The following is a 126069-nucleotide window of genomic DNA, read 5'->3' as shown; positions in this document are numbered from 1 at the left end:
ACGTACTTTTAGACCGCATTCAGAAGAGGAAACTTTTGTTGCTTCAACTTTGCGAGTTCTCTTTTGGTGTTGCTCGCATGGCAACTCCGTCATTTGGAAAGTGTTCTAGCTTTAAGTTTACAGTCAACAACAACATCGATGAGAAGGAGGGCATAAAGTGAGCTGACCGAGCACAAGCAACTTGGTGCCAATATATTTCATCGTCGCCCTCTCTTCCACAAATTACGAATTGAAGCAACAAAAGCTTTCCTGTATGAACGCGGTCTTGCGAAAATAATTTACAATGCTGTAGGTACATCTCTATATAATTACATCGCAAAGATTATTACTCTGTTTTAAATATTGTAGTAAATGCAAGGTCCACTGACATGCACTACTCCAAATAACGAATATTATTTTATTTAATACTAACTCACACAATTATTGTATTATTTTATTGACTACTTCCTTTATTGATAGTTAACAATAACATATATGTTGTAAGTATTGCAAGTGTCTCTAACTGCTAATTCTGATGAACTAACACATACATTCCCATGGCAGCCGATTCTACATTATCGGAATGACTCGGGTTTTTCCCGACCAAGGGCTGCCGCCCCAGTAAACTAGCCCTGTCTAGTCTACCGTATCCCACCCCAATCTTTCGTCACAGGAGCAGTCCCTTGCAGCACGTTTGCTCCGAATACTTCTCTTCAGGGCTAGCGTCGAACCCAACCCTGGACCAGAGGTACTTTACAGCTGCATCTGCCACAAACGGCTTCACCTCGGTTAGGTGCAACAAGTGCAACGGGTGGTGCCATCTTAAGACCTGTTCAGGCCTTAAGAATCATAGGGAGTGGTTCACAAGGTATGTGGCCACGTGTTGCTCCCGCCATCAGACGGCTCGCTACCGCCCTCAGTGCCGGCACTTCAAACTGCCGCCACTAATAACACCTCAACGATAAGGAGCCCCCAAGAGCAACACAACTCCCCCAACGGCCCACAACCCTCCTGCTCCTATCCCAGTGCGGGAATAAACCAGCAGCTCTTGTTCCCCCGCACAGTCTACTGTGTTGATAGATTGATATCAAATTCAACGGTCGTGTTTCGTCGGATTCGAAGAGATGCTCGTGCTACTTTAGCCGCCAATTTATTCTGTATCCTCCGGCCCACAGATCCACACGTAGTGCCACCAGACGGCTGCACAAACCGACAAACACCAGTGCGCCACTTGCTTTCTCCAGCGACGAGGTTCAGGGGGCCATCAAACACATGAAACCATCCAAAGCCATTGGCCCTGACGGACTAAACATTCTGATGTTGAAAAAGTTGGGTCCATTGGGAATATAGAATATCTCACCAGGGTCTTCAACCTGTCCATGGCCAGTCTCATCATTCCTGATAAGTGGAAATTAGGGAGAGTGGTCCCACTACTGAAGCCTGGGAAATCCGCCAACCAAGGGGAGTCTTATCGTCCGATAACTCTCCTTTCGCCAGTAGTGAAGACTCTTGAGGTCCTTCTACTCCCACTCTTTACGAAACACTTGACCCCAGCCTCGCACCAGCATGGTTTCCGAAGAGTGTATAGCACCACCACGGCACTCACCGTCATAAACACCCAGGTAAACCGTGGCCTCAACCAAAACCGCCCCTGCGAGAGGACTGTCCTAGTAGCGTTGGATCTATAAAAGGATTTCGATACAGTCAGCCACGCCACGCTACTAGATGACATTTTAGAGTCGACACTCCCACCAGGGCTGTAGAGGTGGGCTGCGAACTACCGGAGTGGTCGTCATTTGTCGGTGATATTCCGAGACCAAACATCTAAACAGAGGAAAATAAAGCAAAATGTACCGCAGGGTGGTGTCCTTTCACCCTTGCTTTTCAACTTCTATGTTTCGAAACTCCCCCCGCCACCAGAGGGAGTCTCCCTGGTCTCATACACCGACGACTGCACGATAATGGCGTCGCGATATGACATTGATAGCCTATGCTCCAAGGTAAACGGCTACCTCGCCAGCCTTTCTCGCTTCTTCACAGCGAGGAATTTACAACTCTCCTCCACTAAATCCACGGCGACCCTTTTCACCACCTGGACAAAGGAGGTCAAGCTACAACTCAAGGCGAAAGTCGATGATACACAAATTCCGACGGTTAACAACCCCAAAATTTTGGGAGTTACCTTTGACAGCTTGCTCTCCTTCTCTGTGCATACAACCGCTACTGCAACTAAGTACAGAATCGCAACAAGGTTCTCAAGTCGCTCGCCGGCAGCACTTGGGGCAAAGACAAGGAAATGTTGCTGTCGACTTTTAAAACAATGGCCCCTATTATGAGTTGGATTCGATCTTCGATATTCGCTGGTTGTCGAAGATCGAAAATCGAATGTCAATTTAGTATTACGAGCAGGTTAAGTAAAGTTTGACAACTGATTTCGGATGCTACTTAAACCATTGATGCAATTTGGAAGCAAGGGAAAAAAGGGCATAAGTTTATCCCCTTTCTGAAAATGTAGTAAAAATTTGAAAAAGGTCGTTGTAAGCCATAGAATAATTTCATGTTATTTTATAAGTAGTACTTAATTATTTATATTTCTAACTTAACTATTCCCATGGATTTGTGTCATATATATATATGTATTTTGACCATGCATCGGATTGGATTCTATATGTGCCACTTCTATATGTGTCTACACTGAAGTAATAAATAAAACAACTTGAGAATAGTGGAAACTCTTAACGAGGAAAACCCGCTTTTATTTCGTCACGTCCGCTAATCATACATTTGCTTTTTTAACGAGATTACCTGCAAAGTTACAAGTATAAAATCTGTGTTAAAATAAGATAAATTTATACATATATACGCAGAAACACAAGTAGACGCCCAAAGCATTGCATACTTTACTTACAATTATCTTATCGAATGTTTGCAATTGCATTGTTCTCTTCTTTTGTTTATTGCACCGGTTAAGATGCTTTATTCGAAAGTGCATCCCGCATTTAAAACAAAATCGTTTAACATCATCGCGTAAACTCACGTTTTCACTTAATGTGAACAATTTTTGTAAAAATGATATCCCACCGTAAAGCTCCCTGCCGTTGAACTGGTTAAACGCTGATCCCAACATTTTAATTTTGTCCAAGAACTCGGTGCTTGGTTTAACTAATCCGCCCTTAGATAAAGTGTCAACCCAAGTAAATGTAGGCTCATTGCATGAACAATCGGTCAACTTTAATTTGCGTATTATGTAACCGGCAATATATTCAAGGGCATCTTTGTGTAAGCTATTAAAGTCAGCGTCCTCATTTAATGAATCGTTGGCGAAGAGAGAGTCGTCTGAAACTAACTCATCTTCAGTTAGCAAACTTTGTAAAGTTTCTAAAGAAGTATCATTGAGACGGAGCCACTTTCAATAGAATTGAAAGATCCGAAAGTCTAAGCAAAATGGAATAGGCAAAACAGTATTGCCTGCTAACTTTTTCAGCAAAAGTTTTAATTTCTACGCTTTTGAGTACTTTTTCTTTAGAATTTGCTCTGAAATAAAAAGTAGCTTTTCCAAGATGACAACACGGATTTATTAAGTAGCTTCAAGATGGCTAACACAAGGTGAAAATAGGCTACTTACATAACCTTTAATTATTGCTTCATGGGCTGACGAATGATGAATATTTGAATAAAGAAAATGTATAACAAAAATTAAAAAGAAACTATGGCGTAAAGGTTTTTATTTAATACTTTTTAGTTTTTTCCGTAATATTCTTTTTAATTTCTAATGTTTTCTGCTTCTCCGTTATTTGACTCCACTTCAATATCTCCAGCATCATCGTTGAGGGTCTCATCGGATAACTCTTCACCCGGAAGTTGAACATTGTAAAGCAGACAATTGTTGTGCAAAGCTGCACACACATTAATAATCTGTGTTGCTTTTTTTGGAGAATAGTGGAGAGCTCTTGCCTGCAACAAACACCTAAATCGGTTGTTCGAGACTCAAATTGTTCTCTCAATGAAATGAGGGCGGGTCAATAAGTTCGTGACTTTTTGTATTTCTGACCTCTTTACTGAAAAAGAAATACTGCTCCTGTCAACAGGCATCTGTCAGTTGACTCCTGTCAAAATTTGAACGTGCTGCGTCAGTTAGTTTGTGTTTTACGGCTACCTTCATCAGACTACGCAGTAATTCACAGTCGACCACAAACGCAATCGTGTAACAACTTCACAGGAAGGTTTGGCGTTGTTTAATCGCAATATGGAGGAGTTTTTGCGCCGTTTTGTAACCGTGGACGAAACATGGATCCATCACCACACACCAGTGGGTTTCTAAGGGTGAATCGGCTTAATAAGCACACGAAATTCAGTTTTTTCCATTTTCTCCTCAAATTACTTATTATTAATATATTATTTTTCTTAGACTGCTACTTACCTATAGTATGTGATTTCAGCTGATAAGGATCTTCATTTTATTATGATTGTAGTTTATTTGATTTTTTTCGAATAAGAGAATACACATTAGAAAAATGGCAGCATATTTTTTTTTAGAAAAAGAAGAACGATCTTTATTTATTGCATACATTTCAATTATAACTTCTTCCTTGTATACCATTAGTGCATATGTACATATACATACAGATTTTTCACGCGTGTATAGTGCATATGTATGGATTATGTGTTTGCAAGTGTCTCTTTAATACAAAGCGTAATTTTAAATTTTACAATCATTATCATTCAACTCAGTGTTTGTTCACATTTTTTTCGAAGTAAAATATTTACTTTTTCTTTTTATTTTCTTTAGTTTAGGTATTTTTATTTCATTTTTTATTTTCTCTTTAATATACACCGACATGCATATATCTATGTGTGAAGTTGAATATTTAGAGTATTTATTTCCTCCAATATGTGCGCGTTGATCAATGTTACAATGAGGTTAAAATGAGTGAACAAGTATGCATACATATTTTCATTACGGAGTTTTTTGAAAAGAATAAGTAGGTATCCGTAGTTAAGTGGGTGTCCAAAGCGCATAAAAATAAAATAGTTTTGAATATTTAATGGATTATAAATTTCGTTAACCGACTCAGATCTGTGTAAATGATAATCTCGTTCGATGATAAGAACTTCTCTATGTAAATCCATTGGTAATATGAAACAAAAAGCCCGAGGAGTTACTCAAATACATCAGGAACCTCCCATTATAGGCTTGCGGTAAAGCTCAATACATCTCATAACAGTGCGGCGCAATGCATTATGTCACAATAATAATAATAATTATGTATGTTAGCTATGTAAGTATATGTGCTCATCATGTGTATATATTGGGGCTCGAAAAAGTTCTCGCTGGGCATCGACAGACTTCGATCGACTTTTCATACATATGAACATATTATATTCATATGTTTTTTAGAAAAATTGTATTGATTTCAGGTGACCTCTCTTTACCTCTAGTGAATAATTTTATTGTACGTAAATTTGATAAACTTTAATTTATATGCTTCCAAACTCGTATTTAATGAATTCCATATGCACCTGTATAATCGTACACCTATACAAGTATATCTGTATAAATGCTTAACTTAATGAAATTTTACAATCACCAGTTTCGAAAGAGTTGTAAAGGTAAACAAAAAGTGATAAATAATTGTTTTTAAAATATTTTATCATGATTTAAAATATTGCACAATTTGTTTTTATCTTTAAATTGGTTGTTCGATTTAATCTTGATAGAAAAGTGATTTCAGTCGCCATGCCTGCCATTTGGCTTTTCCTAGTGTAATTACATCTCCACAAAAATAAAGCTACCAACCACAATAAGTAATTAATTTTTTTTTTTTTTTTAATTTCAAACAAAAGATAAAGAAAAAAATTCTTTTTACCAAAATCAGAAAAAGAAGAAAATATTAGTTGCGCGTTTAAAGGCTGTATGAATCCTGTTCATATGTACATATGTATGTAGGTATGTGCAAGGATTCCAGGAAGAAATTTTTCAAATTTGTAAGCTCCCATTTCTTAAAAATAAGTGATTAGAAGCTTGTGATGTGAAGGAAGAAAATTTTCGCAAAGTTGCATTTGCTTGGGCAGAGCATTTTCGTCCCATTTCCCCCAAGACTTTCATGTGTGACAAAATCTAAAGACGCAACATTGCGTTACATCTTTTCATTTCAGGCGTTACATCTTTTCATTTCTGCGACAAAGAGGGCAAAAATGTACCAGGACGTTATCTCTACAATGGAGAGCGTTGGATCTTCCAGCAAGAAACCGCTCCAACCCATAAGGCAGAAACCACCCAGCAGTGGCTAAAAACAATAATCCTGTGTTCATAACCGCAGAAGATTGGTCGTGAGGAAGTCCAGATCCGAATCCATTGGACTACAGTTTGTGGTCAGAATTGGAGCACATGGCCTGTTGAAGACCTCACTTATGTATATTTGGAGAGTATCAATCAATCTTTGGTTCGAGCAACGACGTCAAGCCCATGGCAACCGTGCGTGCAGGAATAGCTAAATGGCCTAATCATTTGAGGGCTTGTGTAAAAACAAATGGTGACCATTCCGGATAAAAATTCAAAATGTATTTTGTTAAAATTTACATGATTAAATTAAACTAACCTCATTTAAAAAAGTATTATAATTTCATATCTATAACGCACTTATTAACTTGTAACAGAACTGATGGTAGGACTAAGAACACAATACGTCTATCCAAACATGCTCTCTTAAAGTAACACTCTATATTATGATATTAAATAAAGACCCATGCCGATTACAAGCTGAACTTAAAAGATCTTGAATAGTTGGTTCTGTGATTACATCCAGCGGAAAAGCTAAAAGATGTCATTAAATAAAAAAAGAAGAGGAAAATGCTATCTAGATGTTCGTCTTTTGAACGAAGATGAGCCGACTTAGACTCATGTTGCGATGGCTCTCATACACAAAGGAGGCTTTGAAACACTTAACCATACTCCTATAGTGCAAATTTAGGACCTTCAGAAATTTGTCTTCTGATAGTGATGAAGTGAAGGCAGCTATTTCTAATTGCTTTGAAGGTCTAAACAGAACATTGCTAAAAATAAATACTCGTAGTACCGCAGTGTTTCATTTTATGAGACTGGTCACGGTCATGCGTTCGATCAACAAAATGTCGGCAGACTGTTGTTCATCATTGGCAATAACAAACGTAATATGTACTACGAGTAAAATAGCAATTTCAGTGCCCAATTTACATGATTGAAAAAAGTTAGTAGAATTAGTAGTAAGTGCTATTTTAATATACAAAATAGTTTTTTTAGTATTTTTTACTAAAAAATTTAGCTCCGCTATCAAATAGTTGTTGGTTTTCTGGCGACAGCTTTGAAAATGTGCTTAGTTCGAAAACATAATCGAAGAACACAGAAACCTCGATATTACGAAATGGAATGCTTCGATATAGTTTCTATTTTAAACAATAAAGAAAAACGTACACGCATCAATAACAAACGTGAAGGAAGCTCTGAGTAATAGGCTTGGAAGGGAAAATATCGGTAAAGAAAAATAACTCCATGTTGCACTTCACACACCTTGTATTTTGGGAAATAATCGAAATATACATATGTAGTTTATGGCCAACAATGATAAAATACAAGATTAGGCTTCTTGAATGAAAGTGTTATGAAGAGAGAGTCAAAATAGCCAGCTATAGTAAACAGACATGAAAAGTTAGGTTATAGCCTAGGCAGACAGCAGCGTTAATCGAGATTACCGACGCAGTTAATTCTATTTAATTATGAGAATAGTAAAATAAAGTCCATAGTATTGTTAAAAGTAAAGTAAAAATTGTCAGACCTCTATAAATTAAAATTGTTTAAATATTTCGGCACTCAGAGTCACGAACACTCCCTTACCCTCTTCCAAATGCTCTAAGCTTTAGTTTTTCGCATGTTTATCAGTCCGATATCCTTGAATATTTTCTCTCTATTAAATCTAATGCTGTTGGTATAGTTGGTATATAGCCTTTTTTCTAAAAGTTTTTTCCCAAAATGTTGGAAGACCGCTAAAATCTTACCGCATCTAAATCCGTCGATGACTCCAGATCAATTCTTAACCCTAAGAAGTCCCTAGTGCTTGTTATCTCTAGAAATTTCTTCGACACTTTGTCGCTTCCAAAAATCTTATTTGGCGGCATTGCGATACAGCTAAATATCTTGGAATAATTTTAAACCAAACCTTAAATAGGTATAATCGTAGGCAAACTGTACGGGATGCTTCGCGCGCTTCGGAATACGCAACACAATATATGGAATTACAGACCCATCGTGAAGTACATTTTCGAAGCTATTTGATTTCGTGCTTAAAACAAAACTTTATAACCGGGTATATTCCTCAATATCGAAATGGGATCGCTTTATGCGACTAAAATCTACTTGCATCCATCTTACGTTAATTTCCAATAAAATTATCAATGCATTTGAAGATCAAGCCCAACTTGATGTCATTTATATAGATTTTTCGAAAGCTTTCGACAAGGTTGATCTTACTATTCTTATGAATAAACTCTCTGCCTTCGGAATTAAAGGAACGCTCTCAAAATGTTGTTTAATTGAGAGGAAGGTTTTTATAAAAATGGTTACCGTGAAATCTTCCGTAATACTAAACGAGTGGTCTGGCATAGCTCAGAGGACACGCGGCAATCCACTGTTGTTTCTCATTTTTATTAATGATTTAGCAATTCATATTCTTAAAGCTTTCTAATTAATATACGGAGATGATATGAAGTTGTTTCTGAGAATCCGCAACGTACATGTAAATGTTCATAAATGTTGTGTTGTAGCATATTTTTGAAGGAATATGCCTTATACTTTCAATTACAATTTGGATGAAATGAAAGTGGCCTAATATCTGAAGAATGGGAAGAAACGGAAAATAGTAAGCTGTTTTATGAGGCACAGCCATACTCGTTACCGGCGAGTTTTGCTTGTTGCTTTCACATGCAAAGTTTTCTTCAAGTGAACAGAGTCCAAACATAGCGCGCAGATACTTCGCGAATAGAAGGCGCCTGCTAATTCGTAAGTATTTTTCTTGTTTTTTTAAATCTTCACTTGATTGTGTTCTGGTAACTTAAATATCTATGGAAATTTTATTATATTGAATTATTGAATTTTAAGTCGTCGTGACTAGCACTAATAATTACAAGGTTTACCCTTGCTGTGTTATGCAAAGTATACACGCTCCAACCCTTGTAACAACACAGGCATGTTGGACAAACGGTTGAATCATGTTTAGTATTCCATGTTTTTGTGGGATCTTTTCTTTTTATATAAAACAATTTTTAAATAATATAACAAATAATAAATAAAATCAAATTTCATCAATTATTATTACTGAACAAATTAATTCCTGCATTTTGCGATGCTCAACACTTCGCAAATGAGATTGATAAAGTTGGACAGCGCGTCGTACTATATATCATGTTAGAACGTGTATACTAAACAGCCGTCCAACTCAGTGTACAACGTTTACACTCTACATTAGAATTGAATCACTAAATAAATGAGTAAATAATCAATCACTACAATTTCGTAAGCTCAACAGCCGATTTAAAGCAATTCACTGAGAGCAAATTAGCGGCTACCTACTGAATTTTTTTAGCTGTGACTTATTCAGAGATCTTAGACACGTTTGAATAGAGCCTTCAATTTCTCAAGCATTCGCTTTCACTAAAAAAAAAAGGCGGAACTTACTCAGAGCCCCAATATAAAGACATGCGCATGTCGCGAGTGTTCAGCTTATAAAACCATATTTCGAAAGTGTATAAAATAATATAGAAATAAATAAAATAGAAAATTAATTATATAATATTTTGATCGAAAGAAAAAAAGCGGTGCTACATAAACCAAAATACTCGCACGCATATACAGGGTATTAAAAAGACTATAAAACAATAAAGATCTTAATAAACAAAAACACTCATACGCTATTTATATGCGGTATAACACACCTCCTTGATACTTTCACTACTTTTGGTTCTTTACATTTTACATATTATTTTACATATAAATTTGGTTCATAGTATATTAGAACTCTTTTTTCACTCTTTTTTCGGGTAAACCGATCATTTTAATTGCTTAAAATTTTATTTTGCCTTTAAATGAGAAGTAAATAATCATTTTTGTTGCTCACTTGCTCTGTTCGTCGCACTTTAATGTTAAATCGTTTTCAATCGATTTATGCATTACACTACATAAGTTAGTTTTTGATTTTCATCGCATCATACATATATTTATATATATATTTTACCGGCTTTTTCTTTCTAAGTTATTTATTTAAATCGTTTACAATATAATGTTGAACACTTTGCCTATAACTCTGCTGCTATTTTGTGTGTGTGAACACAACTCTCGTATACTACATTCCTATCAGATTATTATTTATTATTGCCCATCCACCGTCTATGCCATCATTCCTTTGCAATGTTTATTTCATTTATTGTAATTTATTTTACTTCTTCGTACAGATCTTTCTACAACACATTTCTTCCCCGTTTTAGAATAAAATAGAAGACAACTGAAACCTATAGTTTACTAATTGCTTTCCTTATCTAAAATCAGCCTTTAATTCTTAATGGGAAAACAAATACATAGGAGAATATATGTAAATATGTATTTATATAAGCATTTTTCATACGCATAATAATTTGTAGACTTATAGGTGGCAGAAAACACTTAATATTTGGAACAGAAAAAACAAAACAACTTGGAAATTTATAAATAATATATGAATATTTAAAATTCACATTTCTAATACAAGTATCCAATTATAGTTGTTTTAGAAAAAATTTAAAATGGAAGGTCTTCATTCGTATTCGTATATGTACCTATATCTATGATCCAAAGCATGCTCAATAATTTTTTTTATATAATATTAAATTAAAAAATTTACTTCTCAGAAATTCAAACTTTCGCCAAATTCATTTCTCACTATTTCCTTAAAATTAGCGCCAATAGTGTCTTACCAGTGTAAGAAATAAAGTGGTATAAACTATATTTTTCTACATTTATTTCTATATGAACTATGAAACTAATTTTGAAGTGCATCTACTTCATTTGATCGCTGGTAAGAGCCATTCTTTAAAATTTTTAAACTCATTTATTTCTGATTATATACATACTTTATACTTATAATCCGAATCTATATTTACTTACACAAATATAAGTGAGCATGTATGTATGTGAGAGTACTGAGTACTATACTTTCGTGTGGGTAATGTTCATATGTGTTATAAAAACAAAAAATTCGTAATAAACTCGAAATTATAAAATACTAATATATATTAATCACAGTAAAAAAAAAAAATTTAAAACCATATACAAAGTAATTTTTCAAACTTAGTCTTACACTAAATTTCCTTGCAAAAACCAAAAATTCAATGCAATATGCAGCACGATGGACCGTCTGGACCTAGATTCGAAATTACTTATACATATGTACATATATATGTATGTATGTATGCACAAGTAACTGTGCAATGTGAGAAACGGAGTGCATTTTTCACCCACTCTCCTTGAGCTTTTCGAAATTATAGCAATTGGCGCAGCAAAGTTTTTATTCGATTTTCTGGCTACTGCATTAATGCGTTAAACCAAGGGCAGCTGACCTGGAATATCCGAAATAGTAAAGGCTATTAAAAATCCTGCCAGTCTTCATTAATACACTGCCAATTACTTTAATTTTGAGTCCGCAAAAATCGGCTAAAAAAAGAAAAATTCTTTGCCAGAACAGAACTGCGCAATGGCCGGGAAAGCTCAAGAAATGCAGCTCGATCTGTCAAGCTGCTTCCTAAATCACAGGCGGAAAAACCAATTCATAGTATCACCTCAAATCTGTCGGTGTGAAACCATCTTTACCCAGATGCTAAATTGTGTTTATTAAATTCCAGTTCATTTATTACTTCCATTCTATGGATAAGGTCGGCGTCTAATCATATTTAAAATGAGCGAACTTTTTGAAGACAGTTTAATCTCCACCTTTAAACTGAGCTGAATTCAAGTCAATCATTTTCAAATACTTTTCATTTATTTTCACATACCTAACAATTTTTTCCATTAAAAGAAAAAAAAAATCCTGAGAGCAGAAAAACTAGGCAACTAACTTTTGCGAGTTATAATTTTAGCCCGATTGAATTGTAGCGAACTGTTTAATAATTAAACCCACGTACGAAGGTTTTGTTCTCGTATTTTTACATTCACAATCTGAATAGATGAAAAGTATTTTCAAATAATTTCACTATCCAACCATAAGATTTTTTTAGTATCTTTTTATAAAGATAGAATCAAATTTTTTTTTACTTTTTCTTTTAATGCAGTAATATATCTTTGGAAAAACTCAATTTTAAATTACTCTCTATTTATGTTTACTTAAACACATTAACTTTGCAATTATATCGATTGCAAATCGCTTTTGTACAAATCATATTTTGTTATAATTGAGTGGTTGTGATCAAAGCTCTTAGTTTAGCTGTGTTAAATCAAACTACTCACTACGTCTCCACTACAACATATGACTGATAAATATGATCTATGAGGTGTACACTGCGATCTTAACAACTGTGTGAGCTCTACTCTACACAATGCCTCGTCTAGACTTAATTCCCTAAGAACCTTTAAAGGCGTGTTCTTGATAGAGACGTTAATGCTTTAGTTCCAAACTTGGTGAGCCAAGATATTTTTCCTGATAGGACGTTACACTCTTAGATGCTCAGATGCTCTATGTGATTAAATTAGAATAGAGAGGTCACCTGTAAGAATACTAACCAGTATCTCTAAATTTTAGTTAGAAAAGTGAATGAGTTTTTGGAATGTTGTTCCTATACCATTCCGTTAACCCATTGTTTTGTGTGAATTCTCTGAAAGTCGTGGGAGACATTTCATAACCAGTCGCCTCTAAATCACGACAAATTTCTCGTCTGAGTATTCTTGAAGGTTGATTGTGAAATATACATACAAATAACGACTTTTCCACGCTTAACAAAACACGCTCGTGCAATTGAAATTAACACCACCGTCACTTAGGGAAGATTCTTGCGCAATCAAAAAATTTTCCCAGGTGTAAGTTTATATACTCGTACATACAAATCTTTAGTCAGTTTGAATAATATGTATGTATGTGTCGTATAAGAAATTAATACTTCGCAAGACTGTATTTACAAGACTTGTTGTTGTTGTTGTTCCTGCAGTTTACCCGAGACTACCTAACTGTAGGCCCAAGCATCGCACCTAAGACGAAACAGATGTTAAAGAGTTAGTTTTACAAGGAATGTTAAATAATAAAAGTGTCTCGCGGGGTTTCCTCATATCCAGCGTATATTGCCATCAATTGGAGATATATAATAATTTGACCAGCGCACAAAGCTGATCTTAAGCGAAAGTATACTCTTCGTTTGCCACAGGTGGTGATTGAACCATGATTAGGGCAATCAGGGACAGTGGCAAGACTTCTCGGTACTCTGGTACTCTGACGGGACAAGTATTTGTAATATTTATTTTTAGAACTCGGCATTAAGTTCAAAGAGATGTTATTGTTGTTGTTATAACAGCTTAGAAACCCCTGCTTAGAGTGGTGACTTTATCAGTCGCTTCTACGTACCGAAATAACTCGATTTTTTTGCGATCCAGGACTGCCACCTCAGCGAAATAAGCCTGTTTAGTTCGGCGAACCCCGTCTACACAAAGGAGATGTCTCTGGGCCTGCTTGAGAGACAGCTCAGCCTCAAACAGAGTGTTTATGACTTGCACAGCATTGTCTTATGCTGGTTTACCGAGGTATAAATGTACGCCAGACTGTGTGGATGAGATTCAAAGGCAACGCGTCGCGGTTTAGAGAACAACGCTCTGCAAGGCTAGTAGCTATGTTTACAATGAATACCAAATCGCCACTTCGCCATTGAAGCTTATTTATCGAGAACTTTATCGCACTCTGCATCCTAATTCAAAGGCGGAGCAAATTGTTAAATCCCTAATACTCGGCACCTTGATTTAATTACGGTGAGACTGCTGAAGATTGCTGTTGCTTTGCATACTACAAAAACAAAACTACTTCAATTGAAATCATACAAATAAAAAATTCTCATATCGAAATAATTAAGTGCAATTTATATTATTTACATACTCTTTATACTCATATCCATCTAAATGCAAATTAGTTCGAATGAACTCTGTCATACATACATATTTATAAATGTCGCATGCACTTACTTCGTAAATATATTTCAATACATTTTGCGTTCAATTCAATCATTACTCATAATAAAATTCTTTTGGTTTTGTTTTTTGCCTTAGTCACTTTTCTCTACGTATTCATATTTTCGTCTAATCAAGATAGATAAACTTGCACTTCGCAACAACACATATGTCTCACTTGCTGTCGGCCAGCTAATATCCCAGCCAGCCCACAGCTGTTTTTGTTTGTTTTGTCAGTTTTAATGCCAATCCACAATATACTAAATGCCAACATTTTTTACGAGGGGTTTTGCCACACAATAAATACAATCCAACATCAAATTTATAGAGATGGACGATGTTTTTTTTTGTTTTGTTGTAATATAAATTTGTATAGATTTATTTTAATCGGTCAATTTGCATTAACTTTTATAATAAAAGTAATAGTAATAGTAATAATTTTAATAGTAATAACCTAACAGTACTTAAATTATACTTTGTGTATGTATAAGCATATATATGTATGTAATAATTAAGTTTACTAAAACTAGAATTACAAAACATTTATGCGAATAATGGAAACAAAAGTTTTTAGACAAAATCAGCATATGTGTATGTATGTATATATATGGTACTAGTATGGTATACTATATGTATGTGCATATATATTTGCCAGTTTCACTTAACACTTTTGATTACAGCTACTGCTGATTGGTTTCTTGTTTTGTGAGTTTTGGATTAATTATAATGGAACAAATGTACACTTGCTAAAAATATAAAATGTTCGTAACATTCATTGCAATAGTGCAAAATTAGACAATAACATTTGCAATCCGTGTGTTTTGCCAAAGGGTATAAAAACAAAGACAATTGAATTGTTGATGGGATATAGATTTTTTTACAAAAAGCAAGCTAATATGCAGCACAAGAGAAGGCACGAGTACTTGTTAAGCTCATGCAATCGTTTTGATTTTTCGATTTTAATAGAAGCAAGTCTTATATATTGTAGTATGTTTGTATGTATGTAAGTCGAATCGCATAACATATCCATAAAGGTAGTGGTAATAAGCAACACAAAACAACATTGTAAATAAATTTACTTAAATTTTAAAAATCATACATGTATATATTTTATTTACTTGCATATGCGTTTTGTGTGTATGCGTTTATTCATGAAATATGTATATTTATATAACCTCTGACTTTCACAATGTCTATGTCGGTATGTATGTGTATGTACGTTTATTTGCATTATATTTCTGCCTATAAAATTATGTAAGTATTTCTTCCTTCGAATATCTATATAAATAATAATACATTAAATATTTTTATTATTACTTGTTTGCTTTGTAAAAAAAACTACATACGTTAAAATCAAAAAACAAAAAAAAGAATGTGACAAAAAATTTAATAAGGTGATGGAGAGAATCGAAAAACAAAAAATCTTTGCTAAATATATCTAAAGTCTTACACATATTTTAAATTGTATTACTTCCGAATACAATATAAATTATAAAAATTTTCGCTCAGTTTTTGAGATAATGCAAATTTCCTTTTTCACAAACACAAATTGTTTTTGCGCATAATTTAAGTTGCTACCTGTTAGCTTGTATCAATTTGCTCTACCTTTTTTTAAATTATCAGCTTTAGTATTTATTTATTTTTTCTTATATTTCATTTAACCATTTTTAAATGAGTGTCATGAAAAATTTAGTCTTAATTGTCCGATTTGGGAAGATGCTTCGAGTTGCTTTGCTTTGTTTTGCTGATATGCCGATTGTTGCTTTTGCTTGTCGTCACGTGACGCAACTTAGGTATTGGCTTGACTGGTGTTGTTATTGTTCTTGCTACCTGTAACGACTTGGCACCATCGGCTGCAGCTTTATTGGCTATCGACGTTGTCGCTTTTGTTGTCATCTTTGCAGTTGTATTTGTCGTAGTTGATGTTGAGGTTGTTGCTACTGCTGTTGCTGGCGCTGCTGCGCCAATTGGCAACATACTGCTACTGCTGCGACTCATCTTATTAGTGTTGTTGTGTATATTATTGTGGATGTTGTTGTTCCTGTGGCGTTGGCAATTACTATGTTGTAGTATATGTTGTTTTTTTATATTATCGCTAATGTGAGACGTGCTGCTGGAAGTGTAAAGCATTTATCAGTAGGCCTGCGCTTCTTTATAATCACTCTGATCTGATGTGTAGAAGTCTTCCAGCTTCCATTGCAGTGTCTCGAAGGTCGGTCGTCGCATTGGATCCTTGTGCCAGCACTCAAGCATAATTTCGTATAGGCGTGGTTCGCAACTGGGCGGTGCTGGCATACGATAGCCATGTTCGACTTGCGTTAACACTTCGGCATTAGTCATACCTGCGTAAAAGAGGAAGGTAGTGTTGAGAAGATATCGAAATAATGTTAAGGTCATGTAAATGTGCACATCCATAGATACCGTTTATCATATAAATCCAATTACAAATCTTAACAAAATATCAAAAATATATAAACTTAAATAAAGATTGTGAATGGTGACCGTTTTATAATTCTTTTTAGGATCGTTTATACCGTTCTATAGGGTTTTTTAATAGGTGCGCTTCAACTTTTTTCCGATAGGGAGGGCGAACGACGCAATATTTTTTATTTTTCGCTCGTCATTTGTAAACTTCATTAGTATACATTTCATCATGGAACGCTACACACTTGAGCAACGATTTCAAATCGTGCAAATTTTTTATGAAAATAATCGTTCTGTCGCTGCTACTTTAAGAGCATTACGGCCATTTTACGGTCTATTTAACAAGCCGTCCCGTTTTGGGCTTATGTGAAGTCATTGGTCTACAGTAACAAGCCTGCGACGATTTGTGAGCTCAGAGCCAATATTGAACGCGAAATTGCTGGAATTTCGGCCGATTTATGCAAAAGAGTGGTCGAAAATTGGGTTCAACGATTGGACTTCGTAAAACGTGCACGCGGTGGTCATGCAAAAGAAATCGAATTTCATACTTAAATGTATATGTTTAAGCTCGATAATAAAAAAAATTAGTTAAAAAAGTCAAACCGTTTGTGTTTTATTCAAAAAAGTTCAAAAGTTGAAGCGCTCTTACTGAAAAACCCTATATTTGAAAATTTATAAAGTATGGACCTTTGTTTAGGCCGAACGGACTTATTTCGTCCAATTGGTGGACTTTATTATATATCTAATTACTGCGTATCCAATTAGAAACAGTGCGTACTAAAATAATAGTGCTTTGAAAATGTTTACTATACCACCTATCAAACGAGATAATTAGTTGGTTTTCTACTTTGCTACATAAATCTCCGCGAAAGAGTAGTTATTAACTTCATCAAACTTGATAGAGACCGAAGCCCGACTATTGATATACCTTTTAAAAAGTAATGTTTTTCGTTATTTTAAATATTTCAAATTGACTTTAAATACAAGTACAAGTAAAAACTTTAAATTACTTTAACCGATTAGGAGCATTAGAAGCACGAATCCTTCTTTTACCGCAAAGTATGCAATACTTTTATGTGAATCCAATTTTTATAATCCAATGATTACTCACCCGGGTATGGTATACGTCCATACGTCACTAACTCGGTGAGTAAAATACCAAAACTCCACACATCAGACTTAATAGAGAATTTGCTGTAGTTAGCCGCTTCGGGAGCTGTCCATTTGATGGGGAAACGTGCACCGACACGGGCCTCATACTCGTCTTCTTTGATAAGTCTGAAAAGAGAAAATATAACACAAATAAATATGTACTCGAATTCTTTATCTTGTTAATGAAACAAAAACATGGGAATTTATCAAAGAACTTAAGGCAAGGTCTTTATTAGCTTTTGAGTTGATTGAGCTTCGCTAAAGATATGCATGGGTTGAGAGGAAACGTGGTTTAAGCAAAACTTGAATCTAAAGTAAGGAGATTAGCAGAGGATCACCCGATTTTTAGTATGCATAAAATATTCTCCTTATTTTCCTCTATACTCAATTTCAGTTAGGAGCATACATTTTACATACCCATAAGCGTGTATGCAAGTTTTTTACTTATACATTCAAAAACCTAATAATACTAGCAGGACCATAAACTACAGATAATATCTAAAAGTTAAAATTATCTTTAAGAAGTTCGCTTTAGCACATGATCCCATATACAAATTTGAATTACCCGGTACTTATACTAAAAATTCAGGAATTATGAATACGGATTCCAAATTTTTGTTCCTTTTTTTTTGTATAGTAAAAATTAATTAGATGTTTACGGCTTGGTATCTTTTCTGATTTTGAAAATATTTATGTTGATAATAGGTTGTTTGTAGTCCAGTGAGTGGACTATATAGCGTGGAATCTCATTTTATTCGACTATAGATAAAAGTCGTACGAATATCTGTTACGATTCTTCTTTCATCGAAAAGAGTAAATCTTGTCATAAAGCATGCATGAACACAATTTCTTTCAAATGACTTCTGGCTTTACAGTAACCCATTCTGCCAAATCAATATGTTAGTAAATTTTCGCGAGTACTTATCTCAGGAATGGCTACTTCGATTTCGTGTTTGAGCTTTAAAATAGGCTTCGGTTGGTTTTCGTAGCTTTTATACTTAATAGCGCTCTTAAAAAAATGGTCTAATAAAGTTAAATCGCAGCTGCTAGGCATCCAGCTAATATCATCGTAAGTGATTATTCGATTTTCGAATTTAATATTTCGCCAACTGTGTCCAAACTAAAAGTGATTCATTTTGAACATTTCTAGCCAAATTTTAAAAAGCTAGTTTGAGCACCCTGTATATGGAATAAAATTCTCATTTGACTGCAATTTATTATATGGCGTTGGAAAAGATATCTAAAATTACTATTATTTTTATTGACCACAGCCAACATTCAATCAATCAATCAATCGCCTACTTCACAATTGATTCTTGTTATTTTAAACATTCCTATGACTCGTTTGAGATGCTTCATACTGCATAGAACAATACCCCACACGCGTAAAATGTTTTCCCCACTAAACTTACCTCGCTAAACCAAAATCGGCAATCTTGACAACATTATTATCGCCCACCAGCACATTACGCGCTGCCAAGTCTCTGTGAATGTAATTCTGTTGCTCCAAATAAGCCATGCCAGCGGCAATTTGTGCGGCCATATCGATGAGTATCGCCATTTTCAGACTGCGTCCCTTGCCTGCAAGTACTATAAATTATTTTCAACTGCACATTACAAACTTCATGTAACGCAATGACAAACTACAAGCTAGCGGATACGAATACATTTTTTTGTGTATTGATATGTAAGTATGTGCATATATCCAAAATTATATAATAAATAGTTGTATGAATGCAATAGATGAATAGAGGAGATCGCTAGCGCACCTTGCAGGTACTCCAACAGAGAGCCGTGCTTCATCAATTCTGTAATGATGTAAATGGGCTCCTCTACTGTACAAACAGCATAAAGTTGTATGAGTTTTGTGTGACGCAGCTTCTTCATAATTTGAGCTTCAGCCAAAAAGTCTTTTGGATCCATTGTGCCTAAAAGGTGGGAAAGCAAAGGCATTAATTAATTAATATCAGCTGTTAATATTCGCAAAAAATTTGTTGACTTACCTGACTTCAGCGTTTTAATTGCTACTGGTGTGGTATTATTCCACAATCCCTCCCATACTTCGCCAAATTGACCGGATCCCAATTTGCGCACAAATTTGAGTGAAGTTCTGTCAATCTCCCATTGATCGCGTGTTCGATGCGATAGGCCTTCGGTGACGGGTTTCTCGATCTGAGGTAAAAATTTGAAATATTTTAGTTAAGTCAACTTAAAAAAACAGAATGACGGTACACACATAGATTTGTAAGAGATATTGTTAAAATGTTAGTCGGTGTGTTATGTACACTAGAAGTTGTGTGCTTATGTGTTGTTGGGTACACTTTAAGACGTGTGTATATACATATAGGTTTTTGTTCGTTTGTGATACATTCATTTGCACACAAGGGAGGAGAGATTAAAGCAGTGGCTTCCGAGAAATTTCGAAAGTATTTAATTGCTTAGTAAGAAAGGTACTCCGATAATTCTATTGATATAAATTCTTAATTAAATTTCTATTAGGGTCAGTTTTCCAGCTAATACTTAAACTTAGTTTGAAAACTCATCACAGTTAAATCTACACTAATAAAAATAAGGAGACAATTTCTGTTTTAAAAAGCTAGTAAGTCATAAATTGCCTCTTCTTCTTTCACAAATCTCTCTTTAGACAACTTTGGAAACTGTAAGAAAAATTAGTGGCTTGTGAGCGGTAACTTAAACTTCCACGTAATTTATTTTTTGTGATCAACTCTTTACCGTCATGGTTATGATATTATAGAAAATTAGGTTAGACGGGCTGCTCTTAGAAATAGATGATGTTCGGGAAAGATTTCCACTGTTCTATCTGTTCTATCTCCTACCTACCTAACAGGCAGTCACAATCGAAAAGCAGAGTGGGTTATACTTATTCATCTTTTGCAAAAATCCTTAGGCGTGGCTCAGCAATTCCGCTTCTGAGCAATAGATGGCTTAGGTGAGAAGCTTTGAAGGTTTTTCATGACAGGAATGACACGGTGCTCACCAATTCTTGCCTACGGACGACCGTCATTCGTCATTTTTGTTAATATTTTTATATTTTATGCTTAATACACGCCTTTATGAAATTTCCAATTTCGGTATTAGCCGAAGATAAATTCCTCAAAGAAATATCTTTATTCTTTCGTACAATATTAAGGATATCGCTGCTAATTAAGAAATATCTACATACATTTTTTGCATGCTTTTGGAAATTTTTGAAACTTAACACTAATAATTAACGCAATATCGCTCCCCCTATATGCACATTTTTTTCACGATCCTGAATCTGTGAAAAATTTTACATTACTTTTATCCGCAAAACATTCCTGTCTTACCTATTTTTTTCATTATTTTCACCTGACTTTAGAAAGCATCACAATTCAAAGAATACAAAACTGTTTTGGGGATACATACAAAAAATACACAATTCGAAACAAAGATTTATTAAAACCTGCTATAATCTTCTCCTTGCATACCGCATAATGTAAACCTCTTACAATATGTTTGTGTAAGTAAATACTCGTATATGCAGACACAATTGTTGTGAATGATTGGCCAATAATACCGTAATAAAAAGCAATACTCTCTTCTAAACAAATTACTATTACATATACTAGTATGTATATGAAGATGAGAGAAATGGTAATTCAATAAAATAATATAATAATAATAATGCCTAGCAAAGCTACACTTTTGGAACAAAATATGCAGCTCGCAGAAATGGATGAGTAGGTGACGACGAGTGAATGCAATTTGCAGAGGACAACACATGTAAACACAACAACACCAATACATGGAAGAGTAGGTAAAAAAAAGAAGACGATTTCCCACGCTCCAAAACTCTTAAACCATCAAAGTGATGTGAACGTGAAAAAATTATGGATTTTTTTATACATTAATTAATGTCAAAACACAGGCATTTAGGTGATAACGGAATTGTGGATGACTGCTGAAAGTGGTTGGTGTGTGAGTGTGGTGGTTTAGTTAGAAGAAACTCCTACCTCGAAAATACCCGCAAATTGGTTTGCCTATTTCATTTCATTTTTCGCAAGTTAAAATGTGATTTGTTTTAAGTAGTTAGTTAAATATATTCCAAGTATTATTTAGTATGCGAAATAAAATAATCATTTCGGTAAATATTGTAAAAGTAGAATGGTAAAAAAGAAAAAAATTGTAATAAAGAAAATTGCATATTCAACAAATGAAGGCAAGGGTATGAAAAAATCTATGTATATATAGGTTGATAGGAAGAACGGAGTGGAAACATAAACAAACCCGTTAATGAATGAGCAGTATGACAGGTGTAAGCACCCGATAATGGGAACTCAAATATTAAAATCTATACTAATGATGGTGAGTTATGTAAATGTTAATGTGAATGTGAATAGTGAGTAGAAATGGTGACATGTGATATTGGCGACTGACCTGCACGCATGGCTTGCATAGATTGACGCATAAACCATCGGAATCCTTGGAATAATGCTCAACAAGTTCTTGGAGTGTTCTGGAAAGAACAGGAAAGGAGGAACAAATGTTAATAAATTTCGCCTAAAATCATAACTCCCATATTTCACATTACTCACCTAAAAGTTGTGCGGCGCGCAATAAAAAAGCCACCCTCGTCCAGTTGCCGTATACGGTAATGCTTTACTGTATCACCATCACGCACTGTCAATTAAGAAGTAAAAATTATTATTTATTATTCACAGATGCAATCAGGCGAGAAAATATGAAATACTGCAAAATTGCATGCAATGCAAACAAATGTTTTTCTAATTGCAATTTTATCATCTTATAATTGCAAACAAAAAAATTGTTCGCTGTTACCCACCTGATAGGGAATAGTCGTTGTGGCGGCTCTCAGAGTCGCGTATCAAATATGCTCCATGTTCATTTTCTGGCAGTAATAGTTTCTTCTCAGCCTCAATTCGTTTTATCTTGCGGAAGTACCAACTGTAAAGAAATCGAAAAAAAAAAATATTAAATCATAAATTGCTAATAAGAAGAAGATACCGTTCGACAAGGAAATGCAATCACAAGCCGACCGCGAAATCCAAAAAAAATTCAATATAAATGTGTTCATATACACACTAATAGGCACATAATTAAGTCGCTTTGTTGCAACATTCGTATCGTGCCACATTTTTTCAGTTAATTTTCTATAAATATAAATTTCATGTTATATATACAACCTTATCAATCAAATCAAAGTACAAATTTCAAAAAATTGCACTGTGCTCAGATTTTAAAGTGTTTTAAGACAAATGTTTTGATAGTTGACTTTACTTAATTTGGGTTTTAAATTCAAAGTTTGAAGTCGCTCAAAAATCGCGTTGATTTTACCAAGCATTTTTTGCATATTTTTTTCTTATAAAAGACTTCAAACATCCAGAAAATTCTCAACATCGCATTCGAAAAAAAAATTTCAAAAATCAACGCGATTCTTGAACGAGTTCAAGCTTTCACTTTGTTATACTAAAATGGCATGGGCTATAAAACTACATATTCAGTTTTCTAAAAATTCTTATTAAAAGTTGATATTTTTTTGAAATTTTTTGAATTTTTGTGAATTTTGATTTATAAGGCTTCTGTTATACTCGTACAATTAACTATATTTTTATAGAAATTTAAAGAAAACAATAAAACATGAAAAATATTGCGAATATTGTAAGAGCTGACTGAATTATGTGACCATAATTGTATGTACAGGGTTGGCCATCTTAAACTGACCCATGTGATTATTAAAAAAATATGGAAAAATAAACATTTTTTTGTGTTTCATTGTGAAAAACATTTAATTTAGTTCAAGGAGATTCGTTTACATCACTTTTTGAATATGATATCGCGCAAGTGGTCGCCCTTAGCTCGTATAGCGTAATGTGCCCGTTTTTCGGCGTTTTCCATAGTTTTGGCCAGCGTCTCGGCCGATATGGCGGCTATTTCCCGTCGGATATTGGCCTTAAGTGCGTCTAGTGTCTTTGGCTTGTTGACGTAAACCTTAGATTTCAAATTACAGTAAAAAGTTATAGGGTTACTCAATGGGTCAGTTTAATATGGCCAACCCTGTATATACAATATATATATAAATAGTATCAAGATAAGCTCTGTTGTGATGCAATAAGTCATGAGTGGCATGACAGCGAATGCATAATAACCGAGCACGGATGATGGTCAAGTGTGGGGTAATAAAAGATGTTAATAGCTTTGTTGTGACGGCGATAATGAAGCGTAAGAAAATGCGGCTGGCAATGATGACGTAATTTCGTATGAAAACCATGCGAAAATTTGATTTTCACAGCTGCGTCAAGAGCATGCACATAAAAATACACATATGCAAGTACACTTATACTGTTACGGACAGTATCTATGCGAATGTTTTAATCATTTTCAGGCAACTCGGCCTCCTTTTAGCATTCCGAGCTGCTTTTTGTTCTCATATACTTAGTCCTCTTATAATTTTTCAATTACTGGACAAATTCTTCAAAGCTTATTTGTTCCAGGATTAACCAAATATCATTGAATTCACGTGAAGTGGTATGTAAAAACAGGGTGGTTTACAAGGTGTCGTGTTGTCTTATGTTTTTAACGATCAAATAACTTATAACCAACTACTTTTTAACTGTGTGAAAATTCATAATATAATTTACTTTATAAATTTTTTATTAATTTACTTTACGTATTTTTAGCTGTTTACGACAATACAATAATATGACACTTACGACCTGTATCAAACAATTTATGACTAATAAGAAATAATAGGTAAACATATTGGTGGCTAAATGTAAAGGATGCACCAACGATTAGGTTTTCTCTACATTATTCGCTATTTCGCGACTTAAAGGAAGCAGGAATTCAATGTGTATGTGCAGTAATATCGAAATATTGAAAGCGTACAACCGATGGATGTTGTGTTGCAGAAACAGTGCGAAATAAAAAAATAACTTTCGAAGTAATCCACCGACAATGCCGTTGGATAGATCCCTCCATTTGTAGGACAAAATCAAGACACGCATCACAAGTTAGGGGAGAAGCTCAGCTTAACATTTTATAAATATGTTTTATAAATAATAGAAATCGAAATTGATTACTAAAAACACCTCGGCATTAAAAATTGTCAAGTAGAAAATAATATAATTGAATTTTAATTATCGAATCTAAAAATATGTGCAATATGCAAATAAGTTTGCTTTTCATGCACAAGCGGCTAACGACTTTATTTATTTATCATATTTTTTTCATACATTTGTTTGTAGTCATGTCTGCATATAGTACATACTGAGGAATAGCAAACAGTAAATGTGGTCATTAATGAAATATGGTCGGAACCTCTATCAAAATTCGAAAGCGAAAAAACTGAGCACAGTTAATATGTGCTTGAAAAATGGCCAGCATGTATGTATGTGAGTTTTAGAAGACGTGCAAGAAAATGAGCAAAATGAAAAATATACTAATAAGTAGCCTAAATATACCAGGTGCTTTAGAGAAAATAGGCATGCTTGAAACGCAGCGGCAAAATTGGTAGCTGTTTAGCCAGAAGGTTGATTTTTCGCATGCAGCCCCCCCCTCGCTTCTGTAAACAAACTAGTAAAGAAATAGTGAGCCTGCAGGAATTCATGTTCTTGCTGAGCTCCGTAATAGAATAAAGAAAAACTACCCGAATTGTGGTAGGGTATGTGGAATGTACATTCGGACATGACCCAGCCAGCATAGCCGCTGGATCTTTATTCGCTGCGCTATCTCTATGTCGTCGTAAAGCTCATACAGCTCATCGTTCCACCGCCTGCGATATTCGCCGTTGCCATTGTGCAAAGGTCCAAAAATCTTACGCAGAATCTTTTTCTCAAACACTCTAAGCGTCGCTTCATCGGATGTTGTCACGCGTCCACGCTTCTGCGCCATACGTTAGGACGGGCATGATAAGAACCTTGTAGAGTGTTAGTTTTGTTCGTCGAGAGAGGACTTTACTACTCAGTTGCCTACTTAGTCCAAAGTAGCACTTGTTGGCAAGAGAGATTCTACGTTGGATTTCAAGGCTGACATTATTATAGGTGTTAATGCTGGTACCTAAATAAACGAAGTCTTTTAAAACCTCGAAATTATAACTGTCAACAGTGACGTGGGTGCCGATACGCGAGTGCGCCCACTGTTTGTTTGAAGGCAGGAGATACGTCGTTTTGTCCTCCTTCACCACCAGACCCATTCGCTTTCCCTCTTTATTCAATTTGGAGAAGGCAGAACTAACAGCGCGATTGTTAAGTCCGAATATGTCAATATCATGGGCATACGCCAAACGGCTCGGAGAGGTCCTTCCCAATTCTGAAAGGATGCGGCTTTGAAAACAACGAAAAGATGGTGTGTGTCGATTCTCCTTTCATGAGTATTTTACAAGATTTGGCGTATTGTGAATATTTGGTCGATGGTAGACTTTCCAGGTGTAAAGCCACACTGATAAGTTCCGATCAGTTGGTTGACGGTGGGCTTCAGACTTTCACACAATACGCTGGCTAGAACCTTATAGGCGATATTTAGAAGACTAATCCCGCGGTAATTGGCACAGATTTCAGGATCGCCCTTCTTATGGATTGGGCAGAGCCCACTTAATTTCCAATCGGCAAGCATGCTTTCATCCGACCATATTTTGCAGCTATCACTGTTTAACAGGTTCGAGAAGTGTTCTCTCCTTAATTTAAGACTGCTCTGTATGCCAGATCGTCGTCTTTGTTCTTACAGGAAAACGCCCGGGTCTTAAAAGTTTCTGTGAGCCGCCAAACTTTCTGGTAGAATTTTCCGGCGTTGTTTCTCTTGGCCAGCATCTCAAGCCCCTCGCACTCACGTATTTCGACCTCTCGTTTCTTCTTTCGAATAATACGTTTCTCTTCTTTTTTTAGTTCTCTGTAGCGATCCCACATGGCTCGCGTTGCGCCCGATCGCAGCGTGACTCTATAGGCGGCATCCTTTCTTTCTGCGGCAGCATGACATTCCTCGTGAGATCTAAGCATATGTCTAAAAAATCAACACCAATTGTACTTAATTTTTATTAAAAACAGCGCATAAGTGCAATGATTTTTTTCTTTCTTTTCTTGGCCTGGTTAATGAAAATGAAAATATACAAAATAAGTAATAAAAAAAATTAAAAGCACCATTACAGGCGCTTTTCAAACTGCTTTGTCATAACATTAACATTGACCTTAATATGAAAATCTTCTCAAATGTACGACACTCTTTCTTTATTTTTCATTGTTTTGTTGTTACGGTTTTTCTAATTGATTTTTGCTTTTTTTGTTTTGCTCCCAGTGTCGGCAGAAATTTCAGTTACAAGCAGTTGTGTACAGCCTCACAAAATATGCTTAATACCTGTAAGATATCTGAAGTGTATGAAGTGTAAAGCCACATACGTATACTGCCGAATTGTATAAAAAAACAACTACAACAACACAAACAACTAATTCTGATATAGCAAACATTTTTATCAACTAAATAATTTATGAAAGTCATGATTGTCGTGCCGCCAAAAAAAGGGGCAACAAATTAACAGCCACTCTAAAGCACTAAGCCACCGCAGTTGTACTATAAGCAACACCGGTAGCTAAATTTATGTAAAACCAGTAACAGTGGCGGGCAACAGTCAACTGCAATTGATTGCTGGTAATTTTTATTAGACATAAATTGGCAGCGTAAATTACTGAATGCCAATAGAAAAATAAGCCAAACTTATAGATATGAAACTATATATACACATGTACATATATATATATGCATACATGTATTTTTATGCATGAGTACATAACACAGGTTCGTGTTAGTTGCCAGCTTATCGTCGTTGTTAGCATCGAAAAAAAATTGGATGCAGATGTAAATTTTTCCACGTTGCTGTGTTGGTCGGTAAAAAAATTATGGTCGTCTACTTCGGGGTACTATCGATATTTAGCAACTGATAACATTTTACCTTACAACTATCAGTTGCTGAAAATTGATATCAGAATTAAATTTTTAAACGCTTGCTTTTACTATTTATTTTTCAGCAAATGCTAATTGTTTACGGTCCAAAAAATTATACACTAACACGAATTTGTGCATGAAAAATCATTACTGTCTACATTGTGGGTATTATTTACTTTTTATTGCCCCAGACAATGGGAATAGCCATGTAAGTAGCGTTTCAAATGCTTCTTCACAAGTTGCTATTGTAATTTGATTTAATATGTTAAGTATGGGCATACACAGTATTTACCTTTATAGCATTCATTTTTATTATTTGCTGCAAGGTTGTTTAGAACTAATTTTTTAATATCTTTTTTGTTTCTAAGTGGATTTACATGACAAAAATATCTGTTATAACGCATATAAATTTAAAAAGTAAAAGTTTCACTTTTTACATACACATTTATGTAAGTTTTATAATGAAAGTTGAGTCAGATTTATTTGTTTAAAATTTTTCTCTTTTGGTAGAGCACTTAAAAGGGAATACGTGTTTACACTTATACGACGACTGGCATAGAAGACTTTCACTCAAATCCACTTGACATGTTCGGAAGTCTTTTATATGGAAGCTAATGCTCAACATCGTTCGCAAAAAAAATTGCCAAAAATCAACGCGATTTTTGAGCAACTTCAACTTTATACTTCGTTGTACTAAAATTGAATGGTTGGTCTCCTTAGCGCGGGGAAGCGACTTAAATGGAGGTTAGATTCTATTTAGGAATTTGACCCACCATGAACTAAGAGGGAAGCTCCGTATAGGGATTGGCGAATAACCCATTCGCGAAACGGCACGTGTGCTGTTCGTCCCATCATCTATACGGAGAGCACCGTACCAACACATTCGCTAGCCAAGGTGTTCTTGGAATCGTGCCGAGGGCTGAATGGTGCAGGCAACTGAAACATGTGTACCGCGAACGGAGTTTCCCTCTCGAATACCTGACCGCCTTCGGGAGAAACTGTGGCCTTACGGCGGTAAAGGGCGCTGCCACGGGGACCCCATTACTTCCCCTCGAAACTCGTAGTTTCTAGCCAAAAAATATTTTTCAAGAGTGAGAATCAATGTGTGCTTTCGAATATTTGAATTTTCAAATACATTTTTTTATAGTAAATTTAAGTTATTGACAAATAAATTTAACTTCGTCATCATTCATATATAAATTATATTATATTTTTATATTACCCTGTTATATTTTGTATCCCAATATACGCACCCACAAACACATACGACAGTTTCTATGACATAAAGAACAGATCTTTCGCAGGAAATTAGGTTTTCTTCTTACAAAACTATGCACGTATGAGAGTGTATTCCACACATACTCATACAAATACATATGTATATATGCATATAGAATACAGAAATTTTATATTTTACTGAATATGGAGCGCGAATATAAAAAATAATTTCCATTCATGCATTGACAGTATGTTAATGAGAAAAAGATGTAAGATAGATACAACAACCAGGCAGTGAAAACTGCGAGCTCGGATTTTAGTGGAGTGTCTGGAGCGTTAAAAACGTTAAAACCTAGGATGTCTCAGGGACTAGATGAAATTAAATTATCTTTGCGAAAATGTGTTGTGAATAACATAAATAATAATCTCTACCTATTTAAAAGTTGTGCATTTGATTTTTAAATAGCAAAAATTTATGATTGCAATAACTTATGTGCTATAATGCAAATAACGTTGTAGAATTTATTGTTTTTGTAACAGAAGTGGAAGCAAATGAAAAAATAAATAGATTATGGATAATTAAATGTTAAAAAAAAAATATTATGTAAACCATTCGTTTATTTAAATAATTAGCATACAAAAAAAAATAAAAAATTGTTTTCTGTTATTATAATATAGCATAAAAGTAAAATCGAATTAATTATTAAAAACAAAAAAATTATGACTATTTAAAAGAAAAAAATGAATTAACAAAAAAATTTGTCTATTCAAAAATTTACATTTTTTCAAATATCATCTTCAATTTCACTGATGTTAATCATAGGCGCTACATTTAGAAAGCTGTCGTCGTTGCACTGTAGGCATGCTACACTGCAGTATAATCCACTTTTTCGGCATCCGCATGCAGCTCCACATCCTTTTTTGCAATTACAAAATAACATTTTTAATAAATTTTCCGGAGCAGGTAATTGATTCGGAAATATTGGATGATAGGTATTATTGGAATAGTTCCATCCCCAATTTTCGATGATTAAATCATTCCCTAACCACATCTGGATTTGTAGGTAAACCCGTTTTAAGTGTTCAAATGCTGCATCAGATGTGGGAGGTAACGCAGATAAAAGAACACTTGTGTCTTTGCCAGTTGCTTTGATGAAGGAATTGGACCTGAATGTATTCAAATCTGTCATTTTTGCCGAAGCACCATACAGTCCCAAAATACATGTAATACCAGCTTGAAATATATTATTTGCATCTTCATGTACATTTTTAAATACTGCTGCTGAGTCATGTAGATCATTCCGCTTCTCAAAATTTTTGATAAACTTAAATTTTCCTTTGTTGTAAAACGCAGAAGTAGTATCACAGCCCGTGAAAGCATGTAAAAATAGAACATGTTCTTTATATGCTGGTAAAGATTTTTCTAAACTTTTCGATGAAAATATTTGTTGGTTAACTTTGCCTCGGGATGGTTTTAAAAAATATATTTCACGATCAGTAGACGCCAATGCCGTTAAGGGGTTAGGGGTAGTCAGAATTTTCAAAAAATCGATTTTTTGTTTTTTGCATTTTCTTAAAGTATAATGTTTTAAAAATATTGTGTAAAAATTTGAAGTGAATCCGACAAATACTTTTCAAGTTATTCAACAATTAACAAAGGGCGCTCGGCCGCTCCGGAGCCGATAGCAAAACTTTAAATGCGTTTTTCTCAAAACTATGTTTTTCAAACTGGTGAACACTGTAACTTAAAAACCGCTACGTAGATTTCAATAAAATTTATACAGCTTTTGAAAAACATAAAAAATTTGTGCCTGATCGAAGGATTTTTTTTTTTTTAAATTTCGATTTTTTTTAACAATTAACTGTTGGTTTTTTTTTCTAAAATCTGGAAAAAATTTTCTGAGGCCGCCATTTTGTTCATTTTGAAAAAAAAAGCTTCGATCCGGCTCGAGATTATCTATCAATAAAAATAATTTTTCTCATCCGATTGGTTTTAGATGAATCTGCAAGGACTTGTGATGTTCACCGCAAGGGACTTCTGGAGAAACGGGCTTCACACAAACAGCGATAACTTTTGCAATTATTAATTTCTTTTTTTTGAAATTTTGGTGAAGTCAAGTTAAAACATGATGTTTTTATGCTATGTTTTTATTTTTGTTAAATAAATTAATTAAGTAGCAAAAAAAAATTCGTGAAAATCATCATTTTTTCGGGCCTCTGACTACCCCTAACCCCTTAACACAACCAAGACGTCAATGTCTCAGAAATTACAACAATATTTTGAGATTCTAAACTAATTGCTGTATCAACAATTAATTTATCTGCATCGCTTTCCGCTTGGCATGTAAAAATATTGTTATCAGCTAATTTTATTCTTAACATTTCGATTAGGCGAGATTTATTTTTTTATTCGTTAGAAATTTATCTTGAGCGATTTTTAAAGGCATATTTTCATCAAATTCAATATCTGTACTTATATTTTTTAGTGCGCGACGATTCCTTTCAGCAGATTTAATACCGTCCTTCTTATATCCATCAAATACCACGTATGCGTTATTATAATTATTCCTCAAATATCTTACGTAATGTTCGCATATCATTTTGAATGTTTCATTTAATTGCCATTTGCAACGATATAACAACTTGCCTCCATCAATAACATAATGAACATTTTCTAAGCTTTTCAAATTAATCTGAATTTGTGGGAATAATTCGTAGAAAGTTGATTTTTTTGTCTTTCGCATTTGGCCATCTTCAAACAGAGCAAGTGGATATGGTGCCAGTTCATAATTCATATAAGTTTTTAGTTCATCATCTGTTTTTTTCAACACACAAATACGTTGAAACAGCAACAATGGATCAACGGGAATAAAATTTTTATGAATTTTAATTTTATTATTTTTAGCCAATAGAGAATTTATTTTATCTTTCCTTAAAAACTTCAATTCGCGTACATTTTTCCCTTCGATTTTCTTCATAACTTTTAAACCTTCTTCAAAAGCATTGTAACAATATATACTTTTATCACCGGTAATTCCAGTGGCAATTGACATAATTGCATCTGTATCAGGAAAAGGACTGTGTTCTTTGAAAAAGTCTACCAATCTTTTTACATCGATACCATCCCTTTCAATTCTAGCATCTGTAGAATCACTGCGTTGATGACTTTTATTGAAAGATATGTCACAAAAATTTGCTATGCTTTCAATAATATCTTTTCTATAAATAACTCCTCTGATCCATTTGTAAACTACACTTTCAGTGGCACCTCGTTAAAAAGGACCCCCTTCGACGCTTATTCCGTTCATTAAAGTCTGATCACTTGCAATACCAGAAAAAAAAAATCTGATCGCCTAGATGTGAAATATCCTGTTGTATATTTTTCGAACTCTGCTGGATCCATTTTACACTGTAATTCCTTCATATCTTGCAGATAAATTTGTGCAGCCTTCGCATAGGGAAAATGTCCTGATGCGTCGAATAGTGGAATCATCAGCTCAGTACTATGCAGATGTAAATTCCAATCCCCCATAAGGTCGGTAGCAATGAAGTCTTTCAATATTGTTACCATTCGAAAATACGTAATCCATAGTTTTGATGTTTTATCTTTATTTTCATGCTCAATTAACTTATCTTCAAAAATTCTACTCAGCATTTGAAATTCTTGATTTTCTGTAATTTCATTGTAATTGAACATTTCAAAAATCATCGATATTTATTCGTCATTCAATACATTTAAAAAATCCGCGTTATTTTCCTTAAGATCTTCAAAAATTAATTGTGATAAAGCCTGCTGCAATAAGGTATGAGCACGTACTGCTCTAGCATAGGCACGTCCTGACGTTATGTGATCAATCGTATTTTCTGCATAAATGGTAGAAAGAACTTCTTTTATCCCACTTCCAGCCATAATATAACCAATAATATATAACGTTGGGAAGATGTTTTTCTTTATCTATTTAAGTAAAATTTAACGTAGAACTAAAAAAAATTATTTCCAACTAAATATTATATTATGCTCCAATATATTAATTTTTCATATTTTTTTGTTTAAACAATGAAAAAATTAATTGCACAATATAATATTGGTAGAAGTTACAATTTAGAGCATACAAAAGAAAATCTTGATGGTTACATGGCAATTCATTCAGTCCCTCAGAGATCCGAGGTCAAAACCCCCGGGCACTCCACTATCTGTATCAGGAAAAGGACTGTGTTCTTTGAAAAAGTCTACCAATCTTTTTACATCGATACCATCCCTTTCAATTCTAGCATCTGTAGAATCACTGCGTTGATGACTTTTATTGAAAGATATGTCACAAAAATTTGCTATGCTTTCAATAATATCTTTTCTATAAATAACTCCTCTGATCCATTTGTAAACTACACTTTCAGTGGCACCTCGTTAAAAAGGACCCCCTTCGACGCTTATTCCGTTCATTAAAGTCTGATCACTTGCAATACCAGAAAAAAAAAATCTGATCGCCTAGATGTGAAATATCCTGTTGTATATTTTTCGAACTCTGCTGGATCCATTTTACACTGTAATTCCTTCATATCTTGCAGATAAATTTGTGCAGCCTTCGCATAGGGAAAATGTCCTGATGCGTCGAATAGTGGAATCATCAGCTCAGTACTATGCAGATGTAAATTCCAATCCCCCATAAGGTCGGTAGCAATGAAGTCTTTCAATATTGTTACCATTCGAAAATACGTAATCCATAGTTTTGATGTTTTATCTTTATTTTCATGCTCAATTAACTTATCTTCAAAAATTCTACTCAGCATTTGAAATTCTTGATTTTCTGTAATTTCATTGTAATTGAACATTTCAAAAATCATCGATATTTATTCGTCATTCAATACATTTAAAAAATCCGCGTTATTTTCCTTAAGATCTTCAAAAATTAATTGTGATAAAGCCTGCTGCAATAAGGTATGAGCACGTACTGCTCTAGCATAGGCACGTCCTGACGTTATGTGATCAATCGTATTTTCTGCATAAATGGTAGAAAGAACTTCTTTTATCCCACTTCCAGCCATAATATAACCAATAATATATAACGTTGGGAAGATGTTTTTCTTTATCTATTTAAGTAAAATTTAACGTAGAACTAAAAAAAATTATTTCCAACTAAATATTATATTATGCTCCAATATATTAATTTTTCATATTTTTTTGTTTAAACAATGAAAAAATTAATTGCACAATATAATATTGGTAGAAGTTACAATTTAGAGCATACAAAAGAAAATCTTGATGGTTACATGGCAATTCATTCAGTCCCTCAGAGATCCGAGGTCAAAACCCCCGGGCACTCCACTATTTATGCTACTACCAGTTTTCATTCCAGCCAAAGTACAATAGTCTAAAGTCTTCTATATTCATTTACTGCTAACAGTTGGTGTTTTTACTATGCCCTGCCAAATGTTAAGGACAACCTATGGAAGGTAAGCTCTTCCTATACCATTTAACGAACCTTTGAGTGTTGTATTAGTTAATGGGCTAAATTAAGTAATGGACAAAATAAGCAGATGATTGACTTCATCAACATTTACATTCATCTTATTATCATTTTGTGCATCCCCATTTTGAAAAATTTATATGTATAGTAAAAGAAGAATGTTTTTTTTAAACACACTTTAAAACACTTTCGAACTAGTATGATTTTTACCAATTCATTTACAAGAATACTTGCTGAGTTGTTTGGGTTTTCATTGAGGGAAAATACAGCAAAATATCTATGAATACAGTACTGCGATAAGTTGATGTATCGTCAAATACTCGAAAGCGAATGGAGTGAAAAATATGGGTACACGCATATCAGATTAAAAGCTGAAAGCCTAAAGCAAGAGGCAGTGAACTGAGTGTTGAAAATATAACGAGGTATGTAAGTAAGAACATAGAATTATATCAACTTTAAGCGCGAAATAGGGCGCATCAATGTAGTAGTCATGTGCCGGGTCCAATACAGCTAGGCACACTCGCAACACTCACAACACAAAAGAAACATAGTTTAAATATAATGAAGGCGGAGCTTTGAAGAAGAAAAACTTCAAACTTGCGAGTACATATGTGCTGTGGGAGAGACACTTGACAAGAAGGAGATTGAACACTTTTTATTGTATAAAGTTAAAGGGCAGCGCCGGAAGGGTTGACTTATTTAAAGTCCAACCGGAATGATGTCGGCGCCAGCTTTCACATCCTTTTGGCGTCTTATACTTGCTTTCAATGCTTAAAGCCTGCATACACATACACACACGCATAAACTGCTGAAGGTATTCACGTTGCATGACTAACAAAGACCACAAAAAATAGAAGCGAGAGATAATAAAAGACAGTAAAACAGGAAATTCTTGGAAAAACTAAATATAGGGTGGGCCTAATTAGACCTACTAATGTCACGCAGCAAGTCCATAATTTGCCTAGCAGTATGCGCAGTTGCTCCATCTTGTTGAAACCACAAATTAGGATACTGCTCCGCTATTGGCCGCAAAAAGCTCCTGAAATCGATTTCGGCGTTTCATCCTTATTTTCGAAAAAATATGGACGGATAACTCCAGTGGCCATAACACCGCACCAAACAGTGCATTTAGATGGGTGCAACTGATGTTGGTGTGTTGCCCTTGGATTTTCAGAGCCTCACAATCTACAGTTTTGTTTGTTGGCATAACCATTTAAATAGAAATGCGCTTCATCCGCATCAAAACATTATTTAAAAAATCAATTTGTGTGGCTAATTGTGTAAAACGAATAGCGTATTGTAGTCGTTGTTGGTGGTCTTGCGATAGGGTTCCATAATAAATTTCTAACAATTCAATTATAACCTACAAAAAGAGACAAATAAATATGCCAAAAATAAAAAAGTTATTTGTGCTTAACATTAGCAGGTCTTATTCGGCCCACCCTGTATATGTTCAAGTAAAGCAAAGAAAAGTAGCTAACATCTGACGCGGACAGCGGAGACACTCCTCCATGAAATTTTGCTTAGCAAGGCAGTCAGTTTATTAAGATTTTTCATTCACTCCTGTTTTTTTGTTTTGTGCTTTGTTTAGATTCTTTATCCAAGCTTAAACTGCCATTGCTGGGCAGAGAGGTGTAAGAGGTTCAGTTGACTGCTGCGCTGAAGTCGCATGCATTGCTGCAATGAAGATGTGCATGGAAATCAGCCAAGCATACAAAATACACGCACACACACGTTCGAGTGCTTCGAATGCCATGGATACTACACAGCTGCTGTCACTGAGTCAGCAAGCATGAATATGGAATGTGCAACTTGCCACTCGCAACATGTACATACATATTTCATGTTTTATTGCATTTAGACATGCCATATGTCGGCCAAAAAAGAGGTGTAAACGATTATAAGTACTCTTATGTACATATCTACTTATAAGTATAATGTATATTCATATAAATGTATGTTTATTGGTGGCTATGACTGTTTGCTGTTGGTAACAGCAAAAGAAAAGTGCAAATTAAAATGACAGGATGTTGGTTAGGCGCTGACGGACTAACCATCACTCATTGGAATGAAGGTGTGCGGAGAAGGCTTAAGAAAAGCAAAAACAAAAAAATTCATACATGTGAATTGAAAGGCTCGCACGCAGCAAGGCATTGAATGTTGCAATGCCTTAATGAAACACTTCACGCAACAAACTGCAACCGACAACAGCATTTGGTCATGTTGCAACATTTTTTTTATGGTCAAGAACTAATTAATGAATGCTTAGCAGCCAATGCACACATAAATGTACATACTGATGGTAACTTTTTTTGGTGCTTATGAATGTGTTCTGCCTTTAACTCCCTTGGGAATGGCACGTCAAAGCTGACTTGACTGACCATTTGGTAATGCTAAGTGTTTGTACGAGAATTTCTTAGGAAATTTATATGCTTGCAATGGTAAAGTTTATAAATAATTCTCAATTAAAATAGTCTTAATTAAATGCCAACAAACCTAAAGTGATTTTTTTACCACTTGCAAAGTAATTAAATTAATTTTAGGTTTGAATAATCAGTGACCATAGGAAGTAAAAAAGTAAACTTCTAACAATAGTTAACTCAACTTAACTAAGTTAAACTACATAAATAGAAAAAAGTCTTAGTTGTTGTTAAGGTGAAAAGAAACTAATGAATGGATTACAGTCAAAGTTTTTAAGTGTATTCTTTAGATCTCTGGCATCGGCATAGGCTACAAGCTCATACGCTAGGTAGTTATTTAGAGAAATCGCATGTGTGATTTAATTTGGGCCGTATTCAGTAGGTATACCTGTTCCTGGGATGGTCAGTTTTATGTCACTTGCTTTCGCATCAATAACCCTAATAATTTCTATAAGTATAGTTTAGCCATTGCGGCCGTCATAGCCGCATGGGAATGTGCGCCATTACCATTCTGTAGTGCTCGAGTTCGAACCCCGCTGTCCGCACGAAACACGAAAATGATATATTAGAAAAAATTTTTCTAATAGCGATCGCCTCTCGGCAGAGAATAGGTAATCTCCAGGTGTATTTCTGCCATGAACAATCTCCTCACGAACCATCTGTCGTACGGAGGCGATATACTGGTAAACCTGAAAGACCCCCAATTTGTGGAAAAACATCAAGACGTAAAAGCTAGGTCAACCCCCAAACAAAGGATGTAAGCGCCAATTATATATGATATATATAGTGTAGCCATCAATGGAACCACTTCAAACACACGGATCAATGATTTTTTTTTATTTTAAAATTTTTAATTTTAGTAAATAATATAATGAATTTTCAAATAAAACAAATATTTTTTCTGGGTAGCCTTGTTTATGAGAGAGTAGAAGTTTACGAGGGAGTAGAAATCTTTTTTCAATATAATTTCTGGCGAATATTCAGCGGGCATTTTCGGTAAACGAACTTAAATTATTAATAAGAAATCCATCTAACCAATTTAACTCCCTTTGTCGCTGTTTGAACTTAGACCATAACTTTAGCATTACCCAACCGGAGCTACAAAAATATAAGTACTAGTTTTTTTGTAGAAACATTGCCCGACATTGCTTTCCATCCAAGTCGTATCGGTACCACCATCGGCGATGCAAAAACGTTGATCAGGATGTGGCACACAAACTGCAAATCAAATCATATCAATCACACTCAGCACTAATATCCGTTTACAAAGTAGTGCACATACACCGGTGCATAGTTTTCAACCAACGCGTTGTTGTAATTTGTGTTTCAAGTGGCAATTTACTTGGTCAGACATTGTAGTTGGCTATCGTCGCCAGTTGATTGATTTGCGGTTAGATGTTGCACCATTACCAGTATGATATGAGTATTTATATTACAAAAACCAAAAAGAAAAAACCATTGTATATGCAACATAAATGGCATACATGTGTGTGTATGTGTGCATGTACCCCAGTGTTGCAGCAATTATTCACAATTATCGCCACTGCTTCAGCGGAGGTGCATTGACCAGTTTAATGTTTGGCTATTTTTAGGCTTTTTAAAAATAGCTACCTGAAAGCCAACAAATTACAGTATAACTAAGGAAAAAGCGATTTTGAGAAATTTAAAAAAATAATAATAGAGATGCTAAAATTGGCATATTGAGTTTGGCAGACGATGGATGGAAGAATGGATAGTGGCGTTCATTTGTTTGAAATGAATTTTTTATTGGGTAAGAAAGGAAAGTCAATGCGGGGAAAGTCAGGAATTCGTTACAGTAAGTGAAATTGTGTTGGGCATATGTATAGTATTTCGGAAATTAAATAGCGTGTAGAAATTTCAGCTTTAAAGTTGTAAACACAGATTTTTGAATTTTTTGCAATTTAAAATTCAAATTCTTAATGTGAAACTTGTTTTGATTGATTTCAGACACACAAGGACTAGGATTAAGATACCGTAGAAAATTCAAAAAGTCGACTTTAATGCCATAATGTTGATTACATACTTAACATAATCATACTATGTCTAATATCCAGAGTTAGAGTTCTGTTATAAAAAATTTAAATGCTCCTAAATAAATACGCGTATTGTTTTTCCAATTCGCGTTGTGCAATTTGTTAGTTTTGTGAGAAATTTAGAAAACGTACGTTGTTTTTACAAAATGAGCTACGCGTTTGAAAAACGATTTGAAGCAGTGTTCCTATGCATACACTCTAAAAGTTCAAAGTGTGGCGTTCATCTGCAGCAAAATATTTGAAGAAGTCGAAGACGTTCGTAAATAAACGAAGTTAAAAACGTGAACGTTACACGAACGAGGCAAAAAAAAACATATCTCCTCCTAAGCAAGATCAGAAAATCATTGATTTGTTGGTGACAAAGCCGAACCAATCGTTGCGTCAAGTTGAAATAGTTTTGAGGAAAAGTGGTGTTAATGTATCCAAAACCACGATTCGAGGACGTTTAGGTGCAGAATATCTCAAATTCTGGAGAAAAAATACATGTATGGACTAAGGCAAATTCAGAACAGAATTGGGCAAACGTAATATTCACGGACGAATCTTTTTTAGGTGAACAGTTGCATATGTCTGTCCTAGTTTACTGCTGACAATTGATTCAACAAACTGTTAAGCATCCAGTTAAGGTTCTTGTTTGGGCCTGCTTGTCCGAACAATTAATTAAACCGCCAATTTCAATGCAGTGTTGATTAATAAAATTTACTAAAAAGTATTATTACCGTCAGCTGTGAAGATGCTTTGAAGAACTAGCCAACCTAGGATTTTACAAGAAAGCAATGATCCCAACCATCAAAGGCTAAGGTTTGTAGAGTGAAATGGTGGTAGAAATGTTGGATTGGCCTTCACAGTCGCTTGACGCCAAGCCAATTGAAAAGATTTTGGGCAATAGCTAAGTAAAAACTCAAAGGAAGATACATAAAGACGGTGGAACAGTTGTCACGGCGAATTCGGTTGAACAAGATTATCTCCACAACTTGCGCAGAAATTAACACAAAGTATGAACCATTATTGCCAATGGTGGTGACTATACATTTTATTGAATATATAGCGTAAATAAGCTAACAAAAAGCTAAACAAAAACATATTTAAAAAAAATCGTTAACTCTTAAAAAATATACTCTAATTTAAATGCCATTAAATGTACTTTTACTATTCGAAACAACAAACCAGTATTACTAAATTTACAAAAACAAATTATGGCAAATATTTATATAAATGGAACTTTTGGCACGAAAACGTTACCGTAAAAAGAGCTTGAAAGAATTCTGGTACAAATGTGGAGAACAACCACTCTACTCTGTAAAATCACAAGCCAACCGAAATTTACAAACTGCCTTAAAATACAAAACAAAGAAGGAAATTTGCCGCGCATCCGCAGAATTTGCACATGCTGGCATAGTAAGTGTGCAAGAGTGTGTATCTGCGTGCATACTTCAGCAAGCACGTTTACAAAGTCAAGCAATGAGCTGTGGCGTCAGTTTGCCTGCCAGCCTATGTTAGGCGCTAGCAAATGTTCAAATTGGCAACAAGGTATTTTGTTGCAGCCATGGCTTAGCTACTAACTGGCTTTGTGTGTCTGATGGTCCAATTTAGCCGTCTCACCAACCAATCAACCAACCAACAGTTGCGGCCAACATTTAAACTATTTATAGTCGCTGCCAAATGTGGTTTTTCTAAAAATATAACTCGTATCTTGTCGATTTGCCAGTTTTTTCTACCAACTGCCTACAGCTTCAACTTTACTTTTCAGTGAGTCTGTAGTAGTCGCGCATGCCACTTCTAAACCATAAACTTGCCACTAATACTTTGCAGAGTTGCACAGAGTTACGGGTTGCTGATGCTGCGCGACCGACAACCCGCAGCGACTGTTTCAGTAGCAGTAGCATTACGGCTGACAACGAGATGGCAATTTAGTTGTAATTAGAATATATTGTTGTGTATATATCGAATGGAGTACCCATAAATATGTATAAGAATGCATGTATGCATGTAAGTGCATATAAATGTTAATAGAAAATAGACGCTTATTTTCATTGAGCATTTGTGGTCGATCGATCGGCTTGAGCTTAAAATAGCAGTCTTACATACAAGATGGGTAAAATTATAAATGCTTTTGTACTTAGTTGCTTATGAAGAGAGTATCTGAAGATGGCTGATTATAATGCAAAAAACAGAAAGGGTAATTACTTACATCCTTTTGAGTGTTACTCACACGAATACATTTTAGATTACATACATACAATTTGAAGAATTAATTTTTACCTTCTTGTATCTGTTAAAGAAGCTAACGATTCACAAATTCGATACATTTTTTAGGCAATGCATCAAAAGAGTTGGTGGTTAGGAGAAAACTCTTTAATTAATATTTAAGTTTTATAGAAAAATATCAACTTTTGGATAGAAAGAGGAATGACAGGGCAATCAGAGTTTTCTTGGGTATTTCTAGGATACACAAGTAGAGTTAGAATTGCCGACCATTTATTAATATTATATGACTAGCTCCTCGGCCTTTTTGTACCATATCACAAACCTCTTAGGTGCCTTGCGAGAGCACCTCATCAACCAGTTCGTAGAAACACCAGACCACTTCTACTAATCATAGTTTTCTGCACAAGAAAGTTCGTTAGTCCGCTGTATCTAGGTTAAACAGCCTACTTGATGCGCTTCTCGAAGGAAGGATAAACTGTTTTTTTTGCTTCTGTCTTGGATTCGTTATCCAGTGTCGTATGAATTTCCAGTCTCCCAGTCGTTGATAACTTCCCCTATGCGGGCTTTGGTAAGCTCGCATTGCCGCCAAATGACTTGCATCAAACTAGTCTACTTGAATTGGTAGACAGTAAGACTTCCAATTTTGTCTGAAATAGCTATTAACATCTTTAGTACTTCATATGTAAGCACTATTAAAGTTTTTTTGGTAACGCATCAATGCCTGATCGCTAGTCAAGCTCTTATATTTGACAAAGTTTTAAATCATTATTAAAAGCGAGCGTGTGTTACAGCTCTAAGAGTGTTAGTTTAAATGTTGGACCCTTATTTGAATTCACATAATATTCCATTCGGTGAGACAAAGAAAAACACATTGCATTACAAATACGGCGGACCTAAATGACGAAATTCATTGAAATAAAAAAATGAGCAAAATTTATAAATAAAAAAGAAAAAAAAATAATGAGTATCACTACTTATATATAGATGAAGCGGTTTTAAACGTAAAAATGATAATCTTGTTTTGAAAAAGTCTAGCTTAGAGATTAGAGATGGGCGTAGGTCTGCTTCTTCCGCTGAAAAACGCTCTGTCCTAAAACACTCAATTCGTGATCCACGTAAAGCATGATACACTTTCAATTGGGTTTTAAACATATTTAAGAGTGATTCCCAATCGAATTGCAAAATTTTACTCAGCTATAAAACTCATTTCTAGTTGGGTAACTTTGAGAAGCAAATGTGCGCTGCATAATGAGACTATAGAACTACAAAATAATTAATAAATAAAAATAAAAATAATAAAGAAAAAAATTAAACAAAAAAACAACGGCAAACCCACTTACATATTTACGTCAGGTCTCTATACTTGAAGCAATGATCTATTTATGCAGTTTGCTGAATAGTCAGAAGCTCCGTTTTTAATTCACGCGAATACAGTGGTTGGGTCAAGATGAAAGTCTCAAATTTTAAATTGAAAATTTACCCTTTTACACGTACAATATTCTTCAAGATTCTGTATACAACCTAACTCTTTGTTTACATGGTAGATACGTTCCTCAGAAAACGTGCAAAAAACCGTTTAAATGCATGCGACATATGGTAAATAAGTCTAAAGATTTCCCCAAAAAAGCGCGCAAACGAAGTGACATCTGTTACGTAAGTAATATTACATACTTATATATTTATAAAACCAAAACAATTTATTTTTATTACACAAAAAATTAAAATTAGTGTACAGTGAAAATTCAATCCATAAGTACAAAACTTATAAAAATTCAAATTGAAATTAGGAAAAAAAATCAATTTTGCAACTGTTTATCGCTGCTTGAAAACAAGTGTGCACCGTTTACCACACGCTGGACAAAAAATGCTATCATCAATAGATATGTACAGACCATCTGTCGGATTTCATTCAAATTATTAACATTAATTACGCTATTGGAAATGTTTGCATAGACAGCTGCAGTATACAAACAGACAAGCAATGGAGTGCGTAAAATTGTTTTTTTTTTATTCGATAAAAAATAATTCCAAAACAAAACTGGATGATGAAATCTGCACCGCTTTGCACGTGACCTACAGATTAAGATGAAATTGAATTAGCTCTAAAATGTACTTATTGGAACGCTTTTGAAGGAAGTATGTCTCTTATTATCTTTATTTAATAAAGCATTCTTCTAGGAATTAGGTTATGTTTAAAAAATATACATTTTGCAACTCTAGGAATTCCTCTTTATGGAAGTAAATGCTCAACTTAGTGTGCACAATTTTTTTTTAAATCTACACAATTTTGGAGCAACCTCAAACTTTCACTTTGTTTTGCTAAAAGATTTCTAAAAATTCTGATTCAAAAGTTTAAAAAAGTGTTGATAATTTAAAAAAAATTTTCAAATTTCGTAAAAAGTTTGGAACTTTGATTTATAAAGCTTTTATTATACAATGGCCATAAGGGCATATAATCACAGGAGCAGTTCTTTTTTACATATGTATCATATATGAGTCTGTGAATCACATACTTTCGCTTGAGGTTTGTATTGAACCGTATTTTGCATACAGATTTCTTCAATTTTCAAACATGGCCAAGCAACCATTATAGCTATCAAGAAAATATTGAAAACAAAATTAGTCAAACGTTTTTCAGAAATATGGGCGACCAAGTTTAATGCGGCTAGTAATATGATAAAATTAAATCTCTTTAAAATATTCCTAAATTTCCGGCAATATATCCAATATATATTCCGGATGAAAACATATCCTTACTTTTATTTAGAGACGCATAGTAAATTGAAAACTTTGAATCCATTTTTATCGATTTTTTTTAATTTTTCCCCAGTAATGCCGTGCTTGCAAAATATTAGTCAGTGCTTGAGTTTATGCACTCCGCCTAGTGCAGGCATATACAAAAAATATTTTTGTTTTTATTCTCATAGTAATACATTATTTATAATTTTTAAGTACGAAGAACGCATTACAAGAAATATATCTTAATAAGATTACAAAAAGGAATTTTTCAATAAAACTATTGTACTAAAACATGCTCTTAGTTCCAAAATATTGTACAATACAATACGTACAAAGAACGCACACTTTTTAATAATATTACAAAAAATACATATATATATATATATATATAATTGGCGCGTACACCCTTTTTGGGTGTTTGGCCGAGCTCCTCCTCCTATTTGTGGTGTGCGTCTTGATGTTGTTCCACAAATGGAGGGACCTACAGTTTCAAGCCGACTCCAAACGGCAGATATTTTATGAGGAGCTTTTCATGGCAGAGATATACTCGGAGGTTTGCCATTGCCAGCCGAGGGGCGACCGCTATTAGAAAAATGTTTTTCTTAATTTTGGTGTTTCACCAAGATTCGAACCAACGTTCTCTCTGTGAATTCCGAATGGTAATCACGCACCAACCCATTAGGCTACGGCGGCCGCCAATGAAGCAAAATCTATTGCACAGAAATTTCATACAGCTTATTTCGATCTGTGAAGTAACACTTCAGCACATTTTTCAGTGCCTTTATATATTTGTAATGCATGTCAGCTACTCCACTTCATATTCATTGAAAAGTGGCAGATAAAAAATACATAAATGCGCAGCTTAAATACAATTTAAATTGAATAAATTTTGTTCCTTCGCGGCTACTTGAATTATATTGATCACACGACACACTGAGTTTAACGACACTACCTTGAAACTGAAAATTTGTAGTGAATTACTAAATTTGGAGATAGGTACTCGTATGCACGACAGATAGATAACACGCAGCCAACTCATGAATGCAACGCAAAACATAAAGAAATCCAAAACAAAGCACATAGATACATACGTACCACGATACATACTACAGGAACGACTTATAACTCAGTGCATACAAAACTAGTCAGAAAAAAAAAAGCAAATTCAAGAAACCAGCAGCAAAACAAAAACAACCAATCGGGAAAAAACTGGCAATCTAACTTATATCTGAATTAAAAAGCGCGCAAAGAAAAAACAAAAAAAAGCTAAAAAACAAAAAAAAACTAAAAAACAAAAACTTAAAACTTAAAAAAAACTATTTAAGCGACACATTAAATGCGTATTTGTGTGTTTGTGTAATTGAAACGCTCACTTAAAATGCAAAATACCACGGAAAGTGTACATACGTTTATGCAGAGAACCACGCAGGCGCAGACACATACGAACAGGCACTGAGCCAGCCAAACAGATGGCCAGAGGCACATTTCATGTTTGCATTTACTGTTGCGTATACGCCGTGTACAATATTGTGATGTGATGTATGTTGTGACTTGCCGCATGCTCGCCAAGTGGAAGGGATGGAGTTGTAGCCACCATTCGTACGCTTTTTAAAAGCATTAAAGTTTAATAAAAAACGACGACGCCCACACATTTCAGTACAAATATATAATATATTATAGTACAATAAAAACAAAAATTAAGCGTTAAAGCATACATACGAGCACATATTTGCGAAGTGTATGTGACCACAAACGTTTGCTTTTTGTGCCGTTAAAGCAATAAAATGTTTGCTGTAGATTTTATTTTCGAATTAATTTCTTTTGATTTGCTGTAAAATCATTTCATTTTTTCCCCCCCTTTGTATTTTGCGCGATAGACCACTTGAGATACATACCTCCAAGTGCGAAAGTATGCTGCGGCGACATGTCGAGGTCGCTTGACGCTATCGGCTGATTGTGTGTTCATTGCTGATGGACACTTTTTTGTGTTTGCCAAATAATATTTCAGTGGTTTGAGTTTTAAGGAAAGAAGTGCATTGCTCTGTTTGGTACGTGACAAGTGTGATAGAGGGCGTGTGCACACACTTAAGTACGTTAAAATGGAAGATGGAAGTTGATGATGAAATTTATGTTAAATTTTTTTGTTTTTTTTTTGTTTGCTGTTGTTTTTTGTTTTGGTCCTACAAGAGTGTTGTGTGTGGCGTGAAAGGGCAAGTGAGAATATTTTAAAAGTATCAAAACACGTACAAAATTATATCATTCAAGACAAATCAAATAAAAAAACTTAAAGAGGAAACACATTTAAGTTAACACTAGATTTACCAGCTATTTAAATATACCTATTTCTACCAAAACCAGTCAAAATGACTGGTGTATAAGAAAAACTGCTTATTGTGACTTCCAGTCTTTATAAACTCTTAAAAACATACCATAAAAGTTGAACATTATTAGTTGTAATAGATAAATGAATTTATAGACATCGTCAAATAGCAAAATTTTCATGTGTGTACACTCCCCGCATATATTTTTTTTGGTTGTCTTACAAATATTTGTAGTCTGATTATTATTGCAATATTCTACCATATTTGGCACCATTTGCGTACAGAAACCGTGGCACTTGTAGTTGGAATTTCATATTCGTATAGTTTTTGCCGTGAAGTCTGAAATTCTGAAGTAAGTTCTTTTACTAATTTAAATACGTGCCCCGACAATCGGTTCTACGTTACCGGAACGACCCAGATTTACTATATATCCGGTCAAGGACTGTCACTTCAGCAGCACTCCTCGTACATGCTGCTACAACACAACAACAACAACTAATCCAAACAGAAAGTCTATGAGAATGTGAGATATTTTCTTCTGTTGCGTTTTTGTTTTCCGGCCATATTATAAAACGATACAGTTTCAGGTAATTTCTTAGCAGCTTTATCAATTTTGACGTGTTTATGCTTTGTACTTAGTATAAGCACTTTTTTATTTGGTTTGCTTTTATACCCGGTTAGTGTACATCTATTGGATTGGTACAACAAGGTTGAGAAACGTGGAAGTTTACGAAAATTCCCTTTTGTTTGCACGTATTGTTCCAAGCAACGAAGTATTTTTAGATCTTAATTTTAACGCCAAAGGAATACTTTGGTATACGGTTCAGGAAGTTTCATTGCGACAAACTCGCTTAGGAGGTTGGTGCATTTCTAGACCCGTCTTTTTCTAAATACGGTTAGCCAACTTTCGTCTCTACTTCAGACGCCAGCCAAAAATGTATGTGGTTTGTTTGGCATATACGAAGTAAATCTGTATCTGGCCTTCGTTGGAAACAGTTGCTCATCCACGGCAATATGATCTCCCGGTTCGAAGCAGTTTTGACTGTTTTCAATAACTTTGTTCCAAACTGCTGAAACTAGAGCATCTGTCTGTTTGCAAACGTTTACTTCTCTGATTTCTTTTGTCGAAACGAATGCATCGCAGAAACTGAATAAAATCTCGTCTACACATAGAGCTGGAGAAAAATGATGGTCCCACTTGTTGTTCTACAAATATTGAATCCTCAAAGTATTTCCTTCGTACGCCCCACGTGCGAACAATATTGCAATAAATACCTTCAATTTTTCTTGCGTAATTGTCCAATTTTTCCCCAAAACTCGAGAGGCTTCTAACTCAGTAAAAATACTTTTATGTTCCAAAATATGGTTGTAATAGGAACACAATAGCAACGGCTCAATATAACGAAAAACAAACAAACGAAGCCACTTAGCGATATATTCCTCATAATTGCTCCGAAATCACACGTTTCTTCATAGAAACTTGCACCAGTCATTTTGACTAGTACTGGTATAAATGTCAATAGCAAAAAATATATTTGTTATTAATACATATAAAGTAATAAAAGTCATAGCATCATTTCGGAAAGCAAATGTTATATGCAGTAGGAATTTTGACTTGAAATTGCACAACCAGTCAAATTGCTGGTCTGGTAAATCTAGTGTTAAAAGTAAAAAACTTGGCGAAAAGTAAAAATTGGACGAAGTCTAAGCTTGTTTTTAACAATTATAAACCTTGAAAAGTTAAAAAAGCAAATCTCTCATCTGAACAGTACAAACGACGATTGCCAAGAATGGACGTTTAAAAACCTAAAACCCAATGCATGAAAACGAAACTGAAAAAAGGGCATAGGTTAGGTTAGGCTAGGTTGAAGTGGTTGTCCTGTGGGACACACTCAGGCTCATAGCCCATTGTAATGCCGCGTGGGGAGCTTGCCCCTATCTCTCCTAAAACCATCTCACCAACTCTCTCATCAGTCAATTTAGTGCCGAGTCTCGCTAGTTCATCGGCTCAATGTCGCGATGGCCAGGAACCCATGTTACCTTTAGGTGAAATGACTCAGCCATCTCGTTAAGAGATGTGCAGCATTTCATGGCTACCTTAGAGGTTGTCGACTACAGTAGTCGGGGAGACGAAAACTGAAGGAAATCCTCAGATGTTCAGAGTATACACCTCCGCCCACCCTGTCCTCGAGCCATCTGTGTATACACGGATGGACTAGCTCTGTCTCACATCGTCCCGTTCCCACTCTTCCCTTGAGGGTAGGAGGGTCGTAAACGATGTAACGGCAAGTACAGGCGGGAATGCATGGTCCACCAGTCCCTGAAGCCCCAAAGTGCCAGCCAGGATTTTACCGTGACCATAATCCGTGTTTGACCACTTATTTAGAGTGTTCAGCCTTATTGCCGCGCTACCTGCGTTATATATTGCATGCAGATCTACCGGAAGGGAGTTTAGTGTCGCATATAATGCTTTCGATGGTGTGGTTGACATGACGCCGGTTGTCAGAACAGATGCTAGTCTTTGAACCTTGTCAAGTTTTTTGATATTCACACCCTTCTGAAGGGCATCCCACCATATTACAATACCGTAGCAGAGAATTGACCTAACCACTGCTGTGTATAGCCAATGTATCATTCTGGGTTCCAATCCCCATTTCTTCCCAATAAGCCTTCCGCAGGAGTACATTGCGGTCATAGCTTTGCGTGCTCTGTCTGCGACTGTGAGCCCCCAATTTAGCTTCCTATCCAGTACAAGTCCTAGATATTTTCCCCTTTCTGTTACTCTAAGTGGTTTCCCTCCTAGGAATATTTGTTGAAGTGTCTTGTGTTTCCTACTAAATAGTATCAGATCCGTTTTTTCCGGATTTACTTCTAGTTCTCGACTTTTACACCAAAGTGATAATCTGTTGAGAGATCTTTGTTGGAGATCACATAATGTTGAAAGGTGTTTCCCCGAGATTGCTATTACAATATCATCGGCATATGATATTATTTTACCGCCCATTTTTTCAAGTTCTTGTAGAAGATTATTGACAGTTAGGTTCCACAGAAGTGGAACCCCCCACCTTGGGGTGTACCCCTGATCGGAAATTTTTTAATGGACTGCTTACTCCCATTTCCGTTAGCGAAGTGGTAATTGCTTCCGGATATATGTATATTATTGAAGGCACCCTCGATATCTAAAAAGGTAGCGAGGGTATATTTTGTAGTGAAGTGATTTCTCGACTGTGTAAACTAGCTCATGGAGCGCTGTTTCTACTGATTTGCCTTTGCTGTATGCATGTTGGGAAGGTGATAGTTTGTCGCTAATCCTTCCTTTGATATGCACATCTAGCAACCGCTCTAAAGATTTTAACAAAAACGTGAATAGGCTAATTGGCCTGAAGTCCTTCGGTTTCGTATGTGTGGTTTTCCCTCCTTTGGGAATGAATACCACTTTTACTTCTGCCCATTTCTTGGGCATATTGTTAAGACGTATCGCTGCCTCAAAAATTAAGGCGAGTGTAGGTGCAATCATATTGTATCTTTTGTGTGTTGCAAATCAGCGGGGATGATTCCATCAGGTCAGGAAAAAAGGCATACAAAAGCTAAACTTTAATATAATATAAATAAAATGAACAAGAAACAAAAAATTAACAAAAAGCTGAGTTTTACAATATTCGCAATATTCTTCATATCAGTTGTTTTCGAAAGTTTTGTATAAAAACATAGTTCAAACTACAATAAAAGCAACATGTTTTAAACTTCAAAAACTTTAAAAGCAATTCCACAAACTTTTTACTCAGAATGATTTTTTTTGGTATGCAGTTTTATAGCTCATTTAATTCTACTCTGAAAATTCCCGTTTATGAAAAAACATGTATGCGACCTCCGTCAAAAAAAGGAAAAATCTTGAATATTGACAGCGGCGTTATTATTTTCTAAAGTATCACTGCGTATAAATTGCCACTGTATGAGAAATGTGGGTCAGTTATGAGCCACTGTTAACCATTTTCTTTAAATATATTTTCCAAAGCTTAGTTTTAATGTTACTTTTATTATTTTAGCCTGAATTCAACAAGAAAAGCATGTGCATTTTTATTATGCTATTGTTGCTAATCGTGGAAAAGAAATGTTCAGGTAATATTTATGGTTAAACTACTTAAAGGGCCAATTTTTAGCTCAATTCTTCTGCCTGAAGTTAATTGTTGATACTCTAGGCAGTGTAGGCCTCTGTTTTTGAAGCCCTTACACATTTTTTTTTTTATCATTTACGTATCGAAATCGTTATTTGGTGTTAAAGAAACTGAATATCCAGTGCCCTCGTGTGAGAATGGAATGCCTCTAACTTTGTAGTTAGCTTATGAAATCTTTCTGTATGTGAACAGCTTCAGATCTCGAAGGCTAACAAACTCTTGCCTTCTGTTACAGCAAAAAGCATGCGAACGGCAGATTGTACGTTACGCATCGGATTAAGAAATGTTATGCTCAAGTTCAAAATAGAAGCATTTAGACATTTTCGACCCCTTAATTATGTAATTTTTAAGAAATTGGTGCATATTTTTTAATTTCTGCACTGGTAACCTAAAGTGGTAAAGTAAACCAACCCGTAGCCTAAAATATGGAAAAGTGGTTTTAGATACAAAACACTTTCTGTTTTTTTATTTTTTATCTACTGATATTTACTTGTCCTGCGGAAATACAAAGTGCAAGTGTAACAAAACTAATCGATAAATTAAAAAAAATTAAATAATTTAAAAATATTTTATTTAAAATTTTGCTTACTCTGAAAAATTGAGTTACGAATATAGATGAATGATACGTTCACTGCATGCTTACGCTTACGTAATTCTACATTTATTTCACAGATAACACTACAGGTGGATAAAAAAATTTTGTTTATATTCGAAAACACAAAAAATTCGGAGGTTTAATAGTAGACTTTTGTTTGGTTGACGTCGATAAATGATTTAAACGAGAAAGTTCATACAAATAAATATAAGAACATTACTTTTGAAATTGATTTTTTATAATTTATCATTATTCTTGAATTAAAAAGTCTTCGGTGTGCAGCAACAATTTTTGAGATTGTAATTTATACAACAGCAAAGTTTGAAAAAAAATTGTTTCCCCCTCTGCTGGGAACACAGAATTTAACATACAGAAGCCAGACGCAAAATTCATATCCAGCCAGTGTAATTAAAGCAAAAGCTTTCAGCGCATTCAGTTTAAATATAATTTTACAGCCCACATTTTAATTTATTTAGCAAGATATTTCTTCGCCTGCCACTAATTAGAAGGGTCTCACAGTTTGCGTGAAAGTCGTTACATTGTAGACATGTGCAGAAAAGTTTGTTATTATTTATCGAGGAGCGACCGCTAGCAGGATGTAATTTTTTTTGAATATAATGAGTTCTCGACATTTTTTTTATATGGAGAAAACAACCCTTAAAAATTTGCACAAATGGCCATAAAATTGCAAACCGCGTTTAAAAAGTGAGAAATTTTGATAAACATTTGTTGAATTTTTTTTAATTTGCTGATTTTTTTTTAAATTGATACAATTCTCCAAATTTGAAACTTGGATTTATACGTTTTTTGTAGAACTATATTTTCATAAGAAGAAATTGGAAAATTAAATGAAAAACAAATAAATCATGAAAACTAAATTATCAAAAGTTCCTTGTAATAGTTTTTCCACGTAGTGCATGTGCAACACTTAATGAAGTTTCTACTTTAATAACCTAAGCAGAGCTTAACTGAATCATTTGAAGATTAGACCAATATAGGAATTTCAATTTTGAAAAACAAGCAATGTATATACTAGAAAGCCAGAATCGGACAAAACAAATTCGACATTTCCAATAACATTTACAAATTACTTTCAATAGAGTAGAGTTTAGCTCGTAAACCAAAAACACAAAAAAACGGGCCCCTTACGAGAGTTAAGCGGATTTGCATAAACTTGTTAAGCACAACAGACTAATCGGTTTATTTTATATTTAAACAATTTAAATTGCTTGCAAATATTTATTTTCGGCAAGCCAATTACTTTTTCTTTTTTCAGTTGAACTAAAAAAGGTCTACAAAACAACGAGGAAAAGAAAACACAAAATAAAAACAAATGCAGACAGCTGTGCCGAAATGGAAAAACATTTATGCATATATACATATACAGTGGCACAGTAAAGTCTACATACCCCATTGAAAAGCGAGGTTTGGAGATTTCTGTGAACATTGTAGCATTAGAATATATTCCAAACAAATCCAATCTAACAACAAACAATAAATTTTAACAAAAAAATTTTAATCCAAAAATATTTATTAACAAAAACAAACAAAATTCATTTCCCAAACACAGAAAAGTCTGCATACTTTGTAAAAAGAATGTGTTTCACTTAAAAGGAAATAAAAAGACAACAGAATTAATACTTGGTGGGTCCGCCACGACTTTCTAGAACAGCATTTAATCTATTTTGCATGGAATTTACCAATACTTTTGTGTAATTATTCGAAATTAAATTCCACTGTTCAAGTAAAGCATTTTTGAGGTCCTGTTTATTTTTAATTGTCCTTTTCCTAATGCGACGATCCAATTCATCCTATAAATTCTCTATGGGGTTCAAATCCGGTGACTGGGGTGGGGAATGAAGTTGATGGGGCACATTATATAGTAGCCATTCTTTGACAACACCAGCGGTATGTTTTGGGCCGTTATCTTGCTGAAAGTACCAACCCGCCGTAAGACCCAGTTTACTCGCGGATTGCTTAAAATTATCTTTGAGAATGTCCAAATATACCATGCGATCCATATTAATATCAATAAATGTTAAATTACCCACCCCAGCCGCTGACATGCAACCCGAAACCATTATGGAGCCACCACCGTGCTTCACCGTAGGAAGCAAGTTTTTGGGCAATAATGCTTCATTATTTCGAGGCCATACTTTTTGTTTGCCATCATAGCCAAACAAGTTGAACTTGCTTTCGTCACTAAATAAAACATTAGCCCAAAAATCTTCGTATGCATCAATATATTTCTTAGCAAATTCGACTCGTTTCTCCATATTTATTTTGCTGATGAATGGCTTCTTTCGAGGCACACGGTTGTGGATTCCATTGCTTCTCAATAAATGTTTCACCGTTTCTGGATGCACTGAAGCAATATCCTGATTTTTCAGGGTTTTTGCAATTTCTATTGCTGTTATTCTTGGATTTTCTTCCACGTCTAACAATATTTTTCGCTTAACACGAGGAGTCAGTTTAGGTGGGCGACCACTTCTTGGTTTGTTTTCTACACTATTAGTGTGATTATATTTCCTAATAATTGTTTGAATGCTTGATTTTGGATGTCCGACCAGTTCTCCAATCTCTCTTAAAGATTTTTTTTCCTTATACAATTTCACAATTAGCTCACGTACTTTAACACAGATTTCTTTACCCATTTTGGTTAAATTAACACAGCTACAATATTAATATCGAAGAACTAAACTTCTTTCTAACTAACGGTATCTAGAAAGACGCCTGAAGTGATTGGTAGCACTGTTTGAGTACAGAACTGCATTTTGTGTACTCCACTACAAAGCCGTATGCAGACTTTTCTGTGTTTGGAAAATGAATTTTCTTTGTTTTTGTTAATAAATATTTTTGGATTAAAATTTTTTTGTTAAAATTTATTGTTTGTTGTTAGATTGGATTTGTTTGGAATATATTCTAATGCTACAATGTTCACAGAAATCTCCAAACCTCGCTTTTCAATGGGGTATGTAGACTTTACTGTGCCACTGTATGTATGTTACATACTCGTATATCACACTAGCCAATCGAAGCAAAATAAAATTGTAGGAGCAACAACAACAATATACGAGTAAATAACAAACCATCGCCAAATCAAACGCAACAGAGAAAGTTTTATTGTTATTATAGTTTAAGCCATTTGGCTATATTCGCTGGCTGGCTACTGCCTAGTTTGCATAAAAATTGCTTTCCTACTATAAGCTATTAAATTGCTTTTAAATTCGTTTTAATTAATTAAAGCGCTTTATGCTTTGTGTTTTTGTGAGCGTTTTTGGATGTATCTTATAGTTCGTTGTTAGTTGGAATTTATTTTAAAAAACTTTAATATGTTCGTACTTTATTGGCAAAAAACTATTATCAATGCCAGTTTCAAACACGAAAACAGCAGTCTAGCGAAATAACCGTTTTGACCCAGAAACAAGTTTTTTCAGGCCTCGCTTCTTGTCTCTTTATGGCTTTCAGATTGGGTCAAATGCAGATTGTGCTAGGCGCCTTAATTCCCCTGAGGCCAGAAGCTGCTACTTATATTTGTATATCAAACATTTTACTCTCTGAGGTAAAATCAATTAATAGTGGTTTTGAATATTAAGATATAAGTATTGTACATATAATATAATTTCATTTTCGCCATTAGCTGAGGTGACTTTTATAGATGTCAGAAAAAGTTCAAATAATATCCCTTTATATGTGAAGTGAAATAAAATGAAGTTCAAGTGTTTTTGAATGAGCAGATAAATTGTTTACTCGCGTGCCAAAACCAAATGCGAATAGTTCACCCCCGGTATAAGGTTCAACAGCTTGACGACTTCTAAACATTTGCTTCAGTTTAGTTCATTAAGAGCTAAATTAGAATAATAATATCAGCAACTAGTGCATGAAACGGAAGTTGAAAACTCAGTACTCTGCTAGGAATGTTAAAGTTTATATCCTGCAAAAGAGCAGGACAATTGACTGGGCCACCGGCATACAGATTAAGCATATCTTCGGAAGTCTTTTATGTCGAAGAAAGTTCTCAATATCGTATGCAAAAATAAAATAGTCAAAAACAAACGCGATTTTACCGTTCGACATCTTAATAATTCAGATTAGATCAAAAAACAATCGCGAAGCGCTAAAAAAAATCCGCTTTCGAGAGTACACACGGAAATTTCCTATATAAAACGCATTCAATCCGCTCCAAGTTAGCGCTGGAAATAAGTGAACTATGAATTCAATTTATGAATATAATAAGGCTTATTTATATACAATACTCTATTTAGTCAGTACAAATGTCCACTTCAGTCGTGCTATTGGCCCCGTACTTGTTCTAAACTCTAAGAAAAAACAAAGTACTTCCTGACATAAAATCAACAGACTGTCGTTAAAATGTTTGCGCAGGGACATGAAATACAACTACATTCGTGAGACAGCTCTTGTGGTGTTGGAGCAACTTTTATAAGTCTTTGTGCGATAGCTACACCGACTAAAGCAGACAATGGAAAGACACGCGGGATGAATTTACAAATAACATCGAATTATAGGTGTGGCAATTAAGTTCTCAGAAAACTCAGAAACTGGTAAAAAAAACGTGTTCCGTTCGTTTAATCTATGTCTGGAAGGATATAATCTTCCTTTAGCATATTTATATATTTAAGTATGATTGCAGACGATGTTAAACGGTCCAAGCCTTGTTGTCCAGCTCTAATATCGACAACTGCGATTTTTTTACCCCAAGATGAAGTCGACATTCAAGGTAACTCATCAAGGCGGCGTGCACGAGATCAAGGAGGCTGATTATCAAAGGTGCTTCCAATCTTTACTGAATCGTTGAAATCATTGCCTAGAGACAGAGGGAAGCTATTGTGAGATTGACAGTAGAATTTTGCTCACAACGTAATTTGGTTGTTATTTATTGACAAATTCCCGGAACTTAACTATGAAGTCTTCAAGCATTCATGGAAGCAAATGCAAAAAGTTCTAGTGGCGTCTGTTGGTAGTGGTAGAGGTAAAAGAAGGCTAAGCTCATAAGCTGGTGCTCATTAAGGAAGCACAAATTAAAAATGGTTGGGGTGCTTTGTCGGTTTTAGCGCTAACTACAGAAAAGAAAAAGCGAATAAGTGGGAAAAACTAAGCAACAAATTGAAATGAACTGTGTTTACGATCTTCTGCCAATTTATGCACAGTTTTTTTTACAATTGAGGTATATCTTTAGAAATCACATAACAAAATCATAAACAACAAATTCAGACAAGATTTGCGAAGCTTTTTCCTGTTGTTGATATTTAAGTGAAATTAATGAAAGGGGCAAAAAACTGTTTACATGTTTTGAATTTTGCATGACTGCTCTTCCTGATATAAATCTTAGAAAAATATTTCAGCAAAAGAATATGCACATACTTACTTTCAACAATAAAGTATACGACTAATGAAAAACGGTAGCCAAGTTAAATCAGTCGCTGTACTTCTAACTATGATGACTAATTCGTCACACAACTCTTAGAGCAATTTAGCCATTCAAGTTATCTAAATGATGATGTTTTGTTGTGCGCCGTTCTCACGGTCACTTTGCATATTTTGCGCATTAACATCACACGCTACACAAGTATGTATCTATGTACAACTCTGTTCGAAAAAAAAGCAGTGGCTTATACAAAAACTTTTTGGTTTTTTTTAATTTAAATAACAACTAATGAAGCTGATTGCACCTAAGTGCAGGCAGGAATACAATTTACTGAAGAGTACCAGCATTCGCCAGTTAAAACATGGGTAGCATCTTATGGTCCGATGAAACCAAAGTTGTATTATTTGGTTCCAAAGCACGCAAACGCTTAATACGAAGTCCAAGACTGCTTCTTTTAACCCTAAGATAATCAAGCACGGAGGTGGCTAATCAACTTCTAAGACTGTTTCTCCTACTACATTGCTGGTCGAGTATATTGGATAAAAAATCCCTGGATGTCAAGTTGTACCTGGACATAATGGACTCAACCAATCTACCACATTCGGAGTGGAAAATGTCTCTAATATGAGTGTATATGCACAACGCTTCGCACTATACCAGCAAGTTGACATGGAATTGGTTAATTTCAAACGTAGTTAAGATCATGGGCTAGCTTAGTCCTTGAAAATCTTTGGGCAGGTATCAAAGATGTAGGCAAGCGAATTCCACAAATATCAAAGTGCTCTGGAAGACTGTGAGTAAGGCGTGGAAGGTCATTCCCGTCGAAAACAGTAGGCGTTTGGTCGACTCTATGCCTCCTAGTCGAGCAGTAGTACTCGACAAGAAGGATCATTCGAAGAAATATTAATATTTTAAGACCTATTTTGTATTATACTGGCACAATAAATTAATTCTTTAAAATTTTGTTTTTGATGTTACCGCTGATGAACAAACAAAGCAAAAATCACGGATGAAATATCTGCGATATTTTTTCTGTGGTAGAAATTTAGGCACCATGCCACTGCTATTATTTCGGACAGACTTGAATGTATGTATGTTCGTCTATCTTTAGGTAATGTGAGTATGTATGTTAGTAAATACTTATACATATGCACACCTACATGTATGTAAAATGGCATGCTCTTTCCATGCAAATATTTGCCAATTTCGTTTCTGAATTGTTCAGCAGCAATAAGGCGTACATTTTTTTCTCCTCTTCGACAAATATTTGTTCAGTGTTTAGCCATATTAAGTGTACAAAGCTTATTGTACAGTTTTTTATTATGTATTTGATAATTAATGCTTGTTAGCTTTGAATATAAAATAAAAGGAGTTCAATCACAACTGCGCCAATACTGGAATATTCAATTCAGTTGTCTTTCGATGTTGAACGTTTTGCTTTCCTTTGATATATTTACAGAATCCATCATGGCTTTATTTAACAAATTGATAGCGAGAATTGTACGAGTGTACCATTTTAATTCTATTTATTTTGCAATTTATTCCAATTTTTGCTGCAACCTATATATTTATTGGATTTCAGCCACATGGTTGTTTTTGGTGATTTATTTTTCTTTCGCGTGCAAAATTGCAGTTACCTCGTGTCCTAACAACTGTGCCAGCCAATGAGCCGTCAACCAGCACAACAGTACATTACAGCTATTGACATAATTCCAAACAGGCCAGGCATTCAAAGGTATTCAACTACAAAGCCAGCTATTGGAATGTAACATTGTTTTACATATTTGAATTTATTTTCTTTTGGTTTTCGTTCATCAAAAGTGTGGAACATTGTACGATTTTGTCATTCCCATATGCACACAAAAATAAAAATATTTAACCTGGTAAGTGTGTATGTATGATTTTTCCCATTAAATAGGTGAGTCGCCCACCATTTTTGGCTAGTCGCAAAACCACTACTTGCCTATTTAAAATTAAGTGTGTCTGTTTTGTGTCTACAAAACGTCACTCAAACAAAGTGACAGCTGCTGCTGTTGCAGCCTGTGTAGGGTACCTATAGAGCCTTAATTGGCATAGACGTTTGTCACGGTTATATGCGTCATTTTTCATACACATCAAGTACGAGTAACTGCAGCGTTGACGCGCCGCTTTGTGACACTTTGTAAACACTCACGCGCGCACGCGCTCTCACATAAAAATCAATTTTAACTTGACGTTGATGTCAACCTAAGGACTGATGAGCGGCAAGAGTAAGGAGTGGGCAGCAAGTAAATATAGAAATTTAATAAGATAAGCAAACGGTGATGGTGTTTGAATATTTTCTTCTTATTCTAGAACGCCTACAAATATGTTTTATATGAATACCTACCACACTCCCTTTGGAGGTGTCTTCTTGATAATTTGCTATAAAATGAAGTGAGCTACTGTTTAATGTCACTTTGAAGATTTAATGTTTTAAGTGTGAAGCCGATTTTTTTTTTTGGAGAAACACAGCTAAATTGCATATTTATTCTTGATTATTCTATTTCAAGGGAAGCTTTGCGGAGTTAATTACACCTTTTCGTTTTTGAAATTATAGTAATATACAACAGAATTGTAAGTTTTTAAACTAAATAAATCAATAGTAGGCATTTATGCCAAGCTTCTCTTCCAATTTGTGTATTACGCCTTTATGTTGGGGTCCGAAGCAAAAAAAAATTGCACGCCATGCTAAAAGTACCGAAGAGAAAATGAGAAATGAGAAAATCATTTCATGATAAAAATACTCAAATCAATTTAATGCTGAAGGTTGTTCAGTAAACTTCCACATTGATTAATGTGTGACTTTGGAGGTAGTATTATGCTATACACTAATGAGAACTCCATTAGAACGGAGTTTTCACATACATTTACAGTATAAGTAGCAATTTCTCACCTTCTCAGAATTTAAAATTACGAAGGTGAAATAAATGTTGATGAAATGTTAAATCTTACCACTACATTTTACATATATATTTATTATATGGGAGAGAGTTATCTATGTATATACAATCGTTTCTCTTCGAATCATGTTTGTTTGAGGATATTTTTCTAAAAGTGGATTTTTACAATACCCTACAACAACTAAAGTGTAAAGTGTAAAGTGTTTCATTATCAACTTTCTAAGAGTTTAAAAATTGTACTAAATTTTTTTTCGTGCAAATAAAAATATCGCTCTTAAAAGGCAAATGAAAATGTTTTATAATATAAACGTGAGCACAATTCGTTTTCTCAGAAAAATACAAAGCAAAAAATGCTGACCTCACAAAGAGAAGCATTTAACAGAACACTTTAATGAATTATTACAAAATTTGCAACTATGTATGTATGTGCAAAACAAATGGGTTTATCAAATCAACCGGCGACAGTTGTACCACTAAGACGCGATTAAGAGATAAATTAACTCATTCATACTTTAGCAATGTAAACAGTAAAGATTTTACCGCACATCATTTATTTGAGCGGACAGAAAAACGTGATTGCTGTTTTTTTTTATTTAATAATTCACGGGGAAGCACACAATGGGGGTAATATTTATTGCTCTAGATGTAAGAAAATATATTTAAAATTATGCTTTCTAGCTTCTGAAATGCTGTTTTATTTTACTTAGTATGCATAAACATTACTTATCGCTTGACAATCATTAGTCATTTGATTTTGAAAATTTGCGCGTTGTTTTATCAATGGACACTTACCTGTAAAGAAAAAGAATAAAATAGATTAGCAAATTTATTGAAGAAACTTAAAGTGCTGTTTATATAGAACTTAATTATTGTTAATAACGATATTACTAAAGCATAAATTATTAACATATGTACATATTTACATACACATAGCAAAGATACACACATCCTTCAATAAGTACATTTCAGAAAAAACTAAATGTCATTGTAGTCTTTAGGTCGCGTGCATATGGGTGCAAAATTATCGTCAAATTTTGTTTTTGAATCAAAAATTAAAAATTTTACGATAGCGTGATTCAATTTGCACTACTTTGTGTAAAAAAGTTGTGAGTTGTACTTATTATTTCCCTCACTTGTAAGTATGGAATTCTCAACAGCAACAACAAAATAGGTAGTTTATTCGAATGTCAGAACTTCCCAGTTAGCTTATTAAATATTCCTGCACATTCTGTCTTCTATAGAAACCCCGAGCAACAAGGATCTCCAATTGTTCCGTCTATTTTAAATAGCTTTTATGACACCATTTGATTGCTTTCAAATAAAACATAAACCGTTGGAATCCTAAATATTACTTAAGTTGTATTTATTCTCTTTTGTTTAGCTGCTTTTAGGGTTTGACTGGCCTGAGCTAATTTTTAGATAATTTATTTGTACTTGTGCGTAGAAGTCAGAATTTACTGATCAATAAGTAGAAACAATTCTTCGTTTAGCCTTTATGTATAGGCTTCGTCACACAGCTCATCCCCTCTTCTGAGCTGGAGTGAACCCATGCAATAGAGCCAATCTATTAAACGCAGTTTCATTGCCTCTGATTCAATCAAAATTTTTACCAGTTTTGACTATTTTTCTTTTGTTGTTTTTTTGCATTGTTTAACAAAAACATATAAATTCAAATTTCAAACTTTATACAAAAACTACAAAATTCCCACAAATTCCTATCACAATTGCATGGTTTTAAATTAGAAGTTCTAGAAAAATATATTATGAATATTAATATACAGTTTTTTAGCTCATTGAAGTTTAGTGCTTATAATAAAGTACAAGCTTAAAGTTGCTAAACAATCTAGTTGCTCGTTTTTAGCTGTTGGTGTTATGCACTTTGTGTGCACATAGTAATTTTGTATACGAGTATGAAAGAAAGTGCTTCAACACCGTCTTTAAAAAAGAAATGAGTATTAAAGAAAAATAAGCAAAATAGTCAAGACTGATCAATACGAGTATGTTGAGGTGCTATCGTTTAGTTGCAGCCTGTAAATATAATATAAAACGTCCAGTTTCTATTTAATACATTTATTCATTTACTCATACATTAAAACGTAGTAGCTAAACTTTAATGGTTTTAGCAGTAAATTTCAAAAGCAAGTATTATAATTAAATACTTGCTTGTTCTTATTTTATTAAATAATAAGTTATTTTCATGTTATTCAATAATAAATAAATATTTTTACTACACATTTGAGCTATTCGTCAGATATATGTTATGCCTTGTGTCATAATAAATGAGAGACGGGTCCCCAGACTATTACATGTATGTAAATATACACTAGGATATATTTCAGTGCACATTTATTTGCTCCTATCATCAATCATTATGAACGTATTCTGGTCTGGCAAGAATCGCACTACGGCTAATTAAATGCTAACAAAACATTTCTGCAGTTAAATAATTTATTAATTTAATTTTTGTTTACAAAAGTAATAAATAATGATAGTTGGCTGGCATGTGAGCTTAGTTTGTGAGTTAGGTCTCAAAAAACAAAAAGATTAACAAAATATTGGCATGATGATATTGGTGTTGCTTAAATGTTAAGTAGAATGTTCAGACATTAACATATATACTTTCCCAAAGTATTTAACAGTGCATTGTTTAAATTAGTAAGGCACATACATATTTGTACTTATATAAATAATAAATATATAGGCTTGCAAGTTTGAGGCCGAACTTTTCCTCCGCCTATTTTATCTGTGCGTCTTGGATTATTTTTGTGCACCTTTTCAAATGGTATAAATGAGCTCGAAGATTTGCCTATATGTGCAGTTTGCCCTAATGGAAATGCAAGAAAGCTCACGTGTATAACACAAGCAGCAGTCTAGGGAGCATATATTGTGAACTTTAACTAATTTAACTAAAATAGGAAAATGAAATTTCGCATTAAAGTTTAATTACAACCTTTAAAAGGCCAATGTCTAAATTTAAATTAACGTTCTTTTAGATTTTCTGGCAATATAAACTAGTCATCGGCTGGCATTTACCAACTCACATTACGCACCTGCTCTCCCATCTCTCTAAATGCATGTGGATCATAGAGATTTTGATAAATAATCTATAGTAAGTACCAGGTATCTCACATAAATTCAGAAAGTTTTGAAAGTACCTCAACTCATTCGTGTTTCTGATTCGGCTGATTCCAAGTACAGCTGCAATTCTGAGTACAAACAATAATTTTGATTTTGATGCACACGCATATCAGAGTTAGTTAACCAAATAAGACTTACCCTGTATAAGTACATGCATATAGTACGTATATATATCAAGTACATAAAAACACCTGCCTCCTCACGAAAGCTTTGGGTTTAAAGGCATTAATCAACCTGATTTGACGGATGTTTGTTTAAATTTATACTTATTTACCCAATCAATTAATTTAATCAACAAAGATGAGTCGAAATTTTAATCAACAATAAATTAAGTGTTCTTTTTTTTTGCTAAACATGCGAATTGAGTAAAAATATACTAAATTGTTCGCAGCATTACACACAAAAGTAGTAAGACGTAATGTATTTGTTGTTTTCGGCTTGAGTGAGGTAAGTTTATATTCTACTTGTGCAAACAAATAAATATTCCTTTTATTCCGGAAAAAAATTAAGTAAGTACTGACATATGCACAAACAGAGGTATGTACTTCTAGGTTTAATTTGTGAGCTCACGCGTCGTATTCCCAGAAACGTATATATGTATAACCTCTCAGCAATTTTTGTATCCACAAGCAAACGATTAATGAAAGCTTCAGCAGAAATATTGCCGATTTTATATATTATATAACACAGTCCCAATATAAAAAAAAGTACTTGGCAGGTTGGATGCATTCTAGCACGTAAGAAAGCAGTTTTTTGTTGTATTGTATTGAAAAAGGCACATAGTAAACAATTATGTGATAATCTTTTGTTGATGAAAAATGTGAGTAAATAAATTGAAATAAGTAAAATAAATAAATATATATAAATAAATAAATATAATATATAAATAAATAAATATAATATAAAAGAAATAAATTTTATAATATAAAAGAAATAAATTATATAATATAAAATAAAATATTTTATTATTTTAATAAAACAAAAGAGAGCTTCATTTAACTAAATAGCATAAAAATCGATAAAAATATTCAAAATTATAAAGCGAAAAAAAGTAAAATAAACTTAAAACTTAAACAAAACAACTTATATTTTAATGTACTTACAAATTATATAATTAATTCAAGTTTTTTTGATCATTTTATTTCTGTAGGGTGTCCATGTTTTAGAAGTAAATACTGGTCTATTGACTAGCACTTACTTCTATTAAATGTATTACATTTAACCTATATGTTCCCTGCTTTAGACTAGGAATCGTATGAAAACCAAATTTTTCAGTAAATTCTGCAACAGAAGCATTTTTGATTTCATTTGGATATTTGATCTCGGTGAAAGATGTGCAGTCTTGCCTTTGCCGATGCAATACAGTTGCACAATATATGCTCTGTAGTTTCATTATTCTGCAGGCAGAGTCGGACTCTATCTCATTCCCAATGTGAATATTTAAGAGATGGTAACTTCAGTAATAGTGACCTGTTAGAAAACCTACTATTTTTCTGATGTCTACTTTATGCACGTTGTGCAATTCTATTTTATAGGAAAAAGGTCTTACAGCCTGTTGGCTTGACGAAGTTCTTGTGCGACTTTCCTTTGGGTTATTCTTTGAGTATTGTCCTATTTCTAACTTTATCCTGCATTTAGCATTAAAATTATGAAAGATAATTTAATACAAATTGAAATATAAAACAAGTTAATGAAAAAATAATGAAATAAAATACAACTAAATTAAATTCAACTGAATTCTATACAATAAAAATCAAAAATATAAAATAAAATAACATAAAAAATACTAAAGGATAAAAATTAGTGAAGTAAAAAAACAATATATGTATGTATATATGTAAGTATACATACATATACAGCGCACGCTCGATAACGTGAACGCTCTAAAGCGTGAACACCCCAAAACGTGAACAGACATTTTTGTGCATTGACTACTCTAAAACGTGAACAAACCCAAAAAACTCTATAACATGAACAATAAATGTTACAATTATTTGAATGTAGTTTACATTGATCTCAAGTAATTCTGAAATTGGGGAATCCCCTAATTATGAAATAGGCATTTTATTCGTAATTGCATGTAAGGAGTAAAATATTTCAGTCGCGGTTTTGGTTTTGCAAAGAGTGTTTCGTTTTATGTTTTCTGGTGAAAAAGAGGTCTAAAAACCCCGTGTGCTTGACATTAACACAAAAGGCTTAAATTCTCGACTTTTTAAAAAAAGGCTCATCTGTCACGATTTTAGCAAAGAAATATAATGTTGCTGAATCAACAATTTGTAACATTAAAGCGAAAAAGCAAGTGATTTTAAAATGCGTAAACAACGCATATTGTGGACCTGGAAATAGACACTGCGTTCTTCAGAGTTGCCCAAAATGGAGACAGCTCTTTATCGTTGGTTTATCCGAATGCGAGATAAAAACTGGCCAGTAAGTGCTCTAATGTTCAAAGAAAAGGCAAAAACACTGCATGCAATATTTAAAGAGAATGAAGCCAACTTCTTCGCTAGTGATGGATGGCTCCAAGGACGGTATTCGTCTTCTTCAACCAACCTCAGCTAATGGATCCGTTTAAAGAAAAACTTAAAGCTGAAATGGCCGAATTGGAGTTGTGCAACGATCAGTTATATAATGCTGATGAGTCGGGGTTATTCTGGAGACTTTTGCCAGAGAAAACGTACGCGTCACGTTTGGAGAAGAGAGCTCCAGGGGTAAAGTCTGAGAAGCAGCGAATCACGTTTTTATGCTGTTCAAACGCCTCTGGATCCCACAAGCTTAAGCTTTTGGTAATTGAAATGGCGAAGAATCCACGCCGCAGTGTCCTACCTACTATAAGAGCTCGAAATCCGCCTGGATGACGTCGGCAATTTTCAAGCAATGGTTTCATGAGTCATTTGTTCCACAAGTGAATATTCCTTTTAAATTTTGTCCGATTTTTAAGGTTAGCTGGTTGCTTTTTAAGCTAACATCGTTTTTAAAGGAGAAAGCCTTCTCACCCAAATAAAGCTGAACTGGCAGCGAAGAATGGGCAAATTTCGGCAATGTTTATGCCACCAAACGTTACTCCACTCATTCAACCGATGGATCAGAATGCAATAAAAATCACTAAGTTGCATTACAGAAACAGCCTTCTAGCTTCAATATCAGCGACAAAGTCTGATTTGCTCGAGTCGTTGAAAAAATTAACTTAAAAGCAGCTATAAATCTTTTGGATGCGGCTTGGTTTCGTGTTGCTGAAGCAACATTAGCTAAGTGCTGGAACAGTATTTTAAATTTTGCGGTAAACAATAATGATCCCGAAGATAATGTTCCGTTGGCGGTTTTAAAAGAAAAATGGGAAGCTGAACTTCGCACCTTGATGAGCAACACCGTCGATCTCCTTAATAGTTTTAATCCTGAGGTTCGTTCGTGTTCGCAGATATGCTCAAAGATATGTATGTGGGTTATTGAAAAAACTTTTTTTTATTAAAAATTTCAGATTGAATTCACGTTACCAGCCATTCATGAATGGAACGAAGATATTGAGGAGGGCAATGCAGATGACGATCATCAAGTGGACGAACCCGATGATGACAGCATATCAGAGCAACTGGAGAAAATTAAGCCGTCTGAAGCAGTTGAAATTTTCAACAAGGCGTTAATATGGGCTGGTCATGAAGACGTCGATCAAATTGATATGAGTGTGCTAAGACGGTTAAGGGAGAAAGCTGTGCTTCAAGTTTTAGAAAAACAGAAGATACAAAAAAAGATGACTGATTTTTTTTAAATAAAACCGTCGTATGCCTTAATTTTGAATTAATGTGTAACGAAAACAAGAATAAAATGTGAATTTAAATGTGAAAAAATATATTTACTTGGTCTTTTTGGGCATTCCAAAACATGAACACTTTTGTTAACGTGAACTGCCTTGGTTTGAATTATAGAGCTATCGAGTGTGCGCTGTATATGCATATATATAAGTAAACATGTATATGCAACCTAACATAATATTAAAAAAATCTTAGAATGAGCTTAATAAAACTCTTCGAGCAATAGATTGAAAATGATTAACTACCTCCATAAGAATGATTTGTTTTCAATTCCGCAGTGTAATTTAAAATAATGGCTCAGCGAATTCTAACAACCAATTTACTTGAAATCGTGTTAAAAAATAGTAATTATATTTCTCGCTGACTATAAACATATTTTTTTTTTTGTTTTTTGCCAAATTTAGGGGTTGCATACCTATTTCTATTTTACAAAACTACAACAAAAGCGTAATAGAAAATAAATAACTGCATTGTTCAACAGCAGTTGGCATGTCATCAATGACAGTTGGACAAATAACAAGTGACATTTTTAGTACGAGTACATAGGTTTTGTTTTGATACCGTGCAAAATTATTGCTGTGGAAGAAAAGTTAGCAGCTAGGAATGACTTTCCATGCAACGCTAATAAAAAACCATTAGCAAATAAACTGATATTCTCGGTCTGTACACACACATGTTTGAGTCATGCATTGTATTTGTATGTATGCATATGGCTGGTATATATAAGACACTGCAAGAAAGTATTTCACACGCTTGTATTATATTGTGCATTCAAAACTGCTGAACACATCAGGAGAGAGTTCATGGAAGAGCCCGTGCGGCACAGAAATTAATCCAAGATATATAGATTTCCATTGGACTAAACAACATCAAATAATATTGAAATATATTGAAGAAAACGATTTTCTCTGATATGTACAAATTGAACTATAGCAACGCGTATATTCGACATTCATACTCTTAGTGAAAAAGGTGACCCTAAATTATAGAATGGTAAACAGCATCGAGTTCCGATGACTATTTGAGTAGCGTTTGATACCATTGATTCACAAACCATTCGGGTTATTTTCAGATTGATTCTGCATCCGTAATCGTGCCAAAATAATAGTGGCACTTATAAATTTATAATATATCCACTTGGCTGTTATACTGGCAAACTAATTTAAACATTTTATTAAACAGATTGATTTTTGCGTACATAAAAAATGAAATTTTGAATGAAATTAATGAAGATTTAAAAAATTTCACAGATGGAAACTGGTTTGTTTACAGCCTCAAACTTAACCATATAGCGCCCCTTTGGCAAATTTTCTAATTCTACAAAATATTAGTAAGACATTTTTTGAAAATATAATAAGGTAATTTAGGTAAATTGGACTCTTGTGTTGTCATGGTACATATGCGGAGAACACAAAATGTGCGAAATTGAAATATAATAAATATATATTTGCAAATAAAAATATTTAGAATATTTATTTCAAATCAAGTTTTAGAATGTTACATAGTTATTAAAAAAAATTAAATATTGCGTGTCCGGATTTTTATGCTTACAAATGTATACCTATATGTCACCGACGAACGACTTTCCTATATAATTGTGTTTGTTGCTAATAAAATAGTAAAATAGTATCACCACAAGCGCACAACCTACTTCCACAATTTTCTATGTAAGAAAATATTTATAAACAAAAAATGCGGGAAAATCGCATAATTGCAAACGACAAATGTGCGACGTAGCGTTAACCACAACAAAAACACGCTTATTTAACAGTTAACAACGAATTTAGAAATTTAATTATACGCACGTAATGTGAGCGTGCGCATTATCTACCGCCTGCTAGCCGTACGACACGCGCGAAATTGTGATCGACGGGGTAAGAGCACAAAAAACAAAAAGCATTAATCAAAAACAGTCATATGCGAACATATTTCGTTTAAAAAAGTCGATATACGAGTATCTTCATAAATAACTATGTATATGCGCAGATATGTAAAAGGGCTGCATGAAGTGAGCAGCAAACGCCAGAGGGGATGCAGTATAAGTATACAGCAGCCAAGCCGATGTTGCCACTTTATGCAGATCTGTATGTCGCCAACACACTGACGATGCGTATGTGCTATCGTCTTCCAACAGATGATGCTTTTCATATAACTGAAGCGGCGGCAGTAAACTACCACATCAAACCACGCTTTGCTGTTTACTGTTTATTGTTTGCTTTGCTACTGTTATTATTGTAGTGACTCTTACCATAGCTTTTGGTATTTATTAATTACTCATCTACTCGTCTGTTGTTTTCAAGAAATTTTCTGCAATTGCTTGTGTTGTTAGGTGGCTTGTTAACAACCAAACATAATCAGACAACTATTCTGCTCTCATGCGTGGATGGAAACTGTCGCCGCTTAGGTGCTCCGGAGCGTATGTGGAACATCGCATGACAAATAGCGCATTTATTTGGGATTTTGATACTATTTGGCCGCTTTGGTATTTTATGTTATCAATTACACACATGCAATTTGTGAAGCTACTTTCAGCAAAATATAATTTAGATCAATTTAATATGGTATTAGAAATCTTAAATAGCATTCGTAAATGTAAGGCAGATTATACATATGTATGTGTTATGCATACATTCACAAGTGAAATGCTATTATAGCCAAATACTTTTTATGTAAAAATAAAAATAAAGAAACAAATAAATATAAAATTCATGCGAAAAATATAATCTCATTGAATAAAAGACATTATGTTTGCATTAATTTTGATTTATATTGTATACATATAAATATATATTAATTTTTTTCTATAACGTCAGTACCCCAGAGGTGTCTCATAGTGCACAAACAAACACCCTGTATATATGCTCATATCGTCGAAATACTCAACTGCTCACGTGCATTTATTTTTGTTCTAAAGGAAATATATGTGCACCATAAAAGTAAGAATTTTATAGCAAATTAAAGAAATATGTGCAGCCATTATTATATAAACTTTATTAAGAATTTTTATGCAGCCAAGTCAAATGATGAAATTATCGCCAAAGTTTAAAAAACAGAAACTTTATATAGGTATAAAAGTACTTGAAATACGGGTTGTGTCTTGTTCCCATATATTTTGTAAAGGGTAATAGTTAGTATTATGGTATATATGATATTTTACGTATTAAAAACTTTTAACAAAACAATTCCATACATGGTGTCATAAAAAGGTATGAAAACCAGATTGCGCATACATTTTTTTTTGTTCGTATGACAAGAAAGATTTTGATCAATAAGGCAATACAGCTGAATGTGCAAATAACGGCTATGCTGTTAAGTTAAAATTTTGAATATAAAAACTAAACTAAAAATGTTTGTACAATTATTGGGCGTAAACGAACATTTGGAGAATTCGACAAATTTGCATTGTATGACAAAATACTAAGGCTGGTTCGGGTAAAGAACAGAACAACGCAAGTGAAAGCTTACGTACGAATTTTTTCAAGGGGGGAGGTCAAAGTCTCCATCTTCTGCACATTCTAATAGTAAACCGGCGTACGAAACTATGTGATCCTTGCATTTTATATATATGATATACTTATCAGTTCTATGTGAAAGAAACATTTTACCCCTCTAACTGCTCAATAGTTGGATTTTTTTTATCCTTTACGAGAAATTAAGATTGATGATATCTAATAGGGATCAAAGTCGAATTGCCCCCAAAGTATGTGTACTTATCTTCTTCAAGGTTGTTCTTCATCAATACTATGAGCCTCTGAAACTCAAGTCCTAAATCTGTGAAGGCTGTGACCGGTAGCAGTAACTACAAAGGTTGTGATTAAACCGTTACTATTTTTCTGTCTCTCTAATTTCTACTATTAATCCTCATCTTGTAGGTTTATATTTATGTGACTATTCCTATATTTACCTCTAAGTATATTTTAATTTTAATTATATGTGCCTACTTATAAGTTTAATTTAAATAATAACTTTTTCTAAATCGTTAGTTTTCAGTTTGTATTGTATCTGCCGTTCGCTCTCTTGTGGAACAACATAATATACATCAAGACATACACCACAAATAGGAGAAGGAACTTAAGAAGGGTGTGTTTAAAATATTTGTAATAAAATTCTGCTATAAATTTCTTAATATACCAAAGCTAAAACTTCGGTTTGAACGCCAGAAATAAATAAAAACAAGAATCCATTGACGGAACCTTGAAATTTTACTTGTGCTGAAAAGTGTTATTAAACAAAATTGAAAACTTATAAAAACAAATGATACACGATAAGATGATACATCACCCCACCCTACTTGGTCATATTTCTGACACAAATGTACTAGATCTTTATACTATTTCTATTCTTCCTCGCTTTAAAAGTGTGTCATTGCATACACAGAAGCGATGGTATTAAAATAATACATTTCCGCAGTAAGCAGCTAGCACTTTCGGTTCACGGCTAAAACCGAGTATGAATTAAGAAAATTAAATAATATTGTGGAGAAACTGGTTTCAAAAGGATACGAGAAATATTTAAAATTATTTATTACGTGATAAAACTAATAATAGTCAAATATTTGGAAGATTCGTACTTCCTCAATGTTAAAGGGTACACTACACGAAATTAATCCTTTTGGTGCAGTTTTACAGTTCCCTAACAAACTTTTTTTATTTTTGAAAATTATTAGTGCTTCTCAGTACTTAAGCTCGAACGAATTTTTTTTAACGGATACTCGTTATGTGTACAGGGTGCAAAATTTCCCAACTCAGTGACCAAAAATCTGAAGTGGATATGTATATTATATATATATATATAAAATATTTTGTGATAAAGAGTTTTCGGTGTCTTATTAAGAAAGAAGTAGGATTATACGAAATTCAGAGCAAACAACCTGTCATCATGGCATTGACAAATTACCATAGGAACACAACAAAATGTATATAAATACTTGCCACCATGACGCCCCTTTTCGAAAAAATTCATTTTCTCAATAGTTATAAGCAATTAGTGGCTGAGTTGGGAAATTTTCATTCTATTTAGGTACACGTCTTGTTGTATCCGGTATTCAGCGATTAACATATTTACACGTTTATGTAGTTATATTTATATTTACATATTTATTAGCTATAACAATACATCTGCTTAATTTTAGCGGTAATTTACGATTCACTCTAATTTTTATGATTTTGATTTAATTGAATCAGTCTAGCCAAAAACACAAAGCAACAAAGTTAGGCGGTCGAAAGTGATGAGGTTAGCAATCAATAGATATGGAATATAGTATTTTAATTGGTAGGTGGGTGTATCTATATAGTTTATAAAAACATATGAATATGACTGCTAGAAGTTAGCTTGGAAGTAGAGTTTTCTAACTAGAAAAAACCCCTGAAATTTTTGCTTTAAAATATTTTTCGGCAATAATGTAAATCTTTCGTAATCAAAATTTGGTTGAGTGGATATTACTTTTCATATAACTTTTTAGTTTTTTAAAACAAACTCATACTTTTTTATAATGATGAACTAGGAGGCGATTTCAAGGAAGATCGGAGGGAATTAAATCGTTAGTACAAAATAATTTCCAATATGAAATCCGAGGAAAGGCTAAAAACAGTTTTCAAAGCCTTTGAACTGTGCCGAAAAGACAAGAAAAGACACAAAGATTAGATGACACACATACATAAATAGTTTTTATTTCCCCAAACTTTAAACCTTTTAAAAACAGATGGTTCCTAAAATTCGCTATGTCTCTGCATCAGAATGACATGAATGATTGATTTTTTCTTCTCTTCAGTATGTAAGAAATAAACCTCTGAAACCTAGATCCTCTCATGTCTTTAATTTTTTTTCTTTTCTAATGTTGTACAGTGTTATTTTATAGCATTTTTTATAATTTTATGTAAGCAACGTCAACGAGTACGTATTGGATTTATGTAAGTAAATTTATTTTTGCACAAACGGCAATTATTTTTTATTATGATATTTCGTTCGTGTTTGTGGCTACTTTTTGTTTGAACACCGAGAATTCAAAGTGTCACTGATGTATGTGGATATAGATATGTATTTCAGTTTAGCTTTTAGATGGTAAATATGGTTTCGGTTACTACTATGTCGGTAGTAAGTGGCTATCATAAGCATTCTTAGAAAACGAAATTAGTATTTTTAAATATTTGCTGGTTTATCCGCATTTAGTTATTCGTATGGGCAAAAAAATGTATTACTTATACAGTATAATCCCTTTAACTCGAACAAGTTGCACCGTAAGTAGTATCGGAATTCTTTAATTGTGCGGATTTAAAACAAAAGTAAAACAATAAATAAATAAAAATTATTGCAATTGAGAAATGAAAGGTCTAAACGAAACTTATTTTTATAAAACCTTTGTGTACCACAAACAAGCTCGCGTTAAAGCTCCACCTATCGTGAGATATTGTATAGGCCCAAATACAACCAAGGCCGATATGCATATAATATACAACATAGTTTAAGTGAATTACAATAGAACCAGCGTTGTTTCAATTCATTTGCCACTTTTTAAGCGATATTCAATTAAACAAAAAATGACTAACAAAATAAACACCCGCGAATCGTCTGATGTTCCGCATGAAGGAACGACTAGAGCGCCAATAAATTTATTTAAACTCGGTTCAGTACGAAATACAATAACAAATGTTTCATATTACAACGGCGTTGAAGAGGTGGCTCATCAAAGTCCAAATATGCACATATTCATGTGTGTAGGTAGTTCACATAGTTTATACGAGTACATATAGTTAGATATGTATGAAGTCACCGGAAGTGGTCAATAAAATAATTTGGACTAAAGGAAGAGAAAAAATTAAGCCAGTGCCATATCGGGTGTATCCATGATATTTCTTCAATTCCTGGACAGCAGTTTGTTCATCTCGAGAAACTTGCGAGATGCAGAGTTATCATGATGTAAAATATTCGAATTTTTTTTAACAAATTGGCTTTTTTTTTTTGGATAATTTTACCCTCTGAAATAATATCCCTTATTACCGCCGTATATGTTTTTTTTTTTTTTTGTTTTTGTCTTTTTTAAATATTGACAACATTTTTAAACGAGCTTTTTAAATTATAAATTTCCGTTATTTGTAAACAGAAAATCTATAGTCAATTTTCAATTTCATTTTAGCTATACCTCCTCACATGCTGGCTCTTGTGCGAAACAATGCCTTTTTAATTGTATCAAATACAAATGAAACTGTGTTTCGTATTCAGACCTGATTTTGTTGTATAACCTTAATTTATTGGTTGCACTTTAGGTTAATATTACCCGCAATGAATCCATGTGACGGATGTCAGCAGGAAATGTATCTACAAAATGCATACACATATGCACATAGGTATGCATTTTATATGCAACTGGAATAAGTTGTTGTATCTTTGTCACGTTGATCGTTGGCATGTCAATTGCCAAAGCTTATTATAAAATCATTTACGAATACATCACAATCTAACTTACAAACATCTGCTTGGTTACGTTCTTGAAATTGGTAATCTATCTGTTCGGGGTATTTGTTTACGTGTATATATGTATATATGTATACGTGTGCGATATACACCAATATGAATTTCTGTTTCATGTGAGTTCGAGTTTACAATGCAAATTGTCCGTGGCTCATTGGCTGTTCAAACATAGATCGAGGTTTCGATTTCAAACTATCGGCTATCAAAGAGAAATTAACAGAATTATATTTCTATATCTATCACCTATAAGCAGGCAAAGTGCAGAAGCTATTCCCTAGTTCAGAGACGGCACGGCATGACCTAAGTTCTAGGTATGTAACTAAGTTTATGGGTGAAAAATCAAAGTCAGCTCAAAGGAAGAAAAGCATAGCTTATAGCTAAGATAAAATTATTTCGCATCAGCAAGAACTGTACCGATTTGAAATTATGCCTTTTCAAAGGTCTTCTTAGTAGCTTAGCATAAATCATTATATGGAGATGTACCTATTAAAGGATTAGGCAAAATTGAGCAGAAGGAAGGAATAAGAAATGAATTTGTAAGGCAAATTGTATAGTGCAGGCATATACAGTTTGTCAAAAATATCTTTGCATAGTGAAGAAAAATTTAAAATTTTAGCTTTGATCGAGAATTCCAACAACAAATAAAAAAGTAAACAAAAAATGTATACACATATTCCATTACTGTACTTGTCTACGACTATTACCACAACAAAAAAAGATGTTTACTCTATTTAAAAAGTGTCAAAAAAATCTTTGCATAACTGATGAAAACCACAAAAAATGGAGTTATTTTCCGTGAATTTCATTCATTTGGGTTTTTTTGCAAATGGTATGGAATGTGAAAGGGATAAGAAATTATTTAGTTATAAAGTGATTGTCTTCAGTGCTATAAGTGATCTCAGATTTTAATAAAAAAATGCCTGGAAAACGAGTTTCAAAAAAATATTATTCAATTAGTGTATTTCAATCACTACAAAGGCAAATCAGCCAGAGAAATCGCAAATATGTTCTCCCTCAAAATTAGAACTGTATATAATATCATAATATATACAGAGTGAACGATATGAAGTGTTACCTATGCAAAACATCATAACTTTTTCGTGTGAAATTAGTTTTTATTGATTTCAAACAAAACAAACAAAATTGTTGAAAATTATTACAATTTTAACATATATTCACTTAAGCTCGATATGACTACCTTTTGTCTTGACTATAGCCTTCAAACGGTCAAAAAATGAGTTGTATGCTGCACGAATGTGATCTTGAGGTATTTTGGCCCATTCTCGTATAATCGCTTTTTTCAGCGCATCCATACTGGCATACTTTTTGTCCTCAACTTGCTCTCCAAAATGGACCAGATGGAATAGTCCATCGGATTTGCGTCTGGCGAATTCGAAAGCCATTGTGTGGACGAATTGAGTCCTATTGGAACGTCCATGGTCTACGACCGAAATGTTTGCATGTCCACGGCTCTAAAGCAGCTTCTAAAACATTTTCCCGATAATAAGTCGCATTCACTTTGACACCAGGCTCGATAAAAACGATTGGAGAGCGTCCATCAGCAGTCACTGTGGCCCAAACCATTACTTGCGATGGGAATTGCTTCGAGTGGCCATAGGCTCAAATTCTCGTATGAGCGTTCGGTCAAGTAAACACGATCGTTTTGAGTGTTTATGAACTGTTCCATTGGGAAATTTTTTTCATCAGAAAACACAATGTTAGGAAATTCGCCCCGTTCGTGCAAGCGCAACAACTCCTTTGCTCTTTCGCACCGACCTTTTTTTTTGCTGGGGTGAAAGATCGTGTGCTTTTTGGAACTTGTAAGCCTTGACCTTGAGCTCATTTTTCAATATGCGTCGAATGCTGTCTTGTGATATTTTCAGTTCTTTGGCCATTTTTCTTCCACTTCGACGTGGATTTCGTTCAAGTCGAACCTTCACTTTCCGAACTATTTCTGGCGTTGTTGCGGTTTTTTTTTGGTCCACCTCCATAGCGTTTTGCAATGTTACCAGTATCATTGTAACGTTTTATAGCGCGATACACAAACATTTTATTCACTTTGAGGTGACTGAGCTCACGAACAATGGCTGGTTGTGATTTTCCAGCCAAATATAACGCAATCACACTATTACGTTTGAACTCCATCACAGAAAAAAAAATTCAACAAAACTGAGACGCAATTGCTTTTGATGGCTTATAAACAATGTATTGAACTGTCATTAGAACAATTTTGACGTTGATGTCCTCCTCTTTGTGGTGTGTGTCTTGATGTTGCTCCACAAATGGAGGGACCTACAATTTGAAGTCGACTCCGAACGGCAGATATTTTATGAGGAGCTTTTTCATGGAGGAGGTTTGCCATTGCCTGCCGAGGGGCGACCGCTATTAGAAAAAATGTTTTTCTTAATTTTGGTGTTTCACCGAGATTCGAAATTTTCTCTGTGAATTCCGAATGGTAATCACGCACCAACACATTCGGCTGCGGCGGCCGCGTGCTGAAAATGAAGGAAAACTTGAATTGAAAGGATCTACAGGCAGACCAAAAAAAATGACGCAGCGAATTGAACGTAAAATTATTAAAACTATTTATAATAGGACTATGAATAAGTTCGTGCGGTTTTACAACAGATGGCGTAACTTGATTATTATTCCATCGATCCACATTTCCAAACATTCATTGGAGAGCTACTGTCGTAAGGCACAAACGTCAGTATAAGTTTTTTATTTGAAGCGTAAACAACAATATTTTTACCACACTTGAAAATGTCGAATTTCGTGCCAAATAATGTGTTTTTGCGGGGAATTCTTCTTCATTATTTTAATATGAAGAAAAAAGCAGCCGAAAGTCATCGTATCTTGGTGGAAGTTTATGGTGAGCATGCTCTAGCTGAGCGAACGTGCCAGAAGTGGTTTGCACGCTTTAAAAGTGGTGATTTTGGCTTGGAAGACGAAGAACGCGAGGGTGCGCCGCCAAAGTTCATGGATACCGAATTGGAGGAATTGCTCGATCAAGATCCGGCTCAAACGCAAGAAGAGGTTGCAAAAACTTTGGGAGTTGATCAATCAACCATTTCCAAACGTTTAAAAGCCATGGGAATGATCCGAAAGGTAGGCCATTGGGTGCCGTATGAATTGAAGTCAAGAGACGTTGAACGCCGTTTTATGGCATGCGAACAACTGCTTCAACGGCACAAAAGAAAGGGTTTTTTGCATCGAATTGTGACTGGCGATGAAAAGTGGGTCCATTACGACAATCCAAAACCTCGGGCAACGTATGGATACCCTGGCCATGCTTCAACATCGACGTCGGCGCAGAATATTCATGGCCTGAAGGTTATGCTGTGTATCTGGTGGGACCAGCTGGGTGTTGTGTATTATGAGCTACTGAAACCGAATGAAACGATTACGGGGGATGTCTACCGACGACAATTGATGCGTTTGAGCCGAGCACTGCGAGAAAAACGGCCGCAATACGCCGATAGACACGACAAAGTTATTTTGCAACATGACAATGCTCGGCCACATGTTGCACAAGTGGTCAAAACATACTTAGAAACGCTCAAATGGGATGTCCTACCCCACCCGCCGTATAGTCCAGACCTTGCGCCATCCGATTACTATCTCTTCCGATCGATGCAACATGGCCTGGCTGACCAGCACTTCCGTAATTACGATGAAGTCAAAAAATGGATCGATTCGTGGATTGCGGCAAAACCGACCGAATTTTTCACAAAGGGAATCCGTGAATTGCCAGAAAGATGGGAAAAAGTAGTAGTAAGCGATGGACAATACTTTGAATATTAAATTTGTAACCATTTTACGTCAATAAAGTTTCAATAGCCAGCAAAGCAGTACAAGAGAATTAACTCTTCAAGTGGAAAAAGACTACGGGTTAAGAATTTCTCATGAAACTGTTCGAAAAGTGTTGCAAAAACACAAATATTCCTCAAGAGTGGCTTGGAAAAAACCCCTGTTATCAGCACAAAACGTTGATAAAAGTTTGCGATTTGCCACCGAGCACATATCACTTCCCACAGAGTACTGGGACGACGTTATTTTCTCAGATGAGACGAAAATGATGCTCTACTACCATGATGGACCCCAGAGAGCTTGGGGAAAGCCTCTCACAGCACTACAAAACAAAAATATTATCCCTACCGTAAAGTTTGGAAAACTGTCAGTAATGGTTTGGGGTTTTATATCAACAAAGGGAGTGGGTGAAATCAAAATTTTGGACGAGAAGTGCAAACACTTTTTTGACAGCAGAGAAATTGAACTATTTTTATGTTTTAGTATATGTATATTAGCATATTATTATCGCCTTAGAGTTGTTTTTTAATTAATATATTGGAAAACATGTTTTTGTAAAATATTGTTAAAAAAAAATAAAAAAAAGTTGTTTTTAATTTTTTTAAGTTATTTTATTTATTTATTTTTTTAGAAAATTTGTTAAATTTTAACTTTTATGTTCATAATTTTTGAAGTTTTGGAGCTATTTTGTAACAACAAAGCACAGGACCGAAATCTAAAAATCATCAAAATCCAATCACTTTAAGATATGATTATGTTTCTAAATGAGCTTTCAGAGCCTCAAGGTACATTTTCAAATATTGTTATCTCGCAAACTAAAACGAGCCTGACAAAATGGAGGAAGCTATTGAATTTAGAAGACCCCAATAATCTTCAACTACAAAACTTTTTGCCCAAACAAGTTGTAAATACGAGCACAGTGTAACGAAATATAAAAAAGTTTACGGCGTTAATCTCATTAATTGAGAACAAGAACTTTTGTATGTTAAAGACATGTCTAGAGGGTTCTTCGTTTTCGAGATTCGGCAGGAAGCCGGGATTTAAATATTATTCGCTTTAACTTAATAGGACTATGAATAAGTTCGTGCGGTTTTACAACAGATGGCGTAACTTGATTATTATTCCATCGATCCACATTTCCAAACATTCATTGGAGAGCTACTGTCGTAAGGCACAAACGTCAGTATAAGTTTTTTATTTGAAGCGTAAACAACAATATTTTTACCACACTTGAAAATGTCGAATTTCGTGCCAAATAATGTGTTTTTGCGGGGAATTCTTCTTCATTATTTTAATATGAAGAAAAAAGCAGCCGAAAGTCATCGTATCTTGGTGGAAGTTTATGGTGAGCATGCTCTAGCTGAGCGAACGTGCCAGAAGTGGTTTGCACGCTTTAAAAGTGGTGATTTTGGCTTGGAAGACGAAGAACGCGAGGGTGCGCCGCCAAAGTTCATGGATACCGAATTGGAGGAATTGCTCGATCAAGATCTGGCTCAAACGCAAGAAGAGGTTGCAAAAACTTTGGGAGTTGATCAATCAACCATTTCCAAACGTTTAAAAGCCATGGGAATGATCCGAAAGGTAGGCCATTGGGTGCCGTATGAATTGAAGCCAAGAGACGTTGAACGCCGTTTTATGGCATGCGAACAACTGCTTCAACGGCACAAAAGAAAGGGTTTTTTGCATCGAATTGTGACTGGCGATGAAAAGTGGGTCCATTACGACAATCCAAAACGTCGGGCAACGTATGGATACCCTGGCCATGCTTCAACATCGACGTCGGCGCAGAATATTCATGGCCTGAAGGTTATGCTGTGTATCTGGTGGGACCAGCTGGGTGTTGTGTATTATGAGCTACTGAAACCGAATGAAACGATTACGGGGGATGTCTACCGACGACAATTGATGCGTTTGAGCCGAGCACTGCGAGAAAAACGGCCGCAATACGCCGATAGACACGACAAAGTTATTTTGCAACATGACAATGCTCGGCCACATGTTGCACAAGTGGTCAAAACATACTTAGAAACGCTCAAATGGGATGTCCTACCCCACCCGCCGTATAGTCCAGACCTTGCGCCATCCGATTACTATCTCTTCCAATCGATGCAACATGGCCTGGCTGACCAGCACTTCCGTAATTACGATGAAGTCAAAAAATGGATCGATTCGTGGATTGCGGCAAAACCGACCGAATTTTTCACAAAGGGAATCCGTGAATTGCCAGAAAGATGGGAAAAAGTAGTAGTAAGCGATGGACAATACTTTGAATATTAAATTTGTAACCATTTTACGTCAATAAAGTTTCAAATTTCGAAAAAACCGCACGAACTTATTCATAGTCCTATAACGATCTTTAGAAATAGGTTTTTTTTTTTTTTTTTTTTGAAGTAAGCTCAAATGGCATTATCCGCTCAATATTTCGATTAAGCAAATTGAAAGCAAGCAAGTGAACGTGCTAACTTCAGCAATTTGAAACTCAACCCTCAACTTTCGCGTTATTTCCCCGTACAACCTTCCGCATTTTTTTTTTATGCATTTTATGCTGTTTTCAAAATATCCAATATCATAAAAATATTTTGTGTACATATGTACATACATACTACAAATAATATGCCCTCGTTTTATAACGTTTTATATGCACGCTAATAAACCTAAATTTATACCGCACACTCCTACATACATACATATGTGTGAGTATGTGATATATACATGACCTGTTTTGATAAGCCATTAAACGCCTCCACCTCACCCACAAACCCGATGATACTAATGTTTTTAGGTTTATTTATTTTTTTCGCAGCAATTGAACAGAGAATGAAACTACTAACACACACCTACCTACATATGTAATTTACATTGCTTGCATAGTAATTTTTATTTTATTTTAATTCATAATTAAGGGTTTTTTCTCCATAGCAAATCGGCCAATTAGCCTTATTGCCAACCAACGCATTCTTGTTAACGCATGCATAGATGCATGCCTGTATGTTTTTTATTTACATAGACACGATATTGGGAATTAATTATTGGCCAATCAGTCATTCAATCAGTCTGGCGATTTTCATGTTAATGAAGATATTTACTCGAAATCAGATGTAAAAAATGTTTGGCATTCCATTCATAGAATACATATAATGACTAGCAAAAGGGGTTTTTCTCAAAGATGTGTATGCATGAATGAACATAGACATGGGGGTTATTTTTTATTATTAAATATGTACCTATGTAATATATTTATATGGTAATGTTGGCCTCATTTTTCATTGATGAAATAAGCGGTGGCGGCTTATTCATTCTAGGTAATACTTTTATTTACTTATTTTCTTTACATAACAGTGTGAATTTTTTTGCGAGACTACTGACTAAATCAATTCGAGAAAAAAAAAAACAAATTATAAGAAATGGTCGAATATTGTAGCTTTAGCTTTAAGCTTTTTTTGACTTATTTATGAGTTTTGCTAAACTTAGCAAAAATATGAGCGCACATAAATGTTCACTTATTCGTATTTTTTGTCTGTTTTTCAAAAACAATGGTCGTACATTTAAAATCTTAATTGTTTTTTTTTTTTAAACTTAAATAAATAAATTGTGGATGGAGCTACTGTATAACCATTTGCCGACTCCGAGCGGCGTATGATTTCTATGGGAAGCTTTTTCGAGGCAGAAGAACACTCAGGTGTTTTTCCATTGCCTGCCGGGGGTCACAGGAGTTATTAAAACAAACCTTTTGGAAAAAAAATCGAATTTTTTTATACCAAAATGCTGAATTTTTTTTTCTGAATGTTTTCTGGCTACCAGTGATACAAGAAATTCTTAAATATCGCGGAATTGGATTTCACTGGCCCCTGATATATAATACAGTGAAACATCAGATGGGCGGACACTCACGATCAGTCAATTATTGCAAATTGGAGAGCTTAAAATGCGTATGTTGTCGCAACTACAATGCATGTTCAGAGAGTTCTTTCAAGGATTTATTTTGGAATGCGAAAAGACTTGTGATGATGCTTAGTCAATACACTTCCGCTTGCGACTTAAAACTAATTTAAGATGTTATCTTTTGTTGTTTGAACCGAGGAAAACACACAGCAATATGAAAAAACTAAGTGGCTCTCTAGCGGGCGCTTATACTTTCATTCATTTGATTTCTACTGCCCTTATTTAGCAGGTATAAAATTAGTTAAAAATAAAATGCATTAAATATACAAAACAAAGCATAATATATACTAAATGAATGAAGGTATTTTCAATGAAAAATCAAACGCTTAATATAACAATTTAAAACAAAAGCTAAAAACAAAAAATACAAAAAATAAAACTTATGTGTATAACACTTACGGTTTTTCGTTTAGAAATTCACCGCGCGTAAATTCCGACAAGCGGCGCGACTTGGCGTTCTTGGTCAACGCCAGCGCTGAACTACCACCGCCCTTCGTTGGTGCTGCGGGCGTCGCAACTTTGCTGCTATTGTTGGCATTAGTTTTAATACTCAACGGTGCACTGAGTCTGAAGTTTTTAAAATTATCCAGTGACGCGCAAGCACAATCGGCATTACCGACACAAGAAGACGACGTAGGCGATGGTAGAAGCGTTGCCACTTGTGATGCTTGTGTTTCCGTTGTTGTTGTATTCGGTGTGAATATCAAGAAATTTGGGCACGTATGCTTGTGTTGCAGTGACTGGTGATGGTGATGACTAACGTGGTGTGGTTGGCGTTGTTGTTGCCATTGTTGTGCAGCCGGTTCTATGACAGTAGACGGACATGCGCACAAATCTTCATTGCTGCTCGCCAACGAAACCGGCGAACCTTCACGCGAGTCACCCACAGGCATGCAGTTGCATTTGATAGGCATTTGATTGGACCAGCGTCGTATTGGCGAGCGATCCTTGCGTGCCGCACTCGGTTCGAAGCTATCTAGAGACAGTTTTTTGACGAGCCGTCTCTGTGCAGACGTTACACCAAGATGTAAACAATTATGTTGCTTGAGGCTGCGGCGTGGTGAGGGTGGCGAAGGTGTGGCAGGTGGCGAGACCAAAGCGGCCGCTGCCGCCGAGATGCCATCTAGTGAACTGGATTTCATAATAGGAGCGCCGCCGCTCCCCAGCTTGCCAGCAGTGGAGGTGGCGCCGCGACTTTGTGCAATAATACGCGCATATAATTCTTCACTGTCCAGCGGCAATAGCTGCGACATGCCAACACGGCGTTTGTGCAGCACATGCTTTGATTTGGACGGGTCTTCAATGTCACGTGAATCAGCTGGCGGCTCTGGTTGTTCATCGATGCGTTCGTTGCTTGCCGACTTCTCAGACTTTGTATGTTGCTTACTATAGGACAATATATTAGACAGTCTTCTCATTTTATTTGGCTTCGATGGTTTCGCAGATTTATGCGAATCACAATGGGCGGCATTGTCGCTTTGCGACTTTTTTGCGTTGGATGCTGTGTAACCCGCATTTTGGATAGGGCTTTCTATGGGTTGGTGCGTATTGACGCCACTAGCTGTTGATGTCTCCATGACAGCAGTTTCATCAATTTTGCTGACAATAAAACGATTCTTGGATTCTGGGTGCGCCGCAGATAAGACAGCTGTAGCTGTGCTGGTATCTGATTTCTCCATTTGTAAAATGTCATAAATCGTGCCATATTTGCGACCACTGCCCAAAAGTGTGGACGAGGAAGCTGAATTTGAGGTCGAGATGGCCCCATTTGGAACATTAGCGCTACTCCCTATGGCAGCATGAACTTCAGTGTTTTGTCCCTGTTGTTGGTGCTGTTGTTTTTGTATAATATCGTAAATCATTGTTGGCTTTAATGACTTGTGTTTTTCCTTGCCTTCTTTGTGTTTGTCCTTTTCTGCTTTAGAAGTATGTTCTTTTTTTTCATGCCCAGTCAAACCGCCATCTTTTTCCAAAATAGCAGACAGACTTTTGCGTTGAAAGAAATCGCCCGCGCTTGTGACCGACGACGTGGTAGAGGATGCTTGCGACGTCTTGCGGTGTAGAATCTCATAAATGGTGCCGTATGTCATATATTTGTCATATTTATGGTATGTCAGGTTGTAAATGTCATTTTTACGTTGTATTATGTCATAAATGGTGCCGTAAACTAGCTTATCATAGATCTTAAAGTTGCGTCTATAATTATTGCCACTGCCACTACCGATACCTTTGTTGATAGGCGCTGTTGCAGACGGTACTATGGCTCTATTGTTGCTTTGTAGTTGCGCTTCGGTGGCAGCATCATCGCTACGCTCAAGTAGTGGCTCAACGTTGGCAGTGCAGTTTGTAGTAGCCATTGCGGCAGCCGCCACTTTTTGTTGTTCTTTTAACGAATTGCGGCGCATAAGCAAAAATGACGCGTAACTTTTACCATGCCGCGAATTTTGACGTTTAAATGGCGTTGCCGACAAAGCGGTTGCACTTTCTGCAGCTTCACTGGATTTTTCTGTCATATCCATTGTTTCGCAATCGCGCACCAAACGTTTGAACTCTTCATATGATTTGCGACGTATGTGCGCTTTTTCTTTCTCTTTGGCCGCAAGCAGCTTTTGATCGAGTATTTGCGATAGAAAATCGGAATTCTTACGCAAAATTTCTGTGGTTGGCCGACGTTGTATTGTGGTCGCCGCCGTCCTCGTCGTCGCCGTCGCTAACGCAGACGCTGATGGTGCGGTCAGTGAGGCGGACACGTCAGTAGTATTCATTTCAGCAATGCTCACCGCAAACTTGTTTACACAATCCGGTTTCGCGTCGATATTCACATTCATAGCAAATGTGTTCAACTCGTTGATTGCAGCAGCGGCGACGTTACTGTGATTGGCAAGTTTGGACCCGGCAATTGGCATCATACCAGCCACTACTCCACTAGTACCACCATCACCAGGGTGACGGCACTCCCCCTCCGCTTTGGTTACAACCTGTTCTGATATCGATTCTAATGCATTCGACATTGTTGCCGCCGTCGTTGTTGCTGCTGCTAGCGTTGTCATTGACGCACCGGATTGTGTTTCCTTTTCACAACAGCTGCCACTACGTACTTGCGACGCTTTGCGACGTGCGCATATTTCCGACGCCGCATTGTTTGCTCCTTGCATATATGCTGCTGCGGCAAACATTGCCTTGAATTCTTCGTAGGACTTGCGCCGGTTGCGTGACTGGGTAAGGCACTCTTTGTAGTTGAGACGCGCGATCTTCTCTGGCGCATCACAAGGCTCGCCAGTGCTCAATGCTACATGCTTAGGATTACCACACCCTGGTGAAGTGGCATTTTCGGCACCTGCCACATTGGTGACATCATCGAAGATTTGCGCAATCGAGGGCCGCACATTCGCAGCTGATGAGGATGTGGCAGCAGCGGCAAACAGTAAAGCGCCAGCAGCACTCTGCAACGAGCTCTCCAATTTATTCTGCATCTCAATGAAACCAGAATCCATTGAACTGATGGTGCAAGTTGAATCGAAACTCGTTTTCCGACTCGAATTATTACTGTGCGATTGCCCAGCTACCGTGGCTTGAGTCTCAGCAGCAGCAGCAGCAGCAGCAGCAGCAGCAGCTATACTGGTGTCGACAGTGTTTGTCGTTGGGTAGGCCGCGGATTCGGCTGATTCGCTAATTTGCATGCAAAGCGCATGTGCTGATAGTGGAAGGTTGCAGTCGTTGGTGTCGGCGTCACGATCGTGATCGCTGGCTATGATGGCTGACGGTGTCAGCTCTTTGTTCGGTGCGCACAACAAATCGAAGGTCTTTGATTCGCAAACGAATTTTCGCGACGGACCGCTTACATTGTCGTTTGCTGTCCTCAACTCAGCATTATCATTATCATCGTCGTCGAAACTAATTAGATCTTTAACTACTTCAGTAGAGACTACCTCTTCCATTGGTGTATCACAGTTCGTTAGCTTATCACGAAGAGAATGCCTTTGTATGTCATCTTCCACCATCGCGTTGACTACCGTCTGCATTCTCGGCGCTTCAAAATTGTCTATCTCTACCTCCGTTCCCAGCCTTGTCTGGTTTCTGTCACTTCTCCCCATTTGTTCGTTGCATTCCTCTGCTAACATCGCTCCACTATTTGACTGTGTCGTCGCTTCATTGTTGATTTTATTTTTGTTCACCGTCGCATAAGCAGGTAATGACAATATCGTTGACAGTGGAACGCAGCCGATTTTATTGTTTCGGTTGTTGCTTACACTACTGCCCCCACTACCTCCACTACAACTACCAACATTTGTGATTGCAATGCTACGATTATGAAAGATTTTTACGCTTTGCATTGGTAATTTGCGACGATTTTGTCGATTACGTGCGGCTAATGCCGAGGCAGAGTTAAGGCAATATTTGCGTTGATACCGGCGCGTGTACTTATTGGCAATACTGTATACAGGATCATCTAATGGCATTGACGATTCACTGGCTTTTATGCCAGTCGCTGTCCTGACTGATGCGCCCCAATCAACGAAGGCGCAGGCGCGGCCGGAAGTCCTGAGTAATCGATGTAGTCGTTCTGCAGCTAAAGCGCGCCGGCTTTCATTGCTCTTTGACGCAAGCGCGTCTGTGGAATACTGGCAACTACTATACCGCGTGCGTGTAGGCGTAGCGCTTGTTGGAGACGCTTGATACCTGGCCGCGTACATTTCATTCATACATTTAGCACAACAGAGAAATTCGTATAGTATTTCTTCGCCGTCATTCGAGCTAGGCGGCGTGAATGTGGAGTATTTTGGCTCGGACTCCTCATCTTTAAAGTGCGACACTAGAACTTCCTGCGCTTGCAACACTTCTTCTTTCTCTTCTTTGATAACATCAAATTGCTCTGCAAGGGCTGCTGTGGCAGCGCTGAGCAAATTTGTTGGGTGATGTTCTTGCGATGGCTGAGGTTTGGTTGTTGCCACGGGCATAAGAATGTAGGTGTTCTTTGTAAGTTTCTCCTCTCCACAGCTGCCATTTGTCACATTTGCAACAATATTATGCGCTGCATTTTCTTTATTGCCATCGGCATCGGCGTCATCACTGCTTTTCACTATTGAACTCTCAATACTAATGCCGCTGTCTAACAACACAAAAGTGCCATCAGCAGGTAGTATCAGTCTACCCTCAGCGGCGGCATTCACCAATTCGCGTAGCGCCAATACTTGTTTCTCTGTCACGTTACCCTGCAATTGAATGCCATGAAGCGCGAAAGCTGTGGGTTGTTTATTTACTGAATTTGGATCTGTGCACCAGACGACTGGCATGGCTGCCATATTTGCTGCAGCTGATACTGCTGCAACGGATGCCGCTCCAGTTGCGTATGCGGATGCGCTGCAGTGTCGTCCGCTCGAAATACTTTCAGTGCGCATGGGCGTTTTTAGAATCGCTAATTGCGCTTAATTTAAGTGTAAATACGTCTTCTCATTGGCAAGTTTTAAATCAAACAGTCTATTAGGTGTATATTTGTTGTTGATTTATCTTACTACTACTATTAGTATTTGGTTTTGTTTGGCTACTAGTTTTCTAGAAGGAGATTTCATGCGCAGTTGTCCTCGTTTTTTCTTTATTTATCTCTTTGTGTTTTCAGCACTATAACGCGTATTACTATAAATCGCTGAGATGGAGAAAATTATAATAAAGGCATTAGTGAAAATGTTTATTTTAGAAAAAGCATAATGCGTGCGCTTCTTAGTTGCTGTTTCGTGACGCCTCTACGCAGATTGTTGTATGAAAAATTTCTTTTAGGATTCGAGATAAAAAATATTAAGTGATAATTGATACAAGCCGATTGAAGTAGTAGCTCCGGTAAATCAATATTTTATGAGATTTTCGCGAACATGCATTTATCGAAATTTAAATGGATCCGTGGGGTAATTAGACAGATCTTGCCTATACTGAATGAAAACAGAACTAGGTCCTTCACCTATCTCGACCGACCTGCCATTAGTTCATTAGTTGGTATCATCACAGGTTGCTGCCTAATGCGAACACACGTGAAGCGAATTATGTTTCCTTTTATCGACTTCTGTCGCAGATGAAGGAACAAAGAGGAAGTGGAAAGTGTTCAACACTTTCTCTACCACTGTCCCCCTCCTGGCAGAACGCAACTCCGCTGTCTAAACTCTTACATCCTTGGATATTTGGCTGACTTAGTATCCGCAGATATCCATAATATTTCGTCGTTTATTAGAGAGACGAAGTAGTTTCGCACATTGCGAAATAAAGGGGGAAACTTGAGCCTAAACCATTAGCATCACAATGGGTCTCCATGCCTAAGCAGGCCGCTCTACACCCTCATGGACAGTGGCAATCTAAGCAACCTAGCCTAACCTATACTACTGTCAAGGAAGCCTTTAAGCTTCACGATGCTCAATAGCACAATCGGCCAAAGCAGTCCGTTGATCAAAGGCCATTGGTACCAATTAGCACCACGAAATGAACGAACTAGACACCTTGGTAATATTCGAGGACCTTCTTCAACTTCTGCCGGTCTTTGGGCCCGACAACCGATTGAAATAAAATCCCACATTTCGCTCAAAGAAGACCAAAGTCTGCTAGCCTTTTAGTTTTACAACATGAGCACACTGAAACTACCCTGTTAAATCTTTTTGCGCAAGCGGCTATCAGTTGAGTCTCCACACGGCTTCGAAATGATAATCAGAGGGTAATCTCTAACAAAACTTAGGCATCCATTCCCATTCGCACATTATTGACAGAAATACATTCGAAAGAGTATCATGGGTTCCGAGAGGCCGCAGCTGTTGGAAAATACTTTTAAATATTCTACACAAGGTCTAACTTTATGTGAACACAAATACATTGGCCACGGCACTAGTCATTACCTATTTGTTACTGCTGAAAGAATATGTCTGGCGTGCGTTTTAGACCAAGTAGCCCTTTTGTTGATTGCAAAAATATATTATTCCCGCTATACTATAACCTTTATGTAAAGACCCACATGACTTTCAGGCTGAATGGCTTGTAGCGAGTTTACCCACCAAGCACTCCCATTTCTATACTGTACCATTTCAGTTCTTCTACTATTACATAACAGTTCAACGCAAAAAATACTCCTCTCTTGAGTGACATAAGGCAACGATATCCAGGTAACATCTCTGCCTATGGTAAGTTAGTCTAACCAACCATCTAAAATTTATCAAATAAAAAATTGCGATATATTATATTTATTTACAGTTCAGTTAATGAGCCTCTAAGTGAGCGCTTTGATGTAAAGTATTGCCACCCTTGAAACTAGTAAAAGAAAATATGTATGAAAAAAGTTAAAACGTATTTTTAAATTATGATTAGTTTAGTTCAGTTAGAAAATCTCGCTTTTTAGAACTTATCTTATATTAGAAAATGTCTAGTAAAATCATAGATCAAGCAATCGCAAATACTGTTGTGGATATCTGAAGGAGGAGTCGCTTAGGAAGAGCATAAAGTTAAATTAAAGTTTTGAACAGACTAGTATTTTTTGTGAGTTGTATCTGATACAGTATACATTGGGGTGCGACACGCTCTACAAAAAAACTGTGCTACTGTCATATTTCAAGACTTTCGTTGCAATATTTCAGAAAATATTAAGGTATACGTGAGCTGCAGCAATTTGAACCACCAAACGTCATGCTTTTTATAAAAAAAAAACTAATATGTTTTTAACAATAAAATACCGCAAGTGATAGAAGAGTTTAAGCCTAAAAGGTCGGTCCAAAAATGTATACAACTTTTATCAACGGTATCAAAATAATATTTGGAGGTGAAAAAACTGGGACATGAATGGGTTGAAATTAAAAAAAACACCTCTCTAATGGTACAGCCTAAATCGGTCAAGATTTGGCTGAGTGGTTCACGGTTTTTTTAAAACCAGCTTTAAAAAATTCCGTTTCGTTTCAAAAGCTTTGAAAGTACGCTTATTAGGGCAGGTGAAGAGATTTTTTCCACCACAATACCCTATAACGGTTAATCCTGAAAGAAAATCCTGAAGAAAATCCTGAAGAAAAATTTTAAAAATTATTTTTAGTTCCAAAGTAATTGAAAACGTTATTTCTGGACAAAACCAGATTTTAATCAAAATAAACAACAAAACCGCAAAAATAATGTCTTCAATTGTCCTACATAAAAATTGTTGCCATTTGAACGGTTCAAAAAACTTCTCTAACGCATTCACATTAACCATTTAACGGCAATGACAAGCCATTATCCCCACCCACTAACTAATGTAAGACAATTTGTAGCGAAACCCCAATTAATGCACACAAAATTAACCACTGATATATATTTAACACACTGTTTTATTGCGAAAAAAGTCAAATAGAAAACGCCGGCTTTAAAGAGGTAAATGACTGATTTCAATGTAAGAGAGCGAATGAATAAAGCGTTGACAGATTGCTGTAATGATTTTCGGCAATATTTGCGAATATATGTGCACATACATATGAACATGTACTTATGTACGAACATTATGTTAACATAATAATAAAAAACGCTGAACAAGTAGCATTTCGTATAAAGTGGTCAATGCTCAAGAGCGAGTATTGCGCAGCATTGGCCGAATCGCGCACGCGCGTCTTTTTTCAGCCATTCGTCAGTGAATATAGGCCGTACGGGAAGACATTGCATACACATAGAAACATACATCCATATAAGTTTGTAATTACTGGATAGTACTTTCATTCATTCATTAATTCGCCGCACATGCGCGCCGCTTTTTACGAACATATACGACGAGTGAAGTGTGTTCGACGGGGAGGAGGTGTAGCGGTAAATTAGTGGCGTTGTCAATCGGTCTTTAATTTATATTTGCACAGGCTTTTTGTGTTTTGTTTGCGATTTGCTTAAAAAAAAAGTTTATAGTTTTCATTCGGCATTTCTAATAAACGATCTGTCAATGGCAATCTGTTTATAAATATTTAAATCACACTTCAGCACTGAACAAACGGAAATGTTATGTTGTCAGACAAAGTCATAAATTTTTAGTGCAAACCACTTTTAATATGCTGGCATTTCGTAAGACAAACACACTAAACATGCATGCATTTAACAATCATTTATTTTGTGTTAGGTGAGTGGCGGCAGCTCATCAATCATTGCGCCGGCGACAATGTGGTCTAAACTGAAAACGAAGTAATTAGAGTGAGCCCTAATAATTACCTAAAATACAATTTGTTTTGTAAAAGCTGATGGAGAAGTCTACTTGAGCCGCGTTTGTTTTGTGTAACTTGCTAGACTTTAAGGGATTCTGATATAGCCCGCTAGAATTTTTACATTGAGCACGTGACATTGAAATCAATGAATACCCAGATTATTTATTTACTGGAAAGATTCTTGCGAACTATTCAACTTTACCGAATCATAAGTTAGTTTGGACGTAGAATTACGAATAAGGCCCTTGATAAATATGGTTCCAAAGAGCTTACAAATAATATAATATGTATATGTGACCTGGTCTACGAAAAGATACCTTACGTGCGAAAACAAGTTTTCGAGAAAACAGCTGTTAAAGTTTAAACTTCTAAAAACCCTTGTAACTTTTTTAAATATTAATATTTTTCAACCCGGTTTTTTTTCTTCGATATTTTCTTCAGCATAGATCACAGTATCAATAAAATCACAGAAGCAGTGAAAAAAATTTTTTTATATATAAATAAATAAGAAAAAGTTAATGCAAATCGCAGAAATCATGACAAAAAAATCAGTCTTTTTCGTATTTGTACTTTTCTTTTTATTTACTTTTAACAAACTTTTAAACAAATTATGACTTTCTGGTTTTCACCATTTTAAAGAGCCTTTCACACACTAATCGAATCAACAAAAAAGTGAAAAATGATTTTTTGACACGTAAGATACCTTTTCATAGACCAGGACACATATTGTAATAAACCAGTGAAAACAATGCCCCTTATGAGCGAAACCCATTATCGGACAAGTTCGACAGTTTTGCTCAATTTTTTTTTTTTGTTTGTGAGTGGTCTGTCCTTAAAAACGTCGCGCAGAACATTTCAAGCCTTCACATCTACATATGCTCAACAGAATTCTATCATATGTACGGGCAGGCAACCTGTGTAGATGAACGCGCAAAACCATTTGTTGAAAGGGTTCATAGTTTGCTACGAAATGCAACGTTGTCGCTGAGATATAAAGAGCCCAGAGTGCATTATGGCTTCTTAGTTTTTTGTCCTGGCTTTTTAGTAGTGAGTCATAAGCTTTGGTAAGTGCTCATAACTTTTATATTTTACACCCAAAACCATTTTGGTAATCCTTGGATCCTCATTCAAAAATTTGTTTCCAAAATATTCGCATGGGAATATATTTTCTGTTTACCAACCCATTCCCCATTTTCTCTTTTCCCTTTAATTTCTTTTATTTTTATCAGCTAATGCAATATAAAAAATGCGCATTCAATTTTCTTTGCTGCCATCTTTACTATTGAGATTTCACAGATTGAATGTAGGTTTGACGTCGAACATGAATGACAGTCTTTGTGGCAATTCAATTTCCCTGGAAGTTTCAAAGTTTCAGAGTTGGTTGTTCTACGTCAAATACTTGCACTTATACAACCGATTGAATTTAGATCTCATCTACGGGTCACCTTTTCTAAAATGATTTGAGAGATTGAGAGAGAAATTTTATTGATTTAACACTGGATCTATTAAAATAGCTCAGGAGCTGTAAAAATAAGCGAATATCGGTTGATAGAGGGCATCGTCTTACAGGAGCGCCTCGAAACTGAAATGTATGTACATAAGGAAAAATCAGCCAATCGAATACTTCAGCAAATGGTTTTGAACACTCAACGACTCACCAAAATACCTCTTTCGACTACAGGAATTCCTTTAAACGTCACTAAAAATCTGTTTCTTGAGTGAATCGAAATTTCTGCATGGACGAAGTACCACAAGCCGGAATTACCAAAAAGCGCTTCCGCGAAGAGGGTGTTCGAAAAATGCCTAAATAATCTTAACAGAGAGAAAGAGGTCTGACACATTCAACTGGAAAAACCAGAAAAAAAATTATTTTTTGGTGCTTAGATTCAATGCAAATGGCTCGCAATTCACGATGAGTTTCGCTAAGGTGCCGCGTATTTTCTCCATTTTTTTATTTTGACGCTGATTGTAGTTTTGAATTAGACTTAAGTTTCAGCCATAGATCATAATCACGGCACCAACGAAAAAATAGATCTGTCACGATTCTGTCCAAATTTTCGCAGGTTTTATCTACCTCCACCAAAATGAGATATTTCCATATGACGGTAATATTAATTCTTAAAAGCACTGAATCATGGAAATTAATTATATATCAAAATCTATACTATTTTGTAATCTTACAGAAGGTATCAAGTAAATAATTTGCAATCCACTTGCAAGAATTAATCTCTAATGAATGTTTCATACTTCATCTGAGCATTTGATAGCAAACCATTTTTACACACTCATAAGTTCGTGATGCTTTAAACGCATCATCTGACTTGGGATTATTGTTCATTTCGGAAAAAAGAAAGTTTTTTTTCAAAATTTCATTGATTACAAAAAGTGTAGCCAATAAACTTTTAAATACGCAGAACAACTAGCCAGAGACCTCAGCTAAAGGCAATAATAAAATAATTTATGTCAAAACTACAAACAAATAGAAGCTTTTTACAAAAAAACAAAACTATATCATATCATATATTAACTCTTTTTCCCCTGCGCACGCCATTTTTTACGGATACTCGCTCTTCAAGAAGAGTTGGTTACACCTGAGCAGCTCAGGAGCAGCACTTGGAGTAGCACTTGAGACAGTTGAAAAAAGAAAGAACTGTACCAGGAAATAAAAATATGTATATGTGTGTATATAGTATATACACATTTGTATTACACTGATAGAACCTGGCCCAGCACTTACGCGACCGCAAGTAAACATTTGCATACTGAGTACAGAACACAAAAAAGAGGTTAAGTAGTGGCATTCTTTCTTCATTAAAGTTGCGTCAAAGCGTGAATTCACAAGTATTTGCATAAAAATGTGTCTTTGTGCAAAAACTCACTCATACATACCAAGAAATATAAGTGCAACCATGTATGCGGTGCAAATCAATGGCCAGAGTAAATAAAAAATGGTCAAGATCTTGTCTGCTGGCCACTAGGTTGGTTACGTGATTGATAGTTGGCCAGTTGTCTAGAGCTGTCTTTTATTTATCCACAATTGTTAACTTTTTGTGTGTTATTTCGCTGTTTTTGCAATCATATTTAATTTTTTTGTTTATTTATTTTTGTGCTTTTGTAGCAGCATAATGCGAGCAAACTGTTGCAATAAACATTTGTTTAATTTTGAGAAGTTTAAAAAAATACCAAAATAACCAAAGCAAAAACAAATGACTTTGCGCAACATAAAAGGCTTGAGAAATAAGATTGTGAAAAAACCCAAACTTAAAAGACTTAACAAACAAACAAACGAAAAAATTTAAGAGTTTAAAATAACAAAGTTACCAATGGCAATATGAAAGCAAAAAATGCTATTCGCGCAAATGTCAATGTCAAACCATAAATATTTGCAATGCAAAAACGCTGAAAAAAAGAAAAGCAAGCATCATGAAATTTTGCAAAAAAAGGCAACAATTGAGCTTAACAAAATCACAAAGAAATATTTTTTTTTCTTTATTTGTAAAGCTGTGCTTAGGGACCCTCGCAACAAAGTATCGTAAATGCAGAAACACCAACTAGCAGGCAACAAAGCAGCGGAAGCAGCTGCTGCCACTTCCACTGGCAACGTCACCGCCTGTGCATTTTCGACACAAGTAGCGTTGTAAAAATTCTATACAGACAAGCATTACTAACAAAAAGTGTTCCTACAAATATTTTGAAAGAAATTTAAGCTAAAGGCATGTTTTATGTATGTACATATGTGTTGTGTATATGCACATTAGGACTGGTCAACTTGTTTGGGAGGAAGAGAATTTATTTATTTAATATAGAATATATTTAATTTTCTACAAACTAGTTAGAAAATAATATAATTGCAAATTATCTCAACAATTCACTTAATCAAAAGTTAAAATTAAAATCGATGCCAGACGAATTTGAGAGCAAATTAAATTCTTCCAAGGTTCTTATAATTGGACAATTAGACAAAACATTTATTTTACCACTTTCAGTGGTTCAATTGTCATTATTTTGTATTTGACATCACTCATAGTTATACACAGTCAACAAAAACAGGCGAAAAGCTCGCTTTTCTCTCTCGCTGGCGCCAGAGGACAGAGCTTTAAAATTTGTCGAATTTTATACACCAAATTATAACGGTTTCCGTAATGAGCAAAACTGTCATTGTGACCTACGTCATTGCACTGGTAGATATCAGCGATCCCATGTGAAGAGATCCATCTATTTGGTTCGATATGTAAGTTTTGGTTCAATAAGAAGTTAACAGTAATAATTTTGAGATGTATTCAATGTTGAACATTTTGGTATAGAGATAATTTTTTAGGTCAAAATATACTATTGTAATAAAAAATTTATTTTGGGAAAAGTAATATTTTTTTGTTAAATTTTACTTTTTTTGTTTTTGTAATGTTTTAGAAACTCTCCTGTTACTTGTTTTTTAAACGGATCCGCATATCTCTTCTCAAATATGCACAGCAAATCGATGCAATGAACTGCTCTAACGAAGCGCCCAAAAGAATTGCTCGGATGTATGCACATTGGTAAGCAGATATACGGTATTTTCCATTTTTGCTTAACAAGATTTGTACAGCTTTTTATGTCATCTCATAGGCAGTGGATCCGCTCTAATGAGGTTATACACACATATGTCTACATAATGCAAGACCCACCGATGCAAAACGTACAGCATTGCTAGCACAGACGCGCTAGTTTTTTAGATAACTCTATAGTGTGTGCTATGATTTCAGCAGTGGCCGCTAATGCAGTTACCGATGGCCTTTAGCCTGGTCAGTTTGTTATTGTTTGCTATAAAATTCTGCATAAGCGATATAGATAAGCAGTGGAAAAAATTGCACACAAAATGATGGGGATGGTATTAAAACACAAAAACAAGCAACTAGATTTGTGGTCGTAAAATCTAAAGTCAAAAAAAGGAACAAAGAAGCAAGTGGCTGGGTTAAATGAAAACAAATGAACCACCCGTGCACTGGCCGTTCAGACGGCCTGAAATCGGCTTATGTAGACATATTCATTCATTGTACTTGATTGCGTTGTATGTCTAAGTATTCGTGCCAGATGTTTTTACCCACTATCGCAATTATTTTCCACGGATTATTTTTTTGCATGCTGCCATAAATATAGTAGAACAAAAAGCATTCGCCAAACGCTAGCGACTGCCAGCTGTTTAGCAGAAAACCTTCTCTTTCGCATGCAGTATCTCTCGCTTCTGCAAGTCAACATCAAAATAGCCTTAGCTGTGTATATTGTACTCGTAGTATTTAAGGCTGGTTACGAAATTGCGGTAGGCATACGAAAATACGAAATGGCGGCCGCAGTAGCCGAATGGGTTGGTGCGTGACTGTCATTCGGAATTCACAGAGAGAACGTAGGTTCGAATCTCGGTGAAATACCAAAATTAAGAAAAAGTTTTTTTTAATAGTTGGTCCCCCCCTGCAGGCAATGGCAAACCTGCGAGTGTATTTCTGGCATGAAAAAGCTCCTCAAAAAAAAATTTCCCGTTCGAAGTTGGCTTGAAACTGTAGGTCCCTCCATTTGTGGAACAACATCAAGACGAACACCACAAATAGTCCTCCTCCCCAAAAAGGGGTACGCGCCAATTACATATGTATGTATAATATATAATATATACGAAAATTTTGCTTGCTTCTACTGTTAGATTGTAGAGGAGATTGTAATATGCTATGGTCGGTCGAGCAACTTTCACTTTGAACTTTTTACAGCTGCACTAATTACAAAGCAACATAAAAAATTTTAATTCTGTAATTGTCAAACTATATTGCCCTGTATATTACTGCGTACAGCTCTCATATATTTCAGAGCTTTGCTTTACCACTAAATGGAAATAAAAGCGACCAACGAACAATTTGTTTTCAAAACGTAGGCAGTTATAATTTTACAAAATTTAATATTTTGAATATTTGATCAATTGCTTTGACTCAAGTCTTGACGCCATGTGACCCTTTATGCCCAGAAGCTACAAGTAAACATTTTCCGCCTTGAATTCACACCCATATCTCAAACTACAAAGGCACAAGTTTCCATCCAAAAAAGCTAACAGAAATCGTAATAATTTATTTGGTAACACAATTTAATCATTTGAGTCTAGTCGATGATAGATTTATTTTTCCTCCTGCGTATTTTCTGAAACTGAATATACCTTTCGTTTTAATGAAAGGTATAATAGCAATACACCGTTAAAAATGCACAGCCTCGCACACAAACAATCAATTATTTGAATATACTTGTGTATGTAAGTAAGTATGCACATTTCAGAGTGTATGTTTTGCGATATAAAGTTTGCACATAAAAAAAAAGAGCCTAGCGCTCGCCTAAATAAGATGGTCTCGTGAAGCTGCCAATAAGTAAATAGCCGTGCTATGGTCATGAAAACATTTAATACATTGCCATTAAACAAGCCTTGAGAGCTGCATAAAAACTAAAATGCAGAATATGCATTTATAAATGTATGCATGTACGGGCAGACATACAGACAGATATGCATACATATAACAAAGTTTTAGTAGCTAATGAGATTTTACTTTTGGATATCCAACTACGAAGCAAATTAACCTCCTTTTTGTTTGCTGTTAAATTTAATTTAGATTCAATTAAAGAACACAAACAGAAAGAAGTTTCACTAAACAAAATTCAAAAAACAAAAACAAATAATTAGAAAAAAAAAAAATTAAATACTAGTATAGTAAAACCTGTCTACCGGACACTGGGCACTGGAATTCTGCCTAAATAAAAATAGGATATATACATTAAAAATAAGTAAATAGTCCACACTTGACAAGTCCACACTTGACGGGGTGTGAACAATAAACAGAAAGATGATCACTAAACCCGTATTTCAGTAACTCAAAATTGATTTCATATAACAAATTAACAAATGCACATTACTTTTTTTTTTTTGTTTTTTTTTTTTTTTGAGAGAAAAAATTAGAACAATCAAGCAGATTTTTTAACAACTTCAATTAGCACTTTTTTATACTGAAATTGAATGGGCAATTGTATACCAAAAAATTTCCCTAACAAACGTGGAATAGTAATGAAGAATTTGTGATGAAAAGTTTTATATTTGGCTATACTACTTAAAAAATAAAGAACGTATATAAAAAACAAAAATGGAAACACTGGTGAAAATGGTGATGTGCTATCGTTTTGTCGCGAGCTGCAGATTTAAGGGAAACTTGAATAGCTCAGGTATATTTCCACCCACTTAGATTTCTATATAAGGTATAACTGGAACGAAATTTCCCCACCTATTTCATTTTTTGGAAATTTAACCTACTCGTTCATATTATTTTGATTTTTTTAATACACTTTTCACAAAAATTAAGGGAATAGTAAAATTTCTAAAATTTCTTAGTGATTTTTGAAAAGCTGTATCTCGGTGAAAAATGGTCGCACGGAGTTCCCACAAAAAGCAATTTGAAGCTTTAAACTTCTAGTTTTAAGATCTTTGAGCAAATTTTTTTTTTATTTAACGGTTATTGTGTAATCGTCAGTTAAAGGGCGACACCAAAAATTTTCGAAATGTTTTCCCTTTTTTTGTTTGATTGCACGAGCTTGGCAAAATTTTTCCGACTGACACTAGCTACACAGTCAACTACCTTGATTATTTAGCTTCTATTTTTTTTTTTTTTTTTTTTTTTTTTTGAATTCTCGCTACGATCATTTCTCTATGAGATATTGCTCATTGATATATCAGCAACTAATAAGCCCACAATAAATGGGGCAATGGTTTTGGAAAGTAGAATAAATTTCCAATAAGATCCTAATTTAATTTTTTGAGAAAAGAATTTTTTTACCCTTAACGTGGTTTGAAGTGAACCCCAAAAAACGGGTTTCCAGAAAATCTATCGCTCACTTACAAATATATTATTAATGTGGGAACTCATGTTTCCAGGGATTTTTACAGTTTAATATTCTACTAATAACACTGTCAATTTTTAAATCGATCCATTAAGCCGTTTTTCCGGACCGATTAGCTAAACATTATTACATAAAATTGAAAAAAACAAATGTTTAAAAACAATGCACTTGTTCCTTTAATTCTTTTGTAAAATTTCATTTTTCAAATTTTTTGATTGTTTTTTTTTAACTTAATAAGATACTAATGCAAAAATACGAAAATAATTGAAAAAAAAAATGTTTTTTTTAGCCAATGTTTAAAAACAATGCACTTGTTCATTTGTTTTCTTTAGTGGCTCTTTTTTGTCACTCTTGTTCGAACTAGTCAAGTATTTATTACCTCCCATTAAGGCACCTTTAGTCGTTAAGAAGTGAAAGGAAATCATAAATTTCCGAAAGTCCAGAATCCCAAAATACGCATTTTTCAAAATATGCTAAAATCCTAAAATTTAGTATAACACAGCATTATTTATTTGGTATAAGAAAAAAGTCAATCGAGTGTTGCCTTTCATTTTCTCAATATTCGAACTTAAAAGTGAGCTGTCAAGGTTAAAAGAAACAACTGGATTAATAACACACATGAAAATAAAAACGAATAAATAAAATGCAACAAAAATTGCTTAGCGAATGCCAGTGGTGAGTCATACCCTCGCCCTTTTGAACGCAGGAGACGATGGCAACCCACAATAAGCAACAACTCCAGCGAAAAAATGAAGTGCGATTTTCGAATGACAGACAAGATTAGCTGATGACGAGTATTTATCTACAATAAATTCGCAGTATGTGGGCCTGTATGAGAATAAAAAAACAATGCACTATACAATTCGAAAAAAAAAACAAGAAGAAAAGAGCGAATATGTGAGAATATAAAAATTAACGATTAAATTCTGAAAAAGAAACAATGGCAAGAATGCGCGATAAGAAGTAAGAGGTTGTGAAAACGACTAGATACGACAGAGGCTGTATAAAGGGCTTATATGCATGTATGTAAATATGTATGTCTGCATTTCATTTTGAAAGCAAAAAATATTCAATGCATAAAATGCATTTTGAAGTTAGGTATCTCCAATAACTTTAAAAGCAATAGCTGTGCTGTCTAAAGACTAGAAAATACCCAAAGCGAAAACGAATACGAATATAAGGTACGGAGCAATTATGAAAAAGTTACCAGACAACCAAACAGCTGTTTGAGAGCAAGTCAGAACAAGTTATGGTTTTTTCTCGATCAAAAGTAAGAAAAAGAAACAAACAAGAGAATTCTAACTTAGTATTGTTAGAGAAACAAATTTCAAAAATGTATGTGCAATAAGAAACTGGAGTAGATGTACTGTAAGATACAAGGCATTAGCAAGTCCTAATGAATCTAATTAAAACGACAAGTAATTACTAATACTCGTAATAGTAAAACGCAGGCCGATAGTCGCTGTCGCTAGTTACCTTAATTGTGTAATATAACCGTAAATAAATAAATATCATACATAAAATAATAAAAAGAAGAAAGAAAGAAAATCAAACGCAAACTGATTCAGAAAATAGAAAATTAATAAAGGAAATATGCAATTGAACTGTAATTTTATAATATTTCTAAAAAAAATTTTTTTCATAATTTTCCACATAATACAGTTACTTTTTTCCCAATATCTTGCAAAATAAATTCGACGGCAAGCTGAAAACTAAAAAGAAAAAAAAACAACATTATTGTGATTATGGCATTAGGACAGCAGCGGCGGCTACTACATAGTGACTAGACACCTTCCCTTTTGCCATTTGTAAGCATTGCCACCGCTACAAAGTACTACGACCCACTTTGAACCGGTTTTTTCGCGCATTTTTGTTGTTGTTATTGTTTTTCCCCCCCTCTTTTTTATGTTCATTGCTGTTGCTTTCTACAGCATTTTTGTGGCTTACTACCTTTTATAGTTTTTCTCAACACCCCACCATCGAAACGACTACAAAGGTATCCACATGCAAGGCGCGCGACAATGAAGTGAAGTGTCTGCACAAATGGCGTTAAGACGATGGTTCGACAACAAAGTCGATGACTTTAAAAACTTGAAGCTACACAAATACATACTTAAATATATGCATATGTAATAAATTATCTATAAGCTTTATGCTGCAGTTGTGTGACGACATGAAAATTGAGTCATTTTTTAGATGAATAATAGCCGCACGTGTCAAAAGCTTGAAAGTGAGAAAAATGCTGTGGCGAAACATATTATTACAGATTAAATTATATTAAGAGAAAAAACAAAAGACACAATAAAATAATTTTATTTGATGAAACAAGAATGAAATTGTTATAATATGAAATTTATAATTTTTTCACAAAAAAGTCGAATACCAATAAAACTAACAAGTGTAAAGGACGTGAAGAAACGAAGAAACAGAAAATAAATAAACTATAAAAATGAAAGACATATATGAAAAACGTAGATAATTTAAAAAAGGGAGCCAAAAAACGTATATTATTTCAAAAGCAAATTTTTAAAATATTTTTAAACTTAAAAATAAACTATTAAAATTTGAAATTAAAGTAAATTATATAATCAGGTTGATAAGAATACCAATAAATAATAATATAAAAAGAAAACAAAAATATAAGAACCTTAGAAAATTAAAAAATAATAATAATGAAAAAAAAAAACGAATTGAAAATCAAATTTTTACAATAAAACAATTTGAGTAAATTTTTTAAATTAAAAATGGAAAGTAAATTATATAATTGGGTTAAAAAGATGCTCAATATTAGAAACAATAAAGTTTTCAAGCAAGCTACATAAATTATAAATAAATAGAGATTAAAATTTTGAATAGAAAATTCTATTGAACACTATTTTCAACATTAGAAATACTCCATCCATGTAAACAGAAATATTTTCTTAAATTAAAATTATCTAAAAAAATTATTGAAGAGAATATTCAATATTTAGAAAATTGTAATTTTAATTAAGACTTATTTAAATAAATATAAATTTAAATTACAAAAAAAAACATGGAACATAATTTATAATTTAGAAGAAATAAGATCTTAACAAAAAATTTTTTTTTATGATTATTTTTTATGATTTTTTGTTAAATACATTGAAAAAATAATACTAGATTACAGGATGACCCAGATGAAAGTAATTTTACTGTACACGTCGCTAAAGATTTATGAAATGCAAAGCCGCAACAACAATTCAAAGTTAAAATATACAATTGAAATAACTTCATTAAGGGGTTATACGCAGTTATGACTTTCAAAAAAATCGATTTTTTTATTGCATTTTTGTAATGTACATATATTCAAAAGTATACCCACGAAATTTGAAGTAGATCTAAGCAATACTTTCGGAGTTATACCTAAATATGTAGAGATGCCTCGGCACGTTTTAAGGTAGGTATTGAAACTTTAAACGTGTTTTTTTTTTTTTCAAAACGGCATTTTTCATGTCGGTGTACACGATATCTCGAAAACGGCTTGTTTGATCGGTCAACCGTTTTAACTCACACTTTAAAGACACATTTTCTAGTAATTAATCGCTCATTTTGTAAATCTGATACTTATTTTCCATTTTATAATCAATTTACGGCCAAATTTTAACGTAAAAATCGAAATCATTTCTTTTAAAAGCTGACATTTTGTGAAAATTCACTATTTTGATTAGCCGAACGATTAATTACTAGATAATCTAATATATTAACAAAATTTGTTTGGTTTTTTGATTTCAGATAACACAGGCCGACAAAATTTAACCAACATTCAGACCCAGAAACCAGACTATATATTTCCGAAGGTTTATGATGCGCTGAATCCAAATCTGGCCTCAGAATTGCTCTATCAGCTCTGGTTTTCGAGATATCCTAACCTAAAAGTGCAAAAAACCCCATTTTTGCCCATATTTGAGGTTATGTAGCCTTGCAGATGTTTTCTTTCACCAAAATTAAAGGATGGCATCTTTAAATACAATCCTTCTTTTTTCAAATGGCGTTTTGTTTTCATGTTTTTTTTGTATTTTTTGCACTTTTAGGTTAGGATATCTCGAAAACCAGAGCGGATAGAGCAATTCTGAGGCCACATTTGGATTCAGCGCATCATAAACCTTCGGAAATATATAGTCTGGTTTCTGGGTCTGAATGTTGGTTAAATTTTGTCGGCCTAGTTCCATTAAACACGAAAGATACGATTATCGTAAAAACTCAAACTAATAAATTAATTTTAGTTATCAATCCGAATTTTGCATGGACAGAGAAGCAGATATTAGTTTAAATTATTTCGGATACTTTTCCTTGTAGACTAGTGTAATCCAATCCTGAGTTACGATGCACACCGTAAATCGTCTTTTTTTAAAGGAGGTTCCAGAAATCGCCTGCAGCGCGCTCTATAATCAACATTTCCATAAATAAAAAATTTTGTTACGTTCTTGAAGGATGCTTTTATAACCGCCAAAAATTTTCAAATTAAAATATTCTGAAGTTTCTTCAGGATAAATCCTTGACAACCTGTCTTTTATTTGCTTCATAACTGCGTATAACCCCTTAAAGTTTATTAATATTGACTTTAGTAAGAGTATACTAACAAATATTTTATAAAATTAGTGTTTTGCTTTCGACGTGAAATGCTTCATGCAAATGAATCTAGACATCGCATTGAATGCTCCGGCCTCCGACATAACACGATCCACTCGATCCACAAAAGCAAAGAAACTGTCAAAATTCAACACCGAGCATCCCATTTTAATAAGATTTTATAGCAAAAAGCGTAGAATCACAAATTGTTAAGCAAAATGTTCAATTGTAAGCAACAAACGAAAACTATAATTTTAAAAAGTCTAAAATAGTAACAAGTTAAAAGAAATCTAAAATACACCATTTTTTTAAATGTTTTTTTTTTTAATAGTTGTAAATTCCTCGAATTTTTGAGGTTTGTTAGAGCCATCCACGTTTCGTAGCCACATAGTTTGGTCACCTTTGACTCAAATGCAATTGAACGGGAATTTTCTATACAAAGATTACATCTAGTCCAAAAATGATCAACGAAGAGTATTCTATTTCAGGTAAACAGAAGTGGTAATAACGAAATTTTCTTGAAATAGCAAAAATATGGACCTTGTTTTATTCCAAATAGTAAATCAATATACAAATTGAAACTATGGTTGTAAAATCGTAATTAAAAACCTTTAAACCTTATTCAAGTATTCAAACGTTTACTTTCTCTCGAAAAATATAAAAATTATGCTAGCTTTTTAAATTCAACGCTTTTTAGCCAATCAATGCGTAAACTACATCGCCAAACGTTGTATAGCTAATCAATATATCCACATACATTAAACACCTCTTACCATGGCTGAAGCGCGCTAAAATACCAGAAACCCATCAACTAGACAGCGTATTTTAAAATCAAAAAAACCTCAGCACTTAAAACTAGGATTGTGTGTGAGCTGGCCAACTCGACGAAAAAGCCACACGCAAAGCATTTGTTTGCAAATTTCTAGCAAAAAATATACGCGCACAGCCCCGTTGTTACATACAAACGGTCAATAAATGAAACTTCAAAGGAGAAAAACCAAACAAACCAAAAATAGAAAACGTACGAATACGCCCGGGCGCTAGCTTTTAGCAAACGTAGTGAAGCGTCACTGGCAGTTCGAACCCCAAACATAGTAAAAAAAATTAAATAAAACATAACCATCAACTAACTAACCAAACAACCAACCAATCGGCCTACCTACCTACCTACTTATATATGTATACTATATATTTAAGCCACTAACAAGCTGATGTACATGTTTCTATGTAAACATTTTCAGCTATTGAAATAAAAAATATTTGTAGCTTAGCTTTAAATATATATACGTATATAAGTATGTATGTATCTATGCTGCCTTTGATTTGGGTCATTGCACAATGGTAATGAGACCAGACTAAATTTCGCATTAGCCATTTGTTGGAATATCAACATAGAGCAGCAGCACATCACGAGAAAACAATTGTGTGACCATGGCGGCCGTTACCGACAGCCGCTGCTGACTATACCTCCTTTGGAGTGGCCAGTTTTTTGCGCACCCAAATCGGGACGAGGATGGGTAATAGTAAGAGCGATTTTTATGTTGCCACGAGTAGATTTATTTAAAGCGCGGTTTGCGAGTGAACTTTATTTGAATATTGGTTTTTTTTTTTTTGTAAGATTTTCATTAAAATTATGTAAATTTGAATGAGCTTTGCTTTGAACAAAATAAAAGCCAATATTTTTCAATCGTTCAAACCATGATATTATAGGGAAATATGCGAATGTCCATGGGAATCAAATGAAGCTGCGAAAAGCACGTGTAATGGCTACATTCATCACTCGACGCTGTTTCTTATTATGCACACTTTTTAAAAAAAATTTAATTTGATTTTATGTCTGTGAACTATTTGGGTAATGAAATGCAAACGCATGCAGAGTAATGCAACCGTTTGGAAAGGCAAAGACTCGAAGTGGACAGACACATACACATGTAAAAGTATGCATTCCATACCATTTGCAAAAAACCCCAAATGAATGAAATTCGTGCAAAAAATCTGCATTTTTTGTTGTTTTCATCAGTTATACAAAGATTTTTTGACACTTTTTAAATAGAGTAAACATCTTTTTTTGTTGTTGTTTTTGTAATGTGTGTGATTATTTAACAACTGTTGGCGCCTAATAGACTTATAAAAGTACAGTGGTATTATGTGTGTATAAATTTTTTGTTTGCTTTTTTATTTGTTGTTGGAATTCTCGATCAAAGCTAAAATTTTATATTTTTCTTCACTATGCAAAGATATTCTTGACAAAGTGTTTATATAATTGGCGCGTACACCCTTTTTTTTGAGTGTTTGGCCGAGCTCCTCCTCCTATTTGTGGTGTGCGTCTTGATGTTGTTCCACAAATGGAAGGAGCTACAGTTTCAAGCCGACTCCGAACGGCAGATATTTTTTATGAGAAGCTTTTTCATGGCAGAAATACACTCGGAGATTTGCCATTGCCTGTCGAGGTGCGACCACTATTAGAAAAATGTTTTTCTTAATTTTGGTGTTTCACCGAGGTTCGAACCGACGTTCACTCTCTGAATTCCGAATGGTAATCACGCCACAACCCATTCGGTCACGGCGCCCGCCAAAAAGAAAGTAATAGCAAACAAAGAAAAAAGACAGAATATTGAACAAAGTCACATAAAAATGTCCATTTCGGTAAATTTATGCAGACTTTTACTGGATTTATTATAAGCGACTTTTAAATTTGTAATAAATAAGAACAAAAAAAGGTAAACAAATAAATGAAGAATACCTGTACCTACTTTTGAAAAATATAAAGCAGTCAGCACAATCAAGATAATTTTTTGTAACTGCAATAAAATGCCAACTCTTAAGAATAACTTTGTATGCACATGAATAACTTTAAATGTGCAACGAGTTACCAGTTAGCAAAAAAGCAACAATTGTGGTTTACTGATAATACGGAATAGGGTGGGGAAATGAGGAAAATATACTCGTATGTACATGCATATACTGAAAACGTAACAATCAGCGCTTAAATCATGATGATTCAACCAAACAAAAGCCAAAAGAGTTCCTGGTATGGTGTAAAGAAAACTCAGACATTCTGCTTGAAAAATAATTTAATAATGACCAAAATAATAAAAATGAGTTTTGGAAAAGAAAGCGTATGTGCTCGGAATAATAAAATTTGAAGCTCTAATTTTTAGAATGATTTTACTTATTTCCTTAGCTTAAGATTAAATAAATTATTAATATCACCGGCTTGTATAACATGATAGCAGTGTTCGTTGTTATTTAATGACTCTTAAACCACCAAACGGATTTTCATAAATTTCGTTTCAATTTATTCTACAGATATCTCTTCTCGACATAAGCGACAAGCTGATTTGCGAGGCGGTGCTATAGACGAGATGATTTATAGTATTTATGGTCCGATCTGGTTCATATTTAAAATCTATATTGAATACGAGTATATGATAATAAATATTTTTGTTGAAATTGTTTGAAATAGCTGGACTGCAATGCCCCCATGGGGTCAATAAGAAAAGTCATATTTTGGAGAAAATATCGCGACTGGGCGCTATTACCAATAACAACCACCAATAGTGGATTAAAAATAAATAAAAAATCTGATCTAGGGTAAATTTTTTCTTACAAATATTTATTCCACTACAATTAGACTATTATTAGACTAATTTTGTAAATTCGCTAACTATTTTCTCAACATTTATTTTCCAATGATTTTCAGAGAATATTATTACTAAAACGATAGTGGCGTGAAATAAATTATGATACATCAGCATTTACATGACGTCCTTTCATTGAGGTATCAAGAAATTTTTTCAAAAGCTAAATCCGTCACTAACAGATTTGATGCGTTGACGGCGAAACTTGTTGAAATATATGTGAACTCTTGTAACTTTCCCCCACCTCTATTTTCTTGGGGAACATAATTAAGCTTGACGACTTGGGGGAGCAAGCAAGTCATATGTGGAGGAGGCAGCGGGTACAGTGTGTAAATATTGCATGAGGAAGAGAAAGAGGAAATGATTTATCACCGCAAAAGTTCTATAGTAATGGTTAACAGCTGTATTTCCCATAAAATACCTGTGCCAGTACATATAGGGAACTGTGCGACAGGCCGAGTATATTTCCGAGTTGAACAATATTCTGATACTAAACTTGAATTATATGGAGCATCACTATCAGTAGTGACCTTGCATTTAGCATTAACGGTCTCAGTAACATAAATTTGTTGGTGCGGTTGTGGTGTGGCATCTGAAGAAAAAACAAAATGGAAAAATGCTAAAAGAAAAAAATTAAAATTAGAGGAAACGACGCCGAAAATTATAAAAAATGTCTAGTATCGCATGCTGAAAACAACAAGGGCAGTGATGAAGAATTAAAGGAGATGTGGAATTTGAAAAAAAAAACACATTTACGTCATAATGAGCAAATAAAAGTCAAATTTTTTATCATACACCCAGAACGTTCGAATTTATGGTAATTGCAACACAACTAATGTAGGAGTAAACAGGAATATTAGTGCAAATACCGACAATTTTCTATTGAAGCCACAATATAACGAGAACTACATTTCTTATGAAAAATATTAATTTTTTTATTTATTTTTTCTTTTTTCAAGACTCAAATACAATGTAGGTATTGCAGTGACTTCTTAGATGTATGTAAGGCTCAGCTATTCACTTTTCTCCATTATCGAAATTTCTTACTTATAACTTTCAAGTACAGCTGAATATACAAACATACGTCAATTTATCACGGTTGTACACACACACACACGAACACACTGTTTTGCGCTTCTGACTCAGTTCGAAGCTTATGGAATTGAAATGCAATACAATTAAAATAATAAACAGAAAAACAAAGTGAAATATATCCTTAAAAAAAGGAAAACAATTACTCGTAAAACAATATTTTTTTAAACACTGTTATGGAGTATGTACGTAAATGCACACAGCAAAAAAAGATTTTTAAAGTGTTTTGTATGTAATTGTGCACAAAGCAAATTGGTAGAACAAAAAATAAATATAAAATATAGGCGCTCAAAAAGAAGGAAGCAGTAATCAAATTCGAAGAATTATTACGTAAAAGTGTTAAAGGCGTTTATGTTTACGAGCAGCCCGTTATTAAAAAGAAATGTTAAAAACTGAATATGCGCAAATGGCTGAAAAATCATAAGCAATATTTAGGGCAAGTCACGTCACAGTAGATAAGAGCTAGAATATGGAAATGAATATTTTAAATTTTTCCTACAACACACTAAATGCTTTCATTACAGTTGCTAAAGCTACAGCTAATTGCTAGCAAATCGAAGCAGAATAACCCCATTTTTGAACAAATTTAGTCGCAAGCATGTGTCAACATGTGAGTTAAGGGCGGCCTTAAGTGGATTAGCTAAGTAGAATAGTAAAAAATAGCAACAAAAAAATATGCACATAAAATTGAAAATGAATAAGCAGAACTACAAAGCATTGAAAAGGCATTAAGAACTCGTAGGGCTAGCTTTTGCTTATATAAATATATGCATATGGGTGTATGTATGTGCACTTTTTACCTGTATTTAGGGTAAAACATATGCATATACGAACATTTGTATCTGTGTAGTACTTTTGTAAATTAACAAAAGCCTGCTCGTACTCATAAGTAAAAGCTAACCGCCCGCGCTAACAAAACAAACTTTGAATGATACCAAGAAATACCTATGTACACTACACTACCTAAGCTAATGATAATTTGTACTTAAGTCGCATTACAGCGAATAATTACACTTGTTTTAGCGAAGAAATTCGAACCAGTACAAATATTTGTAGGAAATCGGCTAATTCTACAGAACTCTTCTATGAGCTGACAAGGTTAACATTATAACTTACAGATAGTCAAAAAAGTTTTCCCACATTGCGTTTTTCACAATGTTTCCAGCGTTTTTCGTGCTAAATTTTATCTTTAAGTTTGTATGAAAACATATTTTTATATTTATTAAATCGAAGTTTCAAACATTTTCCGAAATTCAAAAACATTATTGTAATTTTCATTACAGTTTCGAATTTTTAACTCAGAATTTTTGAATTTCTGGTTTTCTATAGATCAATTAATTCAAGTGTAAGAAAGTGAAAGTTTAAAATCGGCCCAATGAATGCGTGGCATTGGCGGTGATAGAGGTAAAGTGCCTATCAGACATAAGACTGTCTTTATAATAAAAACTACAAAAACTGAAAAACTGAACTGAACTTTTGAAAAATTATGAGAACAGGTATGTGAAAAGGGAATCGCCTCATGACACGTTGTCGCGTTTAGTTCAAGGACGGATCGCTGCCTAGGACATATGTATGAGTTTGCAATTAAGATAGGCTTGTAAAAGACGCTGTCACCGAATATCGTAAGAGAACAGTAAGTCGAAGGATTTAAAGTATGCTGATTTAACATAAAAAAACCAACGCCTCTTCAGTTTGAGTGCAAAAGGTGCAGCAGAATAAACATTTTTTTAAATAAAAATTCGACAAATCTTCATCAAAATTTTAAACTTTTTAATCAGAATTAAAAAAAGCTTTGGGTACGCTGTTTCATAGCCTATTCCATTGTATTATAGTATGGTGCAAATTTAAAGTTTAAGTGTTCTCCATACAAAACAAACCTAAGCCAAATCGACTGATAGAAGCACATCCATATGTATAAATTTGCAGAAAAGTGCTTGTAAGAAAGCAAAGCAGCTTAAGAAAGTTACAAAATAGACGTGAATTGCATAACCCAGAACAACAGCAGCAGTATTTACATACATATATTACGTTATGGCTTCTAACATACACGGCAAAAATGCGTCTACACACAGGTTTATAATAATTTGTTCATTCTCCGCAGCTGGATATTGTAGGTGTGCTGGTTAAAAAAAGCTATGTATGGATTGGAATTCACTCGAGTGGATGAGCGCACTGTATGTGCAAATGAACGTGGCCAGTGTGTTTTACGGTACTACCAACCAACAATGACAAAAGCGACTGCACGAACAATATGTACACACCTACCTATAGTGGCATACCAAGAAGAATAACAAACTGCCAAGAAGATTGAATAAAGAAAAGATAAATCGAAAAACTATTTGCTTCCAAAAAATATATGTGCATAAAAGAATATAAAATTTGTTTGTTTTCTCTAAAAACAAAACTGTTAGCATTTAAATGAATAAGTGCACAAACCAAAAAAAAGAAAACAAAGCACACATGAAACAAATTTTATAGAAAAATATTAAAAACAATTCAGAAAAAATGTTTAGGTAAAACCGGATTTCGAATGATTAAAATTCTAACGGTTATAACGTGTATTTGGCATCGTAAAACAGAAGGCAACAAAAGTCGCGATACTAGACATCATTGTTTTTATTTTTATTTTTTTTTTTGCACAATAGGTTTGCGGTAAGCGTGGTCTGGATAAAATCAGGCAATCAAGCTGGAAGTAACCGGCCTTTTAATAGCTGGCAATGTTACATTATATTTGTGTGACAGTTTTATGACTGTATGTATGGAATGAAAATCGTAATGAAATTTACTACCAACAATCACGAACGACACGAAACAGCAAAGAAAATAGAAAGTTCTGTTGACAATTTTTATGCCAATGCCAACTGGGCGAGTTGGAAAGGTATTATACAAACACGCACACACATGCGCCCCCATGTAACATTTTGGAAAATACAACACATTCGGGGAAGTAAAATACAGGAAATGATAAATAAAAACAAAACAAAAAAATATTTTTTAACTTTTTTGTTGGCAATTGTAATAGTGTGCATGCGTGCGTTTGCATAAAAAATTCAACAGACTTTTTCTTAATTTATATATGTATTTGCTTTTTTATCTTTTCTACTTTCCACTTCAAGAAGCGTGCCGCACTTGAGACACTACTCAAGATGGCTAGCTTGCTACAGCGAGTGCATCATAATTACCTGCTACATTGTTGTTGTGGTTTTTGTTGTTATTGCTTTTGGCTTGCAAAGAATAGCATTGTTATTAGCGGCTGCAGTGACATTGAAGTATTGTTCCAAAGACGATTAATGTTGCTGCAACCGTGGAATTTTAAAACAATTTTCACTCACAAATTGTAATGTTGTATCCCTTTTTTTTAAATAATTATTTGTGTTTGTGCTTATTTCTAGTATTTGCAATTTATTTATTTTAGTTTTCGTTTTCGCATAAATTCGACCTTTTTCTTCTTTTCTTCTGAAATTCACACACAAACACACGTACCGTTGTGTATTTTCACTATATCACTGTTTCTCGCTTTAGCGACATTTGTTTATAAACACGAAAATGCAAATGTTGCTGAAGTTTGTTGCGCTGAATTAAATAGTAAATAGTAACTTGTGTTTTCTTGGTTTGCTTTTGCACAGTTCAATAGACAAATACGAGTAGCTGCAAAAACTAAAATTTATTATTTTACTTTATCCTCATGAGTGTTTGCATGTTTGTGTAGGTATTTTTTGATTTTGCATTCGCTTCTTTGTTTGGTTTGCGCAAATAAATGCTTTGTTACGCTGCTTTGCAACACTTTTATGCTCGTTTGTATTTATAATATACTGCTTGTGTAAGTTATTATTTTTAAGTTTTATTTTTTATTTATCTGAATACTGTGTGTGTTTTGGATTGAAAATAATTTAACACATTCTTGAGGCAAAGCAACAAAAATTCTCATACAACACTCAACAAAAGCAGGCATGTGGTGGTCGTGCAAGTGCATATAGGTGGTAGAAACACCATACATATGTACTTTTTTTATATTTCATTGCAAACTGCTGAACATTCAATGCACATTATATTACATTTTCCAAGAAAGAGTGGCATTTTGTACTGTATTTTGACTGCGTGACTGCCTGACTATCGAAATACATGCATAGGGACTAACCAGTCGAAGTGATTGTTGCATTTAATAAATAACCCTTTAAGAAATTTCAATGGAAATAAATAAAAATATTTAATAACTGAGTGCGATGTTCTCAGCCCATCTTTTAAGAGTTCGCAAAAAAATTGGCCAAGAGAGAGTGGCGTTTTGTACTGTATTTTGACTGCGTGACTGCCTGACTATCGAAATACATGCATAGGGACTAACCAGTCAAAGTGATTGTTGCATTTAATAAATAACCCTTTAAGAAATTTCAATGGAAATAAATAAAAATATTTAATAACTGAGTGCGATGTTCTCAGCCCATCTTTTAAGAGTTCGCAAAAAAATTAGCCAGTCGAATTTTCTGTTTCAGCTTTTGAACTATCCATACAAACATACAAAATGTAGCTATGAGACAACGAGGCAAGCGCTGCATAGAAGAAGTGCGCAGGCTATCTGCTGTTTAGCATGAAGATTTCTATTTCGCATGCAAGAGCTAAGCGCTCCTCTTAACAAATAACTGTAACCAACTGATTTGTATGGAATTTCACATGAAACTTTACGGAAACCTTGTCATTACGACCTAGAAATTTTTGCTGAATTGAGGAAGGACAAGTTCTCCGCCCATCCAAGAATAGAATACTCCCAGAGTACCATCCCAAGACAACGCTCTAACTCATTCAACAGTGTCTATCAAGAGGGTTCTAGTTAAGTGCATAATCACAGTGAAAGATTAGTTACCTTACGCTAAAATAAAATATTTTTCGAAGTCAGTCTGGTTATTCGAATGCATATAATTCTTGAAACACTAATAAACATAATATTAATTAAAAATAAAGAACTTATCTTTTTAATTTTTTTTAATGAAATACAAAACTAAATTCGAAAAGTCATATATTCAATATTATAAAAATATTAAATACAAAAATAAAACAATTGGTATTTAAAACTTAATTTAAAAAATTATATAGCGAGCAAATAAAAATTAGTGACAAATAAAAAACAAAAATTAAATCAAATTTAAAAGGTTCAAAATGTAATATTAATCTAAAACGAGAATGGTAGGTATTCATATACAACAAATTAGACTGCAATATAGTACAATATATTAAAATAAAAACCTAAAATTTAGACTGCCAATATGGATAATTTACAAAATTATGTAGAAATAACGAAAAAATAATGAAAAAAATATTGAAATGAAAAAAAACTATAAAAGAATTTTTAAGTAAACAAATTATAAAATTAAAAGTGTATTACACAAATAAATAATTTAATAAGTAAAAAACGTAAATAAATAAATAAAAAAAATATTAAAAATAAAATAGCAAAAATAATTAAGTAAAAAAATACTGAAATAAATTAAAAAATAAAATATATCGAAATATAACCAAATACTATAATAAAATAATGGAAGCAAGGTTTTTAAACCCAAATATTGAAATGAAAGAAACACTTTTTTGAGTAAAAAAAATATAAAATCGAAAATAAAAAGTATATTAAATGAAAAAAAAAATTAATATATAAAAAATATTGAAAATAAAATAGCAAAAATTATTATCGAAAAAAATATTGAAATAAATTAAAAATTAAATATATTGATATAATATATAATCAAATAAAATAAGTTGTGAATGAAACTTAAAAGGTATTTAAATAAAAAAAATTAAAAACAGAATGTATTCATATTGTGCCTGCCAGCACAAAACCAAATTAAAAATATACCAAAATATATTGCAAAATTAAAAATATATGAAATGTAAAATATGCGCTTGGAGAGTTCGAAAATAAATTCAAAATTAACGCTCATACTAAAAAATGTACAGGAATTATAGAAAATCCATTCAATTTATTAATAATGCAATTTCGCTCGCATCTTCCTACAGGCTACACACTGACACCGCTAGACAGCTACAAACTCAGATACCCTCATTATTGCATCCACAAATACAAATACCCATACAATGAATATTTACGAGTATCCATATACTAGCTACATTTGTAGTAAATAACTCGCGTGCACTTTGGCAACAATTCTGTAATTCTTGTTAAGCTCGGGTTCAATTGTTAGCTAACACGAAATTGGCAAATACTGTTTGGCTGGCTGACTGGTTAGTTGCTTGGAGTGAGGGCTGATCTGGCTATATACGAGCATGAACCAGACCAGGGGGAGCAAGAGACAGGGTGCACAGCATGACACAACAGCAACGCGCAAGCGCGCAGACTAACAGACATATTGCCATTGGGAGTGTTGTTTTGCGAGCTTTGCGTGAGGTAACAAGGCTCGCAAGCCGTTCAAGAAAAAAATAGAAAAACAAATCAAACAAAAAAATACAAAAAAAATGGGCTTCAGTATCAGCCCTTGGTAACAACGTGCAGCAGCAAATGAAGACAAAAATATTTTTGTAATTTTTCCTTTGACCAGTTTTGTTTGTCGAAAATTTGCATTTAAATTTTGTTTGCAAAAAAGCGCATATGGAAAAATGCAGTAGTCCAAAAGCAAACATGCCAAACATACGACTGCGCACGTATTGACTTTTACATACATATATGAAATTGTGTATCGAAAAAATTAATCAAAAAGTTAAAGGCAAAAAAATTTTTGCTCACAAAACTTGTTTGTTTTGCTTCTGCTGCTCTTTTGCTTTTACTTATCTTTTGTACATTCGTTCGCTTATTCGCTTGATTTTGCGTACAAAAAAGAAACGGGAATATACAAAAATACAACCAACAATGCTTAAGCAAAATTTTATGTATGAATACAAAGTATAAAAGCCAAGTAAGTATGTATATATATGTGTAAGCAGCATGTAGAAGGAGGAAGCGCCATGTCTTGAGTAAAACGAAAAGCCGAAATGGAAATACAGAGCGAGTCAGCGAGTAAATGAGTAATTGGGCTAAAATGGTCAAGTGGTCAAGGTGCAGATAAATAAAATGTAAAAAACTAACATAAAATATATAAGTTGAATATGGAAAAAATTTATGAATGAATAAGCCCCGCCCATAGATCTTTTCTGCAACATAATACGAGAAGGAAGATTGAGCTAAGAGCGCAGCTGCGAACACAAATTGTTAGTTGAATACGTTTGGAAAATAACGAGTATTTATTTACTCAAAGTTCTTTGTAGGGAAATAGTATTACTACTACTTTTCATTCACCTTTAAAAAAAAATTATTTTTTATTCTAAATTATAAAATTTTCAATCTCATTGTTTGAGTCACATGAAGTGCTACCTAAGGAGTTTTATTTTTAAGTAAAAACAGAAAGCTCAAAATATACAAAAATATAAAGAGTAATATTTTAAACAAAAATAAAAAAATGAAGAAAACAAAACATTGCAAAACATGCAAGTTGAAATATGCAAAAATATATGTGTTCAATGCAGCTCACTGAGCACTCCTCACACACTTGGCTAATCCGCCAAAAACTCAACCAGCCGTGCAGAGGGCAGTCGTCAGTCAACTAGCGGCAAAGCATTAAAGAGTTAGTATTGGTAAATATGGTGCATTTTTTTTTTGTTTTTTTTTTGCAACACACAACTAGGCAGTCAGCCAGCACAGTCGTCTCTAAAATAAACAATCGTTCAAACACACACCCATAAACGGAAATGGTAATAGTCCAACGAGTACAAGAAATAGAAACGATCAGGTGGAACTCTGTTATATTGCACTACTGCACATTTCCGCTCGCTGGCGGAACACACAAGACCAAACACCAGAAGCTAGCAATAATTATTGTTGCTTATATTTTATTTTACGTATTATATATTTTTTACATATATTGTAATATTTTTCTATTTTTTTTAACGAATTTTTTTCACTCGCTGCTCAGGCGATTGATCACTCGTCATTTGATCAAGCATTCATCAAACCTTTCACGCGTTGAAAACTTGCTCAAAAATTGTAACGTACTCGAGTCATAATTTTTTCTTTCATTAAAATTAAAAACTTTACTAACCACAAAAGCTTAGCGTATGGATTATGGTAATTACACGATTATTTATAATAAAATTATTATTTTTCTTTAATCCAAAAAAATGCATATATTTTATTTTTAGACATTTAAACTTTATATTAAAAATTTTTCTATCGTCAACCAAAGAACTAAAAAAAATTTTAAAAATATGTATATGTATGTAAGTACACGATTGATTCCACGATTGCGTTAATTACGTTTCTTGCTATTCGCACAACCGTTTTCCTCACCGTTTAGCAGACAACTGATTCGTTTGGTGCTAAATATGAGAGATTTAACCGTTTCCTCTCCACCTTTTTAGTATTTGCTAATACTCACACCCATGTGCATTCGAGCAGTTTGAACCGTTCGATATACTGTACATGTGCGCTCAATTTGTCTTGCAGAGCACGGCTTGGTTTTTGCGCTGCAAGCTGAATCTTTACCTTATGAGTTAAAACCGGGATTCGCATGCATTCGTCTTCTACCACTCACTTACCGATTTCAAAAAAATGCACAGTAAAAAATCTACAACGTTTGAATTTAAATAAGCGATAAACATTTCGAAATCTACGGAATGTAAAGATCATACCAGACCGTATTAAAGTGACAGTTTGCTTGAATCCAAAAAACGTCTAGAGCAAATTGTTTGGCAGCTGCCATAGTTCGGTGGCGTAAAATATGAGTTCAAAAAGCGTTCGAAAATAATTAAAACTCATTACGAAAATGGTGGATCTGCGAGATAATCATTTGAAAAAGTGTAGACATTTTCGGATCCCCAAATCATTCAAAAACGCGCGGAATCAAATATTAGTCAACTAGCTGGGCATTAGGTCTACTGTAACCACAATTATGACTACCACATAGTGAATTTTTGGTAAATAGTCCATCGTATAGATATTGTCGTCATAGTCGAATGAGTTGTGCGTGACTAGCATTTGCTAAGGGCCGAATTCGAATCACCATTCCACCATGTTCTGAATGAATTGGCTGCCAGGATCATCCAATTTTCTCTCGGATAGATAGTTGTTATTTAAATAAACTAGAAAGAATTGAAGTTTTGAAATATAACATTCAGCGCGAAATTACCGGCTTCGAGTCTTACAATTAGACCCTCAAAATAATCAACTTCAGGACTTGTGCACGCAAAGGACATTTGGAACATTTGGATAAAATCATTCAACATTAATAAATGATAGACCCACTACTAAATACTTGTATGTCAATAAACGGATAGTGAATTTCCGGATAGGAGGAGGAGCTCGGCCAAACACCCAAAAAGGGTCTATAAACCACTCGTCTGCATCAATTCGCATCGAGAGTAACGGGCAGGTAACATACTTACATATTATAAATAACATAACTTATATAACTATAGTAACAAGTACTCACTGGCAGACATTTTAAATTTGAAATTTACTCAAGTGCAATATTGTGCTGAATATTCTATATTTTGACAAAATTTGATTGAGTTGGGTTGATTATCGTATAAAAAACGAAAATCCAATAATCAGATGCCTGCGAATTAGTTTGTAGGACATCGTTAAGAATAAGTGCTACACCAACCATCCAGACACGATTCAAGAGTTGAAACACGTGAAAATATACTGAAAATTCGATTGACGGAATGAAATGCTGTATTGCCAGCCGTAATAGTCATTTGAATGACATCGTGCTCCATATTTAACGAAAAAAAATATAAATAATAATAATTCATAATATAATTCGAAAAAAAAAATTTATGAGAATTTTATTTGTAGTTAAAATAAATTCCAAGCTCTGGATGCAACACCCTGTAGTTCAGAAGTGTCTGCCATTTTGCTTAAGAATAACAGAATAAGAAATTCATCATATTTTCATACATCAACCTGATAAACTACATCGGATAAGGTTTGCTTTTTTTTAAAAGAATTTGTACAAGCATTGAGTGAGTTCAAACATTATAAATAATAAAGAAGACAAAAATTGGATTTTTTTAAGTCTGTACATGGTACTTGGTACGTCTGGCGACTGACTTCATAGATAAAAATATTTACAAATTTATGCCTCGACATTTACATTTTTTTTGCAAAATCAATCCACCAAATGATAACGAAATCTCTGATATCTTTAAAAGTTGAGTTCAAAATGAGCGACAGGTAAAAGCACAAAAACTTGTCTCATGCTCACCAATACATACAAGTATAAGCGCATATAGTTGGCGGGTATGAGTAAACAACGGCAGATTATGCAGCACTCTCTAAAATTTCGCTAAACAAGTATGAGTATATGTTTGTATGAGAGTATGTAAGCTGTCGCAAGTGTTAGTAAGCCTGCAATAGTTTTAACCATTGGTTTGCTGCGCTAACTACTAACGCAAAGTCCATTGGCTTAGACTTAGCCAAGTTAGCAGAACTCAGAGACTGACTGATAGCTTGATTGAGGGTTTGGCACGTTTCTTGTTTGCGAAGAGGCAACAGCTGATTACATTCGAACGGTTTGAAGTCGAACAGCTGAGGTAAGCTTATGTTACGAGCTGAATTGGCGCTCTTAAGACGCTGTGTTTAGGGTTGCCAAGTAGTGGCAGAGGATTTGATAGCATAGAATTTTACTATATTTTAGGTTCAACACTTAACAGGTCGATTGATTTGTAGACCTACTGTGAATGATTTTATAATTTAGATTTTACGGGTCATATGCTCGTAACACACAAATTTAATGAAGTTGAAACCTTTAATCAAGTCTGAGCTTATTCGACAAAGTAGTTTGAAGTCTAGTTTCTTTTTAGAGCCATCTCAGCATCGATATCATTAAGATATTTAGGCGTATGCACACAACAGACAGACGAAAATATAATTAATGTATTAAAAGTGAAAATTAGAATGCAAAACAAATGTGATTTATTAAAATTTCACGCAAAAACAAAAATGCCCAAAAAGCTATTAGATACAAACTTTACTCAAGAAACAGGACCAGCAAAATTTGTTTGCAGTAGTATCGATCGAAATCATCAAAAAATAAATAATACTATTGTACATATATTTGCTCAGTAATCACGTAAATGCAGCTCTAAGCTTGGAAAACTCTTAGAGCGTCCTTATGGTTTTTTATAAAATTGTCGGAATTTTTTTTATTATTCAAAAATTAGTTATAATTTATCAAGCATGTACGAGTACACCAAGATCAGGCCAACAAACACTTTGATTTTCGACTTATTTCATAGAATTTTACGATTTGCTTACTGAAACATTTAGTAGCCACAAGAATACATTTTTGCAATGTGCTTTGCTATTTCGTGTGATATTTTCACACATTTTTTTTTTACTGTTTTGTCGGGAATTTTCGGAAACTTTACTCAGAGTTAAAGTCAATTTGTTCGAGAACCGACTGAGACCCATTTCGTAACATCATCTAGAGACGTACAAGGGCTATACTTTCCACTGCATTTAAATACAGAGATGCCGAAATCCGTGAACAGCTATCCTGCTCTGAGTGAATTAGAACGAATCAGCTGATTTGCTCACGTTATAATTATATTTGTATTTGTATTCATTTTATTGTTGTATTGTTTCTCACCAGCGAATTGTCTTACAACGCCGTTTTATTTATTGTTACGTCATAGCCAGAATTACTGTTCCAGTTGTCGCAATCCTGTAATCTTTCATTCGTGATTTAGTAGTACCATTACTCAGTGAGTTCTGTTCACATTCTTCTTTTTTTTTGTTGTTACAAACAATCTGTTACTTTCTATTATTTTGCTTTTACATTCCTTCTTTGCATTAATCCATCTTACCTTTTTTATTTTTGTTTACAAAAGCTGACACTCTTTTCTTAGTTTTCTCACCTCATTTACCATTGCATCATTTCAAAGTTACGCAATTTTTCGATTTAATTGTGCGCGATCTTATTTTCTATCTTTCTTAGTGATTAAGGGGTTATACGCAGTTATGACTTTCAAAAAAATCGATTTTTTTTATTGCATTTTTGTAATGTACATATATTCAAAAGTATACGCACGAAATTTGAAGTAGATCTAAGCAATACTTTCGGAGTTATACCTAAATATGTAGAGATGCCTCGGCACGTTTTAAGGTAGGTATTGAAACTTTAAACGTGTTTTTTTTCAAAACGGCATTTTTCAAGTCGGTGTACACGATATCTCGAAAACGGCTTGTTTGATCGGTCAACCGTTTTAACTCAATCTTTAAAGATACATTTTCTAGTAATTAATCGTTCCTTTTGTAAATCTGATACTTATTTTCCATTTTATAATCAATTTACAGCCAAATTTTAACGTAAAAATCGAAATCATTTCTTTTAAAAGCTGCTATTTTGTGAAAATTCACTATTTTGATTAGCCGAACGATTAATTACTAGATAATCTAATATATTAACAAAATTTGTTTGGTTTTTTGATTTCAGATAATCCAATCCTGAGTTACGATGTACACCGTAAATCGTCTTTTTTTAAAGGAGGTTCCAGAAATCGCCTGCAGCGCGCTCTATAATCAACATTTTCATAAATAAAAAATTTTGTTACGTTCTTGAAGGATGCTTTTATAACCGCCAAAAATTTTCAAATTAAAATATTCTGAAGTTTCTTCAGGATAAATCCTTGACAACCCGTCTTTTATTTGCTTCATAACTGCGTATAACCCCTTAACCAGCTCTCAGTTATCGTAACTACGCCCTTTTTTGACAGACTGTATATATGGTAAACATGTATAGTTTATTTTCCGTTAATTAAAATTCCATATAGAGTATAGCTGGAGATATCTAGTCGACGAAATGTCTAGAATCACCAGTTCTTCTCACACTTTATGCAATAAGTTCAAATAAACTCACTTAAAATTGTAATAGATTCTCATACCAGAAATCAATATCAAACAAATCACAAAACAATGCTTCCATAATCGCTAACAATGCAAGAAGGCAGGAAAACAGTACTCTGAACCTAATTACAGTCAATTTTAAAGACGTCATTTGGCTGATTTAATAAATGTCAAGTTAACTGAATGGCTTTAAATCGCGCGACAAAAGTTGAGTAATCGTGTAGCAACAAGTTTTTCCTCGATTCTCAAGCAAAAACAAGGAATTATAAATAAATAACGTTAAGATACTTATTTATGACGTATATAAGCATAAATGTAAACAGGTATATGTACATACACATATACCATATAACATCGGTGAGTGATGATGCATCAGCAAAAACAACATTGGTGTAAACTAAATAAACGGAACATCTCAGCGTCAAATAATACAAACAACGAAAAAAGCCAGTCAACGGTGGTAACAGCTTTATTGTTACGGTTATCATTGTAAACATTGTCGCTAGCTAAACGAGTGACAATCATCCTAGCGACTAAAATCAAATTAACGTTATGTAGACATGAGCATTCTACATACATTTTGTACCTATATGTACATAGTTATACATATTATGTATCTCTGTTTGCCTAAAAATCGCTAAGAATTTGTTTGAACATAATTCTCGTTAGTTAGCTTATTATTTTGCATAAATTTACTCTGCCGGTTAAGTTGAAGCCTAATGAATGAAACGAAGAGGAGAGCAAAGCTTTGCATCAACTCAGTTACAACTTACCATATATATATGTATGTATGCATGTGTGAGTTGAATAAGATTTGCGAACTTTATCTTCATTGATAATGTGTGTGGGATTTACCCTTCTATAACCTTTCATAGCTCATATGGTATATAGTCGAAACTATTAAAAATGTTTGAGGAATAGCAAAACTTAAAGGAAGGTAAATAAATAAAGATGGTCATACAGTTATCAAGACAAATTCGGCTGATTTGGAGCCGATTACCTCCACACGTTGCGTAGAAATTAACACAAAGTATGACTTGAAAATGTGAAAATATTATTTATAATGAATATATTGCGTAAAATAAATAGAATAAGCCCATATAAAGCAGTTTGTTAGAATCGAAGATGACATGTTCTAGAGCACCATAATTTTTGCTGGCGAAAGCAAATTTAATTTTCAGATCAGGCGGCAAAAGTTTTGTTTGGAGTAAACGAAATACAGAGCTAAAACTACAAAATCTCCCTAGCACAGTCAAATACGGTGGAGGACACATATTGCTATGGCATCTGAAGGATTGCTTCTGAAAATAAGACGTTGGTCGAATCGTTTTAAAAGAGTTATTATTGGCATTAAGGGATACCTTAAAAAATGTTAATTTACTACTGCCTGAAAGTGTTCATTACAATAATAGTTATAAGCAATGTGTTTTAGGACTGCAACCATTTGTCTTTTTTTAGTTTGTGTTATATTTTTTGCACTATGCAATATATCGTGAATAATTACAAGGATTTGTTGTTTTATATTTAAAAACAAAAAAAACATGTTGTATAACCAACTGGCATGTCAATTTTGTCGAAATTGTGTTTTATTTTCCGTTAATTTCCTTAGTGGGTTTAAAAATTTGAATGTCTCATTTTGGTAGTGAGCCATTGTACGCGTATGCGTATTGGAATAAGTCATCACACTATTGGTTTCTCACTCTAGTCTGGTACCCAACCGTCAGTCAATCACTTAAGAGTTCAGTCCATTTAAGCTCAAGATTTATTCAATATCATACTTACATCTTGTTTAAGTAACGGAAATTAACAAAGTGAATGGAGTTCTGCCTTTATGAGGTTTTTCAATGCCATCAAATGTGAATATAATATGTGGCGACAGAGTGATTTAGATGGAGTATTCATCTGCTTTAACGTCTAGAATTTGGAATTTACAACTTGGCTTGTAAGTTTGTTATAAGATCTTCGATTTGTCTATATGTAAAGTGACAATGTTGAAATATTGTAGTGCAGTAAATTAAATAATATATGAGTGAAGGGCAAAATTCACTTAACACTTCTTCGAAAGGAAAAAAGTTATAATGAAAATCAAATTAAAAAACACGACCTGCATATATATAAAATTTCTCTATAAATGGACTAAAGAGTAGAAAATATTTTTTGCTACACTTATCGAATTGCGCTCGATAAGTATTAACTTAAAACTTTTAACAAGAAATTTGAAATGAGAACCTTGAGGCGCATGTAAGAAAACAAAGTCGATTTAATGTACTTTATAACAGATGATATCCTACAGATTCAACTTACTTCTACACCTTCTAGATCATCAGTTGACAACTTAAGTTACCATCTGTTGGAGCGAACCATTTCAGAGGGAACCTGAAGCCTCGGCACTCTCTTCATATTAAAAATGTTTTTGTTTCCCTCAAAATGCATAGATATTGGGTCGGAGAATAAGTTCATAGCGTTTTTATATTTTATTTTATTTGACAACGATTTGAAGGGTAAGTATTACTTCGATAGAGCTCTTTCTGCTCTACAATACTGTGGTAAATGTATTTTTGAGTTATTTAATTGTTTATTAGTTTTGAGGCTAGAAATGACATATCCAGAAAGCAAAAATCAACATTTTCGACAGCTGCTTTTTTTTTGCTTTTCATCGAGGTCAAAAAGCTACCGAAGCAGCCCGGGACATTTGCGACGTATATGGAGAGGATTCCTAGGCGAGTTTACAGCACGAAAATGGTTTGCAAAGTTCAAAAATGGAAGCGGATGGCCTTCTGAATTCGATGAAGAACGTCTTATATCACTTTTGAAGGAGAACAATCGCCAAACCAGTCGTGAATTGGCGGCAAAAATTAACTGCAATCATAAAACTATTCTCAATTACCTTCATTCAATGGAATTTACCGAAAAATTCGGAGTCTCGGTGCCGCACGAGCTCAACGAAAAAAAAAAAAATAAAAAGTCGCCTTCAAATTGTTTTTTGTTTAAAAAAAAAAATTCGGTAAAAACGCTACGAACTTATTCCCCAATTTAATAGTTGCGCTTCACCTTGATCCTGAAATAAACTTTAGCATTGGAATTCCCATCACGCAGGGAAAGTGGAGGTTGAATTACCACACTCTACGTGCTAGTATAGCCGTCTATACAAATGCAAATACAATCTTCAATCTTTACGATTCTGACCATTTTTTTTATTCAAAATCACGTCTAACTGTGAACCACTTCGCGTATTCGCCTGATTGACTTGCGACTTTTATTTTTTTTCAAAAAAATTAAAGATTTGTGGACGTACCATTGTTTCATGGCTTCACAAACTTAAACCGGCAACCAGAAGTGCCCAAAAATCATGCCAAAACCAATAGGAAATAAAGGTTTTGTTGACCACTTTCTGTGATCAGGAGTACCAAGGATGATACGAAGAATCTGCAGGAGTTAAAGGCGATTCTAAAAGTATATTATGAAAAGCATTACAAATATTGGGCGACGTTGGAATTATTGGCTGCCATGAGGATTATTTTTAAGGGAATAAAATAAATATAATTTTAAAGCCAAATATTGTTTGCCATATTAATGGATTAGAGGCAATCAGAATTTTTAAAACATCAATTTTGCATATCCTTATAATAAAATGTTTCACAAAATATTTTATGAAAATTTCAAGTTAATTTAAAGGATAATCTTGAGATGTCCGAAAATCTGCGAGGGCTCCTGGGCCGTCGATCGCAGGTAGATTTAAACGCATTTTTCCTATGTTTTTGCATGACCTAGTACAAAGATGTTGAGAGAGACGGTTCGTCAACAAAGATAGCTACAAATTCATACAAAATATTTGAATTTTTTTGTAAATTTAGTAGTCTAGTAAATACTTTATATAACGTTTTGTAATTATTATAAAATAAATTAGATATTATAAAAAAAATTAAATAATTAAAATAATGGAAAAAATATCAAACATAAATATTTAATTTGCCTCATACTACCCCTAACCCATTAACAAACTTCGGGTACATTTAAGTCATCGAGCCTCGGCGATTCGTCCAAAATTTATTATATATATCGTCCCCTTAGTATAACAATAGCCTATGTGCTCATAGGCTATTATTTTTTTATTGAATTTTTGGATTCTCCATCGTCGATTTTATATGTGGTCAAAATTTTGTCAAATTCTAGTTAAACAAAGTGGGTCAAAACGTCAGTCAAAAAATAATAAATATTTACAGACATAACGAGATTTGAGTGAGAGCTACTTTCGACAAATAGTTTGAAATTCATTTTCTCAAAACATCAAAAAATTTATAGGCTATTTTAATACTAAGGGAACGATATATACTTTTTTTTAATTTGTATGCTTTATAAAATAAAATGAAATAAATTATTTTACTGTCCAATAAACTTCAATTCCTTAGCAATTTCCGCATTCTTTTGGAAAACCAAATTCGATTTGAAGAAAAAATGCAAAAAAGGGCAAAAAACCGCAATGTTTTTTCTTTGTCTTAAATACCCGATTGGATCAGGAGAATTAGGTCAGTGCACATTTTTTAATGCACCTCAATCAAGATTTAAACGGATGCAAAGTTAATTTGTGGTCACATTCGTGAAGCATTGCCATCTCATTATACAGACTTTTGGCACAATGGGCTACACCATCAACTGCAACAAAGCAGCAGCAGAGCAGCATTCGGTTGACCCAATTTGTACAATATTCACTTTATTCTTAAGCGCACTTACCTGCTGGTAGATACTCAAAAAATGACTGGTTAATAAATAATTCTAAGTTTCATAACGTTGTTCACGATGCAATTTATTGAAAGGTCAATGCGTAGTGGGTACTTACCTAAAAGAAAAAAAGGAGAAGTAGGAAAATGTTATGAAAATATTTAAGAATTATCCAATCAAAAACAACAACAAATCAAAGCAATACAAATTTGGATTCCTTCGAAAAGAGTTCAGAGTGCTGAAATCATGCGACGAGCACGTGACTCAACACAAACAACCGACGATTAATTAAGAAGAGACATGGGAAGCCACAAAGTCAGCGGAATGCGTTGAAAAAAAAAACATTTAAGTCGAAATTCAAATTAATGTATCGACCTACACAAAAATGCGCGGAATTTTTGTATCTTTTATTTTTCGACAGCAAGTAACAGTAAAGCTTCAAAAATATACGAAAAACAAAAATGTGAAAAATTTAAGCCAGAAAAAAACCAAAAATAACAAAGATAGTAAGTAAGTAAGAAACGACGACCGGCTCAAAACTTGCTGCACAAAGAAAAATATTTGATACCACATCTGATGAAAAGCGCAAAATCTGAGGAATGGATCAACTGAGGGTATGACTGGTGTTACGCATCCGCATGCGTCATACGAAGCGGCATGTGCGAGCTATTATAAAAAAACATTGGAATGTCTCATGCAGCGCAATTCGGCGCTCAAATAATAAT

At 34.4% G+C, this 126069-nt stretch overlaps 1 protein-coding gene across 3 annotated transcripts; it reads right to left on the bottom strand.

Moving 5' to 3' along the window:
- Window positions 1-16312: 16312 nt before the first annotated feature.
- Window positions 16313-116061, bottom strand: LOC129246396 (uncharacterized). 3 transcript variants are annotated; one of them, XM_054885188.1, is made up of 11 exons: window positions 116004-116061; window positions 110925-111390; window positions 81753-86997; window positions 22581-22702; window positions 22333-22417; window positions 22175-22253; window positions 19759-19927; window positions 19525-19683; window positions 19168-19345; window positions 17715-17881; window positions 16313-16521 (listed from the first exon to the last, which is right to left on the bottom strand). In XM_054885188.1, exons 3-11 carry the CDS (start codon window positions 86750-86752, stop codon window positions 16313-16315), a joined length of 6168 nt encoding a protein of 2055 aa, XP_054741163.1. In that variant the 5' UTR covers window positions 86753-86997; window positions 110925-111390; window positions 116004-116061. The 3 variants fall into 3 exon arrangements, with proteins under 3 accessions (XP_054741163.1, XP_054741162.1, XP_054741164.1); XM_054885187.1 differs by lacking the exon at window positions 116004-116061 and having other exon boundaries at window positions 110925-111421; XM_054885189.1 differs by lacking the exon at window positions 116004-116061 and having other exon boundaries at window positions 19168-19336; window positions 110925-111399.
- Between the last annotated feature and the right edge of the window lie 10008 nt (window positions 116062-126069).

The sequence above is a fragment of the Anastrepha obliqua genome, chromosome 4 (genome assembly GCF_027943255.1).
Source record: "Anastrepha obliqua isolate idAnaObli1 chromosome 4, idAnaObli1_1.0, whole genome shotgun sequence".
Lineage (NCBI taxonomy): Eukaryota > Metazoa > Arthropoda > Insecta > Diptera > Tephritidae > Anastrepha > Anastrepha obliqua.
The sequence above is the reverse complement of the archived record's forward strand: the minus strand, read 5'-3'. Positions and strand labels throughout refer to the sequence as shown.

Excerpts from the sequence above, each read along its gene's own strand:
- LOC129246396 (XM_054885188.1), bottom strand. The coding sequence starts at position 86,752 with ATGCGCACTGAAAGTATTTCGAGCGGACGACACTGCAGCGCATCCGCA. Across the intron at positions 22,254-22,332 it reads GCGCGCCGCACAACTTTTAG|AACACTCCAAGAACTTGTTG; the intron begins GTGAGTAATGTG and ends TGTTCTTTCCAG. Across the intron at positions 19,928-22,174 it reads TATGCAAGCCATGCGTGCAG|ATCGAGAAACCCGTCACCGA; the intron begins GTCAGTCGCCAA and ends TTTTTACCTCAG.